The sequence below is a fragment of the Myotis myotis genome, unplaced genomic scaffold, assembly GCF_014108235.1.
Source record: "Myotis myotis isolate mMyoMyo1 unplaced genomic scaffold, mMyoMyo1.p scaffold_m19_p_7, whole genome shotgun sequence".
Taxonomy (NCBI): domain Eukaryota; kingdom Metazoa; phylum Chordata; class Mammalia; order Chiroptera; family Vespertilionidae; genus Myotis; species Myotis myotis.
This window is the reverse complement of record NW_023416379.1, coordinates 59,739,809-59,883,987: the sequence shown is the minus strand read 5'-3', so window position 1 is coordinate 59,883,987 and position 144,179 is coordinate 59,739,809. Positions and strand designations below refer to the sequence as shown.

Genomic DNA, 144,179 nt, shown 5'->3' with positions numbered 1-144,179 from the left:
ATTTTTTAAAAAAGAAATGAACTAATATAAAAGTATAATAAATGTGTAAAAATATTCATCTTTGGATGGCAGAACTAAGGGAATTTTTTTGTGTTAATTTTAAATATATGTTCTGATTTTTCTATCATGAACATATTTAACGTTTATGATTAGAAAAAAAAAATAAAGTACTTTTGAAAACTCCAAAGTAACATATTTACTTTTACAACAATGCTTTCTAATTTTGTGAAAAATATATAAAATAACAATTTTCAATTTATATTTTTTCCCTGACTACATGCATAACTGTAGACTACTAGGTGCCCACGTAGGATGATATTATATACATATCAACAAAGCTTGATAAAAATACATGAACATTTTTAGTTTTAACCTGAAGATATAAGGAGTATCTGCAATTTACATTTTTATAATATTTTATGGACCATTTCCAAACTAACTAATGATAAATCAGGTGATTGGGAAAAGAAGAAATACAGAATTACAACTAGGTCAAATTTTTATTTTTATTAAATTAATACTTATCTATATTTTTTTGCCTTTTTAAGTTATGATCATTTTAGTAGTTCATGGCAAAAATTAAAATTTATGAATATGAAGGAGATACTGAATTTTCCAAATTAGTATTAAAATGCAAAAGATTTACATTCTGTTCAAGCAACAAAAAGCATCAGGCATGTTTTCAGAACATCTGCAACGTGAAAAAAAAGTTGTGAGGAACTATTAATAGAGAAATGAGAGCACTGGAGCATTCCACTGGGAATGTTCCCAGACTGTAGCCTTCCCAGGGTAATTATGTTCAGAATATTTACATTTGGACCAAATGTGCACTGGAGGAAAGTGCTTTGTAATTAGTAGTGGATAAGCTTGCTAGGAAGCAACCTTGCTTCAGCTGGCAAACATTAGACATCCAGAGAATGTATTTTTTCTAGGCAAACCTTAATATTTTATGAGACAATTATTCATTTATATGTCTCCTTTGGCATGCAAAATTTTTTCCAGAGTGCTTCCAGGTTAACTTTGCCCCGATTGCAGGGAGTTTGGAATTAATCAGACTGGAATGGACAGACTATTATGTACATTACAGTTTATTATTTTGAACCTCACTCATTTAGGATTTAGGATTATTCAAATCTGATTGGGCTCTTTTGTTTTCCTCAGAATCATCAAGGAAGAAAATTTTACAGTGCAAGTTAAGATCTTAAATGAGAATCTCCTAAAAGAGAAAACTAAACATGTCAGCACCTTGTTTTGTGATGAGGGTTAAATGAGTTTCACTTGTATGAGCAATACATGCAAAAAGGAGGAGACAGCCAGGGGAATAAGCAACAGAAGAGAGGATGTGTGCAGTCTACTGTTGTAACTCCTCCAGACAGCTCAGCTCTGGAGATGGATGGGCTGTAGAATCAGCAGTTTGGGCACAGGTCATCCATACACAGGAGGGTCAACCACTGTCAAACAAATAGGCAATGGCTTAGGTGTTGCATACATTAGGATAGCACTAGATCCTGGCCTCAAAACCAGCATTCCATGGTTGCATAAATGCATAACATAAATGTAATTTTAAAAATCCTTTTTGAAAGAATTTTCTTTAAGGATATTTAAAGCACAGAATCCATTCATTAAACAGAGTCAGATATTTACTTTAAAAAAATGAAAACACTATTTCGCCCACGTTTTCCAATTTGTTAGCATATAGTTGTTTGTAATAGTTTCTTACAATCCTTTGTATTTCTGTGGTGTCAATTGTTACTTCACCTCCTTTGTTTCTGGTTTTATAGAATGAGGAATCTCAGGAGGTGGGGGCTTGGGAAGAGGTTAACCAAAGACTCCATATGTAATAGTTTAGTAATTCACTTATTTTCAAATGTATGACATTCTTCTTCTGAAATTGTCATGTCAGATAGATCATGAGAGAGCCAAGATACAAAGTTGGATTACAACCGCTCTGAACATCAGTTTTCACCATCTAGATCACAGAGGTAAAATGCTGAAAACAAACATCTTGACAGTGGCATGAAATACATCTGGTAGCAAATTTTTCCACCTCTACCCCTACAGTTAAATGTGAAATGCACCTACACACGTTTCTTTCCATTTTAGAATATTAAAATATGGAGAGTTGTGTGATGTCATTTAAGCATAGACAAGGGTGTGTAACATAACAGGTCAACTACTATCACTGGCTGAACCATTTCCTGCATAAAACTGACCATCACCAACAAACTACTTACTCATTTGCTCTCTTCTACCCAGCTATGCAAAAATCCATCATATCCAACAAAGCCTGTTTTTTCAAGGAATTCCACTGGTGTGTTTACTGTTTTCATGTACTGCCCACCACTCCCACCATTCCCAATCTGAATTGTCTTGGATGAAAATAATACTAATGACTCATTTCATTATATTTTGATGGTGAGTGAATTTTTGAAATTTTATCATTTTTAGAAAGTGATGATAATTTGAAGTCTGAAAGGCAAGTTGGGCCGACTATATGAATTACAGTATTTTTACTGTTCTCTTCATAATTTTTAAGACAACTTCTTTAGGGATAATAAGCAAATTGGTTTGAATTAAAACTTGACATTAAAATATAATCTAAATTCTCCCTTTTGCAGCCATCGCTGAAGTGCCAGTGGCCAAAATGAAGTTTGATCCCTTTGTGACTTCTGACTGAAGCAAGAACCATAAAGGCATTTCAGTGCGCCTTCCCACACTTGCAGGAAGAGTACGTCTTCTCCTCTTTCCAAACAATGCGTTCTAGTTTTGTGAAAAATATATAAAATAACAATGTTCAATTTATATTTTTTGATATTTTAGAATATTAGAATGTGGTTAAATATATTATGATTTATTTGTTAAATAAATCATATTATTTAATCATTTATTAAAATATTCTGGTAGACACAGAAGTACAAGGTTTGATCCATGCCCATCTGGAAAAATGATGAGGTTCAGGTTGTGTGAGGACACTACAGAGGACAGCGAATTGGCAAAGTGGCCCGCCCTACAGGAAGAAATGTGTCATCTATATTAAATGAGTGCAGCAGGAGAAATCTAATGATACAACTTGTTCGTGTAGGCATTCGCCCCAGCAAGGTGGTCATCACTAGACTAAAGCTGGACAAAGACCATAAAAAGATCCTTAAACATAAAGCCAAATCTTGCCCAGTAGGAAAGGAAAAGGGCAAATACAAGGGAGAAATAATTGAGAAGATACAGGAATAAAGTAATCTTCGATACAACTTTTTTTGTTGCTAATCCTCACCTGAAGATATTTTTCGATTGATTTTTAGAGAGAGGGAGAGACACACAGAGAGAAACATAGATGTGAGAGAGACACATCGATGGGTTGTCTCCCACATGCACCCCGACCAGGATTGGGGATCAAGTGTGCAACCTAGGTACTTGGTTGGAATCGAACCAGAGACCCTTCAGTCCTCAAGCTGACATTCTATCCACTGAGACAAACTGGCTAGGGCTCGATACAACTTTCATTAAAAACTATTAAAATGAATAAAGTATTTAATCTGAGTTCTTAATTTATATTTTGAAATATGCAAGGTTGAATGGTGGCAATATGAAGAAAGGGCAAAAACACATGTTTTCAGAATAGATTATCATGTTCATTCTTCCATGGCTCTCAATGTAATGTTCCTTCTGTTTGCAATGAAATTTCCCTCCCACCTGTCTATCTGTAAAATCCTGTGTGTCCTTTAAAACCAAATTCAGGCCCTATCTGGTTTTGCTCAGTGGATAGAGCATTGGCCTGTGGACTGAAGGGTCCTGGGTTCGATTCCAGTCAAGGGCACATGCCTGGGTTGCAGGCTTGGTCCCCAGTAGGGGGCATGCAGGAGGCAGCCAATCAATGATTCTTTCTCATCATTGATGTTTCTATCTCTCCCTCTCTGAAATCAATCCCTTCCTCTCTGAAATCAATAAAAATGTTAAAAAAAACCAAAAAACCCAAGTGCAGGCATCACCACCTGCTACAGATTGTCCTCAAAATTTCTCCTTACACTCATGCCATGGCCATGGATAGTCACCTCCCACACTGACGTTTGGTTTAACCAATGAGAAAGTAGCAAATGTGACACAAGGACTTGAAAAGTGATTACACATTGAAACTTACTTTTTCTTGCTGGTTCTGGAACTCAGCAATAAGAAGCCTAGGCCAGCCTGCTAAGGTTGGAGACATGTGATACAACTGCCCCTGTTGCTCCCGCCACCACCATGTATGTGAGCAAGGCCAGTTGAATGTAGCCACCTGAGTGAGTCCAGGTGGAATCATCCAGAGAGGTCCAGCCAAAATTGCTAATCTACAGATTTGTGAGCTAAGAAATGATTATGCTCTTAAGGGACTATGTTTTGGAGTGGCTTGTTATAAGCAAAAATTGATATAAAAATTTATTTCTATAATTGGGGTGTTGCTATAACAAATATCTGAAGTGTGACAGTGAATTTAGGACTAGGCAGCAAGTAGAAACTGGAAACGCTGTGGTTCAAGACTGTTAGTTAAGTCTAGAATAGTATAGCAAGAAAACTTTTTGAGCAAACTAGTAGTGAAGGCTGGAACAATAAGTAACTACTATAGGAGGTTGAAAAAATGGTGACTCAAGTTGCATAGTAGAGAAACAATTTTTAAAACTGTCACCTGTGGTAACTTTGGAAGATAGAAAGTATACCTAATTTTTAAAAAAGGAAGTATATCTAATACACTTGTGGAAACTGACTGAAGAGATAGCCGGGTCAGTTGGTTTCTGCTAGCTGTGTGTTAGAAAGTACTGTAAGAGAGAAATGAACTAAAGAAACTGTTCAGTTTGTAGACAGAATTTAGAAGACAGTGGCCTTTATGCCAAGCAGAAGAAGCTTTAAGAATATAAGTTGTAGTATATTTAATTCAAATTTTAGCTTTTTCAATTCAACATTAATTCGTACTTTCCCTGAATTTGCATCTTTTACTAATTCTACATGAAATTTTCTTAGAAAATACTAATCTCAGGCTATAGATGAGGCAACCAAAGCTATCTGCCCAAATACACAGTAAATAGTAAAGCCAGGATTTGATCTCGAGCTATCTGAATTCAAAATTACTACTCATTCCTTCTTCCTAGTCTCCCAAATTCTTTTCATAAGGAGAGCCTTCCAATTCATGAGTTACTTTACTTAAAATAAAACGTATACTATGTTATCATGTATAACTGACCCTCAAGAAATACACAAGAGCTTTGCAGACCTGAATCCTTTTAATATTCAAGATGGGCGACAGAATGATACATTATGTATGAAGGGCTAGAATATGCTTTCTCACTTTTGTAATTATAAGAGGGAGGAAATTATTGTGCTCCAGCAGTTTGTGCTACTGAAGGTGAACTCTCTTTGAAATCTGACCCGCAATGCTCTCTTGGTATATCTCCTGCTGCTTCTGATTTACTATCTTCCACTTTTTCTGGGTAAGCTTTCGCTCCCTTTTTATTCAGAAAATCCCCTTTAGATTAATGAAACGGAATTTTCTCTGGCAGGAGAACAAGGAAAAAATGGATTTTCAACAACAGGAGGACATAATATTTAAACCTGCCTAGGAAGGGAGAAATGTATTCAGCTAAGATAATTGCTCTTTGTTTTCCTTCCACAAAGGAAAGAAAACTCTATCATTAGGATGACTTACATGGTATTTTTTCCTGGAATCATGGAACACAGATGATAAATTTCTTTAAGTCCTTTATTCTCTGAATTTCCTCTTAATCTCCATTCTTTGGGGATTTAGAAAAGAGAAAATTCTCGTCTTTTTAAAACATGAGTGCAATAACAATCAGGCTTCCTACAATGACCTTTTTGTGTGGCAGTAGGAATTCTAAGGATATAAAACTGCACTGTATTTTTTCCAATTTTTAGCTTTTTAAAAAATTCAAAATTAGTGTACTTTCCTTGAGTTCAAAAATTATGTATTTCACTACTTCTGCCATGATATTTGATTTGAAAACTAATGCTCATTAACTATAGCTGTTTTGCCATTTATCAAATATCTTACTAATTCTAGAAGAGAGAGAAATGAGCACACCTCATCGTTTATCCTATAATTTAGTGTCATTATAATGCACAGTTTCTCAACAGAGGTATACTGGTTAGCATTTGGGGCAGAAAAATGTTTCCTTGTGTGAGACTGTCCTGAACATTGCATTAGCTTTTCACCCCTGGTCCCAACAAACGCAATGCCTATAGGACCCCAGAGTCATTGTGATAAGTAAAAATGCCTGTGCAAATTACAATCTCCCGTTTGGAGTATGGCCTTGTCTCTAATCGAATGAAATTCATGCGAATAATGCAGATTTGAGAAATCCACATTCATTCTCCCCGATACCGCTCCCCCAACAATTATGGGAGTCGCTAGGGAGCATCTCCCATGTGCTCATGAGATGGTCCTCTCCTCTCCCATGCGGCAGCAGCAAATTTCCTTCTTCCTGCCTCAGCTTCCTGCAGTGATGTCCAGGTCCTCATTGCTGGTGCATTTTCCTATTTACCAGCGCTTTTCGAGTATCCACTGGTACAACCTATTTCTCAGAACTCAAATGTTTCCTCCACGCTCCCGTGGTTGGCTTGAGTGAGATGAGTGGTACATCACGGTTAGGATGTGAGGAAGATGGGACGTAGAGGAACGAAGGAGCCGAGAGCTCTCTCCTTCCTTCTCAGAACCTGGGCAGCACTTCCTCCCTTAGAACGAGTTACTTCCAGGGGCATCTCAGTGCAGACCAGAGTCTAGATTCCATGGGAACAGGGACTTCTGAGGAATAAGACCTGGCTTATTGCTGGTGTCAAATATCTGCGGTTGGAATTGCATTGAATTCATACATTAAACCTCCAGAATTAAGCAGCAGCCTCCATGTCCCATTCAAACACAGCCCTATTTAAATTCTCAGACTGGGAGGACTGACCAAATATAGCACACATTAATTTCATAACTAATTATAATTATAATTCCATTATCATTTTAGCTTTTAAAAACATAGCAGATGTCTCAACTGTGTTCTTATCCCATGCTTCCAATTGCTTATATTTTTCTATTGTCCCAAACTCAGTAGGTCCAGACAAAAGTATTTTCCTTCCCATCAAACCTGTTAGAAAGTCCAAGTTCTTAATTAGTGACGGAGGGAGAGGAATCAGTAGTATAGTCATACTTCATGAATCTTAGGTGAGAACATTTGAGGTAATCTTTCTTATTAGATACTAATTATTATGTTAAAAATTCCTAATTAGTAACCTGATACATCACTAATTTCATCGATCCTTTTATAAATATTTAAATTCACAAACTTGCATTCTTTTCACGTTGCCATGACACTTTTCTCAGACCTCTATTGCCTTAAAACTGGATTCATCAGCTACCTGTGGCTCAGGTTTTCCTTGATTCATTCTGCCCTCTAACCTAGCACACAAATTTCCCACTGGGCCCCCATGTATAGCTTCTGTACCTATTTGATGGAATATTTCTTGATGTCACTAATTTTACAAATATTTATTGGTTGTCTATTATGTACCAGACCTTGTTCTTCCTTCCTTTCTTTGCTTTTCCTCCCTTAGAACTTCCTCCTTCATTATGAAATGTAGTTGGATTATTTCAATGCACACTGTTATCTCCTTTTTCTGAACTCTTATTCCATACTAGTTCGTGGTCAGAACTCCAAAGTTTGGAATTTTATTGATAGTCAATTGTTTTCACAATAGATTACAAATACTTGGAAGACCTAAATCATATTTTACACTATTTATATATTTTCTATATTATCTAGAATAGGGCTTGGCACATTATAATTGCTTATGAATAAATGCTTATTCACTGATTTTATTGAAAGCTTAGATTCTCCCAAGAGATACCTGATTCAAAAATGAGCTAGCTGGCATAGAATATATAAGATCTCCATTCATTTATCATGGCTGGGTTTTTATAGGCTGTGATGTTTCATTTTGTAAACAAATATGAAATCTCACTAATTAAATTTTTAGGATTAATGTTACTAAGTTAACTCATTCCTTAATCATTCTGCACCCCTTTAAAATGATTTAATGCTTATTTGTGCAGACTTAGTTATGTTATAGAAAAATTATAATTAAATAAAGTAAACCAGCATGAGACATTTATTAAATTTTTTTGTGGAATATGATAAGCTAATTGTAAAATTTATACAAAATAGCAAGAGAACAAAAATAGCCAAAGAGGAAAAAAGAATAGCCAATATACTACTGAAGAAAAAAATATATACATGTGGAGATGGAAAGACTTTTCCTACCGTATTTCCAGGATTATTTCAAGTTCCACTAGTATGTTACAGGTGTAGAGATAGACAAATAGACCAATGAAACAAAAATAGAAACCTCAGATACAGACCCTCCACATATATGAAAGAAGTCAGAGCTGCAATTTTTAAGTAGTATGGAAGGAATGGGCAACTTAATAAAAATGCCTGGACAACTTGTTTTCTATATGGATATTATTATTTAATAAAAAAAATAAATTCCTGATGGATTAAATACATGTAAGTTTCTAAACTTTCTGAAGAAAACATAGATTATATTTATAACTTTGTGTTACAAAAAGGATTACTTAAGACACAAAAGGAGTAGTATCCATAAAGTAAAAGAGTTAAATATAAGTCTATTAACATAAAAACTTGTTTATTAAAGGACACCATTTTAAAAGTGTGAAAAGACAAGAAGACATCAGCTAGGGTCGGGTAGGGTGGGAAACTTATGTGTTCCAATTTCTGACACATATTAGTTAGAACAAAGTAATATATTACTTTGTGTATGTATATGTGTACTAGTATGTATATGTGTTTGTGTATCCAGTAAAAAACAATAACATGCAAATTAACAAAAATATGGGCAAAAAGCATGGATACCCATTTCACAGAAGAGGAAAAACCAATGATTACAACTTCACTTGTAATTAGGAAAAGGCTGAAATACCATTTTATATCCAAAATATTGGCAAACATTTTAAGGCCTGACATATCAACTGTGCTTGACAACAGGAACCCTCATATGTTGCTAATGAGAGGGTAAATGTGTCTAATCACCTTTGAGAATAATTTGACATTATCTAAGGAAGTTAAAGATGCATGCATCTAACAGTCAGCAATTCCAATTCTAGATCAATACCCTAGACTAGGGAAAATCTCACATATGTGCAACAGAACAGAGGTACTAAAATATTCAGTGCAGCATTGGTTTTAATAGTCAACTGGAACCAACCCAAAGGACCGTTGCAGGAGATGAGATAAATAAGTGGTGGTAGATACATATAATAGAATCCTTAATATATAGCAGTGAAAACAAATGGACTATAGGTTTATACATCCATAGGAATGAAACATAATGCTGATGAAAAAGAAAGTGAAAGAAAATACATAGTTTGCAGTACCAATTATATAAGATTCAAACATACAAAAGCCAATAAACATTATTTAGGGATACATAAGTTTTTTTTAAAAGAAAAAAAGAAGTGATAACCCAAAGTTCTAGGAAGCAAGGACTGGAGTACGTTGAAAGGGTGGTAATGCTAGGTGAGGTACACAGAAGCAATTTCAAAACATGACAGTTTCATTCTTAAGCTGAGTGGTGGATAGGAATGTTTATTTTTCTTATTTATACTGTACTTATATATACATATGTAAAATAATTAAAACATAAATTTTTGTTAGCATATGAAATAGACGTTTAACTAAATAAGCATCCTTCTGGTTTGTAATCTGATTCTAAAGTGGGTTTGTTTGCCTAAATGATCTGACTACATACCTAGAGTGGTCCCTTTAAGCACAATTTCTGCTTCGGTTTCAATGACTATATGTAAAAACAATTAATTCTTTACAGATCTATCTCCATTCACAGAGAATTTACTCCCCAAACTTTACAGAGCAAGACTGTCCATGGGAACATGCAGAAAGTCAGGGTAGTTTGCTGAAATTAGGAGCTGGGATTATTTATATGGACTCTGCATATAAATAATTTGGGAGATTTCCACTTGCTCTGCGCTGAGTGGTAATGGTCTACATGTCTACAATTTTTAAATAACATTTTCAAAAAGAATCCCTTTTCCTCTCTTTTTTATCACCCCCCCCCCCAACACACACACACTAAGTATCTTTAAGAACATATGGCAGTTCCCAGAAAAAGCCAGGCAAAGATCTGAAACATCGATGCGCCTTGCTGCATCACCACAAGAATAAAGAAAACTGGGAATCCAACAACCTCCTAACACAACCACTGCTGCCTGCCAGTTCTTACATCAAATAAAAATCATCAGTGAGGGGAAGGATGGTTGCACAGTGACTAAGCAGACAGATGGCAGGTGTGAGTCAAAACACTCTGGGGTGCTAGCTCAAATCATTCTGCATCTCTCACTGCTGGAGAGGGAGGGAGAAACAAAAACAAACCACCCAGTGGGCCAGGCATAAAACACTGACAATCCAACCAACAGAAATACAAAAGACAGAGGAGACAACCAAGATCTGAAGGGTTGTATTGCAACTGCTAAACCAAATTCTTCAGGCCTGCCCTTTGATCTTTCCCTGCCTTCATCTGACTTAAGCCTCTCCCACCTTCCCCAGCTAGCCTTCCCTGTCATGCACTAGGAAGTTACTGTTTTTCCACTTCACCTCCCTTCCTGGGCCGGGACCACCTTGTTACAAGGTTAACTGGCTGCATTCCTGGAGAGCAACGTTCCGAGGCCAGTGATAAGACGTTGACCGCATCCTTGCCTGGCCAGCAGCCCACGGGTTCACTATCTTAGCGTTCCTGTGAGGGACCAGATCTAATCTGTATGTGTTAGACACATACTTGGAGCAAAACAAAGACAGCCACTCTTATTTGCATAACTGTTTTCCACATTGCTGTCCTAAAGATTAGCTTTAATGAATATGAATGTAATTACAGAAAAGGGCCCTAGGTGGAGCTTCAGTACTGGTGGCGACAAATGTAGGAACAATTGAAAATAAAGTCCAGGTCCTCCAAAAATTCCACAAAGAATTATAACACCGTGTTGAAAAACTCGTTTTGCTACTGTTGTTCTTCCTGCATAGGAGCCAGCTGAACATAGAAATATGTCTCTTGCTGAAGAATACCTCTCAAAAGAGCATGGCTTTGGAATAAAGAGTGAAAGCACATGAAAGCTGGCTTTCTGTCTCTGATGGCGTTTCTACAAGGCAGTTTATGGGCGAGAAGTGTCCCTAACCTGTTAGCATGCTCTCCTGAACATTTCTCCTTGCTCCTTAGAGGGATACCACTACTAAAATTTATTTTTATAGCAAAAAATAATCTCATAAGAGAAATGCCAGAATTAGTTTAAAAACGACTTGCCTTTAGTAGATTACAGACACAGAAACTGTAATATGTCAAAAATATTTTTTCCATTTGTTTTTCTAATCTTTGTCAACAATGTCAAAGAAATGAGAGAGAATAATTGGATTTTGAAACTTTATTTTACTATGAGGAATTTATGTAGCACAGAAAAACCTATTTGCGTTCCTAGTCATAAATAAAGATTATTAATGCAAAATGAGATTTGGAAGATTTTGATGGTTCTTCCCAAACAATGCCAAATAAATTGTTAAAAAAAAAAAAGTGAGACAACTTGCCTAAATGTAGGAATTCTTAAGCTGGGGATGGGGTTCATGTGTAAAATCCTTTGGGTTGTGATTAGGATTCAGGACATCTATACTGATCCTCTCTTTATTTAAAAATCTTGATATTTTGTTCATTCTGATTTTTTGCCTTAATTTTTAAAGTATTGCATTAAAATGTTTTGATAATTGAGTTTTTAGTAATCCTTAAATTTGCTGAGTATGATTGCTTCACTCACTCCATACTAGTCCTGGTCTGATTTATGGACTATTATTATTTTCACAAATGTCTAACCAGAACTTAGCATTTTCTTTAGGAAGGAACATAGACAAGAAACCACAAAAGTATAAGCATTAATTATGATTTGGAGACCAATAGACATTATGATTGTTGCTAATAGTGCCAAATATCATTTGTATTCATCAGTACTTTCAAATTATGATTGTTATTGTATCTGCAGTATATCTTGGTACTCAATGCTTTAATTTAAAAAGCACACAATATTTAGAAAAATACAAGCTCCCAAAACTCAGTCAGGAAGAATCCCAAAACCTGAATAGACCAATAACCATTGAAGAAATTGAAGCAGTGATCAAAAATCTTCCAGCAAGCAAAAGCCCTGGTCCAGGCGGCTTTACAGTGGAGTTCTACCAAGCATTCAAAGAAGAACTAAAACCTATCCTTCTCAGACTATTCTAAAAAATTCAAGAGGAAAGCACACTTCCAAGCTCTTTCTATGAAGCCAGCATTACCCTAATTCCAAAACCAGATAAAGACACCACAAAAAAAGTGAACTACAGGCCAATAAATATCCTTGATGAACATAGATGCTAAAATCCTCAACAAAATTCTAGCAAATCGGAACCAGCATTACCTTAGAAAGATCATACACCATGACCAAGTAGGATTTATTCCAGGGATGCAAGCATGGTACAATATTTGCAAATCAATAAATGTAATACATCACACAAATAAATTGAGAGACAAAAATCAAATAATTATATCAACTGATACAGAAAAAGCATTTGACAAAATCCAACACCCTTTCTTGATAAAAACTCTCAGCAAAGTGGGAATAGAGGGATCATACCTCAACATAATAAAAGCCTTATATGACAAACCTATAGCCAACATCATACTCAGTGGGCAAAAACTAAACTCATTTCCCCTAAGAACAGGAACAAGACAGCGATGCCCACTTTCAACACCTTTGTTCGATATACTATTGGAAGTGCTAGCTATAGCGATCAGACAAGAAGAAGAAACAGAAGGCATCCAAATTGGAAAAGAAGAAGTAAAACTATCCTTATTTGCAGATGACATGATACTGTACATAGACAACCCCAAAGAATCCATCAAAAAACTACTAGACCTAATTAATGAATATGGCAATGTAGCAGGATACAAAATTAACACTCAGAAATCTATGGCCTTTTTATACACCAATAATGAACTCACAGAAAGAGAAACTAAAAGAACAATCCCATTTATCATTGAACCAAAAAAAAATTAAGATACCTAGGAATAAACTTAACTAAGGAGGTAAAAGATCTGTACTCTGAAAACTACAGGACATTGAAAAAGAGATATGAGAAGACATAAACAAATGGAAGAACATGCCATGTTCATGGACTGGTAGAATCAACATCATTAAAATGTCCATACCACCCAAAACAATCTACAGATTCAATGCAATCCCCATTAAAACACCAATGGCATATTTCAAAGGTCTAGAGAACAAACTCTACAAAAATTAATCTGGAATAAAAAAAAAAAATGACCTGGAATAGCCACAGAAATCCTGAGAAAGAAGACCAAAGTTGGAGGCTTCACAATACCAGATACCAAGCTATATTACCAAGTCACGGTTTTCAAAACTGCCTGGTACTGGCACAAGAACAGACATATAGATCAATGAAACAGAACAGAGAACCCAGAAATTGACCCAAGCCATTATGCTCAATTAATATTTGACAAAGGAGGCAAGAACATACAATGGAGTCAAGACAGTCTCTTCAATAAATGGTGCTGGGAAATTTGGTCAGATACATGCAAAATAATGAAACTAGATCATCAACTTACACCATACACAAAAACAAACTCAAAATGGCTAAAGGACTTGAATGTAAGATGGGAAACCATAAAAATCCTACAAGACTCCATAGGCAGCAAAATTGCAGACATATGTCATAGCAATATCTTTACAGACACAGCTCATAGGGCAATGGAGACTAAGGAAAAAATAAACAAATGGAATTACATCAAAACAAAAAGCTTCTGCACAGCAAAAGAAACCCTCATCAAAACAACAAGAAAGCCCACTACATGGGAGAACATATATGCCAATGCTATTTCAGATAAGGATTTAGTCTCCAAAATTTACAGAGAGCTCATACAACTTAACAAAAGGAAGATAAACAATCCAATCAAAAAATGGGCAAAGGACCTAAATAGACACCTTTCAAAAGAGGACATAAGGAAGGCTGAGAGACATATGAAAACATGCTCCAAGTCACTAATCATCTGAGAAATACAAATCAAAATAACAATGAGGTACCATCTCACACCTGTCAGAATGGCTACATCAACAAATCAACAAACAACAAGTGCTGGAGAGGATGTGGAGAAAAAGGAAGCCTCATGCACTGCTGGTGGGAATGCAGACTGACACAGCCACTGTGGAGAACAGTATGGAGTTTCCTCAAAAAGTTAAAAATGGAACTCCCATTTGACCCAGTAATACCACTTCTAGGACTATATCCAAAGAAACCAGAAACACCAATCAGAAAGAAAATATGCACCCCTATGTTCATAGCAGCACAATTAACAATAGCTAAGATTTGTAAACAACGTAAGTGCCCATCAGCAGATGAGTGGATTAAAAAACTGTGGTACATCTGCACAATGGAATACTACGACTCTATAAAAAAGAAGGAACTTTTATCATTTGCAACAGCATGGATGGAACTGGAGAGCATTATGCTGAGCGAAATAAGCCAGTCGGAGAAAGATGAATATCGCATGATCTCATTCATATGTGGGATATAATGATCAACATAATTTGATGAACAAGAATAAATCCAGAGACAAATGGCAGGGGAGGTGAGGGGGGGTGGGTTAGAGATCAACCAAAGGACTTGTATGCATGCATATTAGCATAACCAATGGACACAGATAGTGGGGCAGCGGGGGCTTGCCTAGGTTGGGAACGGCTGGGCGGGGGTGGGGGGTGGTCAATCAGGGAAAAAAGAGACATATGTAAAACTTTAGACAATAAAATAAATAAATAAATAAATAAATAAACAAATAAATAAATAGCACACAGTAGCCCGACCTGTGTGGCTCAGTAGTTGAGCAACAACCTATGAACCAGGAGGTCACAGTTCGATTCCCGGTCAGGGCACATGCCTGGGTTGTGGGCTCAATCCCCAGTGTGGGGCATGCAGGAAGCAGCCAATCAATGATTCTCTCTAATCATTGATGTTTCTCTCTCTCTCCCTCTCCCTTCCTCTCAGAAATCAATAAAAATATATTTAAAATAAAAATAAAAAGCACACGATATATCAAATTTGTTTACTTTAATAATGTGTAACTGCATAAATGTTTTTAAATGTTAATGTGAAAAAGCATCCTGAAAAAAATGGCAATGAAAACACAACAATCCAAAATCTATGGGACACAATGAAAGCAGTCCAGAGAAGGAAGTTCATAGCTCTACAGGCCTACCTTAAAAAACAAAAAAGACTGGCAATAAATGATCTAACCCTACAACTCAAAGAGTTAGAAAGAGAGCAACAAGAAAAGCCCACAGTATCCAGAAGGAAGGAAATAATAAAGATCAGAGCAGAAATAAACAACATAGAAACAGAAAAAAACAATTTAGAGATCAATGAAACCAAGAGCTGGTTCTTTGAAAGGATTAACAAGATTGATGAACCTCTCACCAGGCTCACCAAGAAACAAAGAGAGAGGACCCAAATAAACAAAATCAGAAATGAAAGAGGTGAAGTAACAACTGGCCCTACTGATATACAAAGGATTATCAAAAAATACTACGAACAACTCTACTCCAACAAACTGGAGAACCTCGACAAAATGGACATATTCCTAGAAAAATACAAGCTTTCAAAACTCAATCAGGAAGAATCAAAAAACCTGAATAGGCCAATAACTACTGATGAAATTGAAACAGTAATCAAAAAGCTTCCAGCAAACAAAAGCCCTGGACCAGATGGCTTCACAGGGGAGTTTTACTGAACATTCAAAGAAGAACTAAAGCCAATCCTTCTCAGACTATTCCAAAAATTCAAGAGGAACGCACACTTCCAAGCTCTTTCTATGAAACCAGCATTACCCTAATCCCAAAACCAGATAAAGACACCACAAAGAAAGAGAATTATAGGCCAATATCCCTGATGAACATAGATGCTAAAATCCTCAACAAAATTCTAGCAAACTGGATCCAGCATTACATTAGAAAGATCATACACCATGATCAAGTGGTATTTATTCCAGGAATGCAAGGCTGGTACAATATCTGCAAATTAATAAACGTGATACATCACATAAACAAGTTGAGAGACAAAAATCACATAATCATATCAATTGATGCAGAAAAGGCATTTGACAAAGTCCAACACCCTTTTCTGATAAAAATGCTCAGCAAAGTGGGAATAGAGGGATCATACCTCAACATAATAAAAGCCTGATATGACAAACCTACAGCCAACATCATACTCAATGGGCAAAAACTACAACCATTTCCCTTAAGAACAGGAACAAGACAGGGATCCCCACTTTCACCACTCCTGTTCGACATAGTACTGGAAGTGCTAGCCAAAGCAATCAGACAAGAAGAAGAAATAAAAGGCATCCAAATTGGAAAAGAAGAAGTAAAACTATCCTTATTTGCAGATGACATGATACTGTACTTAGAAAACCCTAAAGACTCCATCAAAAAATTATTAGACCTAATAAATGAATTTGGCAATGTAGCAGGATACAAAATTAACGCCAAGAAATCTATGGCATTTTTATACGCCAATAGTGAACTTACAGAAAGAGAAATTAAAAAAACAATCCCATTTACCATTGCACCAAAAAAATTAAGATACCTAGGAATAAACTTAACCAAGGAGGTAAAAGACTTCTACCCAGAAAACTACAGGACATTGAAAAAAGAACAGAGGAAGACATAAACAGATGGAAGAACATACCGTGTTCATGGATTAGTATGGACATCAAAATGTCCATACTACCCAAAGCAATCTATAGATTCAACGCACTCCCCATTAAAATACCAACAGCATATTTCACAGATCTAGAAAGAACTCTCCAAAAATACACAAATATCCTATATAATAAAAGTCCAGCAACCGAATGGCAGAATGACTGGAACGACCAGGACAACTGCGGCCCCTCACTCTAGCCGGCCCTGCCCCAGATCGGCCCACATGGGGCATGCCAACTGTACCCCACCAGTGCACGAATTCGTGCACTGGGCCTCTAGTCAATAAATATAAAAGCCTAAGCGACCAAACAACCTAAGGACCAAACGACCAGTCAACCAGTTGCTGTGACACGCACTGCCTGCCAGGGGGCAGATGCTCAATGCAGGAGCTACTCGCTCGTGGTCAGTGCGCTCCCACAGCCAACCTCCTGCGGCCAGCCAATCTCCCGCAGTCCCTCCCCTAGGCCGGCCAAACCTCCTGTGGGCCCTCCCCAGGCCAACCTCCCATGGCCCCAATCGCCCTGATTGCAGGCCAGGCTGAGGGACCCCACCGGTGTACAAATTTGTGCACCAGGCCTCCAGTATACTTATAAAAATAAGGCATGTTTTAAGCCATAAAATTAACCTTAATGAGTTTCAAAAACCTGTAGTCATACAACCACATTCTTTGATACAATTAAATTAGATATCAATAAAAATAAATAAATATACCTCTAAACAAGCACTGCTCAACTAAATATTTAATGGAAAGTACAAAATATTTGGACTTAAAAATAAAGACAATATTATCAAAATTGTGAGGTGCAGCAAAGGCATTTCTTTGAGGGAACATTATAGCTTTAACTGCTCACAAATAGAAAAGGTGAAAAGCTTCAAATTTAATGAGCTAAGAATCCAACTTATGAAGTTTAAAAAACAAATAGCAGAATAAACTAAAGAATTAGAAACAAGGAAATAATTATAACAGATACATTAATGAAATAAAAAAATGTACCATTAATGGGAGGAAAATGTCAAAAGTTCATTCTTCAAAAATGCTAATAAAATTGACAAAGTCCTAGTAAATTTAATCAAGAAAAAGGAGAGAATTCAAAGTAAGCACAAGTAAGAATGAAAAAGGAAATAACATAAAATTCTACATATATTGAATAGAAAATAAAAGGAAATTATGAACTTTATGCCAGTAAACTTGAAAAATAGAACTTACTAATACTGAAAAATATATCACTTAAAAATGGACTCAAGTATAACCATATAAGAAATAATCTGTAATCATTAAACACATTTTGGGAATACTTCTCCTACCCAGTATTGTGAAAGCAAAACCTACTGATAAATTCCTAATGGAGGCTATGGTTAGGAATGCAAGAGATGATGGAATTAAGGTAAACGTTTATAGGGTAACTGTTATATTTTCAATAGACTTTATGTGAGTCTCTTTTACTTGATTGAATTGTGGAAATTGACATTATATCTCACTGGGGAACATTCCCCTGCCTAACGTTGTAAAGCGGAAGGCATATAAATCCACCTTTCAAGCAATATTAATTAAACATGCTAAAGAAGAACATTTAAATAGCTGCACTGAAAGATTGGTTGTAATAGGCTAATAAAAAGTTAAGATATAAGAGGCACCTAAAATAAAAGACTATAAGACTGGCATTATTCCTTACAGGTGATCCTTTGCAAATATCTTTCATTCTTTGTCTTAAGACCAACCTAAGGGCCGTAATTAGAGCATTTCTTAAACCCAGGGAGGATGCTCAGAAGTGTTGTAACTGGATTTTCTCCTGAGCCCAATGAGAGAGTAAAATAAAATTTCATGTTGTCTTTTCCTTCCCAAATCCATGCCAATTGCTACTGATGCTTTTTCTCCCAGAGGTAGCTATTGCCTGTGTCCTAAGGGACTGTCTTGGCTTTCTGTGTGCCTGGAACATGCAGGCTGTCCCTTCTTTCCTTTGGTTATCAAAGAGTATAACTGCACGGTAATAATTTTTCCACCCTCTTCAGTCCAGAATTGTTTAATACTGCCAGAAGTATTTACTGTTTGTCCCAGCTGAAACCTGACAAGACTCATCAAAGAAATTAATAACTATGATCAGAAACTTGGCAACACTGGAAGCTCAGAGGCAGAGATTGATAGGAATTTTTTAAAGGCCTCAACCTCTAAAGTAAACTAAAACTATGTGCCCAGAGGGAAAGATACAAATTAGGTAAGTTACAACCCAATTCTTTGGGGTTTTGAGAGCAATTGTCCTTGTGTTACAAATATTTGCAAAACCAGAAATACAGTTCTAGAAGCAGTTCAAAGTCCACCTTTGGTAAAAAGGAGGGTGGTTTTATAGAGAAAAATTATGTTTCAGAAATACACCTTTGTAAAGTAAGATCCCAGTGCTATTCGCAGTTTTTTTAAAGTTTTGTTTCTACCTGTAAACTGGACTAGATACTGAATTCTAGTTTCCTCCAATATCTAGCTATGACTCCCCAACTAACATTTCCAATTTTTTTTCTAGCCTTTGACTTGGAATCAGAGAACTAAAACTGCTCTTTGCCCAAAGCCATGAGAGCTGAAGTTGGACAACTTGATATAAATGAGAAAAATCAGCAGAATAATTCATATCTGAACAATCTTTGTGTCTGCTGCAGAAGGGTTACCAGAGATATTCAAAATGCAAGATAGGAATATCCAGCAGATTGTCATTAACTGGCTTCTGTCCATTTAAGATGCTTCAAGCCAGGTATCTAGAAATCTCGACTGGCTGACTTCAGAACTCAGAAACTAGAATTGTAATCTGCTTCCATCATTTACCTTTGGCTTACTTTGGTTTCTATAGGAAAACAACAAGTTTCCCTAATATGTGCCCCTTTGGTTTGTGAATTATTTGTGAACTGAAGGGGATCGAGACATGGGCCTAACTTTGGGAACCCACCTGCGTCACTACCTTCTGAAATAAGACACAACTATTTAGCTAACTGACCTATTCTCAAGACTGACACTGGTTTAATGAGATATGAAGCAATCTATCAACCCAGTGTCTGGAATGTGAAACTTCTCAGGAAGTTTCAAGGGTGGGACTAAAAAGATTTAGAACAAGTTTCCCTAAGATGTGCCCCTTTGGTTTGTGAATTATTTTGAACTGCAGGGGATCGAGACACTGTGGGCTCATGAGAAATTTTTATCTCTCCCCTATTAGGGGCCCTGCCCATAATAAGAGTTATCACCAGAAATAACTTTTTAATCACCTATTTGTAGGACACGGCAAACTTCTAACTACTGAAAGTTTTCTTACTCTGTGAATGACTTTACTCTCCTCTCAAGCCCCAAGCCACCTTATCTCATCCTTAGCTCATACATACCTCATTTTAACTTTTGTCTCTGAACTTCTCATGCATGTGGAGTCTCTGACTCCCTCATGTATGTGAAATTCCCATATGTATGTATATAGTTAAATTTGGTTATTCTCTCTTGTCAATCTGTCACATGTTGATTTCATTATTAGACCAGCTGGAGGAAGCTGGAAAGGTAGAAGAAACATTCTGCCTTCCCCAGAGTATCTATGAAAAACTCGCAGCTTCCATCATACTTAATAGTGAAAGACTTGATTCTTTCCCCTTAAGATCAAGGACAATAAAAGGATGTCTGCTCTTACCACTTCTAATCAACATTGTACTGGCTGTTTCGGTCAGGGAAATTAAGCAAGGAAAATAATAAAAGGCATCCATATTGAGGGGGAGGGGAGAAATAAAATTAGCTCTATTGGCAGATGATCTTTCTTGTGTATAGAAAAACTAAAATCTAATAAAAACTATTAGAACAAATGCTACTAAAAACTACTAGAACTAATTAATGAATTAATTCAGGTTGTAGGACATGAAATCTATAAATGAAAATCAATCATATACAGTAGCAATGACCAAACTATAAATAAAATTAAAAATTCCATTTACAACAGTATCAAAAATCAAATACTCAAAAGTAAATTTAACAGAAATACAAAACTTATACTCTGAAAATTATAACAAGATTGTTGAAATAAGTAAAAGAAGACCTAAAGTAAATGAAAGGCATTCTGTGTTCATTAATTGAAATACTTACTATTGTAAACATGGCAGTACTCTCCAAACTGACCTACTGATTCAATGCAATTCCTTTTAAAACCACAGCTGGCTTTTTGCAGAAATTAACAAGATGAACCTAAAACTCATATGGAAATTCAAGGAATCCAGAATAGCCAAAACCATCTTGAAAAAGAACAGAGTTGGAAGACTCACACTTCCCAATTACAAAACTTACTGCAGTGTTGCAGTATTTGAGACAATGTGTTACTGGCATAAGAGAGACATATATCATTGAAATAGAATTGAGAGTCAGAAATAATCCCTCACATTTAGGGTCGGTACATTTTCAAAAAGGGTGCCAAAACAATTCAATGGAAAAATAATAGGTTTTTTAAGAAATGGTGTTGGCACAACTGGATATCCACATGCAAAGCAATAAAGTTGGACTCCAACCTTATGCCATATACAAAATTTAACTCAAAATGGGTCAATGTGAATGTGAGAACTAAAACTATAAAACTTTTAGAAGAAATCATAGACATAAATGTTAAGACCTTGAACTAATCAATGTTCTTGGATATGACCCCCAAAGCACAAGCAACAATAAAAAAAGATACATTAACCATCAAAATAGAAAACTTTTGTGCTTCAAAGGACATGATCAAGAAGGTGAAAGGACAACCCACCAAATGGTAGAAAATTTTTGCTATTCTATATCTAGTAAGAGACTTGTATGTGAATTATACTACTCAATAATACAAAGATAGTTAACCCAATTTTAAAAATAGGCAACGGATCTGAACAGATATTTCTCCAAAAAAGATATACATATACATACACACACACAAATGGCCCATAAGCACATGAAAAGGTGCTCAATATCACTAGCTCTGAGAGAAATGCAAATCAGAACCAAACTGAGATACTACTTCACATCCACTGGGATGGCAATAATCAAAAGACAGATAATAAGTGGGTGAAAATATGAAGAAACTGGTAGGAATGCACTACTGGTAGGAATGTAAAATGGTGTGACCACTATGGAAAATCGTCTGGCACTTTGTCAACAGGTTCAGAGAGAGTACAGAGACACAGAAGACAAAATCAGTTGACTCAAGCAATCCAACAAATGGCAAGGAAAATAAAAGATCAAAAGAAAATATTATTAATGATATCCAGAGAAAGAAGAAGCGCAGTGATAATATTGCCTTCTTTTTACATGGCATACTCCATAAATGATTTCTCTAAGTCCACTAGAAGTTTGCTTAATACATGCAGTATGTACCATCAGTATCCAGAGAATGGCAGACAAGTCAAGACTGATTTGCCTTGGGAAAAAAATGGTGAAATGTGCTTTAGACAGGGAGGGCTAATTGGCATGCAACTTGAAATATTCAAGAAATTAGCCTACAATGCCAAGCAATTAGCTCTTACTAAAAGACCGTTGCAAGTCAGTACATATATACTATGCTTGAAAAGGGCAAGAGTTATTTATGTTCTTTTTTCATGAAAAGCTGTGATAGCCCTGTAAATTATAGTAATTCCGTTTCACTTAGAGTCCCAGAAAAATGCTGGATTTAATCTTCACACGATCAATACAAAAATGTCAACAGTGCCCAGTATGGACGAAGCTTAGCCTGACTGTGAAAGGAAGCTCATGAAACCCAATTACTACTTCGTGACAGCCAGCCAGGCTACCTGGATAAGGTGAAGGCAACTGATGCAATGTCATGGACTTGAACAAGATTTTAATTCTATAATACCTGATTTTTTTCATCAACAAAAAAGATTTAGAGTTTAGTAATCAGGTTTGTGAACTTAGGTAAAGGCTTGTATTCTAAGAGCTCAAAAGATTAAGAACTCAAAATTGCTAGAAGGACATTTCTAGAAGTGCCCCATTTATTTTATTTTTAAATTTTATCTTTATTGTTGAAAATATTACAGATATCTCCCTTTTCCCCCATTTATCCCCTTCTACCTCGCCTCCCTTTCCTCACCCCCCCCACCCCCCCACCCCCACCCCTGGCCAGGCCTTCACTGCACTATTGTTTGTGTCCATGGGTTATGTATATATGCATATAAATTCTTTGGTTAATCTCTTCCGAACCACATCCCCCTTCCCTCCAAGATTTGACAGTCTGTTCCATGCTTCTATGTTTCTAGATCTATTTTGTTCATCAGTTTATTTTGTTCATTAGATCCCACATATGAGTGAGATCATGTGATGCTTGTCTAAAGGCTGATATTTTGGTCACCACCTGCAGTTTCCTGAATCCCTACCTTGATTAGTTAGGAAAATGCACCTTTCTCCCCAGCAGGTGGCTGGATTTCAGCCCCCACTCAGGCCTCCTCTAACATCCTTGTGCAGCACACAACTGTACAAGGAGGTGGCCTGACTGCAATTCCTTCACCATCCCTCTGATTTTTTCCTTTGCTTCGTTTTCCCCACAACATAAAACAGCCTGTAACATACCATATAAATGAACTTGTTTTGTTTATTTTGGTCTCCTCACACTAGAATATATGTGTCATGATGGCAAAGATTTTTGTTTTGTTTACTGTCACCAGAACCTAATATGCCTGATTAAATATGACAGTGCTCAGTAAACATTTGTTAAAGAAAATGTGCTGGAAATGGATCAAGAACAAAAAAATGAAAAATAAAAAGAGTTACTATGTGATCTATCAATCCCACTCCTAGCCAAATCCCCTCTCTGTACATAAATACCAGAAGACAGGTGTAATAATGTTTATTATAACCACGAAAGACTGGTACCACCCAATGTCCATCAACTGGAAACTGCTCACAATGAGGCAGAGGACATTCTGCATATGGAAACTGCGTGCTATGAGGAAAGAGGAATGTCCAAAAACAAACACCAATACCACAAAGCAAATTCCCTCTACACACTAGGGTGGGTTTTGTCCTCATATGTTCCTAACCCAAAGGGAATATGGTTGTGTTACCTAACTCCCTCCCTCAAACTTCTACAAAGCAATGCACTCCATTATTAGCCCAGCATGCGCTCAGATGCATAGAAATAATGTCAGAGTAGAGAGAAGGGGGATTGGTGACTGTTTTTTGAGGTGTAAGATGGGACTTGATAAGGTGAAAGACACTCTGCCCCTTGCTATGCAGGGAAGAAAAGAAACAGTACGCAGATCACTCTCCATCTGTCCTCTGGCTATATCCTCCCTGCCCCAGAGTATCAGGTACAGGGACAGAGGAAGCCTGGACCCCCGTTCTTGAACTGGTTCAGGACCTGCCTTATCCACATTAACCATTTCTCCACTCTCCACCCACTCACCTGGAGGCCTGGGAGAAAACCAACTGACCTGCCTTTTTTCATTCCTGTCCCCTCAGGCACAGAAGCAGATGCTGTCTGTCTTCTCCCTGCTGGGAAAAGGACTTCCCTATTTCATCCCAGCTTCTCTTGCCACTAAACATTTCTTTCCTGTGTAACCTTTCCTCCGTTGTCCTTTCTATTAATACATCCTCCCTTGTCACACCATCTTCCCAGGTGACACTGATGTCATTGATGGGCTGCCTCACCATCGCTTCCTCTTCTGGCCACAGATACCTAAAAGTGTCCCAGGAGTCCCTCTAAAGCTGCCTCTCCTCCGCCTCCAACAAGTGCAAACAGATCTGAGTCAGTAGAAGGACTTTATGTTCTGAAGCTGCAAACTTGGATTGTCTGGCAACACTGTTTATTTAAGGTGGAAAAAACAGAAATCATGATGGTCAGACAGGTTTTTCTTCTCTACAAAAAGGCAGCAAGGTCCCATATTGGGCTTGTTTCTGCCTGAACAAAGGAGTTTTAAGTGGGTTTGCAAGAATATATATATATATATATATATACACATATATACATATATGTATAAAATGCAGTAAAGTAATACGTCTGCAACTTAAGTGGATTTTATCCTTTAAAAATCCAAATATTTTGCTGACCAACATGATCAGTTTTATATGTAATGTTTACTTATTCTCACTCAGTACCCTGTAACATCGCTGAAGAGTTAAAAAAAAAAAAAAAAAAAAAGCCTTTTCAATTTTCTACTCTTTTAAGTTTCTGTGGTTACTGTTAATGTTCAAGTCAATACTTAAGAGTTAACCATTCATAGTATACATCATTCTCTCTGGGAGGTTCTTGAAAAGTTATTTTACTATGAAGGATCTGATATTTATTTATTATTATATGGTAGTTGCTTTCAAGAAGGTTTTGAGGTGACTTAAAATAAAAATAGTACAACTACAATAGTAAAGAAAATAAAAAACATGCTAAAGAAAGGAAACAAACATGTTTAGCTTAGTAGCAAATACAACTACACTGATGAAGCACTAATCTAACTTGAGATTCCTAGCAGCCAAAGTAAAAAGAGAAACAGTACCAATACTTCATATATATAAAAAAAAAAAAAAAAAAAAGATTGGTTTTGTTTTACAGCCAAATCTAAAAGGAATTTATACAAAAAAAAAAATTCATTCATTCATTTGAAAAGTATTTATTTACTACTTACAATGAGCCAAATCCTGCATAAGATACTGGGAATAATATGTTAAACAGTTCAAAAATGATCTCTGCCCTTAAAAAGCTTAGAGCCTATTAGGAGAGACAGGCAATAAGTAATCAAGCAAATAAATATAAATCACAATTGAGGAAGTGTACAGGGAACTAAGAGAATAACGCAGTGGGAAGGCCTCTCTGACAGAGTAACATTTAAAAAACAAGTTAAGAGATAAAATGTATTTCCTGCACAGAGATGGTTTAGGGGAGAACAGGGCCTGAAGTACTCCTACAGAAGATTGACTTTTGGTTCGACATAACCTGAAGCAGCAGCAGAATCTGCTTCCAAGCGCCCTGGAGGGTGCAAGCCTGCCTACCTATTTGGGCTCATGTGATTTTGCTTGAACTAAAATGGTCTCATTTTAGTAACTTTGGGCTTTATAATTACTTTTCCTCCCACATGTCCTACTTCAATAAAAGAGACAAATAAGAAATGCACTTTTATAGTGAAAACATTGTAATTCAGATTTGTATTAAAATTTGTATTATAATTTAGAGATTGAAAAGCCAGGAGGATGTTATATGAAATTTCTTTGTTCTTTTTCAGTCTTCTGAGAGAAAGGGTCAGAGGGAGAGAGAGTGTAAGGGGAAAGGGGGAAAAGCGGAAGGAGTGGAGGGGAAGGTGCAGAGAGAGTGCGGGAGAGGGAGGGAGAGCCTTGCTTTAAAAGGAATATGATGTTGAAAAAAGCTGACAGGCAGAGAACAAGCCCCAGTGTTGTTGCTATGGTTACTATACCATCTGTGTTCTTGCCCACCCTACACCAAGGGGTTATATAACCTGGTAACTAGCTTAGTAGTAAAATGGACTGAACAATGGAACCAGTTATTTTTGTTATCTTTAAAAAGGGCGATGGTGCATCAAAACAAAGCACTACGCAATGTTCTTGACGTCTCCCTCCACGTGGAGCACTCTGGGATGCAAGCACGATTCCCCTGAGAGCACCCAGGGATCTCTGAAGTACCACAGTGGCCCTGGGTTTTAGTCCTCCAGAGGCTATTGTTCCCATTTAATTCACAATTAGGCGATGTCACAGCAGTTATACATTTAAATGTCTTTAATTGCAATTGATTTACAAATAAACCAAAGGTCAGACTAAAACACAAGAACTGTCCTCTACAAGGAAATGAGACTCTCCGTTGATCAAAAATTCAATTTTTCTCGTAAGTGGTAGCATGCAAAGAATATACTCTCTCGGGCATAGAGAAGAGAATATTCTAAACCCATTTCTCTCACCAGAAATACAGCTTTCTTGTGCAAGGTCCCCGGAACTGTGATAAAGAACTGTTGTATCACCACTGGCAGAAGACACAGCCCTGAACCAGCCCACCTACCCATGGCCCACAACATGATACATTAGAAACACCGGGCACAGAGAAGCAGCTTCCAATCACCACAAACTAGAATTGGGCAGGTGTTGGATTTTGCCAGTTTCATCCTTACACTGCTTCTCAATTTCCCTGGGGAAATAAGTGTTAGGGTCCCAGGAAGGCCAATCATTTCTAAGTCTGTATTTGCAACCCTCGGCTCTTCCCCGTGGATTTCCTGCAGGCACCTGAAAAGCCACATGTCCAAAGATAATTCAACTTTTCCACCTCCTCTCAGCTTCCCCAGTCCCAGCGATTATCCAAGCTAGAACCGGAAAGCTACCTTCATCTTTTCCACCCCCAAATATTTAGCCACATAGCTCAGGTGAGTTACCTCACCTATCGTGTCTTACCCTGGGTTTACCTGGGTTGCCCAACAGACACTTTTCTTCTCGAGTTAGCGATGAGATTAAATCTCTTGGAATGCTGCCTTGAGACCACCACACTGTGAGAAAGCCCACAGTGGCTCTGTGGAGAGGCCATATGGGGTAAGATCAACGTGCCTGCTGGCTGACAGCCCAACCCCCAGCCAATCTGCCATGTGGGCACGACCACATGAATGATGCCAGGAGAGATCAGCAGGAGAATCACGTAACCCACAACCCATTGTGAGAAAAAATAAATTGTTGAACTAGTAAGCATATGAATAAATACAGCAGGTCCTACAATAACATCCTCTCTTTTTTTATTATTGAATTTACTGGGGTGGCACTGGTATAATAACTTATGTTAATTCAACACCTTTTCATTGTAATGTTGATGAGATACTACAGGAACTTAACTCTTGTTTATATCAATGAGCCTATGGTAACAATTGGTTTTGCTACAGATCCCTTCGCTTACTGTCACAGAGCCTATCAACCACATTAAGGACTTACTGTACCTTCAGGTTCTTTTTCCAATCTTCCATGATAGCCGAATTTTCTACTGCCTGCCTTAAAGTTGTATGAGGAATTACTTAGACAAATATAGGGTGTCTCTAAAAAGTGTATACACACTTTGAATAATTATTAATTTCAATGTTTCTTTTCAGATTTATCCCGGTATTAAGACCAGAACTTTCTTCACAGAGTATTTCTCTAAACCACGATGAGTCAGCAATGTTGGGATAAGGCTGTAACATTCACAGTAAATTTTAAAACATGGAGAATTATTTTAATCAACACTCAATCAAATGTTAAGTGCCAATACGGGCAGTCAAGCAGCTGAACAGCATTGTTATCATTCATTGACTTTGGTGCACTATTCAACACGTGAGAGTCGGAATGCCAGCTCTGCAAAGAAAACTTCGGACATGTGTGGTTATTACAGTCAGTTTGAATAAACACATTTTACAGAGAAATTTTTTTTCTGCTGAGCAGGTCAGGAAGGGAAACAAGTGTCTGAAAGCATTATGGCAGAGCTGGTCACTGGGAAGCACATTTCACCTGGAAATATCATCTTGGTGGCAAACTTTACTTGAGTTAGTTCTTCTGGAAATAAGATTGCTGACTTCATCATATTAATCCCCACAGGAAAGAGTCCAGAAGCTTCTAATTTAAAATCAACAGTAACGTAATGAAACTTTATAGTCCTACGAGATCGGTCTTCAAAACCTGACTCTGCAAACTGGGAAACTGGTGATGCTGAAAGGGTAGGAAGAAAGGGCCTTTCCCGAGGTGGGGGATGGTCGGGCAGAGCGGCTGGCTGAGGGGCGCTCCCAGGGGTCCAGGCGGGACTGCACAGCATCCTTTGGGCTGACGGACAGAACAAGTGTGCCCTGTTAGATCGCTGGGTGTGCCAGAGCTCAGGACAATCCTTAAACAAAGGGGGGGGGGGACGACGATATATTTTGTGTTTCCTAATTCTTCTTTCTCATATCCATCTATAGTTACCTTCTTTGTATTCTCAGGTCTCTGAAAACTGATTTCCTTCATGCTGGGCATTACACTTGCTTGCTGAAGAATCTGGACCTGGCTGCTGCCACAAGAATGGTTACATTGCATTTCCCCCACCCTGCCAAGCACTGCCAGGTGGTGATAACTGGGACCCAGACGGACACATCACAGAAAACAATTTGACCCTTGGTGCCCGGCTGGCTGGCTGGCTGGTAGACCTTGAGAAGCCACTTGCTTTTAGGTTAAAATGTCACGGCTTACTGTGTCAAGAAAATTTGATCTTTGGCTTTTTAGAAATCAGAAACCCACATTCTCTTTGTTTTTACTAAATACCTTACTTTTTGTCCCTTAAGTTCAGGACAATTTCCTTTTACATTTGAGTTTATATAAATTAACAACTTTTGTCATCTATTTACCCTCTAAAGTCTGGATGGAAAGTTCTGCTAGTAACACACATTGTGTAAGTAATGCTGTTACCTCCTACGACTTTATTTTTTTAAAAGAAAACTATTTCAGTTTTTAGACATTCATTATTTTCAGAACTAAACTTTGGGCTCCAGTTTTGAGATAGACATAAATATTTTTTTTCTAGTTGTTTAAAAGGAAAACACACGTTGCTTCTCTGTGAGAATAGAGAGAAACAAACGCCCCTCTACAGTATGTTTTTAGAATTCTTCAGACCTTTAAAAAGGACGTCGCTGCTGACTTTACTCGCAGAACCCAGCCACCCTTCCCTCCAGCACTCGTTTAGGAGGAAGTGAGGAACCTTGTGTCACAGCACACCCTTCTGTACACAGTCCTTGATTCCTCCCAGACTCATTGCCACCTCAGTGGATAGAGTTTGGTTCAGTGGGTCTTAAAATTGTCTGCAGTGTGGAACTTTCTACCCGCAGCTGATTTCCTTGTAGCTTCAAAACCACAGCAGTGAGCATTAGCCTTGCAATAGAGCATGCATAAATAAAAAAATTAGCATCTGATGGCTAGATCCAGGAAGGGAAAGCAAAGCACTGGAACATTAGGGTCAGAAAGCACAGCTGGGCAAACTTCACATGCTGAGCTCCCGATGTACCTGGCAAAAGGCCGTTCCCAGCTCTTCTCATTTGTTTTTCTTGCCTTCATTATCACCACCTCCCTCCCTCCTTTAAACCTACAGTCCTGTTCAGTCCTTACCTCACAAATCCAGGGCCCTACTGGCTATTCCAGCCTTCCTTCACTTCCTCCCTCAGAGATTGGGAGGTGCTTCCAGGCTGCTCCATTCTAACCCTATGGGACAGCTGCTCCCAGGACTCACGCAGTGCACCCTTGGGTGTTCCCTCAATCCTGAGGAAGAGAAGCAGCAGGAGACTGAAAAGGAGCCCTCCCTGGCCTCCTCGGAGGACAGTTACCAACAGGGCCTGGACCAAGATGCGGCAGGATCATCCCTTCAGTACGTCTGGCTCCTTCGGGCTCTAGATTTTCATGTGATTATTCATGTATGGGAGTCTTGTTCTCCACCGTCTAGAATGATTCAGTGTTAGCTTCCTGTCGACAGGACACATGTTTAACCCACTGCGTTGCCCAAAGGGCCTGGCTCATGGTAGGTGTTCAAGAAGTTCTGATTTCATAGAATCCAGAGCTCCCTCCCCAAAGACCGCCATTCAAACTAAGGGCAGTGACATAAGCAACATGGGCCATTATGACCATGACTTTATAAGGATTCCTGGGGTGTCTCAGCAGTTAGCATTCAGGGGGGACATTCTGTCTTATGATCTACAAAATTGTTCCCCCCCTCCCGCAACCCCAGAATTCAACCTAGGAATCAGACTTCTGATCCTGGTGGTAGGTCGAACTGAACCCCTGAGTGCTAGCTGGAACTATAGCTGACCTGCCCCCAACACCAACCACCTCACAACCAATTCTGATTCATTAGATATGGGATACAGTTTGAAAATATGCACTTATTTTAAGTTGCTTAGGTGACGGTCTCATGCCTGGCAAGGTTTGGGTACACTGCCCCCAGAGAATGCTGCCATGCAGAGAGGAAGTGGGGAGACTAACCTTCCACCCCCCCCAACTGCTGGCAGGACTGGGGGTGCAGTGCTTCATGGCCCTAACAATCTTCTCCCTATCAGGGCTGGAGCAGGATGGGTGGAGATTCAAGTTGAGCACTTACACTAAACACACATTGCCTGTTGGTACTAGAGGCACCTCCTCACTGGTAAGCAACAGAATGTTCCCTTGTGGGATACGCTCCTTTTCCATTCACGACCTCGGACATTGGAGTACGTATTTGAGGTTGATGGGTGCTGAGTCAAAACAATTAGGGAGGATTGGCTGCCAAATGAAAGTTTTATGAGGGAAAATGTATATAAAGAGCGGGAAGCATGCACTATTTTAAAAGTCTGTGTTTGCCTACCACAGACATTCTTTAGACACATCCAGACGAGTTTGACTAGAAGAGGAGGAATGGCCATACCTGATACTGGCTTTGATTCAAGAATGTGCCCTGCCTTTCCAGGCCCAGGGTCCTGACCCGCACTGCCCTGCCCTCTCCCCTGCTGACAGGCAGCTGACTCTCCCAATTAGAGGAGTCTCTTTCCTTCATTCCTCATGTTTCTCCCAGCCTCATTCACCCCAATCCCACAGCATAGTTAAATCAACAGAGCCATCTGAGTTGTCACAATCCTTTTTTCTATAGCAATTATTAATAGTTCACTCATCCACTAGCCATACTGATCCAAGGAGGAACATAGCTATGTTTCCATTAGCTGTCAGGGTTCCAAAACACTGACTCAGTCATGTGTCAGCCTTGGTGCCTTTATGGAAAACATAGTCTTGTTTACCACTAATGCAGCAAATATGCTTGTGGGCACGGAGTTAGAAGAGACTGGCTAGCGCTAGAATCTTCTCATCCATTTATCTAGGCAAAGAAGGCAGACCATTCAAGTCTCGTTTCTCACGTAGTCCAGCAAATAGAATTATTATTGCATTTCTGCACATGGGAAGCATATTTCCAACGTCAAATTAGAGAGTTTCAGAAATGTCATTATTCACCCTGTTATAGTTTTAGAGATCTGCTCCTGAGATAATGCCTGCCTTTCCACACACTGACTTTACATTTGCTTCTTCAAAGATTGCAAGACATTTTGCTGACATTCTTATCCTGGAAACAAGGAAGGCACAATATTATTATCCTTTTTTACAGTGTGGAAAGATTCCAAAGAAGCAAATTGGGAGAATGAAATAAAAATTGGATGGAGGCTTCAAGTCCAAAATTGCTGCTAATTAGTTATATATAACCTTGGATGGTCATTTAACTTGTTGAGCTCACTTTTCTCAGTAACATATTTTTTCATTTGACATACACTTCTTCAATAATGTGCAAATATTTTGAGCCAAAAGCATCTTATAAGTAAAGTGCTTTGGGAGTTCATGCTTTTGGCTTGGGGAGACAGAGGTCTCATGCCCTTGAAGCTATACCTTGTGCCTGTCTTATGGACAGTGGGAATGCTCTTATCTCCATCGATGCCCCTAGCAGTCCACAAGTCATGAACTTGATGAATACGGCCACTGTTATAGAAACAGATGCTTCTCATTATTCTTATTAACTGCATCAAAATAAATCATCCAACAAGGCTTGGACTTCATTTCCTGCAGGACAAGTCACTCCAAAAGTAAGTTAGAATGGTATTTTTGACATTCACATTTAGGATCAAGTTATATACTTCATACTCCAGTCTGACCTCTCCCCTCTGGCTTCAGGGGCAGGTGGAAAGACTTCCTCACTAATTGCAGTCAGTCCCATGACTTAGAACTCATGTCCTGACCACACAGCCTTCTCACACAATGTCAGACGTGCCCTGCCTTCTACACAAGGTCTGACAGAGTTTAGGAGTTGGGTGAACATCTGCCATATTTCACAGTTCAAAAAGAGAATGGTGCCTGGCATACACGTAGGACCCCACTAGAGGTACAGTGTGTGAATGGGAAGTGAATGAATGAATGAACACAATTCCCTCCGCAATCCTGTCATGACCTGTTTTCTTTCGTCTTTAGGCTGCAGGGTTATCCCCTACAGAAGTAGGGGTGAACTTCATGACCCTGGGCCTCACGACCTGTCTGCTACACCAGATCTGACAGAAAAATGTCCTGAGTCTGGGAGATAGGAGACCTGGCCATGTGTTGATGAATTGAATTGAGTCTGTATTCTAGCCTTGGATTTACAACTAACTAGATGATATGTGATTTTAGGGTAAGGTTCTAAACCCGTTTTCCCACGTGTAAAATAGATAATTAAACTAGGTCATCTTGACTATCCTTTTCTGCTCTAAGATTCCATGATTTTTATATACTACTTACCTACAGTTTGGATCCACACCCTAATCCTCCTATATGGGGCTGATGCCCTGAACTGCTCCACGAAAGAGTGCTAGGCAACCTCTCTTAAGTTTCATGTATAAAGGTGGACAACAATCCTAGGGCTGTTTTGTGGCTTACATGAAACAAGGGACATGGGGTACCTTGAAACATTCCTGATACCTGGAAGGAGCCCAACAATTGAGAGCTGTTGCTGTTTGCATTATTAAATAGCAGCGCTTCCTCTACTCTGTTAACTAATGAGTTTTGCTAAGTCAGTTGGCCTTGAATTAACGCTACAGTAACTCAATTCACTAGTTTGAAAATATTCAGTCAAGGACTCCAGTGTTGGGCAAATCTAGATTCTAATAATAGCTCAGCCACTTACTAGCTGAGTAAGTCATGTGTCACTGAATCAGACATAGCTGTGTAACCTTGGACCGGTCACTAAACTACTCAGAACTGCAGTCTCCTCATGTGTAAAGCATAGCACATTATATTTCTTTTGCTGAATTAATTGCATGTAAAGGATGTGGCACAGCAATAGTTCAAAAAATGCTAGCTAGATTCCCAAGTCCATGCTGTTAGGCAAAGCTAGGCTCTGTTTTGTGTGTTTTTGTTTGTTTGTTTTTTTAATAACGTCACCATCCACAGGAAAGAACAGGCATGTGTCGTCTATTAAATCCCATTCTCCCAAATGCAGCCTACAATGATTTCTGCCAGCATTCCCCATGAGGGTTTTATTCCCCTCACCCACTTTATCCAGGAATGTCCCCATTATTATCAAGGATCTGCTAAGTGGGTGAGAAAATTTAACCCAGTCCCATCCATAAAGATAGTTCTGCAACCTGCTCCTTGTTCCAGTGTTGCTAAAATACAAGCTTGGAACATCCAGGTAATCCAAAAACAGTGGGCAATTCAGAAATCATTTTGATTTGACTTTGAAATGAAGCTTAGGATGTTTCAACAACAAACTTCCTCTAAGGTCGGCTGTGGATACAATCAATTCCGATTTCCTGAGCTCACATCAGCTGAAAGCAGGAAGAGGCAGCTCCCATACCTACCCACTTTCAGGGAAGCTCACCTTTCACAATGTTAAATATTTGCCACGGAAATCCTACTCTTCACACGGGAAATGTATGAATTCAGCAAGCGCTGGCCTGTCCCACTCACATGCATCTGTGCCCTTCCTGGCCACCCAGGGGTCCGGGTGCAGCTCTCGGGGACAGGACTGCTGACCCACTGTCTCCAGCTTTGCTGGGGACCTCAGACTCCCCTCCCCCATCCCAGGAAGGCAGATGCACTGGCCTTCATTATCGGAGAAGTACAGGCTGCAGCTTGGAGACACCTGCAGGACTGTTAACCCTAAGGCAAGCAGTACTTGGTTTAGACCGCAGCTAATAAAAGATCAGCCATATGTTCTTTTCAGAGTCAGAAATCAAAAGAATCTGCAACTCAAAGGAGGACAGTTTTGAAGGGCATCTCACCTCATGCTCAGTCTGGCAACAAAACCCACATCAAAACCCAACTGTCAAGTGTCTGAAGTTGGCCTTTGTCCCTATTATGCCTGAAATAGGTGAGTCGTGACCCAGGGAAAGAAAGAGCTGCAGCCACTTAAGTGAGTGAAACAGGCTCATCTTTAAATATGATGTCTTAGTTCATAGTGTATTCTAATCCACTGGAGGCCCGGTGCATGAAATTCGTGCACGGGTAGGGTCCCTAGGCCTGGCTGGCCATCAGGGCCGACTGGGGCCTTCCTTCCCCTGGCTGCTGGCTGCTGGCCAAGGCCTTCCTTCCTTCTGCGCTGCCCCCTGGTGGTCCGCACACATCATAGCGAGCAGTTGAATTCCTGGTTGGTCGAACTCTTGAGGGGACAATTTGCATATAAACCTTTTATTATATAGAATAGAACTAGAGGCCCGGTGCACAAAAATTTGTGCATTGGGGGGCGGGGGGGTGCCTCAACCCGGCCTGTGCCCTCTCGCAGTCTGGGACCCCTCGGGAGATAACGACCTGCTGGCTTAGGCCTGCTCCTGGGTGGCAGAGGGCAGGCCCAATCCCTAGGTGCAGCCCCTGGTTGGGCTCAGAGCAGGGTCGATTGGGGAGCTGGGGCGCCGCCCCGTCATGCACAGAGCAGGGCAGATTGGGAGGTTGTGATGCCACCCTCAGTCACGCTCAGGGTAGGGCCGATTTGGGGGTTGGGGCACCGCCCCCTGTCACACTCAAGGCAGGGTCGATGGGGAGGTTGCGGCGCCACCTCCTGTCACGCACAGAGCAGGGCCCATCAGGGGGTTGGGGAGCTCCCCCCTGTCACGCACAGAGCAGGGCCGATCAGTGGGTTGAGGAGCTCCCCCTGTCACTCACATAGTAGGGCTGATAGGGGAGTTGGGGCACTGCCCCCTGTCACACAGAGCAGGGCGGATCAGGGGGTTGGGATGCCGCACCCTGTCACACTCAGGACAGGGCTGATGGGGAGGTTATGGCTCTACCCTGTCACACACAGAGCAGGGCCCATGGGGGCGGGGGGGGGGCAGGGAGTTGGGGCACCGCACCCTGTCACACACAGAGCAGGGCCAATCAGGGGGTTGGGGCACCGCAGCCTGTCACACACAGAGCTGCAGGGCGATCAGGGGGTTGGGGAGCTCCCCCCTATCAGGCACAGAGCAGGGCTGATCAGGGGATTGGAGCGCCTTCCCCTGTCACGAACAGAGCAGGGCGGATAGGGAGGTTGTAGCCCTGCTCCCTGTCACACACAGAGCCGCAGGGCAATCAGGGGGTTTGGGCACTGCCCCCTGTCACGCTGATCCCGGTGCCGGGAGGCCTCTTGGCTCTGCTGATCCCAGTGCTGGGAAGCATATTACCCTTTTACTATATAGGGTAGAGGCCTGGTGCATGGGTGGGGCTGGCCAGTTTGCCCTGAAGGGTGTCCTGGATCAGGGTGGGGGTCCCCACTGGGGTGCCTGGCTAGCCTGGATGAGGGGATGATGGCTGTTTGCAGCTGGTCACACACCCTTCAGGGTGGGGGTCTCCACTGGGGTGCCTGGCCAGTCTGGGTGAGGGGCTGAGAGCTGTTTTCAGGCTGGCGGGTGACTGAAGCTCCCAATTGCTCCTTTTTTTCTTTTCTTTTTTTATTCTGGGCCAGCTTTAGCTATGAGGCTTGGCTCCAGCTCTTAGGCCTCCACTGCTGAATGCAGATATCTGGTTTGTTTGGGTTCTATAATCGAAACACTGTTTCAACTCCAGCTTTGAGATCCTGGCTGGCTGAAAGCAGGTTTCTGGGGTTTTGTTTAGCTTCTATATTTGTAACAATGTTTCAAACTGCAAGCTCAGAGGCTGGCAAGGCAGGCGGGGAACGTTGGAGTCCTCCATCACTGAAGCAAGCAAGCCTCATGTTTCCTTCAAGCTGCCTGGCTGCCAGCCACCATCTTGGCTGGCAGTTAATTTGCATATCGCTCTGATTAGCCAATGGGAAGGGTAGCAGACCTATGGCTAATTACCATGTTTCTCTTTTATTAGATAGGATAATTTCTGAGGATTTTTTTTTGCAGGGGGGGGTTGGGGGGAGAGGTGGTGGGGAATGATACAGAGAAGGAGTTATAGTCCCTCCCAGCAGCTGACAGGATTTGTACTTTAGAGATAAGCTCTGTGCAAACTTTAGAAATAAGGTTTTTGTTTGCATGAACTTTGGAACCAAAGCTTGTCAGAAAATTCTACTTCAGTTATTCCTGAAAAGCAAATCATTGTGACTAATCCTTTTAGTGACATTGTTGTGCAGTCCCTGAAGGAAGGTGAGTGTGGGCATTAGGTCACATGAAACAGGCAGCTGTGACCAGAGCCCAGCCAGCGGGCAGTGAGAGGGAGAAGCCACACTTGCTGCCCTGAGCACTGAGAAGAGACTACTCATAATGCTGTGGCTGACTGATAGTAGGAACTATTATGTTTTTTTCTCCATGAACATTTTCTGTCCTCCAGCACCCCCCCCCCCACACACACACACACTTCTCCCTTTTCCAGTTTCATTGCCTCAAAAAAGGCTCAGGGCAAGGGTCTGTAGGCCCTTCTGGGTTTTGTTTTCCAAAATTCAAACCCATGGAAGAGGACAGGGTTTGAGAGAGAAGCAGAGAGAGGCCTGGAGACATCAAAGGGAGAGCAGGCCTGGGCCTAGATTAGAAAGGGGATTTTCCCAGGCCTTTGCCCAGGGAAAGAAAGAGCACTGTGGGCCCTGCTGGGAGCTGTGCAAGAATGGGGGGCTCTGTTCTGAAGAGGGCACAGGGCTTCAGGTGGACAGCATGTGTGCCCGACACGTGGCAGAAGCACAATCACATGACTCTGGGCCTGGGGCCACTTGGTGCTGGCACTGAGTTATGGGCTGAATATGGGTGTCCTGCCAATATTCGTGCACTGAAATCCTAAGCCCACTGTGAGGGTATGAGGAGGTGGGGCCTTCAGGAGGTGATTAGGTTTGGGTTATGCCATGATGGGATTAGTGCCCCACAAAAAGAGGAAAAGACATCAGGGTGCTCTCCCAGCATGCACTGAGGAGAGGCTGTGAGCACAGCACACAGGTGGCCTTCCGGAGCTAGAGGAGAGCACTCATCAGGAAGTGAATCGCCGGCACCTTGATCTCGAACTTCCCAACCTCCAGCACTGTGAGGAATAAACGTCTGTTGTGTAAGCCATCCAGTCTCTGGTATTTTTTATAGCAGTCTGAGCTAAGGCACACAGACACTACATCAAAGACCAGTATTTGGAGAACTTTTCATCATTTTTAGCTCTCTGTGAGCCTCCCTCCCAGATTCTGATGCAAGCCTGGAAGGGGGAGGAAAGGCCCCCAAACTGACTAAATGGAAGTGCAGGTCTATTCACGTAGAAGCTTGAAGTAAAGATTAAGTTGATGAATAGATAACAGAAGAAACAATATTTCTGGCATATGTACATTTGAACAGAGAGTCGTATCAGCAGGAATAAGTAGCTTTGGAAAGTTGGAAATATTCTACACATCTTGAATTTTAGAGCTGAAAGGGACTTAAAGAGAAGCACTTTCAATCTTTTTGACTATGATCTACAGTAAGAATTACATTTACATATGACCCAGTGTGGACACACACACACACACACACACACACACGTGCTACCTAAGGTATATATTCTATTTCATATAACTGTTTGTTATTTATTCTATTTCATATTTTAATGTTTGTTTTGACCTGTTAAATTGGTTTCTTGACTCATTAACGGGTCATGACTTGAAGTTTAAAAAATACTGCTATAGAGATAACAGAGCCCAGAATGATGAAGTGACTTGTCTAAAGTCACACAGCAAATAGCTACAAAGAACAGCAAATTCCAAGGCAAGGAGGACAGAAACAGATGCAGTGGAGGTGGGTGGAGAAGAGGGAGTGAAAGGTAGGGAGGTCAGTGAGGCCCAAACATGAAGCTCTCTGTGCCCTAACACACACACGTGCTCACACACGAAAACTCCACGAGCAACGGGAGACAGGGAAGGATTTCGAGTAGGCAGCTAACCAACAAAGTTTATGTTTCCAGCTTTTGGTGGCCAGAGCACTGAAGATGCAGTGGGGGTGGAGAGCAGGGGAGAGGCGATCTCTCCTTTTTGCATACCTTCTTTATAAACAACATCTTCCAATCCTTGCGCCTATTCTCCTCTGAAGTGAGGATCTCATCCCTGGATTCTCTGCCTTCCCAGGACATCCCTGGACTTCCCGACACCAACCTTGATCCCTTAAAAACCCACTTGGATGATCCCTCCAACGTGAGACTTTATAGGTCTACGCTTCCCGGCTCTGATGACCTCCATTCTAACTTTCCCACCTGAAACAAGGCCTTGCCCGAAACCCTCCCTGTGCTGAAATCTTATGCTGTGGAACTGTCCATTTTCATTTCACTTCTCCACCCACCTCCAATTCCAGCAAGTGATTACTAAGTGCCACTATGTGCTAGGTAATCTATGAGGAGTAAAAGTTACCACGTCGTATAATACACAATCCTTGTGCTCAAGAAGATCCAGTCACGGATAGACAGACAAATAAAGAACTACAATCCGTGAAGCTGCTGCTGGGGGGTGGAGGGGCACTAACATTAGTAATAGTAGCAATAATTAACATCTGTTCGGTGCTTTCTGTGACTAGGCACTATGCTAAGTGCCTGATGGGTAGAAACTCAGTCCTCTTAAGGAAAGTTAATTTAGCTGATAGGATTCACAGCCAGACAGACATTCTAGCTCCAGAAGCCATGCTAGTAACCCCCACCCCACAGCATCAATGATGAAGAGGGAGACGTGCTGCTGTGGGCCATCAGGGGACACCGAATGGAGGCCATCCTGGAGAAGAGGACCACGGACGTGAGTTTTGGGAGGTAATTTAGATTTAACCAGTTGGAGACTGTGGGTTGAAAGGAGGTGATCCAGGTAGAAAAAGCAAAGATTTAGAGGTGAGAGTGCTAGTGAACATGGTGGGTAAAGCAAATAAGTTAGCCTGGCTGGAATGTAGAATGCATATGTGGGAAGGGCAAGAGATAAGGTGGGCAAGATATAAACTTTGTTTTTGTCCCCTGGCACATAATGTTTGGGGCTCAAAAAATGTTGTAAAATGCTATGTCTTTGAACTTTTTATTCCTAACAAACAGAGGCTTCCTTTCTCTCTTTCTTTTTCTCTGTCTCTCCCACTCTCCCTCTCTCTCACCCAAATAGCCTTTTTGTTTGGTGCTGTTCTCACAGTATTTGCATTGGGCCTCGCACTGTAATCACTTCCACCTGGGTCTGACTTTCTGCGGGATTTTAAGCAGCACTCTCTGAACCTAGAGCAGAGCTTTTCACAGAGTAGACATTTATTTACTGAACTAGTTCCCGGAAGGATTCAGGGGAGCTTATGAGTACGTATTTGGCACATTGTGTACAAAAGCCTCTGATTCAAACAGAGACAAACCCAGAATCAGGTCTGTGGATGGAAAGGAAGCATGCATTTCCTGGTCATGTGGAGGTCAGTGGCCACGGCCAAGGGAAAGGGTGGTTTTAGGAAGGACTGGGACTGCAACTAGGACAGACAGCAGCCAGGTACATGAAGAAGAGGAGGGCTAAAAGCCACTTTCTGACTTGGTGCGACTCTGGGAGCAGAAACAGAATCATAGTCGTGACTCAAGACAGCCTGGGAGTTCATTCCCTGGGAAGCAGTTCTGCTCCAAGTAAGCCACGTCTAGGTCCCTCTCAGGGCTCGGCCCAAGGGCTGCTGCACAAGGAACTGATATGGACACGGCCAGTCCAGAGGACTCATTATTAGCATCGGCAGTGGCCAGTCCAGAGGACTCATTATTAGCATCGGCAGTGGCCAGTGGCCTCAGCACCAGCATGAAGACACTCTTGGGTTGGTTGGCCGTGAGGCCCTGAGGTTGCTTTAAGTTCAGAAACCCCATTGTGGGGATCACAGCTCCTGGAGTAAGAAGAGTGAGGGGCTCAAATGAGCTGGGGTTTCAGCCAATCAGCCAGTAGGCTGGACGACCTCAAGAGTTTACACATTGACTGTACTCCTTGGTGACCTGGTCAGAAGGACAGCTGCCACCGGTGACCTCTGTGAGGCCACTTCTGCGCAGGATAACTCCACAGCCTGCAGCACCATATTGGTTAATGGAAGTGCGGGGGCCCAGAGACAAATGTGCCTCTGCAGCTGACTAGACAAATCGCCTGGCATGCTCCTCTGTGCAAGGGGAATAGCGGCTCCCTCAAAGAGTTGCTATGACGATGAGTACGGTCACACCTGTAAAGAGCCCCGGGCAGCAACCGACACATACTAAATACTCCACAAGTCGTAGCTATTTATTTTTCCTTCAAGTGCCCCAGGCTCCTCCTGCCTATTGCTCGTAGCACACAATAAACTGTACCTGTTTATCGTCAAATGATTTCCAAGCTTGTATTTTATTAATACCTTGTATTTCTTTTCTAAAAATCCATTTTAAACCACCCCTGATTTCTTCAGAGTTTTATTTTGTAAGAATGTACCCCGAAGCCACCTTCTTTTGTCGTGCTCCTGAGGCATGAGGCCCTGAACAGCTGCTAATGTCTGTTCCTTAACACAATGGCACAGCACGGTTACCTTCAGATGTCAGGGCACGGCAGCCAGGAGGAGCTCCCTGGTGCTATGGTCCTGCACCTGGCCTTTCTCATGGAAGCCCAAGTGAGGTGGATCTGAAAAGCTGGAGGAAGGAGCCAGATAGAGGGCAGTGAGGAGCTGGAGGCCAGAATAACAGGAACCGACATTCACTGGGATTCTTGGCTCTGTGGCAGCTCTGCTCTAGGCTCATTATACACGTTTTACTCACTTGGTCTCAAATTTTGACTATGTGAGAGATGGCTTATCATCCTGTCAGGAAGATATAGGAAGAAGACATGTCTCAGCAATGGTAAGTGACTTCCCTGAGATCACACAAGGGGCTTTGTATCCACGTCCTCCTGAGGCCAGAGCTCCTCCTCTTACTGGGAAGAACAGAGCCTCAGGAGGCCGGTCCTGAATCTGCACCAACGACTGTGTTCAGGGACCAGACGTCACCTTCCTTGTGGTAACATTGAGGGGTTGGACTGACGACCTCCATGGTCCCTTCCACCTTTCACATGTCACTTTGGGAAGTTCTGCTCAGGGATTTAGGGCAAAAGAAAAATGCCTGGAGTATCCATTTATTAAGTTCCAGATGTTGTTTATTTAATTCATTTATAAATTTTCAGCTAACTTTAGATTATGAAAAATATCCAACTTTGATTCAATAATTATTAAAATTTGGTCATATTTGATTCCTTCATATCTATCTATCTATCTATCTATCTATCTATCTATCTATCTATCTTTCTATCTATCTACCATCTATCTGAATTTTTGAAATTATTTAGTAGACATCCTGAGGTTTCACTCCTAAATATTCATCCTGAATCTCCTAAGAATTAGGACATCTTGCATAACCATATACCATTATCACACCAGAGAAAATTAACAATAGTTCCCTATTTATAACCAAGTTTAATTGCCAGTCCAAATTAAAATTTCCTAATCTCCAAAAGCTTTTAGAGCTTTATTTTTTTCAATCAAGATCCAATCAAGTTTCACTCATTGTATTTGGTTAAGCAAATTAAATAAGAATAGTTCTTCAAACTTTAGTATATTTGTTTGTTTCATGACATTGACTTTTAGTAGACTGAGGCCAAAGTTTGGTAGAAAAACCTATATTCTGCATTTGTCTGGTAGTTTCCTTGCGATATTACTTAAACACGTCCCTTCCATCCTCTGCAATTTTTCCTGTAAAATGCAAGTTAATTCAAAGGGCCAGAATGGGAAATTTGAGAGGGACATTTCATAAGGGGTTTGTATCTATAATAATAAAAGCATAATATGCTAATTAGACCAGACAGCCAACCTTCCAGACAAAGCCAGGGCTGCGAGGGCCAAGCCCTTTGCACAAATTTCGTGCATCGAGCCTCTAGTTTAATATAACCTCAATCAGGAGACACGGAACGCCATGTTGTTCAATAACAGCGACGTTACATACAGTCACCTGGCTAATGTCATGATCCACAGGCCCTTCCAGCATAAAGCTGGGGGATTCCCTGGAAAATCTGCCCGGCAGGTGCAGATACTCTGTCCCACAGCAACCTCGTGCTGAATGATGCACGCACCTGTTGACATGTATGTGATTGCATATATAATTTGACAGTTGCAAAATGAGGATTTTTCTAAATTGTTTATTTGCAGGCAGACCTCAGGAAACAAGAGCGTTTCCTTACCTACTGGGGGCGAATTACAGTTCCTTTTAAAGGGGCAGGGTAAGAGCCTCTTTCTGTTTGCTAACTTTCAGAGTAAGAAGTTGCTACAGTCATTTTCAATGGTGGCAAATCAGTATTTTTCTGTCTCTCCTGCTTGGAAGAGTCCTATGGACTTTTATTGATTCAACTTTTGTTTATTTACTCAGTTTTTATTTTTTTTATTCGTTTGATTTTTATAATCAGTTGCAGTCATTTTTGGTGCCCAAATTGCCCCAAATTTGGCCAGCAGTTGCTCCTTCACGCTGTTTGGCTCCTGTGTCTTTTGAGATGTCCCATCATTCTCTGTGTTCTTTCCTGTTTGGGGCACATGGAAATATCCTGGGTTTACCTTGTAACTCCCACCCCCTGACCTGGAACCATCCATTTCTCCAAGGAGCCCTGGGACCTTTTATTGGAGAACAGTATCTAAAAACCAAGATTTCTGAACTCAGTGAGCTCGTTGCCATTGGAGTATCATTGCCTCTAAGCTCTTCAGTGGCTAAAGCGAAATCACAAATTGATATAATACTTCCAATTCAAATTTAATATTACATGGTTTTCCTTAACTTTTTTATTTTATATTTGTACTTATTTTTTCTGACATGGAAAATCTCAGTTTCTAGTATCAATAACATATTTACTTGCCATAATCATATAACTATGATAGATTTAAAATTGAAATATCATATGATTTCTTGGTGAATTTTAGATGTTGGGGGATGATTTCTTTTTTGTTCTTAGAATATATTTGATTAAAGATGAACAGTAAGAGTACTGTGTTCCAAAGTCACTTGAAAGAATTCTTTTCTATGTATGTCACCCATATGATATATAGTTGGGATAATTTGTCAGTTTGATTTCAAATTTGATTTGCTTTTATTTTCCTTTGTGATTAAATTTTACTTTTTAACTAGAGGCCTGAATTTGTGCACTGGTGGGGCCCCTCGGCCTGGCCAGCAATCGGGGCTGATTGGGGGGATGGGGGGAGCTGGCCTAAGCTGGCAGTCAGATATCCCACTCGCAGTCCATGACCCCTCACTCCTTACCACCGCTGCTGCACTCGCCAGCCGTGAGCCTGGCTTCTGGCTGAGCGGTGCTCCCCCTGTGGGAGCATACTGACCGTCAGGGTGCAGCTCCTGCATTGAGTATCTGCCCCCTGGTGGTCAGTGCGCATCATTCCACTGTTTGGTCGATTTGCATATTAGACTTTTATTACATAGGATATCCCTGAGAATCATAAAAGTAAGTATGTATCATTCTCATTCTTTTTTGTTACTTCATATTTTATTTAGCAGTGCTATATTGTTGTGATTCAGTTCAAAACAAGCAGTTTCCTTTGTAGGCTCTTACTGGTGGCCCTTTTTGCCTTTGTTTATACCCTTCTGGTCCTCTCAGGCATTTGAGGTTTTGACCTCTGCTAAGGGCTGTCCCACAGGGTGGAGGCAGGAATGCGAGGCACAGTTGATTTCCACAGGACTCATCACATCCACCCACTTGCCTGTGATGGAGATAAAGGTAAACAGGAACCGAACTGTTGCTATTTTCCCTCAGATCCAGCCCCAGGTACCCTGGGCTTCTTCCTGTTTAGATGGAGAGCTGGGAGTGATAGATGAGGGCAGGGTGTGGCTTTCACACGGTTTGGTTTCAACTTCTGCATCTACACCCTTTCCCTTGTCCAGTAGGCACAAATGGGAGTGATTTCCTTCTTGTGCTAATTTAAAGGCATTTTTTAAAAAAGGAACATGGGATTTTACTAACATTCAGAAGTCATTCCATTTTGTTGAAGAAAGATTTTATTGCATACTGAAGCTGAGCTTCCATTCTCAAAAATAAGTGTTTCAGATTTCTCAGAACAGCTTTAAATTTAGTGCACATGAGTTCTCTTTATGCTGACCGCCCCCCCACCCCCAGCTCATTTTCAAAGCTCATAACACACACATTGTCTGGTTTTCTTTTTCTGCTACATACCATTCATCAATTTCACATGAGCCAGGTGCTGTCTTTTATGAGATGATAAACAAATGGTCTTTCCTGCTGGTAATTCTTTAGCAAGACTTTGTTCAAAGTTCATTTCTTAAGTTATTTGTCCTATTTCTACCCTACTCTTTTTCAAAAAGGTGAATAAACCAATTTGGTTAAATTAATTTTTTTTTGCCTTTCCCTTAAATGATTTTCTTCTGACCTTTATGAGAGTGGTATGGCAAAAAAATAAACTAATGCAATGAGGTGTGCTTATCATCTAATCCACACATGCTAGGTGCGTGACTGTCAGCTGGCTTGTGAATTACGTATGCTTTAGCACATGCAGAATAAATTAAACCAGCTCTGAATATATCACCCATTAGTCCTTGGAGGATAACTGTCTCCAGGAATCTGGAGAGTCCTGTGTGAGGGTTTGCATCCTTGTTAGCCTTCAAGTCAGGAGCAGGGTGAGACAGTGAGAATTTCCTGGCCTGAAAGATAGGGGAGGGGGTCACCAGACAGAAAGGAAACATGGATGGAAAAAGGAGATGGAAGAGAAAAAGTGGGGAGGAGGGTAAGAAGAGAATGAGAACAAGGGAGAGAAATAGGGGTGTTGCAGAGAAAGAATCAAAAGGGTCATCTACAATGTACCACAGACAGCCCAGCCGGCGTGGCTCAGTGGTTGAGCGTCGACCTATGAACCAGGAGGTCACAGTTCAGTTCCCAGTCACGGCACATGCCTGGGTTGTGGGCTCAATCCTTAGTGGGGGGCATGCAGGAGACAGCCAATCAATGATTCTCTCTCATCATTGATGTTTCTCTCTCTCCCTTTCCCTTCCTCTCTGAAATCAATAAAAATACACTTCAAAAATATACCTCACAGACAGAAGTCTGGTATAAAGAAGCCTTCTCTGAGGATTGGAAGCATGTTTTCCAGCTCTATAATTTCTGCACAGGGTGCTATTCAGGGAATCTGAGGAATCCGGTTATACATCATGCACTCTGGGAAAAACAGTGCCTCTTTTTATTAGCAACTAATATTTATGAGTGCTTAACATGTACCACTAGTTTATTTAAGCATTTGGCATAATTATGTGATTTAATTCTCACCCAAGTCTAAGAATTAGGTTTCGTTATTATCTCCATTTTACTGATGTGGAAACTGAGGCACAGATGCTAAACAATTTACCCAAGGTCACACTAAGCCAACAACTAGCATCACTGTTGTCACTTACTGCCCCCACTGCCTTCCTTGCTAACAGAATCCCAGTAGTTTGAGTTGCCAATATGCCCACACTCCACTCTATTCCTGGGGGATGAATGATAACAGACCTAAACCCATCTTGGCTCTTGCACTGTCCTTCCTAATATACATTTTCCAGCCTCCTTTGCTTGGCATGTGACCCAGTTCTGAGCAATGAGGTTTAGGGAGACGTCTGCTAGGGGGCTTCTGGAAAAGGTTTTCTTCTACGATAATAGGAAAGCATATTTTCTGCTTGCCCTCCTCTTTCTTCCTATTTGGATGGTAGTGTGAAGAGGCCACCCTTGTGCTGCGGTGGTCACCTTGCCACCACGAGGCAAACGGCCCCTCACTCTAATGGCAAAATGGAAAGTGCCTGGGCTTTGAGGACTGCTATGCTTGTCTGGATTCGCCTCCCTGCACTCTTCTTGTGAAATAATCCAATGTCACCATTACTGCTAGAAATGTGTCAGGTTTAGCCAAACTTGTAACTGCGTTTATATCAACTGGTATGGGAGCAGGAGTGGATGTTGGACCGGCTGTCCTGGTTTTAAGCTGACAGGTTGCTATTCAGAGCTGCAGAACTGTCTCCTCCAGCACCTGCACCCTCAACCGTGACTCCGGTATATAGTTGTTCCTCTTGACTGAGGAACAAAGACAAGATGGAGCAAATTACAGGAAAACAGACACTGATGAGATGTTAACTACGTACAATATTCTACTTTATACCTAAAACAGAAAGTAGAATACATATTGATACATATTGCAAGTAAATCATACTTTAGATCAGGGGTCCTCAAACTTTTTAAACAGGGGGCCAGTTCACTGACCCTCAGACCGTTGGAGGGCAGGACTATAGTTTAAAAAAAAACTATGAACAAATTCCTATGCACACTGCACATATCTTATTTTGAAGTAAAAAAACAAAACGGGAACAAATACAATATTTGTATTTGCATGTGGCCCGCGGGCCGTAGTTTGAGGACCCCCGCTTTAGATCATACTACAAAGACTCCTTTCAAGGGACCCATATGCCATGCCTCTGCGTTGCTCTCACACAACCACTCACTCACGGAGCTTTGTACTTCCACCCAGGACTTCAGTTTGTGTCTGAAATAGTCTCGCCCCACCTCTACCACACACTCTCTGTTTAGTTAATCTTCATATTCCCCACATCTAATAGAATGCCTACTGCCTCACACATTCGATAAATGCTTTTAGTATGGAATTAAAATAGCATCAGACCCTCCTATTGAATAACTATCAAAGTCACAGGCTTCTTAGGAATTACAAGGACATAGTAATAATTTTCTGGTCTTGAGATATTATTTCTTAATCATTATTAACGTTTTAAATAAATGCAAATTGCTGAAGAGAGGAAGTTTGCTAAGTTACTGATAGAGAGCAGGTGTTCAACAAATAAAATGAACCAAATGGATTGGGCTTTTATTTTATTTTAAATATATTTTTATTGATTTTTTACAGAGAGGAAGGGAGAGGTGTAGAGAGTTAGAAACACCAATCAGCTGCCTCCTGCACACCCCCTACTAGGGATGTGCCCGCAACCAAGGTACATGCCCTTGACTGGAATTGAACCTGGGACCCTTCAGTCCGCAGGCCGACGCTCTATCCACTGAGCCAAACCAGTTAGAGCTAGATTGGGCTTTTAAAAACTACATGTGCTGGACAGATGTAAACTGTGCTTAAGGTAAAAATAAGGCATTTTACTATACTGTTCCTGGGGCAAGAAGAATTTAATGAATTTTTAAAATATGTCTGGTTTACAACCAGGGAGCAATTAATGCTGGATGGATTAGAATTCCACTAGTAAGTACTTTATTTGTCATAAACTTAGTGATATCTTGGCCAGTTCATGGCTTCTGAGTATAGTAAGTTGCATTTATAAAGAAGTCTTGCTCCCTGGCATCAGTGTTAAGTGGAATTTCACTTAATGAAAAAAAGAAGAAGGGAATTTCTCTTCTCAAAAGATTCTGTTTAAACCCAAAGGCTCTCATTGCAGTGGAGACCCAGGTGCTGTAGCGTGATATCCGCAACTGACGCTGCTCTGAGTGAACTAGCAGAGCACTGAGGAAAAGAACCGGGAATCTAACGTTAAAGTGCTTTATAGTTTTTCTCATCCTTTAATTTCACTTTTAGGAAAGATTTGAGGAATTTAAAGGTAAAAACCTTTACAAAATCGTTATTTTAAAAAAGTTATCATTCAAGGTATTAAAAAGTACTTAAACACAAATGTTCATAATTTCCATTCAGTAGGCCTTTCAAAATTATAGGAAAAAACAATAATAGAATTAATTGCTACAACAATAACATTTATGTTTGTTTAAACTGACTTCCATTTTCTCTAATTGTAGTTATATATAAACATTTTCTTATATTTCCTTTGTTGTAATTACTCTACATGGCCTTTATGCCTAGCATAATGAGAAATTATAATGAGAAGACTCTTTGCAATGTATTCATGAGAAATCAAAATGTTTCAGAATTCAACCATAACCTAATGTAAATGTTTGTTTATTATAATATGGTAATCATTTATAAAGTAGTAACCTAATAACCAAAATATTGTAGCATATTAGAAGTGCCTCTAACTTATGTTGCCTAGAGCTATTTAAGCAATATCAACTTGGAACCCTTATTTTGTTATGGCGATGCCATCTCCTGACTTATGATGGAGTCTTATTGGGTATATATATATATATATATATTTGAATAGGAAAGTCCTACAAGATTAACAAAAAAGCAAAACAATAAAATCTAGACTTTTCCTTCAAGCACTCAGCATACGCTTGTTCAATTTTCATCTTCCCAATTAGCCATAATCTCCATGAGGGTAGGGACTGTGTTTGCTTTACTGCTGGATCCCCAGCATCTCGCATAGCATCTGGCACACCGTGAATGAATATAACTGCAAGAAATGAACAGCCCACAGGTTTTCAGTTCTTCCTGTGGTTACCAGCAAATCTCAAAGCCTCCTTGTTACGAGTTCTAAGATGGTGGCTTGTGCCATTCTCTCGTCTCATACCTTTTATCTAGTGGGAATAAGGCATTGGGGAAATAAGAGTGTTTTCTCCTATCTGAGAGGATGGGCAACCCTACTGGTTGGGTTGAATGTGAACTGATTCAAGACTTAAGTCCTGAATGTTGGTTTCATGCCTAATTCCTTGCTTTACAATTTGCCTCCAGGTCTTTAACATGAATGTTGAAAGTTCCATCCAATGCAGGGATTACTTAGTATGGCTCCTGTTAATTAATATTTTATTTGATTAAGAATAAACAGAAGGGGGCTGAAGCAGCAATATAAAAGCAGTGGATGAATTCTCTTAGGAAATTCAAGCTACATTATTTGACTTTATTGCTGCTTCATTTCACGACTGCTCCTTTTATCTTAAAAATGGCCTCTAAACTTCATAACATCAAAGAGTTTTTGGTAAGTACTTTAACTGCCCATGACACTGTACAAAGAGGCTTATACAACCAGATCCTTGCTATTTAGAATGTTAAAATCACAGACATGAAACAAATGTTTATAGGATTTGTTTATGCAAATGAAGGCCACCCCTGTTTTACTTTGCATGATTAATAATAGTTCATGCTTACTGAGTCCTAACTATGTCCCAGGCACTGTGGGAGAAGGCATTTTATATGCATCTTCTCCATTAAGCCCCCCAACAATGAGGAAGGTGAATTATCGGCAAGTGAAGTAAACTGCCTAAGGAAGGTCATAGAGCTGTGACATTAATCCAGGTCCAGCTAGGAATCCTCCTTCCTTAACGACTCTGACCTACCCCTGCCCTTTGGCTTATAACCTTCTCTCCCACAAATCTGTCACCCACGAACAGCCAAATGTGCCGAATCAGCTTTTGAGGGAGCTACTGCCTGGAGCAAGGCGGGGATTGTGACAGGCATGGTGTGGTGGCTGAAGTTCCTTAAATCCTTGGGGAACCAGATAGTATTGGATTAAGTGCTGTTAAAAACAGGGCAGCTCTGACAGAACAGAATTACTAATCAGAGTCAATTCCATTCCATAAATAAAATCTGGACAGTTGATACTCCAGAGTGCTTAAAAGAGCTCTTTATTTAATCTGTAGCTAAACCTTAATGAACAATGTTCATGTGCTCTGATCCCCCTTCAAACTTCTGTCCTTGCTTGTCCCCTCACATTACCCCTCAACATCTGATTAGAAAAGGCTCTATCATTGCATCTACAGACTCATTAGCTACTAGTCCTCCAGCCACTGCAATCTGGCTTCTGTATCCACCCCTCTGCTGGGAGTGCTCTTGCAAAAGCCAGCAATGATAATAAGCAATCCTATATAATGAAAGGCTAATATGCAAATAGACCGAATGGCTGAACAACCGAACGGGTCGCTATGATGTGCACTGACCACCAAGGGGCATGCGTGGAACATGGCGGGCATCAGCTAAGGTGGGATGGTGAAGCAGGTGAGCGGGGGCTCCAGACCAAGGCTGGGCACCGGTTGCTGTCATCGGGGTGAGCCTCTGGTGGTTACTGAAAATACTTTGCTCCCTCGTGCCACGGTTCCGCCCGGTGCTCACACTTGCTGCCAGTGCTGGCCCCGATCGCCCCTGAAGGCTTCTCCACCTCACCCTGCTCCTGAGGGGTGATCAGGCAGCAGCCGCCACTCGCACCTGCTCCTGGCACTGGCCCCAATCACTGGCAGGGGACCGTGGCCCGTGGCGGGAGGGGCCGAGCAGGGGTATGGAGGATAGGCCGAGACCTGCCCCGTGCCCACCGCAGCCTCGCAGTTCCTTTCAAGGTGCACAAATTCGTGCACTGGGCCCCTAGTCTATATAATAAAAGCCTAAGTGACCATTACGGTGGAACAACCACAACGACCAGTCGCTATGATATGCACTGACCACCACGGGGCAGGCACTCAATGCAGGAGCTGCCCCCTGGTGGTCAGTGCACTCCCACAGGGGGAGCGCCATTCAGCCAGAAGCCGGGCTCACGGCTGATGAATGCAGTGGCAGTGGCGGGAGCCTCTCCTGCCTCTGTGGCAGGAGCAGCGAGCAGGCAGGAGGTAAGGAGTGAGGGGTCCCAGACTGCAAGAAGGATGTCTGCCTGCTGGCTTAGGCCCGATCCCGGGGGGACTGCGGATGTCCCCCAAGGGGTCCCAGACTGCGAGCGGGCGCAGGCTGGGCTGAGTGACCAGCCCCCCAGTGCAAGAATTTTGTGCACTGGGCCTCTAGTCATTATAATAACACCTAGTACTTCTTGTAGACTTACTGGGCACCAAACACTAGGCTCAGTACTTTGTTTACAGTAGAGAGAGAACCTGGGGAACCATAGGGCTGTCTAGGACTTGCAGAAGGTTTTGGCTTAATTGGCTGTTTTTAAAAAATTAAGTCTACATTGAAAAATAAAAAGATTTCAGACAAATATCCAAATTTTTGTGATGTGCTGTCCCATTTGCTATCCCCACTGTTGAATATCTCACCTCTCTCATTCATGTCTCCTGCTCGGCCCCTATAGAAATATGACTTACTACCTACGCTTTACGTAGATATTCTGGTCAGGAGTGGATAGTGGCTGGGAAAAGTGACCTGCTTAAACTAGCTCAAGATTAAACACTGGGTTATTACACAGCAACCCAAGGACAGGAATTATGGCAGGCCTGGATTCATGGAAACTGAGGTTGGAAATAAGACAGCCACCAGCCTCCTGGTTAGTGTCTCTGCTTTTCACTCCTAGTGGCTCCATTCTCCTCTTGTCACTGATCAATTTTCTCTTCTTCTTTTTTTTTTTTTTTTAATATATTTTATTGATTTTTTACAGAGAGGAAGGGAGAGAGATAGAGAGTCAGAAACATCGATCAGCTGCCTCCTGCACATCTCCCACTGGGGATGTGCCCGCAACCCAGGTACATGCCCTTGACCGGAATCGAACCTGGGACCCTTGAGTCCGCAGGCCGACGCTCTATCCACTGAGCCAAACCGGTTTCGGCAATTTTCTCTTCTTATTCTTCATTTCAGTTCCCTCGTTGTCTCATACTTGCTCAATGCTTCTCATCCCCACCCACAGGCCCCTCACAATATCTCTCTTTATATTCCCACGGCAAAACTGCCTCCGTCTTTCAATTTTCCAACTCTAAATTCCTGAAAGAGTTAATATGTATTTTCAAGCTTGGTCATCTATGTCATAAACTACTTTGACGCTGTAATAGGTCACACTGGGGGACGTACACAGATGCATGCAAACATCTGCAACCAGGTGATCTGGGAGTCTTCTGCACAAGGGCTGTGGGTTGACAGATACTATAAGGCCTAACTTAGAGAATATCCTCAGCATACTTAGTCCTCCTAACAATCTTAAGTGATAGTCATTATTTTTATTCATTTTATAGAATGAAAACTGAGGCTTAGATAGGTGACAAAATTTGCCCAAGGTATTAAGTGGAAAAGCGGGAATGTGAACTCAGGCTGCCCAAGTAACAAGCTCAAAGCCACCATTTTCATTATCATCTTTCTTAACTTCCAGGCTGAGTAACATTCTTACTATTCTCTACTTCCTGACACTTGATTTTGTACTTTTCCGATTGTTCCCCAACTCTTTTAAATTCCTTGTTCTCCCAAGGGAATGCATAAATAACAGGAACAAATCTTGATGGTTCCTTCTTGTCTCTTTCTGTACTTTCTTGTTAGGCAAATTCATTGGCTGTTACAGGTTTGGATATAGTCAGACACCACCATGTCTTAACCTGGGGTTCTTTAACACACACAAAGTCCCCGTCCCACAAGGGACTTGTGGACAGAATTGAGGGAGTTCATGAACTTAAATAAGACAAAAATAACATCTTTATATTTTCACTAAACTCTAACTGAAATTTACCAATCCTTCAATTATGAATGTAGGCAAAAAACCACTGTAATATCAGCAAATATCTGTGACTTGGTTACCAATAAAAAATCACAGTATTTTAAGATTTTCATGGTGGTTATTTACTCCACTACTAAATCATGATACTTAATAAATAAGTATGTATATTACCATATAAAAATTGTTTAATAGTTAGATAACTATTTTGCAATACAAGTGGTTTCCTTTGTAATCTTTCCTCTTTTATTTTCTGTATTTATTTCGATTGATTGGTTGATTTTTTTTGGAGGGGGGGAGAGAAATATCGATGTGTTGTTCCACTTATTTATGCTTTCATTGGTTGCTTCTTGTATGTGCCCTGACCAGGGATGGAACCCACAACCTTGGCATATCCAGATGATGCTCTATCAAAATGAATTACCCTGCCAGAGCTATTGTCCATATTTAGAAACTATTTATTTTTTTGTGAGAAAGCGACCACAGACTTCACCAGACTGCTAATGGTTGAGAACCCTGCTTTAAAACACTTTGCTCGTTAGCTAACCTTATTGTGGTGATTATCCTATATAATAAAAGGGTAATATGCAAATTGACCCTAACGGTGGAACAATTGGTCACTATGATGTGCACTGACCACCAGGGGGCAGACGCTCAATGCAGGAGCGTCTGCCCCCTGGTGGTCAGTGCGCTTCCACAGGGGGAGTGCCACTCAGCCAGAAGCAAGCTCATGGCAGGCCAGCGCAGTGACGGAGGCAGGAACCTCTCCCACATCCACAGCAGTGCTAAGGATGTCTGAGCGGGCCTAAGCCATTAGTCAGAGATCCCCCAAGGGTTCTCGGGCTGCCAGAGGGCTGGATGACTGCCAGCTTAGGCCCGTTCTCCTGGGGAGTGGGCCTAATCAGCAGGTGGACATTCCCCAGCGGGTCCTAGACTGCGAGAGGGCACAGGCTGGGCTGAGGGGACCCCTCCCCCCCCAGTGCACAAATTTTTGTGCACTGGGCCTCTAGTTTCACTATATATGTATATCAAATCATCATGCTGCACACCTCAAATTTATACAATGTTGTATATCCATTATATCGCAATAAAGCTAAAGGGAAAAGCCACTCTAGCTGGATGGTCTACCATGACTTATAAAGGAGATCAAGTCTTAGCCGATGCAAGAGCAACTTCCCTAACACCTAATGACCTACTCAATTTTCTGCATTCTGTCTTTAAGTTTCAGCTGCCTGCTTTATCTGCAGCCTTAACTTGTCAGATGGGCATCTAATCCTCTCTGTACTATGATACCCTGGTACTAATCTTGGACCTCTAGCTTGTATCCCAGATTGCTTTCTACTCTTGGTCACTCTTCCACTTTACTAACTCTGAGTCTCAACTCCATACTGGCCTTTGAGGTTTCCTGGACTGCTAACACTCTGTCCTGCATAAAAATTCTAGTCAACCCAGGGTAGAAAAAACATAGCTAATTATTACCAGAGCAATTCTAAAGGATAGCTCTGATCATATTCTTCTCTGTCAGAATGCTTACAAATTAAGTACAGACTTCTCAGTTAGGGCAATTTTGGTTACAGAAACCAAAAGTTGAAGTGGCTTAAGTACCAGTAAGTTGAGGAATTCATGATATAGATACAGGGATATTACCCAGGCCTCAATAGCAGGGATAAAGAAATAGGTTGAACGACAGACAGAGAGTGGCAAACTTTTTTGGTAAAGGGCTAGATAGTAAATGTTTTAGGCTTTTCAGGCCATATGGTTTCTATCATTCTGTGATAGACAATATGAAAAGGAATGTGTTCCAATAAAACTTTATTTACAAAACAGACAACCAGCTGGATCTGAAACACAGTTTTTAGGACCCCTGGACTAAAGCATTGTCAAGACACTCTGAAACTCATCTCTGCCATGCACCACATGTCTGCTTTGCTGCTCTCTTCCTACTAACTATCTTCTGTAGCTTTCCTGGTTCTAGGTTGGAACATGGCTTCTGAAAGCTCTGATCTTTCATGCCACACATTCAAGTTCAAATTCTCTCTCTGTGTGTCTGTCTTAATTCCAAATCCTTAGGGTAGGAATGTTGCCTGGCCTTGCTTGGGTCAGGTGCTCACTCCTAGACCAATCTATTGTGGCTAAGGGTCTGGGTCTTGCTGTATGAACAGGGTTTTGGGGCACCATCATCATTATAACCTCTTGGATCAGAATGGAGAAACAGATTTCAGAAAAGGGCAAGGAACTAGGAAGACAACTCAGGAGAGTCCCCTGCTGTATTCATTCAAACCTTTTTTTCATCCCTGTTCTCTCTAAGTCCCCTCACTTCCCTTTCTGAAGCAAAATTGACTCTTTGCAATTCTCACCCTGCATTCTCCCCTATCTGCCAGCAGAAATTCTACTCATCTTTAACCTATATATAAAATATGTAAAATATTTTCTATATATATATTACTGATTTCAGAGACGATGGAAGAGGGAGAAAGAGAAACATCAATGATGAGAGAATCACTGATTGGCTGCCTGCTGCACACTCCCCACTGGGGATGGAGCCCACAACTTGGGCATGTGCCCTGACCAGGAATCAAACCATGAACCTCCTGGTTCATAGGTTGATGCTCAACCACTGAGCCACACCAGCCGGACAATTCTACTCACCTTTCAAGTCTCTTCTAAAGTTTCCCTCTCTTTCTTTTATATCCATACAACACTCCATTGGTATGGCATTTCTTGTTCTGTTGCTATTTCTGTACCTTTTTCTTTTGCAGACAATAGGTGCTCTGCTGACTGAGAAAATGACTTTTTCATCTTTTCATTCATTCTTGTACCTTTCAAAGAGACTCTGAGTTCCTATTGTTGAGTTTAACCATATCTTCAAAGCTATATAACTTCAAACTGAAGAAAATGCTGACTATTATAAAGTTGCATTTATACAGGAAATTAGTATCTACCTTTAAGATACATTCCCAATGTTGAATGTTTTAAATTTTTATAAACATTTATTTCCACATTCATGGTAGCCAAATTAAAGTATATTTGAACAGAGCTAGTAATTACAGCAAAACTTATATTTAAAATTGTTGAATACTAAGAAGAAATAAAGTCCCATTAAGATCGTATCTTGTTATTATACTAAATTAAAAAGGAATCGTACAGAAATGATATAAGGTAAGTAATAGGAAAGGTTATAAACTTAAAATATTCAAAGTCGCTCCAAAAAAAAAAACAAATGGCCCAAACCGATTAGTATTTGTGTAAGAAATTTTCCAAGAGACCTCATTTTCTTTGTTTCTAGAATTATTAACATCCTTCCCAGAACTCTGCTAGGCTCCCCTGCTGAAAGGAAGAAAGTAAATACAGTACTGCAGGGAAAACTGGTCCATTTCCACTAAACTGAGAGAGGCTTGCGCTTTTGTTAACCAGAAGCACTTGCTAACGAACTACTATTCCTAAACTATTAGCAACTACATAAAGGCTTTTTATTTAAGGGCATCCTCCAGGGAGACTGCGCTGGAATTTGCAGGTCTGAAAAAGGCACAGATTTGGCTCAACTGTAAATATTAGGTGAACAGAGGCAAAGCCATTGTGTAGGGTAGGGGGTGGGGCGGGTGGGGCTCAGATTCCCAATGTTGATAGAAGGATTCTAATTCCGCTTGGTATTTATTTTTTTTCTACTACAATTACAGTTTTGCTAAGAAAAATAAAATATCGGTTGTGCTCTCATCTGGGTTTCTAATTTTCCGTGTCTGCATAAAAAGAAAACCTCCCATTGATCTAAAGGAATCATCTTACTGCAATCTCCAGAGTCACTGGGAAAACAGAGGCGCGCCCAGCCCCGCGCCCCTCTCACCGACCCGCCCCCCCCCCCCTCCCCCCGCCACCGCCCTCCACCGCCGCTACCTCCGGAGACCCGGATCCAGCCCACCCCGACCGCCGTAGGTCCCTGGGGCTTGCCCCACGCAGATGAACCTGGGTGGGTTTGCTCCAAACCAGTAAACCACAACACAGAACCTAAGCGTGGACTTTGAACCAATCCCTTTTGCCTAGTGTTATTTTTCCTCGTCTCCCTGACATCCTCGCCACCCCTTGTCAAAGTCTTTTCCCTGCCACGGGCTCTCTTCCAGCCAGCGGCATGCCTCAGGGATTGATGGGCAACAAGGAGGCAACCTGAAGGACCTCCGTCCACCAGCCACCCAGGGAAAGACCGAAACTACAACTCCCATCATGCCCCGCACCGGCCTCCCCCTCTCCCCTCCTCCCCCTCCACTGCCAGGGCAGGAGGCGGAGAGGCGCGGAGCTTTTTATCTGCAGACCAGGAGGGAGGGATCTAGGTCCCTGCGATCTCACCCGAAGGGAGTGTTCTGGCCGGTGGCAGCCGCGGTTCTCCGCTGCAGAGTTTTGCGTCCGCGTCCGCACCAGCCCAGAGTCCGAGGGGTCAGACGGTGCGTCCCGGCGCGGCGAGAGGATGGTCATCCGTGTATTCATCGCCTCCTCCTCCGGCTTCGTGGCGGTGAGCGCGGCGGGGACCCGTAGCGGGGCCGGGGTCCGGTTGGCCGGGGCAGGGGCACCGGGTGCGCGTCCTGCGCGAGGAACGCGGCGCTGACCCTTGCGGGTCTCGGCGCGCAGCACGTCCGGCCGCGCCAGCCGGCCCCCGCCAGGTGATCCACTCGCACTTGGACAATGAAAAGGGCGGGAGCAAAGGTAGGGTGGGGGACCCCGGGGTCCTACTTCCTTTGGTGTTAATTGCTCCCGATTTTGCACTTTCAGCCTGGTTAAGTTTTGTACGGGAGCTTTCTCGGCTGTTTAGTTTGCTAGCCTAGCTCATGAATGAAACAAGTTTAAGAGGGAATAGCTCTCCACCCACCCTTCCCTACCAAGTCCATTTCTTTAGTTTTATACCTGCGCGAAGAGAATGGTAAACCAGGTTTTTTCCTGTTGTGCCAGGAATTTTTGTACTGTAAATATTTTTGCCGCTTTATGTAAATGTGTGTTGGGATTCTTCCCCCCGTAATGCTGTCGTCAGTTTCATCTGGAGGATATATAAGTGGTGGTCTCTTTAGTTACCGTGAGCTATTTTGTTTGGTCGATATTCTTGAATATTTTAATGAAAATTTTTATTTTAGGAAGAGAAGTGAAGTAGCCAGATGTCAGAATTTAAGGGAAATTCAGTAGTATAGTTGATAGCCCTCTGAGTGAGACAGGTGGCGACATGTTTTCTTAGCTAATATTAAGACTTGGTTTTCTTAGCTAATATTAAACTACAGCTTTAAGGGGCTTTTTGGTGAGATATATAATACATATATAAATACATGAAAAAATGTAGTATTGATTGCTTAAACTTTGATCTGGCCAGTTAACTTCCCAGCAACTCAACCCAAAATTTGTTTCTGAAGCAGGTGGGATGGAGGACGGAATAGAATATTGTTTGCAAATCCTTATAAGCAACTGAGGCATTTTATTAAGAGGAAATCAACACTGTAGTATAAAAAGAACTCCCTTTTGCTGTAGGAACAATAGATGGGAAATGCCAGCTTATCTTTAAATGCAGGCATGCTCTGGTCCCCAGACTCCTGATAGTTTTGGGGTTTCTAATTATTTGTGGCTGCTTAGTCATACCTGCCTTTTATAGACTTTTCCACTGAAACTACGCTGCATGTGTTTGGAAACCCATACTGGTGTGTGGATACATTTTTTTTTTTTCAAATGCACTCCTTCGTAAGAATGCTACAAAGCCTTTGGTTTCGCCACTAACTTGCATGCTTCAATAATTGTTCCAATAGTATTTTTTTTTATTTCACCAGGGATGCTTTAATAGTATTAAGAGGTCTAGGCTATATTGAACAAGTCAAAGGCAGGACTTGAGGCAATTACTTGGCTTATCCTGTCAGTAGTTTGTCAAGATAGTTCTGGAACCCCGTATCAATTCCATTAACAAATATTTATTTCCTGCCTGCTATGTGCCTTTTTGATTTTAAAATTTAATGTTCTGTGCTTTGCTCATGAAGCTAGACTTGAGAGAACCATGTGTTTTGTTTGTTTTTTAATTCTCACTCGAAGACATGCTTATTGATTTTAGAGAGAGGGAGTGGGGTGGGGGAGAGAGAAACATGGATGGGTTGCCTCCCATACAATCACAACCTAGGTATGTGCTCTGATCAGTAATCGAACCTGCACCTTTTGGTGTACGGGATGATGCTCCAACCACCTCAGCTAACCTGGCCAGGGCAAGAGACCTAAGATTTAATGCAGTCTCTGACTAGTAGTATAAGCTTGGATAAGGTGTTCCATCTCTGTCTGAGTTAGCCTTCTATAGAATGAAGAATTGTGTGATGAATAGCTCAGAATTACACTCTAACTTTATAATGCTTTGACTTCATCAGTTGGGTAAATGTGGATAAACCCTAGTAACAGCTTCTTTTACTTTAGCAATATATATATTAGCCTCAAAGTGAATTTATTTTTTCTTTACTGTGATGTCTCAGGTCCTCTCATCACCCACCTGGTAGTATGTGTCTTGACATGATTTGATTTGAGCTGGAAGACATGCTCTGTTATCACATGTGTACAGCCCATAAACATTAATTATCCACTTGATGGACCCCATCTTTTCAAGTCTCAGTTAATCCTCAGTCATCAAGTCTCTCCAACTCTAATATCTCCTATATCAATACACAGTTTTTCTGTAATTATGTGATACTAGAGGCCTGGTGCATAACATTTGTGCACTGGAGGGGGGGAGGGGCCCTCAGCCTGGCCTGCGCCCTCTCACAGTCTGGGATCCCTCGGGGGATGTCTGCCTGCCGGCTTAGGCCCGATCCCCCTGGGGATCACGCCTAAGTCAGCAGTCAGATATCCCTCTCACAGTCCAGGATTCTTTCAGCCCAGGACCCCTCGCTCCTTACTGTCCACCTGCAGCAGAGGTGGGAGAGGCTGCTGCCACCACTGCTGCCTGGCTTCTGGCTGAGTGGCGCTCCCCGTGTGGGAGCACACTGACCACCAGGGGGCAGCTCCTGCATTGAGCGTCTGCCCACTGGTGGTCAGTGCATGTCATAGCTACTGGTTGTTCTGCCGTTCAGTTGATTTGCATATTAGGGTTTTATTATATAGGATTGATGGTTTGGGCAATGATAACTTTTTTTTTTTTTTTTTTTAAATATATTTTATTGATTTTTTACAGAGAGGAAAGGAGAGAGAGATAGAGAGTTAGAAACATCGATGGGAGAGAAACATCGATCAGCCGCCTCCTGCACACCTCCTACTGGGGATGTGCCCGCAACCCAGGTACATGCCCTTGACCGGAATCGAACCTGGGACCTTTCAGTCCGCAGGCCGAGGCTCTATCCACTGAGCCAAACCGGTTTCGGCGGGCAATGATAACTTTATGCTTATATACAAGAATGATGATTTCCAAGAGATAATGAAGTTGTTTAAGTCAACTTAAACAACGTTATGCAGGAAATATATTAATATGAATTTCTAATTTAAAAGCATTGAAATCAGTTAGTTCGGTTGAGGAAGCGAATGGGGCTTACAGCATTGAGCTATATTAAACTTTGAAGGCATCGCTGTAATGTTTTCCCCCCAGGAGTGGTGTGTTGACCATTGGTGATGTTTTATTACCAATAGTGAGCAGCAAGTGCATGGAAGAACAGATAATTTGATTCCCAAGACAGTTTGATTTTAGCTGAAGTTTATTAAACCTCAAGGGAAGAATGTGACTAGAATTAGACTTAGCTAAGTAAGTCCCAGGAATTTCTAAAAAGATGCTCTGCCCCAATCAACAGTAGATTCAAACTTTCTATTTAGAGTAAATGCTCATCTTACGTATTCTGATTTCCCTGAACTCTCTGGCTTACAACACATAACAGTGGTAGTTGGAATAATTAATGCAAAAGAGTGATAGCCCTTTTATCCTCCCCAGCTCCAGGTAAGATGTGCTTTTACTAGGAAATAAAAATGATGACACAATATTATGGTATGGATACCTGAAAAACCAGATTTCTTGTGCAGCTGATAAGGTTGCTGTCATTCATATTGTAGGGAAGGACATTTTACTTCAGTCCTAGGAAAATGCTATATTATCTTGGTTGTATACTTAAAAGGGGAGGTCTTAGTAACTTTATGCAGGAAATATGTTAATATGAATTTCTAATTTAAAAGCATTGAAATCGGTTAATTATTTCATTCATTCATTTCATTCATTCAATAAGTATTTTCTAAGTGTTTGCTGCTTGCATAGCTCAGTCTTTGGTCTTGTGGGGAACTAGAGGAGAATAGAGGGTGTGGTCTCTGTCCTCAAGGAATTCACGTGGAGACCAGGTGGGGAGATAAGATAGGAAAGGTAAAACCGTCCATAATAAAGTACAGCCCAAGGACACATGCCTCTTTCAGGAACATTCTTACCAGAGATAGAAATAATATAGGCAGCAGAGGGATGCATTGCAGGATGTCAGATAAGGAGGAAATGTGCCAGAAATCATGAAATATGCATGTGGGAGCCTTAGGCAGATGGCAGGGAGAGGGATTGAGTTAGATTTGGAGCCTGGGAGACAGCGCATAAGCCCACCTTGTTCAGACTGGAAAGGGAGGAGCTTTGGGTAAGTGACAGCAGTCTGCAGAGGTCCCCTTGGATCCCTTTTGAGGAGACAATAGACAATAGACTCTAAGTTCTTGAAAGAAGCCCATGATAACACACAAACTCCAAGATACTGTAAGATACTAACTCCAAAAACTCCATAGTACTATGTCTCAGAGATGTCTTCAGTATCTGCAGCTTGCATGCTCTCTGGAGCCTTTTGTCACCAGGGAATGAGGTACTCTGTGACAGGGAGGGACCCCTGGTATGTGATTTCAGAAAAACACCCCTGCCCCCCTTGCATTGACTAAAATTTCTCAAAAAAGAAATAAAGTCTTGTAATCCTCCATAAAGTTCATGGGCTCGCTGTGGTCAGTGTGGCTCAACTGAGTGAGCATGTGGTCCCCTGTACCAAAAGATTGTGGGTGTGATTCCCTATCAGAGTCATGGCATATGCCTGCGTTTCAGGTTCATTCCTGGTAGGGGCCATACAGAAGGCAGCCTCTTATTTTGGTGTTTCTCTTCCTCTCCCTCTCCCTTTCTTTCTAAGGAAAAAGGTTCATGGGCTCAGTTAGAGTTGGAAGAAAACATAAAGAGATTTTTAGTAAAGTCCACCCACCTAATGTCACAAAGATGGACATTTGGGCATAGAGATTTAGCGGCTTGCCCTGAGGTCATTTATGTCAGTTAAGGCAGAGCTAAACGGTAAACGAAAGCCAGGTCTCCTTACTCCTGAATGTATTCATACGTATGTTCATTCAGCGACGCATTCATGCATGCATGGATTGAGCCTTGCATTCATCAATCACTGAAAACCTACTAAATACCAGGCTCTGTGTTAGGTGGTAGGTATGTATGTTATGGTCAGGAGAACAGGTTTAAATGTGCCTTTAGTGGCACAAATCAATGCTGACTTGGGATGCAAACCATTTAATCAAGGAGAAAGAGGGATTCGCTGGCTTGGGGGATGTTCTCATGGGCAGGGTGAAATGCGCTAGACTACAGTATGTCAGCGGATGTTGGAGAGGAACCTTTACTGAGAGCAAAAGTTACAGAGAAATTGAAAGCAATGTCAGAAAACATGGATCTTTGCCCAGGGCTGCATCTGTGTTTTCAAGGAGAGGTGAGAGTGGTGGGAGAACACATAGAAACTATACTCAGAGTTGTCTTGCTCTTTGCAACTGTGGAAGGCATACCCAACTGCTTTGCATGATTTGTAACTATTTTAAATATCAGTGATCAGTAAGGCATCTCCACAGAATGTATTCAGTGAAGCTTCATTCTTGTGAGGAAGCCATTGAAAGGAGTTCCAAGGCAGTTAAAGTCAGGATGTGACTGTGTAGAACAGATTGGGCATTAATTCCAAGGTGATTCTAAGGCTGGAAGGAGTTTGTAAGGGTAAGCCTGGGCTCATTAGCATCTTTAACTCATTGATCTTCAGAGTCATACGGCAAGGTTGTTATTTATTCCCATTATACAGTTGAAGAAACTGAAAATTAACTGACCTGATAAGATCATATACAGCAGAAGGTGGGACCCCGCGTCAAACTCTGGTGGACAGGTGACTGCAAAGCTTCTAGAGCAGAAGTTCTCCGTGTGGACACTGTGGTGCCCAGGGCGAATGAAAGTACTGGGGATACTCGATATCCTGCAGTATGATGGACAGTCCCCCATAAGATCTGCCCCAGACAAAATGTCAGTGGCACCCGAGGAGAAACAGTGCCGAAGGGCATTGGCAGGGGAAGGTGTGAAGTCAAGTTCAAGACTAGATGGGCACAAACACGAAATGATCAGAAGCAGAAATATGTTGAGACTCAAGGAAAAGGATGGGATTGTAAGAGAAGGTCAGGCTGGGAAAGCATGTGTATTAGTTTCTTAGGGCTACTTTAGTTTCCTTTGGCAAATTAACAAAATACCAAAAACTGGGCAGCTTAAACAACAGAAACTTGTCTCACAGTTCTGGAAGATGGAAGTCAAGGGCACAGTGCCCGCAGGGTTGCCCCTTTCTGAGAGCCGGAAGAGAGACTCTTGTTCCTACCTTTTGATGGTTTGCTGGCAATCTTTGGGTTTCCTCAGCATGTAGATGTATCACCATGGTATCTGCTTTCATGTTCACATGGTGTACTTGTGTGCCTGCCTGTCTCTGTGTCTGAATTTCCCCTTTTTATAAGGACACAGTCATATAATTAGAGCCTACTCTCTAATGACCTCATCTTAACTTGGTATCTGCAAAGACCCCATTTCCAGTAAAGCCACATTCATCATGGCTTGGACTTCAACATCGTTTGGGGACACAATTAGACCCATAACAGCATGTCATATGAGGGTTGAAATAGAAAGACCAATTGGTGGAATTTCCCCCCTTTAATTGGAAAAATTTTTGAGCAGATTTCTTGAATCTTAAAGGCAGCTTTTGGATATATAATTATATGGAATTGTAGTCAATGTATAAGGTCTATTGCTGGGAAGGGAGATTTCTTAATATTCCAAGTGAACACCTCACCTCAGTCATTTTAGTTCATTTTAATATTCCCCCAATTTGATATTTTTCATTCTATAATAAGATTTCAAACTTGTAAATATAAATATAATCAAGGTCATGGACTCCTTTATGAAATTAGGGGCTTTTTCCCCATTTGTTTTAGGATAATTGCAATAAACATTTCTATCTGAGAAAATGAAATTTTGGCAAATATTTATAATATGAAGTATAAGGTGGTTTCCACATTTCAGAAATGTGGAAAGATTACTTGAGTCTTTTTTTTCTGTTTTTCAAAAAACTTTTTTAATCAAAAATAGAAAAGGAAAACAACTATAGTCAGTTAACTGCCACAATATTTTTAATTTAATTAAAAAAGGCCCGCCACTTGCATCTATAGATGCTTATGGTGTACAAATGGATAATGGGGGAAAAAACCTCAACAATGCAGTAGAAAGCAGTGTAAGATACTAACTCCAAAAAATATTTCTTTAGATTTTTTAATGTTTAGTTTATAAAAAAGTTCAGAAATAAATTGTGTGGGTGTTTTGTTTTCTTTTTTCCCCAGCAAAGTTAGAATTGTGCAACGGATTAGAAAAAGTCTAGTCTTAGTGAATATTTCCGTTTTAAAAATAAAAATTAGCATGACGTACTGTTCATTATATATAAAAGTTTAAAATACTTTATTTTGGAATGCAAATTTTAAAAATAGAATAAAAAGTTATTAGTTAAGCTGTTAAATGTCCATTTTTTCAAAGACCTTTTTAGATTTCAGCAATTTTTCATCAGGAATCGCTCTAATCTGTGTGATTGTAGATGTAGAGTTAATAGAAGTTCAGTTTTTCTGAATTAAATTGCATTCCTGTATTCATTATTTTTCTGATTAATTTTTGTTATACTACTTATCCATTATGCAAAAAAGGACCTTAGCTTCCCAAATTAGAAATTTAGTGAATATTTTTCTGTGAAATGGCAAATGTTTATTAATATTTGAGGGAAATTTTTCACTTCTGATTATGTACAATTATCTTTTGGGGTCCCCTTTATAGATGCAGCTTAGAAATATGTCCTTGAACCTTGCTATTGAGTGGGTTTTTAGCCCAGTGGTGATAAGTATGTACTATTGCCTAGTTTTGGGGGGTGGTTGGGGTGGCGGGGAGAAGTGGGGCGGGGAAGAAGAGTGGGAGATTGGTAGCCTGTACCAGCCGCATACAACTGGCCAGTCTAGTTTAAGGCAGTGCAATTTCCCTTCTGTCTTCTTCTTGGGCTTATCTGCATTTATCTGCTAATTACTGGCTAATTACTCCGGAACTGGACTGTGGTAATTTAAAGTTAGTGTTGTTATTTCTTTTATGTTTGATTGTTTCTTCCCTAAACTCTAGAAAAGAAATCAACCTAGGAAAAGCACTTAATTGGATGTTTCCCTTTTGGACTCATGACAGCTTTTCTCTAAGATCGAAAGCTGAACTAGATGCTGGCAGACTGACTCTACCTACAGACCCAGGTACTTTTAGGCTGGTGCAGCCCTTGGGAAACTCCAGAACAATATGGTTGGTCCCCTGGATCTGGTTCCCTCGGTTGCCATTGGCAGCATATTTATTCCTGAGGGTACCTGAATCCTTCAGGCTGGCTCAGTATCTGGCAGAACCCCACAGAGGGTTTCCTGGAACTGACCCCAGCAAGTGGAAAAGCAGGGTGTTTGCACATCAGGGAGTGTCTGCCTTGCTGTGGGACCTCTGTGGGCTCTCTGCCAATATTGCTGCAGAGCTCCAGGAGCCGGAAATGGAACGCTGGCTGGGACTAAGGGCAGAAGGTTCTAAGTATTTCAGGATGCGTTTTCCATTTCATACTGATAATGGCCCAGATCAGGAAATGGCTTTTTGACGTCTTCAATCTAGTGGCTTTGGGAGTGGAGGGTTGAGTGTTAAGAGAGACCCAATTAGGTTACTTGCTTGACAAGTCAGTTGAGATATTTCGTAAATGCAGATAGAATTAAAGTAAGCAGCTATTGATGTACACCAAACCACTATTATAATCAAAACAAAGCAAAGCAAAAACCCCAAAGTAACAACAAACACAGTAACTCAATTACTTTTGAGTAATTGGTTTTCCTTCTGTGGGTTGCATAAGGAGTGGGAGTGTAGTGTTCTTCATTCATGACATTCCCGTATGGATTGAAGTTGACTGGTTTTCTGCTTTGGTAATTGTAGTCATTAGGACAGTTCCTTTGAATGGGAATTGGCCATTTCTCTAAGTCTGGATCCCCCATTGATAGGAGTTTTGGGTTGCACTGTCCTTTTGTAATTTTTTTTTTAATCCTCATCTGAGGATATTTTTTCCATTGCTTTTTAGAGAGAGTGGAAGAAAGGAAGAGAAAGGCAGGGAGAGAGAAACATTGATGTGAGTGACACATCAATTGGTTGCCTCCTGCATGAGCCCTAACCAGGGTGGGGATCTAACCTGCAACCTAAGTACATGCCCTAGACCAGAACTGAACCTGTGACCCTTACTTGTATGGGCCGACATTCCAACTGCTAAGCCACTTTGGCCAGGGTTGCTCTGTCCTTTCATAATAAACTACTTCCTAGCCAAAGTAGGTGTTTGGATGAATATCTGCTGTTATTTAATCTGGAGTCAGTTTATATTCAACCCACGTGCCTACTTCTGCCCCATCTATGGACTTTTTATCATTGGAGGGCAGAGTTCCCTCATGGGTAAGGCAGGGACTGAGCTCAAATCTTAGCTCTGCCATTGATGAGGGATATGGCATTAGGCAAGTAATCTCAGTCTCTTCATTTGTAAAACTGGAATAGGTGTGGTACCTTCTGTGTAGGATTGCCATGAGCTTTGAATGAATGAAGTATTCCACATAAGGTATTTAAGAGAGTGCTCAAGTAGTTAGTGTATGTGATCTATTATTTCTATTATATCATCAGCAATAGTAGTAATAGCAGGAATAAAAATAACAATTATAACCTTGGATCATGTAAGATCTTTAATTATCAAAATATTGTGTACAGTACATAGAACTTACTAAGCTGAGTGTGCATGCTGGTATAGTTTTTGGAGAGTTTTATAAATTTAAATATAAAAAGTTTTCAACTGAAATTTGAATAAATAAACATTACAATTTGAGGTCATTCCCCACACAAACCACTTTGAGTTCTGTAATTTTTGAACATTTTATAGGTAAATAGCATGTTGTGCATGAGTCACTAAACCATATGTATTCACTGCCTACAAAGTACTCACTACTATGCAAATGGACGCCATTCTTTGCTGTACATAGGACATGATTTTAGACTTCTGGCTTGATTTAAAGCTTCCTAAACTTGGCAAGTTGATTTCAATCCAATGACAGCTCTGGCTGATGGATGGTGGCTGCCTGGAGAGCTGGGAGAGGGGTTTTGGAGCCTTGTCTGGGAAACAAGTGGTGTGATTGACTGTTGCTGTCTTCTCCGGCACCAGAGGAGTGAGGACCGGGGCTGTGCCAGCCCTGTCTTAGACTCTGTGTAGTTGAACTCTAGCTTTCATATTTGTGTAACTGAATGTAGACTATGTGGAGTCTGAGAAAAATATGAGACACCAAATTGAATTGATGGGTAATATCCTCTCCAAACACCTCACCCCAAATTTTGGGGTAAGGATGGTGGAGAAGGGCCAGGATTTCTGTGTTTAATGAAGATGAGTGAAACTTCGCAGCAAGGACAGTGATTATCTTGACTGTGAAACTGAACGCTGAGTCTTGATGCTTGTGACATGTAGGTGGGGTGCTTTCAGAGCTGGCAGATGGGCAGGTGGATGGTGGTAAGAGGTAAAGGGGGCTTCGTGGGAAAAGGTGGTGGAGATAGGAAAGGGAGAAAGACACTGCAATAGGTGGACTCTAGAATGTGACTCTACCATGCAGAGCCTTGGGGCACGGAAAGGTGAGGTTCAGGTGAGCAATGAGTGTTTACCTGTGCCCAGCAATGTGATAGGACTTTCCTTGCAGGTTATTAAACTTATAATGACCCTATAAAGTGAAGTTTATTATACCTGTTTTACAGATGACAATATTGAGGTACAGAGTGATTAAGTAGCTAACATGCCTAGGATCATTCAGCTCAGTGAGTCCATATTTGAACGTCTGTCTTCTGATTTTGTGTTCAGTTCTTTTTTCATTACCCCACATTGCCCACCAGAAGAGCCTACAATCAGAGACCTATGAGAACCTGTGTCGTGCTGACCCAGAAAACTGGCTAGGATAACAGTGTGAGCTCAAGCTAAAGAAAGGGGAGGGACAGGACCCCTCTGGAAGAGTTCCAGGGGTTCCCACTCAGCTGTTGAGCAAGTTATTCTAGGCACACTGTCCCCAGGGCATGTGAAGGCAATGGCTTCGCTCTGCAGAGACTGGTAATGGCTATAAAGAATATGGGTTGAAATGGAAAGCAAATGTGTGGTCATCATCATCATCATAACAACTACCATTCACACCATGCACAGGAAGTACTCAGGGCTCTTTTGTTTGTTATTTTTATTTCTCAAAAGTAATTTGGCATGGTAGCCGTTCATATTCATATCCTCTCTCTCTCTCTCTCTCTCTCTCTCTCTCTCTCTCTCTCTCTCTCTCTCTCTCTCTCTCTCTCTCTCTCTCTCATAGGGAACTGCTGAAGTTCAGAAACTTTAAATAACCTGCCTTGTTATAGGTTCCAGAAGGTCCAGACACTCAGACCCATGCCATCCTATTTCCAAATGGCCATGTTCCTGAGGAAGGAATTGGAGATTAAAGAGAAATTAGAATAAGCAGTGCTCTGAAGCGACTGTGGAATATTTTGTTGGGTGTCCTGATCCAGATTTGCTTCAAATATGATTCTCTTGCTTTGTGTGATAAAGTTGAGTAGAACCAACTTGATGTGTTGAACTGGAGGGAATAGAGGAAGGAATGGGAGTGTAATAGGGTGATATGGGAGAAGGAAAGGTTAGCCCTGTGGCTGGAACCCAGGGATGGGGTCAAAGGCAGAGATATTTAATCTCTTGGGACAAACTGTAGTGGTGGGAGTGTGTGCCCTCATTCTATTCATCTTGGATCCTGTGCTCCTGGGTGACATGTTCTCCATGGGCTGATGAGTTCGTTTTCTACCCTGCAGATAAAGTTTATCAGTATATTGCAGCCTTCTGTGGGAGTTCAGTACAAGAACGAGTAGAAAGTGGGAGGCCAGAGTCAGGGCTATCCCTGGTTGAAGGGTAGGGAAGGAGGGCCTGTGGGAGTGCAGGCAGCTGCTGTGTGTAAAAGGAATAATAATGTAATCAACACCCACAGGAAGGCAGGAGTGGGTATGCAAAGCCACTGTTCATACATATCACAAAGATCAGCTTCTTTACATGTAATTTACAGAGAGAGCCTCATAAACTTAGCAAATAGAAGAAATTTTTATGATACAAACAAGGTAATAAGTGGAAAGAATGTGGATTTTAGGAGCACAAAGACCTGGGTACAAATTATAACTGGTACCCTAACCAGCAGGTAGCTTAGTAAGTCTTTTAATTTCTTTGGATCTCAGCATCCTCATTTGTAAAGTTGTTAGAGTTTAATAAAATGCCAGCCATTAATAATACCATGAGTTTCATTTAAATTTAAGCCAGCAGTAATTCTCTTGTCTTTTGTGAATTCTCAATTTTAAATGAGCTAATAAGATTTAATTAGCCCTGCTGGTGTGGCTCACTGGTTCAGTGTGGATTCATGCACCAAGAGGTTGCTGGTTTGATTCCTGGTCATGGCAAATGCCTGGGTTGTGGGCTTAATCCTTGGTGGGGAGTGTGCAGGAGGCAGCCAACTGATGTTTCTACCTCTCCCTCTCCCTTTCTAAGAATCAAAAAAATAAAATAAAATAAATATTTAATTAAAGAGCCCTGGTCGGTGGTGCTTAGTGGTTAGAGCGTTGGCTCTCATAACAACTACCATTTACACCATGCACAGGAAGTACTCAGGGCTTTTTTGTTTGTTATTTTTATTTCTCAAAGTAATTTGGCCTGGTAGCCGTTCATATTCAATATCCTCCCTTGCATGCGCACACGCCTTCTCTCTCTCTCTCTCTCTCTCTCCCTCTCTCTCTCTCTCTCTCTCTCTCTCTCTCGTCATAGGAACTGCTGAATTTCAGAAACTTTAAATAACCTGCCTTGTCATAGATTCCAGAAGGTCCGGACACTCAGACCCATGCCATCCTATTTCCGAATGGCCATGTCCCTGAAGGATTGCAGGTTCGATTCCCGGCCCCGGGGCTTGCGGGAGGCAACCAATCCATGTGTCTCTCTCACATTGATGTTTTTCTCTCTCTCTCTTCCCCTTCCTCCCTCCCTTCCACTCTCTCAAAAAATCAATGGAAAAAATACCCACAAGTGAGGATTAACCAAAAAAAAAAAAAGAGAAAAGATTTAATTAAAGAAAAAAGTCCTTGTAATCAGACAGTGGGACCTGAGTTTTATTGAAATGCATTTAGAAGATATGAAACTGACATTGTTTATTAGGGTTAGTGAAGGTTCCTGGCTGGAACCCCTTTGTTTTTAACTTAGTACTATGTTTTAATTTTTTTTTTTTAGCCAAGATTTTTACTAGGAGATTTTCTCTCTCTCTCTCTCTCTCTCTCTCTCTCTCTCTCTCTCTCTCTCTCTCTCTCTCACTCACACACACACACACACACACACACACACACAAAACACAATATTTCCTATTCTTTTTAATCATCCAAAGATCTCTTAACCCAGTGTCTCCTTCGATCAGGGAAGGGATCTGTTGGAGCTAATTAGTGGTGACCCTTTCATCCAAGCATGTACCCTTGGGGTGTCCACAGTTCTCCGCCATTCCCACCATCTTCCCTATTTTGAGCCATTTGTTACAGGGCTTGTGGATTTTTTTCTTATAATAGAACGTATTTCTTGGTATTTATGTCTTATCAAAAGTGAGAAACCACAAGATTATATTGAGAAGGTTATGTGTATTTCATGAAAAATGGGAGCCAGTGAAAGTTTTTTTTTTGGAAGGAAGGAAATAATAGTCCTAAATGATTATTAGGTGTTTGTTGGCTTCATTCCTTCAATGTTAACTGCCTGACTGCTTTGGGCATTTGAATATGTGTTCCACTCTCTGTGGAAGTTTATTATTATGGGGGGCACAGAGTGTCTCTATTTCCTATGTGTGCTTGGTGCTAGCCTCCCAGCCACTCTGTCACCTCAGAATTGCTGTTTGAGGTCATTATACTCTAGGGCAGAACTTCCTTGAAAAGCTTGGAGGGGAAGCTGATCACACCCTAAACCACAGTTTATCACCACGGTCACTATTGACAATTCTTTGTCGCGGAGGTTGTCCTGTGCGTTGTAGTCATAGAACAGCATGCCGGTCTCTACCTGCTGGGTGCTAGTAGTACCCCTGCTCCCAAAACAACCCAAAACTTCTCCAGATATTCTCAGATGTCCCCTGGGGAGCAAAATCACCCCTGGTTGAGAACCCCTGCTCTGATTGTGGTAGCAGAGAGAAAGTACGCACAATATGATGAGACTCGGATGGCCTCAGAACTGGAGGAGACTGAAGAGATAGATCATTTAATTCATCTTTCTCTTATGATGAGGTGTGAGCCGTTAAATGACTAGTTCAAGTTCACACTGCTTGTCCTGATACTTCTAGAGCAGTTATTCTCAACCTTCCTAATGCCACGACCCTTTAATACAGTTCCTCGTGTTGTGGTGACCCCCAATTTCATTGTTACAAATTGAACATAATTAAAGCATAGTGATTAATCACAAAAACAATATAATTATATATGTAATTATATATGTGTTTTCCGGTGGTCTTAGGCGACCCCTGTGAAAGGGTTGTTCGACCCCCAAAGGGGTCGCGACCCATAGGTTGAGAACCGCTGTTCTAGAGCAGCGCACTGTGAGCCTAAAGTACTGCATTGGGAGTTGAAAGACGGTGTCTGGTTCTGGTGATGCCATTTAATTAGCTTTATGTCTTTGGACAAGAAACTTAGCTTCTCTGGGCTTCAGGTTTTTCTTCATGTTGTTTTTGTTGTCTGGTTGACATATGTCATATACCATGAAATTCACCCCTTTCAATTGTATATTTCAGTGGCTTTTAGATTCACTGTGTTGTGCATCCATCACCACAATCTAATTCCAGAATCTTTCATCACCCTGAAAAGAAACCCCAAGCCCAAGCCCATTAGCTGTCATTCTCCATTCCTTCCTGTCTACAGCCCCTGGCAACTACTTTCTGTCTCTATAGATTTGCATATTCTGGACATTACATTTAAATGGAATCATACAATATGTGCCCTTTGGGTCTGGCTTTTTTCACTTAGCATAATGTGTCTAAGTTCATGCATGTAGAATGTATCAGCACTTCATTTCCTTATATGACTGAATAGTATTCCGTTGTATGAATATACCATATTCATTCATAAGTCGATGGATATTTGGGTCGTTTCCACTTTTGGGCCATTATAAATAATGCTTCTGTGAATAGTTATGTACAAGTTTTTCTGTGACCATATGTTTTCATTTCGCTTGGGTATATACCAAGGAGTAGAATTGGTGGTTCATATGGTAACTCTATATTTAACTATGTGAGGAACTGCCAAATTGTTTTCCAAAGCAATTTTAATTTATATTTTCACTAGTAATTATGAAGGTTCCAGATTATCTACATCCTTACCAATACTTGTTATTGTCTGTCTTTTAGATTATAGCCATTTTAGTGGTTTAGTTTTTGTTGTTTTTTTTAAGAGCTCTTCTAGCTCTGAGGTTTTTATTTTCTTTTATTCCATACATAAGCCAATATAAGTAACACAGAATCCAGTCTTTAAGGATATATATTTTGGAAATTGAGTTAATCAGTTCTCATATTTTTATGAGCCCCGTCTCTTGCCCATTGTTTAGTCATGTTCAGGATGCAGAATGAGTAAATAGCTTTACTCTACCTCTGCCCCTCTCCCCCCAGCTACCTCATAATCTGACTGTGGGGAGGGGGGGATGAACACGAACACAGAAAGCAGAGGACAACACAGAGTCAGGTGGAATACAGTAGTCAGGTGGAATACAGTAGTCAGGTGGAATACCGTAGTCAGGTGGAATACCGTAGTCAGGTGGAATACCGTAGTCAGGTGGAATACCGTAGTCAGGTGGAATACCGTAGTCAGGTGGAATACCGTAGTCAGGTGGAATACCGTAGACAGGTGGAATACAGTAGTCAGGTGGAATACCGTAGCCAGGTGGAATACAGTAGCCAGGTGGAATACCGTAGCCAGGTGGAATACAGTAGCCAGGTGGAATACAGTAGCCAGGTGGAATACAGTAGTCAGGTGGAATACAGTAGCCAGGTGGAATACCGTAGTCAGGTGGAATACAGTAGTCAGGTGGAATACCGTAGCCAGGTGGAATACAGTAGTCAGGTGGAATACAGTGCTAAAATTATCTCAAGGCCAGTTGTGTTTATTTGGATAAGGGCAAAGAAAGTCATATTCAGAGCTAGACAGAAAAAAGCATCTCTTGATTTGGGAAGGTGGCTGATTTTAAGATTTTTGTGCCAAAATATTTTGTATTAGCTTGTGAACTGGAGCAGATGTCATTCTCCCCGTTCTTTTCCGGCAGACATGAGTTTGATTTGCATATCCATGCTGCCCTTTGTTTTAGAGGAGATGACTCCCTTTCCATAGCTGTTTCCTGTAGTGTGAGAGGAAGACAAATGGATGCTCTATAGTTCCTTCCACAGTGATATTTTAGTGAGCTCGGCTCGGGAGATAGTTAACAGGAACAAGATGATTAGTAGTTCACCTTTTGAATTCCTTTTCCATTAAAGTGGGGAGGGAAGCCTTATCCTTTTAAAAGATTAAATCTGTGTGTTAGGTTCAGAAAGCTCAGAAAAACCTCCTTGGTTCCTGAGAGCTGATAACTTCATGGCGAAATATTTAGTCTAAAATTTGGGGCCCTCTATGATCTGATTCTGACCTCCCTTTGCAGCATTTTCTCTCACTGTTCTTTGGACTGCTATGCAAATACACCAGGTTTTTTTCTCCCTGCTTTCCGTGCCTGTTCTCATGTCATTTTCTTTGCCTTGACGTTGCTCACCCTCCAGTGGGACTAGTCAGAGTCCCCTCTTTTATTAGAAGCTGATGCCAATAACATTTCCCAGTGAAGTGCACCCACACCGCCCCCTTCCTCCCTCGCCCTCCAGTCTGGGGGGACCCTGCTTCCCGACCCCTTCATGGCTCAGCCTGTGAACTTCTCTCTTGTGGCCTCAATACAGTCTGCCCTTGGTTTTAAGTATTTTGTACCCAGATTGTTTGAACTGTAAGCTCTAAGTTCTGTGAGGTCAGGGACTATTCCATCTTTTTATTCCTCCAAGTTTCCTATTAGAAAATGTGGCACATAATAGTATTTATTGAACAAGTGAAAAAAAATATTGTTTCTGTAGTTTCTATATCAAAAATATAAAGCTATATCAAGAATATAAAGCTATGTCTCCCTAACCGGTTTGGCTCAGTGGATAGAGTGTCAGCCTGCAGACTGAAGGGTCCCAGGTTCGATTCCGGTCAAGGGCATGTCCCTTGGCTGCGGGCACATCCCTGGTGGGGGGTGTGCAGGAGGCAGCTGATCGATGTTTCTCGCTCATCGATGTTTCTAACTCTCTGTTCCTCTCCCTTCCTCTCTGTAAAAAATCAATAAAATATATTAAAAAAAAAAAAGAATATAAAGCTATGTCAAGAGTACATGACCACGTCACAGTAGGGCTGGAGTAGGGCATGCAGATAGACATGTGCTTCGGCAAATGTAAAGGCTATGAGGGACACGATTCCTTTTACTGCTTTTTAAATAAGTGGCATGAAGAATCTGTGTTATCAGAGATCATTTTGTTTGAGTATTACTTCTCTTATCCAGATATCAGAATTCTAGAACCCCCGTGTGAAATGAGGCTGGAGACCTAGAAGGAAGCAGACAGGCCACTAAGAGGCGATGGGCTGTTCTCCATTCTGCAGGGTCAAGCGCTGCCCTTCACAGCCTCACCCAGAAAACTGTATATAAAAGAGGCCACAGTGGTCGTGGGCCCCACTGAGAGGAAGCTCAGACCCATGACAACTGCCTTCGGAAGGCAGGACTGGAGAATTCCAAAAGCACGGTTTGGTATAAAGTAACAGCAGGCTTTTACACAGAAGTGGACTCGGAGGATATCAGTGCACCACATCAAAGTACAAAAATGGATCATAATGGTGATTCTTCATCCAGAACAGATGAAATCAGGTTTGGCTTATTTTGGTTTGATGTACTCTGCTGAACAATGCAGGAACATGGGGTGCATTTTAGAAAGATTCCTAAAGTATAAATAGTTTAAAATAAAATAATACGTTTCTGTCTAAAGGGGTGAGCTTCAATTATGCAGAAAACCTCAATCTCCACTTCCAGGAGAAAATAACATTACTTGCTCCTAACTGTCTCCATGTTCAACTCCTCTTTTGCCTGCCATTTTCCTTTCTCTCTACCTTCCCATATAGACTCTTTTTCCTCCTCACCATATGAGCTGTGTATTTATATTCCTTCTTTTTATATTTCTGATGCTGTACTTTTGTTCTTTTTTTACACATTGCTGTAGCTTTGCAGCCCTCTCTGTGCACCTTCCCCACAGAGTGCTGCCTTTTAACAGCCTGGGTCCATGTTACTTGTAGTTTCATATGGAAGTTACTTGTTGGCAAGCCCTGTCTCCACCCGCTCCCCCACCCCCCAAACACACACACGCACATTCATACACCCCCCTCCATTAGACTATGCATTGCATCAATGTAAAGGCCTTGTCTGTCACCTGTGTTACCCTAGCTCTTAGGGCAGTGTCTAGCACATGGAAAGATCCTCACAAGGTCTTGTGAAAACCTGTTGAGTGGACAAAAGGCTCCTTGACCTTCAAAAGTCTGATTTTGCTTTTTTATAAATTCTCTCTGGAGGATATTTTTCCATTGATTTTTAGAGAGAGTGGAAGAGAGAGGGAGAGACAGAGAGAAATATCAATGTAAGAGAAACACATCGATTGGTTGCCTCCTTCACACACCCCAACCAGGGCCTGGGCTGGGGAGAAGCCTGCAACCGAGGTATGTGCCCTTGACCGGAATCGAACCTGGGTCCCTTTGGTCCACAGGCTGATGCTCTATCCACTGAGCCAAACCGGCTAGGGCTGATTTTTCTTTGTGTTGACCCTCTGTGCATGCCTCCCCCCCCCCCCCTCTCTCTCTCTCTCTCTCTCTCTCCTTTCTTAATTTCTCTGCTTACTCTTTGGAGTCAATATGGAATGCAGACTCATATGACTGAAGATATAGAGAAATTTGAGATGCAGGCACCAGAATTTGGAGGCACTCTTCAACACACAGCATCTTGTGAGGAATGCAGGAATTAGGCTCATCTGTGGAAAGGGTGAGTTCCTGTGGAGATTTGAAGAAGCTATAAAAGCTCCTAGTGGTGTTTGTGCAGGGTTGAAACAGAATTGTGTCCAGCTGAAGTTAGATGGTTGAATTTCAGCAGACAAGGCCTACTAAGTAGCCCAAGGAGGGCAGAGAAAGCTGATGATATGGCCAACCCAAGAGGGAGCGGGTCCATAGAATGCAGGTAAGAGCATCCAGACTTTCTCTTAAAGGTCATTTGTGCCCACTATGGAAATATGAACTAATTATACGATCCCCTGTAAAATGTAATTGTGAAAATAACCTGTCGTCACCCCAATTATTTTTCAAATGTAAATAGAAGTAGTTTCTAGATCATCTTATAAGATCATTTTCACACATTTGAGGATGGACTGATGTAGAAACGGGAATAACATAGTCCAGAACCCGCTATGTTACAGAGCAGCATCTCTGGCTATGGATGAAGGCACAGCTTTCGGCTGAAGTCCTGTGTGCTTGCCTGTGGAAAATACTATGCCCATCAGGATTTCCTCTTTACTGTAGAGGATTTGACTATTACAGCAAGTTTTGCCAGAGCAGCTTTTCTGCAAAGTACCCTCTAATTAACAGGAAGCATGTGTATGAACAGTCGTATATAATTTTTATGGTAGCATTCTAAACATATTTTGCACTTGGCTGACTTTTTTTCGTTAAGGAAGTAAACATGTAATCTTAACAGGGAATGTAAAAACTATAAAATCAAACCACCCACATCTTGCTAATGTTTTATTACGGCTTCACATTGCTAAGTAATACAAGTTTGTGTGTGTGTGTGTGTGTGTGTGTGTGCGTGTTTAATGGTGATCAAGAGTAGTTTCCTACATGTGTTAATAGAGAAATTAGTTCTAGGCATTTATATTCCACCAAGCATGTGGGAAAGGAGATAGATCAGCCGGCAGGTATGTATGTGATGAGCAGCTCCTCTGAAGCTATCCTACTGGCCCCCTGTGGGATGCAGGTGTGATGCACTCTTGGTCTTCATCCTCCAAAGGAATTTACAGTTAAGTTGGGGAAAGAGGCACAGATGAGTTTGGTGAAGGAGATGATCTGGGAGGGAAGTGGTTGGTGTAAGTTGGGTTTTTCCCACATTGCCACTCTTAACTTTTGGGGCTAGGTAATTCTTTTTTGTGGGTCATTTTCCTGAATATCATGGGATAGTTAGCAGCATCCTTGGCCCCTGCCTACTAGATGCTAGTAGTATCCCCTAGCTGTGACAGCCAGAAATGTCTCCAGACATTGAGGAATGTCCCCTGGTTGTGGTAGTGATGGGACAAAATCACTCCCAATTGAGAACCACTGTATAGACATAATTGAGCACAGTGTGGGCTTGGCTCTGAGCTGTGAAGAATAAATAGAACTTATATAGGAAGTGTGAGCAATATTGGGGTGGTTTAGTGGAAATAAACCATTCTGTAAAGACCCAGTCAGTTTCTACATCAGTCAGTCCTGGAGCAGAGCTATTCAAAGTGTGATCCGTGCACCAAACTTTGTTACTGATATAAGTGCTGTAATTGAGGCTAAACATTTTTAAAATTATTTATTGTTTAAAGTATTACATATGTCTCTTACAAACACATTGATTGGTTGCCTCCTGCACGAGCCCCGACCAGGGCCTGGCCCGGGGAGGAGCCTGCCCTTGACTAGAATTGAACCCAGGACCCTTTCGTCCACAGATTGAACCTCTATCCACTAAGCCAAACCGGCTAGGGCCATATCTGGGTGTGGCTTTATTTTCCACCCTTCTGTTTTTAGAGCTCCTGGTCATAATGCATTATGTGTTTCCTGAAACGTTTAATTTTTGAACCTTAACTGCTTCCTTGCTAATACCTTGAAACAAACTGCCTGAAATAATATATGGAACAGAAGGCATTGCATTTTTCATTTGGAATGATATTATGGCACAAGAGTTCCTCATCTCCTAAATGTAAAGTGTGTGGCTGTTGGGCTGCTTGATAGGAGATGTGAATTCCATTCCCAACTCCTGCTACTTACATAGTGAATAATTGGGGTAAGTTACTTAACTAACTAATGTCCATACCTTGGTTTTATCATTTTGTCAAACAAATATGTTGACTCATTTATGACAGGAAAGCACACCAAACCGCAGAAAGGACACACCTGGAGTACCTGGCTCAGGTGACCAGGAAGCCTGCACTACTGGGTCCCACAGGACACCTACTACATAATGGCGCTCTACCAAGACTGGGAGACATAGAAACTACTCAATGCAAAGAAACAAACATAGGGAGGCAGTCAACACAAGGAGACAAAGAAATAAGTCCCAAAAATGAAAGAAAAGAAAACAAAGATTCCATTTAAATAAAATGGAGACAAGCAGTCTACCAGATAGAGTTCAAAACACTGGTTTTAAGGATGCTTAGTAAGAACTTCAACAAAGAGATAGGAAACATAAAAAAGAACCAGTTAGAAATGAAAAATACAGTAACTGAAAAGAAGACTACATTAGTGGGAATCAGCAGTAGATTAGATGAAGTAGAGGATTGAATCAGTGATTTGGAAGATAAGATAGTAGAAAACACCTATTCAGAACAGCAAAAGCAAAAAAGAATCTCAAAAAATGAGGATAGTTTATGGGCTTCTGGAACAGTATCAGCTATACTAATGTGTATATCATAGAAGTACCAGAAGGAGAAGAGAGAGAGCAAGGAATTGAAAACCCATTAGAACAGTGGTTCTCAACCTGTGGGTCATGACCCCTTTGGGGGTCGAACGGTCCTTTCACAGGGGTCGCCTAAGACCATCAGAAAACACATATATAATTACATATTGTTTTTGTGATTAATCACTATGCTTTAATTATGTTCAATTTGTAACAATGAAAATACATCCTGCATATCAGATATTTACATTATGATTCATAACAGTAGCAAACTTACAGTTATGAAATAGCAACGAAAATGATTTTATGGTTGGGGGTCACCACAACATGAGGAACTGTATTAAAGGGTCGCGGCATTAGGACGGTTGAGAACCACTGCAATAGAAGAAGTAATATCAGAAAACTTCTCTAACCTGGTAAAGAAAACAGACATACAAGCCCAGGAAACACAGAATTCCAAACAAGATAAGCCCAAAAAGTCCTACAATAAGACTCATCATAATTCAAATGCCAAAAGTTAAGACAAAAAGAAAATCTTAAAAGCAACAAGAGAAAAGCAGTTAGTGGCCTACAAGGGAACCTCCATAAGACTGTCAGCTGACACCATACAGAGTTATTATATTATTGACTACTAGAGGCCTGGTGTACGAAATTCTTGCACTGGGGGAGTTAGGGGATCCTTTAGCCCTGTCTGTGCCCTCTCACAGTCTGGGACCCCTTGGGGGATGTCCACCTGCCGGTTTTCTTCTGACTACTTTTAAGATGTTCTCTGCCTTTTTATTTTTTTTATTTTTTTTTGTAGTTTCCTCTAATGCACCCAGGTATTAACTTTCTTTCTCCTCGAAGTCCGGGACCCCTCAGGGGATGTAACAGTGTGCCAAGCAGCTGGTGGCCAGGAAGGAGCCCAAACCGGGGCTGGGCACCACACTGCTCATGGTCATCCTGGCTTGTTGTGCCTGCTGCCGCTGCTCGGTAGTGATATTGCCGAGTCAGAAGAGGCTCCCACCACCACAGCTATGCTCGCCAGCCGTGAACTCGGCTTCTGGCTGAGCAGCACTCCCCCTATGGGAACGCACTGACCACCAGGGGACAGCTCCTGCTTTCAGCGTCTGCCCCTGGTCGTCAGTGTGCATCATAGGGACCGCTCGTTCTGGTTGTTCCGCCGTAAGGGTTGCTTAGGCTTTTATATATAGAGAGAGATTCCCTATTCTATACTGTACATCCCCATGACTTGTAACTACCAATTTGTACTTCTAAAATCCTTCCTTTTTCACCCATCCCCCCAACCCCCTCCATCAAAATGTTCTCTGTATATATGAGTTTGCTTCTGATTTGTTTGTTCACTTATTTTGTTTTTCAGATTCTAAGTGGAATCATATGATATTTGACTTTCTCTGTATGACTTATTTCACTTAGCATAATACCCACTAGGTTAATTCATATTGTTGCACATGGCAAGATTTTATTTTTTTATGGCTGAGTAATATTCCATTGTGTATATGTACCACTTGTTCTTTATCTAATCATCTATTGAAGGACACTTAGGTTGCATCCTTATCTTGGCTACTGTAGGTAATGCTGCAATGAACATAGGGATGCATATGCCTTTTTCAAATTAGTGTTTTGAGTTTCTTTGGTTAAATTCCCAGAAGTGGAAAATGCTGGGTCCTTCTTTGTTTCTTGTTACAGCCTTCATTTTAAAGTCTATTTTTTCTGATATAAGTATTGCTACCCCGTTTTTTTGTTTGTTTTCATTTTCATGAAATATATTTTTCCAACCTTTTACTTTCAGTCTGTGTCTTTCGATTTGAAGTAAGTCTCTTGTAGGCCACATATGTAAGGGTTTGTTTTCTTATCCAGTCAGCCATCTTATGTCTTTTGATTGGAGCATTTAATTCATTTATATTTAAAGTAATTATTGATAAAGATGTAGTTACTGCTATTTTATTATTCATATTTTTTATCTTTTTTCCCTTCTCCTTCTTAAAGAAGCCCCTATAACATTTCTTATAATGGTTTGGTGGTGATGCACTCCTTTAGTTTTTTTTTTTTTCTTGGTCTGAAAACCTCTTTATCTGTCCTTCAATTCTAAATGATTGCTTTGCTGGGTAGAATAATCTTCACTGTAGGTCCTTCCTTGCTTTTCATCACTTTGAATATTTTGTACCAATCCCTTCTGGCCTGACAACTGTGTGCACTTACCCAGAAGTTCTCCAAATCCTTATGATTTTCTTAATATTATTTTATTTTCTCTAGCTCACTTTATTGTAAGAATACAGTATATAATACATACAACAGAAAACATGTGAATTGACTTTTTGTTATTTGTAAAGCTTCCAATCAACAATAAGTTATTAGTAGTTAAGTTTTGGGGGAGTCAAAATTATAAGTGGATTTATTTTACTTAGTGGGGGTTGGCATTGTTCAAGGATCAACTGTATAAGGACTTAAACATTTAAGTGTAGCTTTGAAAAATAATGTTAAATTTGAGGTAGCAGATTTTACAAACTTCTTCATCTTTTTTGATTCGGTTCTAATATTGTCTTACTTAGCTATCTATTAACATTCTATCACGAATTATAAGTAGATATTGTTTCAGTAACCTGTGATCTGTAATGTGAAGGGAGTAGCCTAAACTATTCCGAAAGTATTGGTTCCCAATCAGAAAATACATACAGGTAACATTTTCATTGATGGTGGGCTAGATTAGAGTCATGACAAGGGTCCTTCTGCCAGTGGCAGGGCAGTAGTAAGCTCTCTTTGATCTGCTCTGAAATATTTTTTGAACTCAAGAACAGTAGACCATAAACTCTGAAACTGCCCCAGTTTCAGTTTGGAAACTAAGTGAAGTGATTGGTTTTAATTACATGTTAACTTCTTGATCTTAATCTATAATTCTAAAAGCGAGACAAGTGAGTATACTCAAAATAAGCAGATATTAAATTGATGTTGTGTATCAGTTTAAGGATACACCACGACGGACTCTTAAATCCTTGGTTATTGCCATGGGGAAATTGTTAATTACTCTTTATGTGGCTGAAATTTCTGGTTCTCCTTGTTCCGCTTTCTGGTTTTATCTTTAGCATTCCTTCCTAGCCCTGTTTGCAGCAGAGCTGGGAAAGTCAAAAGGTTACTCTTGTGCACACTCAACAGTAAACAGTGCCTGTTTGTTCCTGGGTTTCGCTAGTCTACATGGAGCAGTTGGACTTCATTCTCATGATGACAAGACTGCAGGGTGTGTGTACGGAGACCCTTTTCTTTCCTCATCACTCTTAGTCTGCTTTAGTCTGGCTGGGATGGGGGTATGGCTGGGCCAGCAGGAACCTCGGTGGGAAATAAATCCTTATAGAACACGTTCTACTGGTGTGACAGCATTATGCTCATATCTGTAGGGAAACTCATTCTTACCGAAGGATATGTTCCCAGAGAGTGAATTATCTCTCTGTTTAAGTTAAGTTTTTTACTTTGGGCACTGTCAGCGCTTTAACTATTGATACCTGTAATTCACAGATTTCTTGGGGGTGAGCTGAAGTAAGGCAGAGGCAGGTGTGTACCCCCTATGCCTAGCACAGAGCCTGGTATTTGCTAGATCAGTGATGGCGAACCTTTTGAGCTCGGTGTGTCAGCATTTTGAAAAACCCTAACTTAACTCTGGTGCCATGTCACATATAGAAATTTTTTGATATTTGCAACCATAGTAAAACAAAGACTTATATTTTTGATATTTATTTTATATATTTAAATGCCATTTAACAAAGAAAAATCAACCAAAAAAATGAGTTCGTGTGTCACCTCTGACACGCGTGTCATAGCTTTGCCATCACTGTGCTAGATCCTCAAAGTGTGCTTGTGGAATGAATAAGAGTGAACCCGTGAAGGAATGGGGAAAGAGAAGCCAAATTCCTGTGGAGTAGTGGGACCAGGTCTCCGAGTGACTAGCAGTATGTCTACTAAAGAACAATAGCCGACGCGGTTTATGGCCTTAGAAGAAAAGTTACTGTAGTAATAATAGTAACTCGTGTGTGTGGAGCTCTTTCGGTGTGCCAGGCACTCAGAGCTCTGTATTACGTCATTTAGTTTCCATCACCACGCTCTGAGCTGAATTAATGATGTGCATTTCACCGATGAGGAAATTGAAACTTTGATAGGATAAGTAACTTGCACTAGATAATCCCTTTCTGACTGTCCAGGACTAGAACATAAATCAAAACTAAGTGGCCCAGATGAGGCTCAGTCCACTGCCCGTGGCATCATCACCAACATGCTAACCAATCATGAACTAGTTGCAGAGATCAGGCCCCTCACAGACCTGTGTCAAGCTTGCAAAGCTTGCAGTGGCCAGGCATGCCTCCTAACCTACTTTCACGTCATCCCTGTGTTAGTACTACCAAACCAAGTACAATAACATGAGTGTGTGCATTGTGTGTGTACATGTGTGTGCGTGTGTGCACACTGCTGTGCGTGGTGGGGGAAGGTTTTCATTTAGGTAGGTTATTTTTGTAACAATTAAGTTTTGGATTTATAGGCAGTTCTGTTGTCAAGCTGAGTCACCAACAAAGTGGTGTATTGTTAATAGAAGCATGAAAGTTAGGAGAAGGAGGTGAATTGTGAATTGATGGATTGACCTTTTGAAAACAAGGTTTTTGTTATTTCTGTTGTTTTGTTTTACCAATCAAGTTAGAGGTGATGGTGACACATTTAAGCATAAATTTTTAGAAAGGCTTTGGAACTATGGGATTGGCTCTTGTGAAAGAGATCAATTTTCAAATGCAAATTTTGGTTCTATTTTATAAAGGTTAATAGTTGAAGTTCTGGAATTATATGATATCGTCTAGGGCAAAAGTATTAATATGAAGAGAAAACAGATTAGAAAGTATATTGCAAGATGTTATGATGTCTTCAGTTTGCCTGATTCAAGCACAACATTAGTATGTGCTAATATTCCTATCTTTTCTGCCTCTAGATTTATTACCCTGTCTCATTTATGTTAATGAATAGAAAATAGAAAATATATTAGCTGTATAGTATACTTCTATATTTACAGCGAAACCCAGGTTAGTTTTCTAGGATTTCTTTATGAGCCAAGTAATTTTCCCAGTCAGAGGTATGCTAGAATGCTTTCAGGTAAAGAATATCAAAATATCAGCCATACAAAGCCAAAGCCTAACATTGTTATGAAAACCACCACTACACGTATTATTTAAAAAAATATGGTGGGGTTTATTTTTTGCCCTTATTTTTGCAAAGTAAGAATTTATAAATTGACTTTTAAAACCTAATTTAAAAAAAACAACACTGAAAAATGAAAATAATAGACTTCAAGGTTTCTCAAATGTTTGGAACAGAGATTTGCCTTCTGGCTTGAAAGTTATTTAGACAAACATTATAAAGGAAAAAAATATATAATCTTGTGTGTTTGTGCACCCCCATTTCTCCTGGCTCCTACACTTCTCTCATGCAATGGTCTGCAATGTTTTTTGATCACATACCCCAATAATAAAAAAATTATTTGTGAATATATTTCCAATATCTGTATATTATAAATAAATTATCTAATATAATAAAAGCAAAACATGCAAATTGACCATACCTCCATTACACCCACAAGCCACCCCCACAAGCCAATCAGGAGCGAATATGCAAACTAACCCAACTAAAATGGTGGCGGCCATGGAGCTGGAGCAAGCAGGAGGCTTGGGTTGCCCCGGCAATGGAGGAAGCCAAGCTTCCTGCCTGCCCTGCCAGCCCTGAGCTCCACTCAAGGCTACAAAGTTTCAATTATAGAAGATAAATAAATCCCAGATACCTGCTTCCAGCCTAGGGCTGTGGCCAGCCTGAAAACAGCCCTCAACCCCTCACCCAGGCTGACCACACCCCCATGGGGTGAGGGTCCCCACTGGGGGCTTGACCAGCCTGCAAACAGCCATCAGCCCCTCACCCAGGCTGGCCAGGCACCCCAGTGGGGACCCCCACCCTGATCCGGGACACCCTTCAGGGTAAACCAGCCAGCCCCCACCCATGCACCAGGCCTCTATCCTATATAATAAAAGGGTAATATGCAAACTGACCCTAACAGCAGAAAGACTGGGAATGACTGGTCACAATGACACACACTGACCACCAGGGGGCAGACGCTCAATTCAGGAGCTGCCCCCTGGTGGTCAGTGCGCTCCCACTGAGTTCTGCTCAGCCACAAGCCAGGCTGACAGCTGCCAGTACAGCAATGGTGGGGGGAGCCTTTCCCGCCTCCTCAGCAGCACTAAGGATGTCCGACTGCAGCTTAGGCCTGCTCCCCACTGGCAAGTGGACATCCCCCAAGAACTGCCGGGCTGACAGAGGGCTGTCTGACTGCCAGCTTGGGCCCAATCCCCCCAGGGTGCGGGCCTAAGCCAGCAGGTGGACATCCCCCGAGGGGTCCCAGACTTCGAGAGGGCACAGGCCGGGCTGAGGGACCCCCCTGAGTTCACAAATTTTTGTGCACCAGCCTCTAGTATAAATATATTATTGTACTAATAAAATATGTGCATAATAAAGTGTCCACAAAATAGCAATTAAAATGATGGGATACTGTTGAAACAATATTCTTAATTTTGTTTTTCAATGATAAAAAATTCTTTTTTCTGCCTTCCAAAAATTTCTTTAGTGAGAACAATGTAAGCTAATGATCAAAACTACAGTTTGAAAATCTGCTTTTAACAGTTTTTAAATTGTTGAAAAGGTACCTTTCTAAAATACATAGATGCATATGGAGAATGAGCATCATTATAGTTGAAGAACAGTGGTACTCATTTTTCAATCCCATTTATCAATCATGTAACAGTGGTAAACACTTTCATAGTTAAAAATCATACTGTCTTCCCTGATGGCAATTAGTTGTTCCTGATAACCAATTGAAAGATGTTATATTTTTACATTTAAAAATCTCACTGATGAAGGCCTAGGGAAGGGGACGGAGCAGGAGGGGGGCCGTTATGACAGGCGGGGGAGAGTAGCAAGGTAGAAGGGATCAATGGGGGAGGAAAGGAGGACATATGTAATACTTTCAACAATAAAGCTTTAAAAGTTTTAAAAATAACTCACTAAAGATTTTTATGTGAAAGACTTTTAGGAGATTAGAAAATTATCTTACTAGGTTTTCACAGTGACAGTTTTTATAGACAAGTATTGTTTTCATTAACAAAATAATAATACCAAACATTCCCTAAAATTCATTTTGTAAAAGTTGAACAAGAAAGTTACTTGATTCTTATAAAAAAAGAAAAAGAAGGAAGAAAGAAAGAATATTACTTGATAAAGTATCATCTTTACCTTGAAGGGACAAATCAAGAAGTAAGAAGGTGTGTATCTTGTGTGAAAGTCTGTTTTAGTATCTGTTGGGAGGCATACTGATATCATTTGTCATCATGAAAGCACACTCAGAGCAGTTATCCTTTTTATAAAAGAAAAAAGTGTAGAAGGCACTCAGATTTCCAATGGTAGGATAATGTTAGAATAAATACTCAATAGAATTGACGCATTCAATAAGATAACTCTAAAGACTATAAAATATCCTATCTAATAAAAGAGTAATATGCAAATTGACCATCACTCCAACTCAAAGATGGCTGCCCCCATGTGGACACAAGATGGCTGCCAAAGATGGCCAGCAGGGGAGGAGAAGTTGGGGGCGACTAGGCCGGCAATGGAGGGCAGTTGGTGGAGACCAGGCCTGCAGGGGAGGGCAGTTGGGGGCAATCGAGCCGGCAGGGGAGCAGTTAGGTGTCGATCAAGCTGGCAGGGGAGTGGTTAAGGGGTGATCAGGCTGGCAGGCAGAAGTGGTTAGGGGCAATCTGGCAGGCAGGCAGGCGAGCGGTTGGGAGCCAGCAGTCCTGGATTGTGAGACAGATGTCTGACTGTCCGTTCAGGCCTGATCCCGGTGTGGGCTCGGGCCTAAACAGGCAGTTGGACATCCCTCGCGGGGTCCCAGATTGGAGAAGGTGCAGGCTGGGTTGAGGGACATACGGGCCTCTAGTTTATTATAACACCACAACATTCTACTCTAAAACATGTATGTTTTATAGCAATTATATAAAGGTTTGTTTCTAAACGATGAATTCTTGGAATATGAAAATTAATTACTTCAGCATGATGAGATTATGTGTTTTTAATAAAAATTTTAAATTAAAAAGATGACTTAACATTATAAACATGGAAAAAAGAAATCAGTTTAAGTTGATTAAGAAAACAGGACCAAAAATGTTGCCTGGTTAAAATGAAAATATGTTTAAAATATTTGTTAAAGCTCAATAATGTTTATTTAATAAAAACATAGAGTGTCTAATAAGTACCAGGGATAAACTTTTCCATAATTAAAACTGTAATGCCTATTGATTTTTTGATCATAGCCATTCTGACAGGTGTGAGGTAATATCTCATTGTGGTTTTAATTTGCATTTCTCTGATGATTAGTGACATTGAGCATTTTTTCATTTGACATTGTCCTCTTCAAACAAATGGCTATTCAGGTCTTCTGCCCATTGTTTAATACTAGAAAGACGGAAATTTAGTATATACCTATATTGCCCAAAAGCAGTCAAAATGACTGCATTGTGAAAGAATAATATCGGAGCACTCTTCACTTATGTTCCTTAGCTTTTCCAATAACTCACTTCTATTCGACATTTCTTTCATGAATTTAGGGCGCAAAAGAAATAAAATAAACAACTTATTAGAACAAGTATCACTGCATAAAGATTCGAATAACAAGTACTAGTTTAGCTTATTGAGCAACTGCAACTTATCAAGTGTCGACAATTTATCATGTACTTGTATGTTATCATGTGATGGTAATCGAAAAAAAATGAAAACTGTTATTTCAATACAGAGCCGAACTGGTCATATAAGAAATTTACTCAATTCAATAATAAGAGTCATTTGATTATTTAAAATTTCCCAAGCAGTCAAAATGACTGCTTTTGGGCAATATAGGTATAACACACATATATATATATATATATTGGAAATGAAGGAGGAGGGAGGTAACTACAATTATTAATAAACGCATTTATATGTTGTACAAAAAGTCACAAAATTCTAAGACATTGTGTCCTTATATACAGAATTGTTTTTCTAATTGAAATTAAAAAGCAGTCAAAATGACTTCCTTGGGCAATCTAGTGTTAATTGGATTGTTTTTCTTTTGTTGAGTTGTATGAGTACTTTATATATTTTGGATACATTTGCTTATCAGATGTATCATTGGCAAATATGTTCTTCATACAGTGGGTTCCCTTTTCATTTTGATGGTGGTTTCTTTTGCTGTGCAGAAGCTTTTTATTTTGATGTAGTCCATTTTTTAGTTTCCTTTGCCCTAAGAGATGTATCTGTAAACATACTGCTACCTGAGATGTCTGATATTTTACTGCCTATGTTCTCCTCTAAGATTTTTATGGTTTCTGGAAAATATGTTAAGTAAAATAAGCCAGTCTGAGAAAGACAAATATAACATGATCTCACTTACTTGTGGGATCTAATGAATAGAATGAATTGACCATCAAAATAAGACCCAAAGCCTGGAGACATGGAACAGATTGACATACCTCAATGTGGGGTTGAGGGAACGAGAAGAGATAAACCAAAGAACTTACATACTTATAGGCATAGCCCATGGACATGGGCAATAGGGTAGTGAAGACCTGGGGGGTGGGAGGGTAGGGCCTGGGAGTAGAGGGGTAAGGGAGGGGAAATTGGGAGATATCTCTAATACTATCAACAATAAAAAGTATATTTAAAACTGTACTGCTTAATTTAGAAAATATCGTAATGGTTCTTTCAAAATTGCTCTGTATTTCATAATGCATCTTTCTGACATTCTGATTCCCTAAAACTCGTTTCAATCTCTTGCATGACAGCATCTCTCGTCGTTATCTTTGGCTTGGTAACCTGGTATTTGCTTTCAAGTAAGATAAACTGAAATGGACACTAGATACACAGTACTTTATGTGTAATCTCATGTTTAGTTAAGCAGCGTTAGAATGTTGACAGTTAGCAGATGGCTTGTTGGTTCTTATTCTACACCACTGCCTTACTCCCCAACAGTGAGCCACATCAGAAAGTGTTTTAGTTAAGAATGTGTTCATTGGAAAGTAAGAGAGAACCTGACTGATATGTTTGGTCTCTCCTGGTAAGTCCGGAGGCCGATTTGTTCAGAGCTTATGTTTCTAGAATTCTCTTGGGTGGCCTTTTCCTGATGCTCATTGCCTTAAGATGGCTGCCTCTGCACCTTATACTTGGGTTTCTCTAGCAGGAAGGAGGAGGAAAGGCAGAGATAATGGCTCTCCCATCTTAATCCATCTGCTGCATCAGGAGAGCTTGTCCAGAAGCTCTACCCAGCAGACTTGGGGTCACAACTCAAAGGCCAGACCTGGGTCACATGGCTGCCCTAGCTGCAAGGGTGGATGGGAACCTGGGGCTTGAGTTTCCCAGCCTTCACAGGAGAGGCAGTAAATAGCCACAATACTTTTTCCATCTGCGTCTTCTTTATTACAATAGAATGCCTAATGAGCCTGACAGTGAAGACTTGAAGAATTTGCCAGGAAATTATATATTTTTGAGGTACCCTACTCAATCGCTGGAAAGTTTCTGGGGTCTTTGACCAGGGAAAGATTATCAGTCCTTTCCTCTCTTTTTAGTTGAAAGAAGGAATTATTTTAGGGCCCTCTACCTCTCTTAGTCTAGTTCAACCCTTCTGTAAGTTTTGTCAAGTTATAAGAAAATCTTTTTTTTCCTCTTTCTTCTGCCTGTCTTTGACTTTCATGAAATACATGAAAGACCTTAGTCAGCCTTACCTCAAGTTAGAAAAAAGAAAACTGTATCTTTAAAATGTGCAAGTAGGTGAAATAAAGAGCTGTCGCATCGAATACCTAAAGCCTTTGAAAGTACCCAGAAGCCACTATATTTTTTCAGGAGGCTACATCTAAGGCAAGAAAGTAAAGCTAATATGTTTGGATGAAACAATTGAGCAAGTGCCTCTTATTGCTTAGTTCTTTTCTTATTTAATCCTCCCAATGAACCAATGAAAAAAGATACTGGGTCCATTTAACAGATTTGGAAACTGAAAATGAGAGAGAAGATAAGTAATTTCTCCAAAGCTACTCAAGCGACAAGGCCAGAATTAAAAGTAGGACACTCTAACTCTAAAATATGTTTTGTTATTAATTTTTCTCATTGCCCTCCATTTGTGCCTTGTTTTGCCTTTGAACTTGCTTTCCCACAATTGCTTATACATGAAATGTCAATTTTTAAAAATCTGTATTAATTCAAATTGATTATGTCTCTTCATTTACTAGTGACTCCCGAGGTCCCAGGGTGCTGCAGCATCTGTGTACACCCCAGAATTCAAACATGACTAGACATATTGGGAAGCCTATGGAAGGAATCTGTCAGGGGCTGCTTAATTAATGTTAACTGGCAGCCTTCTGGAAAGAACTAATCCTACAAGAAGAGAATGGAGGAGTGCAAATTGACTTAGAAGTCAGTGTCACAGAGTAGGGGTAAGTCTAAGTCAAGTGCTATGTAATTTATTTAGCCCGCCTGCTGATCTAATCCCTAGGGACTCGTGGAGCCAGGAGATTGCCAGATTCAAGTATCTTCACAGATTTCCATGGGTCATTGCTGGGGTCCAACCCCAGCGGGTCCAGGGGTCCCCAAAGGTGTGGACGGAGTCAGCGAAGAAGGAATGACACGGAGACAGCGTTCAGTTGATCAGCAGCCTAGCCAGGATCTCTAGCCAAGTTCTGGTCAGGATCTCCAGTGAAGTTCTGGTTAGGATCTCCAGCCAGGTTCTGTGTCCATGTTGTCTTGCTAGGTTCTCCAGCCAGGTTCTCCAGGTTCTCCAGCCAGGTTCTGTAGCCAAGTTCCCTCGCTAGGTTCTCCAGCCAGGTTCTGTCCAGGTTCTCCAGCCAGGTTCAGTAACTAGGTTCTAGTCAGGTTCTCTTGCCAATTTCTGTAGTCAGGTTCAGTTCAGGATCTTTTGCCATGTTCTCTCGCTAGGTTCTGTCTCTAGGTTCTGAGGCCAGTTTCTGTCCAGGATCTTTTGCCATGTTCTCTCCAGCGAAGTTCTTCTGTCTCTAGAGAACGTTCTGTGTAGGTTCTGTGCCTAGGTTCTGTCTCTCCTGGTTCTGTCTTCTTACATCTGTATTTATACCAGTTGATTCCAGTCCTATCAATCTCTATTACAAAGGTTAGGGCGTTTCTTATCTCCATTCCAGGGAGTAAAGATTATGTAGCTTAAGCATGATTGTTCGTAGTTAAAGTGATTAATTACCCACCTGGCACTTAGTTAAGAGGTTTTATTCCCTCCCTAACTTCAGGGGAAAATCCCTACCTGGGGAAACAACCTTTCTCAGAGACCTTGGTTAAAACACATAGTGCCAAGAAGGTGAGCAAACATATTAAAAACAGTATGCCATATATGCCAGGTCCTTTGAAACAGCAAGGATGTACTGGCTCCCGGCAGGTCATTGAGTGTTCCTGCCACATCAGCAGATTCTGCAACAGCAGCCCAGATAGCTCATCACCCAGGCGCCTGGGTGGGTGGGTCACCAGGGCTTGGTGCAGGCATTGGGGTCTTCAGCAGACGTGGGTCTTGCAGAGGTCTGGAGTTGAAAGGGTGAAGATTTATTGTCTTGGTCCAGTCAGGCAGCTCTAACAAACTGGGTGGCTTATAAACAACAGAAATTCCCTTCTCACAGTTCTGGAGGCCGGGAGTCAAAATCATGGTACCAGTATGGATTCTGGTGAAGGCCCTCTTCCGGGTTGCAGACAGCTGACTTCTCGCTATGGTGGAAGGGGCAGGGGAGCTCTTGGGACTCTTATAGGAACACCAATCCCATTCATGATGGCTCCACCCTCATAACCAAATCACTGCCTTTTCACCCCACCTTCTAACACCATCACTTTGGGGATTAGGTTTCAACAAATGAATTTGGGGGAGATACATTCAGACCAGTAGCACTTAATTGATGCAGTGGCTAAGAAGGCAGCTTCAAAGCACATCAAAGATGCTACTGTGGTACATCTACACGATGGAATACTATGCTGCTCTAAAAAGGAAGGAACTCTTACCATTTGCAACGTCATGGATGGAACTGGAGAGCATTATGCTAAGTGAAATAAGCCAGTCAATGAAGGAAAAATACCACATGATCTCACTCATTCATGGATAATAGAGACCATTATAAACTTTTGAACAATAATAGATACAGAGGCAGAGCTGCCTCAAACAGATTGTCAAACTGCAGCAGGAAGGCCGGGGAGGGTTGCGGAGCAGGAGGTAGGGGGGTAAGAGATCAACTAAAGGACTTGTATGCATGCATATAAGCATAACCAGTGGACATAAGACATTGGGGGATAGGGGAGGCTAGGGGACTGTCTAGGGCGGGGGGATAAAATGGACACATATGTAATACCCTTTGTAATACCTTAAGCAATAAAAAAAAAACAAAACAAAAAAAAAAAAAAAAAAAGATGCTTGCTTCAGAGCTCCCAGAGATAATTGGGGGAGGTAGTTAAGGGTGATAGAATTCTGTGGTAGCAATCGAAAGCAGAGTCATAGAAATAGTTGTTTAATTCCCAGTGGCCATCAATGTGCAAATACACCAACAATTTAATAAGAATACATTTGGACAAAACAAAATACTATAGTATGCACTTGCAATTCTTTTTTTTTTTTTTTTTTTTTTTTTTTTTTTTTTTTTTTAATATATTTTATTGATTTTTTACAGAGAGGAAGGGAGAGGGATAGAGAGTTAGAAACATCGATGAGAGAGAAACATCGATCAGCTGCCTCCTGCACATCTCCTACTGGGGATGTGCCCGCAACCCAGGTACATGCCCTTGACCGGAATCGAACCTGGGACCTTTCAGTCTGCAGGCCGACGCTCTATCCACTGAGCCAAACCGGTTTCGGCGGCACTTGCAATTCTTAAAATTAACTTACAATCGCATTTTTATTTAAACATACAATCACATACAATCTTCTTCAATATCCGTGTCAATGTTAGAAGTAAAGTCTTTTTTTGCATTCAGGGCCTAGAGATTCTTCTGATTATTTAAGCTATTCCCAGTTAGATGTAACATTCTAGACACACTGATTTTAAACTCATATAGTTTTAGCATTAATTGAGAAATGTTAGCATTTGATCTATATTTCTGTTTGATGAAACTTCAGTTACATTTATTCCTAACTCAAATTAGCAATGAGTGTGATCTCTTGAACATCACCTGGAAATCTTCGATGTTCAGCACTGGAGTGCTAATTCTTTAATCATCCATTCAGTTAATATTTACTGAGGGCCTCCTTGTCAGTCCCTTGCTTACAGAACTGACATTGTGTGGAGAGAGAGATGATCATAAAAATGAGTAACCGATAAATAAAATTTTAATAAATTTAGACAAAACTTCAGCTGATGTGGCTAGAGAGGGCTCTCCAAGGAGGTGATACTGAAGGTATCTCATTTAAAATCATAAGAAAGTCAGCACCGCTGTTACATTCGTTCTTCTCCTTGTGAGAATCCTGTCTGTTCATTAACAAATGTTTATTGAGTGTCTGCTATGTGTCAGTCACCATTCTAGGCTCAGGATCCAGCAGTGAACAAACCAGCAGACAAAATCCCTAGCCCTTTGGAATTTATGCTCTAATAGGGAGAGGTGGACAAGCAAATACTGAACATAAAACACACAATATGTCAGATGCTACGTGCTAAGGTGAAGAAGGAAGCATTGAAGACAAGTGGGAAGTTCTAAGGTGGCTGGTAAAAAATGCAAAATCAGGTGATTAGGGAAGTACTTACTCACTAAGAAAGTGAACTTTGAGCTGGAAATGAAGATCTGGGATCTAGCCCAAGGTTGGCAAACTTTTTCTGTAAAGGGCAGCTGGTAAATACTTTAGGCTTTGGAAATGATACTGCCCCTGTTGCACCTACTCAGCTCTGCCATTGTGCAGCAAAAGCAGCCTTAGACATTATGTAAATGAATGGGTGTGGCTGTCTACAAACACAACTTTATTTATGGACACTGAAATTTGTATTTCATATAATACATGAAATATTGTTTTGTCATGAAATACTTGTTTTGATTTTTTTCAATAATTTAAAAATATAAAGACTAGGTTTGGCCTATGGCCATAGCTTGCCTCCCTGTGAACTAGCCTGAGGATGTAGCAGTGTCTGCTCTTTTAATAGCCTTGGATGATGTGTAAGGGCATATGTTTGAATGGTAAGATGGAATGCACCTTCCGTGCTTTTGTAGATATCTCCCTGTTGGAGGTTCAACAACTTTGTTGTTGTTTTTCGAAGAAAATGAAAATTCATCTGTTTATCCAGCGACAGGTATTCAGTTCACTTATGTTGAATTCATATTTTACAGCTTTTATTTCTAGGCTCTGCTGTGCAGTAAGAGCTTTTACTTTCAGTCCACACTACAATATTTCTGAAGACATTGTAAGTAGCAATTAAGAATTTAAATAGCATTGCATTTAGATTCAAACTATAGAAAACTTGATACGGAGTGGCTGAACTGATTAGGGGTTTGTCTGTCTAGTACACAAGGGTTTAGAGTAGGCTGCAGAAGACTGTGTGACACCTGCAAAATGTCATCAAGGACCCAGGCTCCTGTCATTATCTTTGACCATCCTTGGCATGTGGTGTTTGTTTTCACATTTTCAAAATGGTTTCTATACCTCCCAGCACCATTTCTGCAAGGGAGACAGGAAAAGGATAAGGGCAGAATGGACTCTGTCTTTCCATTCATACGTGGAGCCATCCCAAGGAACATCTGCCTTACATCACATTGGCCAGAACTGTGTCATGTGATCACCCCAGGCTGCAGAGGAGTAGCTGAGCACATTACTTTTGCAAACAAAACCAGACTTCTGTATGAAGACAGAAAGAGAGATGGCTACTGGGTAAATTGCACTGTGTGCCATGGCTTCTAAGTGTATTTAAAAGAAACACACCAACCAGGAGTTACAAGTACCTTCCTTCTACTCATGGCTAAATTGACATGGGTGAAGGCAGTGACTATTGTCCAACAATTCTTCTCTTCCATTTGCTTCTCAAATTTATTTTGATACTGACTGTAAGGTACACTTAGCTTTAGAACAGTCACATATGAGGAGAAGAGAGCTCTTTGTGTTAAGGAAATGACTATAAAGTTGCTGCTATTTGAATTCTGGATTTGTGCCCAGCACATGAAGTGCCCTTGATGGCTTCCTGTTGCCACACGGGTAGCCTTTCCATTACCCAGAGCCTGGCCGTCTCCCAAGTGCCTGCCTCCTGAGGTGGGCGGTCCCCTGCCTCTCAAGCCTGGGCTCCCCCAGTTCCAGGCCACAGTCACCTTAAGGCAGATCTTAACAGTGCCTGGCGGCATGACTCATCTTCCTTCCTGATGTTAATGTCACAAACATCCACTTGAAAACCTCCTTCTCTGGGTTGAATTTCTCCTTTTTGTTTACTTGAGTGATTTGCTGTAATATTAGTTAATTTTCTGGCCTTACCCCTTTTCTAAAATTTTGTTTTAATCATCTGGCCTGTCTTTTAAGTGTAAAGAAACATGGAAGCCAACGAGTAACAAAATGCTCTGACTCTTGCTTCATGCCCTGGTGGGGACCCTGATTTATGTAAAACACTGCATCTCTCTGGCCTGCACCACTGCTCCCCTTTGTGAAGGCACACATGAAGTTCTCTGTCAAAATAGGTTTCTTCTATTTAATCTTCTGACTCTTGACACGTTCACACTGTTCAAAAGAGTTTAAAGTTTATACAGGTAGAGAATGAAAAGTCTTGGTCCCACTTTGTTCCCATTACCCTGACTCCCTAAGCAACCATTTTTGTTAATTTCTTTGATAACCTTCAAGAGTTTTTAAAAATGCAAATACAAGCAAATACAAATATGTTCCTATTTTTCTCCCTTTTTCTTTTCAGAAGAATGTGCTTAGTCTACTTACAATTCTGCTCTTTGTTGTTTTTTTCACTTACATATAATATATATCTTGGAAATCTTTTCATAACAGTGTTGATGGGAAAACAATTTCTCCTTTTTTCTTTTTAAGTTGCATAGTATTAAAGTGATCTCTTTGAAAAACAAGCCTGGCCATGCCTCCCCTTGCTTCCCCCTTTAAAAATACATTTTACTCCTTACATGACTGTCAGTTATTATCATTGTCAGTGAGGAACTATCTTTTGCTTCTTGAGCATTGTCAGTGTCATGATGCATTTGAAATATTTTTAGAACAAAAACCATTTCTTTTTTCTTTAGTTGTATGGAGATACTAGAGGCACGATGCACGAAAATCATGCAAGAGTAGGCCTTCCTTCCCCCGGCTGCCGGCACTGGCTTCCCTCTGGCACCCGGGACCCGGGCTTCCCTTGTAGCCCTGGCTTCATCTGGAAGGATGTTCGGTCTAATTAACATATTACACTTTTATTACTATAGACTAGAGGCCCGGTGCACAAAAATTTGTGCACTCGGTGGGGAGGGGAGTCCCTCAGCCTGGCCTGTGCCCTCTCGCAGTCTGGGACCCCTTGGGAGATAACGACCTGCTGGCTTAGGCCTGCTCCCGGGTGGCAGAGGGCAGGCCCAATCCCTAGGTGCAGCCCCTGGTCGGGCTCAGAGCAGGGCTGATTGGGGAGTTGGGGCGCCACCCCCTGTCATACACAGAGCAGGGCGATCGGGAGGTTGTGATTCCACCCTCAGTCACTCTCAGGGTAGGGCCGATTGGGGGGTTGGGGCACCATCCCCTGTCACACTCAAGGCAGGGTCGATGGGGAGGTTGTGGCGCCACCCCCTGTCATGCACAGAGCAGGGCCAATCAGGGGGTTGGGGCATTTCCCCCTGTCACTCACAGAGCGGGGCCCATCAGGGGGGTTGGGGCTCTGTACCCTGTCACGCACAGAGCAGGGCCAATCAGGAGGTTGGGGCGCAGCCCCCTGTCACTCACAGAGCGGAGCCCATCAGGGGGTTGGGGCTCCGCCCTCTATCACCCACAGAGCAGGGCCGATCAGGGGGTTGGGGTGCCGCCACTCTCACACTCAGGGCAGGGCCGATGGGGAGGTTATGGCTCTACCCCCTCACACACAGAGCAGGGCCCATGGGGGGAGGGAGGGGCGCCGCACCCTGTCACACACAGAGCAGGGCCGATCAGGGGGTTGGGGCGTCGCACCCTGTCACACACAGAGCTGCAAGGCGATCAGGGGGTTTGGGCACTGCCCCCGTCACACTGATCCCGGTGCCGGGAGGCATATTACCCTTTTACTATATAGGGTAGAGGCCTGGTGCATGGGTGGGTGCCAGCTGGTTTGCCCTGAAGGGTGTCCTGGATCAGGGTGGGGGTCCCCACTGGGGTGCCTGGCCAGCCTGGGTGAGGGGATGATGGCTGTTTGCAGCTGGTCACACACCCTTCAGGGTGGGGGTCCCCACTGGGGTGCCTGGCCAGTCTGGGTGAAGGGCTGAGGGCTGTTTTCAGGCTGCAGGTGACTGAAGCTCCCAACCGCTCCTTTTTTTCTTTTTGTTTTTTTTTTTTTTATTCTGGGCCAGCTTTAGCTTTGAGGCTTGGCTCCAGCTCTTAGGCCTCCGCTGCTGAAAGTAGGTTTCTGGCCTTTGCTTACAATGTTGCGATCCTGCTGGCTGAAGCCCGGCAGGTTTCTGGGGTTTTGTTTAGCTTCTATGTTTGTTACGTAGTTGCTTGCAGCTCAGAGGCCTGCAGCGGCAGGCGGGGAACGTTGGAGTCCTCCGTCACTGAAGCAAGCAAGCCTCATGTTAGTTTCAAGCTGCCTGGCTGCCAGCCGCTATCTTGGCTGGCAGTTAATTTGCATATCTCGCTGATTAGCCAATGGGAAGGGTAGTGGTCGTACGCCAATTACCATGTTTCTCTTTTATTAGATAGGATAATCGACATAGTGTTGTGTAAGTTTAAGGTGTACAATGTAATGATTTGATGTATGTATATATTGTGATATGATGAGTATAATAAGTTAACATCCAGTTACTCACATTGTTTGAACTTTAATCTTCTACAGTACAACTTTCAAATATTGCCTATAAGGAGAGAGAGGTGCTGAGACATGGATACTTTCAAATATTGCTAGTGGGAATGTAAATAGAATGTGGCCTTGTATTTTTATTGAGGTATAATTGACATACAACATTATATTAGTTTCAGATGTACAACATAATTATTCTATATATATGTATATTGCAAACTATTACCACAATGAATCTAGTTAACATCCATCACTACCTCTGTTACAATTTCTTTTTCTTATGATGAAAACTTAAGACCTCTCTTAGCAAATTCCAACTATGATACAGTATTTTTAACTACAGTTACTATGCTGTTTATGTCCCTGGTACTTATTTATTTTATAACTGGAAGGTTGTACTTTTTGACTGATGTAGCCTTATTGTAAAGCAATATACCCTGTCTCTGCCCTTTCATTCATAGGACTTTGTCCTAAAGTAAAGTGGTATTATGAGAAACAGTAAGAGATTTGTAAATAAAGATGTTCACTATGATATTTTCCTAGTGGTGAAAATTACAAGTATGCTACATATCCAACAACAGATATGTACAGGAGATAACTGTACATCTACATGATGGAATTGCGAGGGAGACATTAAAATTCATATCCTTGAAAAATCTTTTTTAAAATTGATTTTAGAGAGGAAAGGAGAAGGAGGGATAGAAACATCAATGATGAGAGAGAATCATTGATTGGCCGCCTCCTGCATGCCCCACACTGGGGATTGAGCCTGCAACCCGGGCATGTACCCTGACTGGGAATCAAACTATGACCTCCTGGTTCATAGGTAGATGTTCAACCACTGAGCCATGCCAGCCAGGCCTTACTCTTGAAAACTTTTAATGATGGGACCATATTCATGATACATTGTTGAGTTAAAGGAACAAGGTGCAGCTATTTTTGTTTGTTTTTACTGATATCAGAGAAAGGAAGGGAGAGGGAGAGAAAGATAGAAACATCAATGATGAGAGAGAATCATCAGTTGACTACCTCCTGCACACTCCCTACTGGGTATCGTGCCCAAAACCCAGGCATGTGCCCTGACTGGGAATCGAATCCTGACTTCTTGGTTTATGGGTCGATGCTCAACCACTGAGCCACATTGGCCAGGCAACATCCAGCTATTTTACCTAGTGCGACCCTGTGAAAGAAAAGACCAATTAAGCTGTAGATGATTATAAGCCAGCAATAAATGCTCTGTGTATGTGTGTGTGTGCGCTATCTATTAGTATATGTTCAGGGCAGGGAGGTATGGATGGAAAGAAGCTGTATGAGTGTCTTTGATGTATCCTAGTATTGAGAATGTATGAGTGTTTAGGTGCTCACATATTAACCTAAAATAGTTAATATAGGTTCTTAAATTAAGAAATTGGTAACATTTCGAGGACTACAAATGTGTTTGCAGCTCTTCAAGAACACACCTGACCCCTAGTGACTGAGGAAGGAAACATGAAAGATCAGAAGAATGAAAAGGGTTAAGAAATAGAGTTCGTAATAAAATGGTGCTTACTGTTTACTCTTACTTCAGAAGTGGAAAACACTTTTCTCTCGTGAACTGATGAAAGGATGCTTTCATGCCCATGGCTGCAGCTGAGGAATATCTGAAGGAAGCTTCTGAGGGGAATGAAAATGTTGCTGCTCCCGGGAATCAATGGAGTGTCGACATTTCAGATGGGCTATATATGATTTTCAAATGGTTTTGAGCAGAGAGAGCGCTCATGACTATAAATGTCAACTCCTGTGGGTGGGAAGGGAGAGTGGTGTTGGCCCCCTAAGAACTGTGTGAATCTCACCTCATACCTAGCCTTTTCCAGGCAATCTGAGTTGTGCCCCAGAGTTCTGGGGAGTCTAGGTGAAGAAATTCCTGTGTCAGGACTTGCTTAGACCTCTGCTGGTATCCACAGAGTGGACAGTACATGGCACCTATGTAAATTGCCTTTTTTTTTTTTTGTATCAATGACCTCTGACAATGGGAAGTGAAATCTAGTTCAATTTGGAAATATATACATATTGTTTCAGATGAGCATTTCTCCTTATTTGTCTTCTCTTTTTAGATAAAGAAGAAGCAGCAAGATGTGGTTAGATTTCTGGAAGCCAACAAGATAGAGTTTGAGGAGGTGGATATCACAATGTCAGAAGAACAGAGGCAGTGGATGTACAAAAACGTGCCCCCAGAAAAGAAGCCCGCTCAGGGCAACCCTCTGCCGCCTCAGATATTTAATGGTGACCGATACTGTGGAGTAAGTAGCTAGATTGTTATTACTCTATTTCTTTGCAATACTCAGATCACAAAGTCACCTAGAGTACAGTGGGGTTTTTTCAGTTAGGACTGTAACCTCTTCATACGGTGCCTGTTCAGGTCCACTAGTCTAATGGAGGGTGAAGTTGAGGAGGGGCAATGAGTCCAAGATCACAGACAGTGTGTGTGAGTCCGAGTGCATGTGTGTCTGGGAATTTTCTTGTCTCTGTTTGCTTTAGAAAAGGGGATGGAAGGGAAGCTGTGTGCATGATTTTGTTGTGTACTAAATTTTAAAGCATATTTTTTATTAATACATTTTGGGGGGCAGACTAGGAGGAGTAATTATTCTTGAGTGTTTTTCCTTTTACAGTATTAAAAAAAGCCAGATGGATCATTATGAACATATAAAATACATTAGGTGCCTTCCTGCTATATGTAGCATATGAAGTCCCCTTTGTCTAATTATCTGTTTCCCTTCTTACTCTTAGGTTAAGAAAAACAATCAAGAAGTTTCTTTTTTTTAATTGATTTTAAAGAGAGAGGGAGAAGGAGATAGAAACATCAAACCCAGGCATGTGCCCTGACCAGGGAATCCAGCCATTGGTGCATGGGTTGATGCTCAACCACTGAGCCACACAGGCTGGGCTCAAGAAGTTTCTTTCTCATGAATAATTAGAATTTGCCTTTTGCCAGAGCTCTAAGTATATAAGTCAGTGTTTATTTGGAACCTATATTCCAGTGCTTTAGGATTGCCTGGAGAAGAGCAAGGGGCTAAGCTACAGTGCCCAGGTGCTTGAGGTGAAATGAATAGCTAGGTTGTCATTAGGGTGGAGAAAAAGGATAACAGAGTGTGTTTGATGGTTTGCAAGGAAACAGTTTCCTGTGTGCATACGGAAGAATGAGATATGAAAACATTAAGCCATAAATATTGTGCACAGAATTCTTACATACATGTTAAGAGGAGACTCCTGAACATAGCACTAGAGATAGATTTGAGTTCTACTACTACTTTATGTTGGTTGTGACACCTTTGGAGAGTCACTTACCTCTTTAAGCCTAAATTTCCTCATCTGTAAGCAAGGGATGATATTATATGCCTTCATAGGATATTTATGACTGTTTCTAAAATATTTAATAAGAATAACGGTTATTGTTTTTTGGGTTATTGGGATTTTTTTAAATATCATGATCTCATCTTTTATTAGGGAAGAATGTGGTAACCAAGGGTACATCCCATTCACAATTACTGAGTCTAGAAAATGTACTCTTATGCCTGCAGACCAAAATAAGGTAACAGCTGAAAATGTGTGGGAACTATAGTTTCAAAATAAAGTAAAGCTATTAGTCAAATAGTGCTAGAAGGCTTAAAACAAAGATCTAGTGATTTTCTGTTTCTCAGACTTTGAAGGTATGAAAATGCCATTATTCTGGGCTTGTAGTTGAGTGCTAGTTTGGCTGGGTATAGATTTCTAGGTTGGGAAGAATTTTGATGGTTTTGCTTCAATATCATTGTTTCCAGTTCTGCAATTGAGCAGTCTAATGCCAATTTCCTTGAACTATTGTATGTTTTTGTCAATTTCTTCTATGCAAGTTTTTTAAGATCTCTTTCTTATATATATGAGATTCCTAAAATTTTTTGGTGAATTATTATAATACTAGAGGCCTGGTGCACGAAATTCGTGCACAGGTAGGATCCCTAGGCCTGGCCGGTGATCAGGGCCGATCGGGGCCTTCCTCCCCCTGGCTGCCAGCTGGGGCCTTCCTTCATTCCGCGCCACCCCCTGGTGGTCAGTGACATCATAGTGAGCGGTCGAACTCCTGGTCGGTCAAACTCCCGAGGGGACAATTTGCATATTAGCTTTTTATTATATAGGATAAGCTAGCATTAATCACTGGGATAAGTGCTCAGTAGATTCTTATATCTAAGAATTATATAATTGAGTCATTAAATATGTCATTGCTCTTTCTCTAATTAACTAGGACTCTGCTTATTACACCCCTCCCCATTCCAGCAAACCTGTGCCTCATTATTGCTATTACTAGAGGCCTGGTGCACAACATTTGTGCAATGGTGGGGGCCCTCAGCCTGGCCTGCACCCGCTCCAATCTGGGACCCTTCGGACATCCCTCTCACAGTCTGGGACCACTGGCTCATAACCGCTAGCCTTCCTGCCTGCCTGATCACCCCCTAACCCCTCTGCCTGCCTGCCTGCCTGATTGCCCCTAACTGCCTTTGCCTGCCGGCCTGATTGCCCCTAACTTGCCCTCCTGCCAGCCTGATCGACCCTAACTTGCTCCCCTACTCGGCCCCTGGCCTAAGCCGCAGTCTGGCCTCCCTCTGCAGGAGGCAACCTGGTGGATCAGGGGAAGGCGCCGCCCCCATTACCCCGCTGCTGCTGCCACTGCCAGGCTGAGCCTGGGCCCTTCACAGCCACTGCAGCTTTGTCCGGAAGTACGTCCAGAAGGTCGTCTGGAAGATATCCGCTCTAATTAGCATATTACCCCTTTATTAGTATAGATGACATTTATCTCATAGAATTTTTTTTCTTCACATCTTTGCCTTTAATTGGTTTCTGAGTTCCTTGTGCTTACTCTCTGTAGGCTCCATGGCATGTTTATCTTAGTATCTGGTACCCATCAGAATGCTAGGAACACAGACCGCATTTAAAAAAAAAATTGGTTCTGTGAATGGGTGAATAGTTCCACAGATGTTTTCAGCTTAGCAGGGAACTACCCCATTCTGTTGGGTCTTACCTTGTCAAGGTTCTGAGCATTTGTATTCTCATTTTATTAATAAAAGTCAAAGCCAAATGTCTCAAAAACAAGCTTATTAAAACTTCTAAATTTTGCCATGACATCTATTTCAGAAATCTATTTCAGAGCTCTATTAGAAGCTCACATATCCCACAGGTAGAATTTCCTTAGGAAACTTTTTACCTGAATTAGAAAATCTGTATTCCAAGGCCTCCTGTCTATAAAATCACTTATCAAGGAGAATCTTCTCCTTTAGATATTTTACTGTAAATAATCATATCCGGCATCCTCCCAGCTACTAGGAAAAGAAAAGTTGGGTGTTGGGGAAGGGGTGATATAAAGTCTTCTTTATCACTGATTGCTGATCAGGTGTATGCCCCAAAGCATAACATTTTAGATAATTCTCTGCAGTTTTATCTCTTCTATATAACCCCCGTTTTTATTCTTCTGTCTATAAATGTTTAATCTCCCATTTCACTTTACTGAGATATTTGCTTCAATATTCTACAGTGATGAGTCAGTCCCTGGGACATATTTTTCATAAAAACGACTTGTGCTATGAATATTGAAAACCTTCAACCAGACAGTTTCAGGACGCCCCAATTGCATGTTTAGCACTCTATTTTAACTACTATCCAAACTGCAGTTTCCTTCCTTCCTTCCTTCCTTCCTTCCTTCCTTCCTTCCTTCTTTCTTTCTCTCTATCTCTTTCTATTTTTATTGATTTCAGAGAGAGGAAGGGAGAGGGAGAGAGAGATAGAAGCATCATTGATCGTCTGCCTCCTGCATGTCCCCTAATGGGGATCAGGCCCCAAACCCCAGCATGTGCCCTGACCAAGAATTGAACCGTGATCTCCTGGTTCATGGGTCGAAGCTCAACACTGACAACACTGGCCGGACAAACTGGCAGTTTCATTTTTGTTAAAATTTTTTTCTCTTTCTGAGCCTATGTAGATAAAATTAATGAAAAGAAAACAAAACCGTTAAGGCCATGTTAATATCAACGTTAAGACAATAAAGCCTGTTGACAGCAAGGGTCAAAGCAAGGAGTCAGTTTTCCTCTGTCCTTTATATGTGCCCTCCCCCAGATTCCCTTTTACAAGGTTCTTAAGTTATTACCACTCTGTTTCATATACTAATGTATATATTCCTTGACTTTAACTGTAGACAGTGTTTACTTTTTTTTTTTTTTGAAAGATGGAGATTTCCATTCTTATAACTTCTCTTATTTCTCCCCCTTTTTGATTTAAACACACACTTTAGCATTGCTAAAATTTATAACAGTCCAATTCTCTTCTGCAACTATAGTAACTATTATAATATGTAAACATAGATTATATTTATATTGTTTTAAACATAGAAATACTATTCTCTACAGAACTGTTTAGTTCTGTGAGCAGTCACAGAGGGCAGTATATAATCCTGTTTTACTAACCCCTGTGGTATAAAAGGGAGTGACAAAAATGTCAATATCCAAGAGAGTCTCTTAGCGTTTTCACTTATTCCGCGGGGGTAGTTATTAAAATTTTATTGCTGGTTCCTTTTCCTATGTTTAACACAAAAATATTTTCCATCCAATTTCAATTGGTGCTTGGGTGCATGTTTTTGCTTGCCTTGCCATCTTGTACTAGTATGGTTGGAAACGTTTAACATGAATTAGGAATTTAAAATCCTCAGTTTTGGGCTTACTCATATTTTTAGCATTTGGCATAAAAATTGCTGAATGAAGCTGTTTTAGACAACTGCATCTTACATATCCATCAAGGATTGGAACTGCCAACTGTTTTTTTCCTTCTCTACCAAGATTTCATAAAATAGAATATAGTACTGTCTTCAACCACTAAGTCAAGAATTCTGCTCAGAGGATACCCTCAGGCTTAACTGAAAGGAGGAGGCGCTTGGCCCAATTTAAACAGCAGCAGTAACTCTTATCATCTTAAAATGAATATTTTAAAAAGATTTTCATCTTTTGGAGAAACTCAGTTTGCTTTGGCTCATTTAGAATTGATTGCTGCCACCATTTCCTTGTAGGCCACGTGTTGTTTTGTTCCCTGCAGCCTCCTGTTTGGATATGCCCTCGGCATGTGGAAATAATGTGGGTCTGTCCACTAATTGTCATTGGCTTAGCGTGGGAAGCTGCACCACTTCTCAGAGTGGCTGTTTGGGTTCTCCCCACTGCTCTCTTAGGGAACGCCAAAAGGGCAAAGAACTTTAAGGTCTTTGTCTCAAATGCTTGTCTAGTCCATAATAGTCTAACCGTAGTGGCTTATGTCCTTAAGGAAGCTCTCAGGAAGAATGAGACCATTGTGAACTCTACCTGTTTAGATTTTATCATGCACTTATAAATGTCTCTAACATTGGTTTTCACTTGAGCACAAACAGAAGTATAAGTAATGGAAGTTATTTTTTTTTCTTCTTAACAGCCATTTAGCTTGTTTCATTCTTAAAATTGCAGCATTCAGATAACTATTCCATTAATAATTGTACTCAGTTAGGCTGATATCTATATAGTCCAGAAATATTTCTTTTCATAAGCAGTCGACACTGCAGACAAAGGGTATTTCTCATCCTTTTTCTTTAATGTAATAAAAATGTACCGGCTTCTGAAACTAGGCAGTTTTATCCTGAATATGCTCTGTATGTTTGTACCCTTCTACAAAGGTTCTGTTAACTGATCATTAACAGAAGGTTGATTGTCCTAAAATGTGTCATTTGCAGACGTTTATTTACAAACACTTCTGAGTGTCTGACTATAAGGAATTCAGCAAGCCTATTTAGCAACTTGAGAGTGAGTTTTTACAAATGGTGATTTTTAACGTTTGCAGTATAAACCGTAATATATTTTTTAAAATATAAACCTGATAGGTGAAATGAATTTGATAATAAGCAGATCTTTCTCTTTTATTGGGGAATTCCTAAGGCCATAATAACTTATACTAATAATCAGTAAGATGTGATTTTAAATTTTCTAATGCTATTTAACTCTGAAATTATTTCACATCATGCTGTTAATTATATCTGGAAGGAGGTATTAACTATTCAAAAATCCTAGATTTTAAATTATCAATCACATACTCTTTGCCTAAACATGACAAGGAAAGTAATTTAACTTTTTTCACTTTGAGATTCATCAGACCACTCAAAAGCTTTTGAATGTCAGAAAGTAAATTGTGTACATAATTCTTTAAAACCTGTAATTAATAGAGTAGAAATAGTATTTATTCAAATTATGTTACTAGCATGAGATTATCTAAAACATGGCACATCAGCCATTAATTAGCAGATAGCTAATTCATCCACTTGACAAGTATTATTGGTAACCTAGTGTGTTAGGTACTTTTCTAACATTGACTTTTAAAAATTATTTCATTAAATTATCCTGCTTTTAAAGTTAATTACCAAATTTTACATTTGTCACTTGGAAGGAGTTAATTACCTTAAGTGACAATTTCTAAACTCTTGGGAGGATCCAATTCAGTATTCAGGTAAGAAGCCCGCCCCCTAGCTATAGTTATGTAGTAGTGCGTTAAAAGTTCTTAAAATAAAAATAATGCTTATAATATTAATGACAGAGATACAGTTAAAGAGGATTATTTAAAAATCTAAATAAGAAATGTTGCCCTTCTGAGATTTCTAAACTGAAATTTCTAAATACTTTTTTTGGTAACTAAAATTTATAGTTTTGTAGAGAATAGGTTTTTTTTAATATATTTTATTAATTTTTTACAGAGAGGAAGGGAGAGGGATAGAGAGTTAGAAACATCGATCGACTGCCTCCTGCACACTCCCTACTGGGGATGTGCCCGCAACCAAGGTTCATGCCCTTGACTGGAATCGAACCTGGGACCCTTGAGTCCTCAGGCCAATGCTCTATCCACTGAGCCAAACTGGCCAGGGCGAGAATAGTTTTGATTGAATGTTAAATGGATTCTTTATAAAGTTACATATTTTCTCTACATGTATAGATTTTACATGTCCTGTTTTATGTAGGAAGAGTGTTTGTGAGAGTTGACCTTATTTCCAGTTTTATGATTTGAAGAACTGTAACTATTTTTAAATTAAGATTTTTAACATAAACAATGAAACCTGAATTATACACATTTTCATGGTAACTTGCCTTTTGATCTGTTGCACGCAAGATATTTTCATGTTAGCATTTCAGTCTTTTAAAGTAAAATTCACACTACATTTATAGAGATTGAGTCAGGCATTGTTTCTCATTTTTTATTTCTTACATTATTCATTTTTTCGTTCCTGCATTTCACACTGACCATCAGAGATTATTAATCAAGTAGAAGGGTAAAAAGGCCTTTCAAAATTCAAAACAGGGATAGCATTTTGACGACTGAGTCACTAGTCCTAATGTTTTCTCTCCCACTATTGTCTCTTCCTTTTCCTGTTCAGTTAAATCAGAGAGAGGCAAAATTTTCAAATAGGTATCTTTAGTAACCAGAATATTTGGGTGACTTTACCCCTAGACACAACTGACAGCCCATTTAAGAGCAACTCCGCTGAATGCTCCATCATTTCATAGAATCATGAGGCTTTAAGGGACTTCGCTAGTATCTGATGCAGAAAGGAGGTAATAGTGTGAGGAGGTTAAAAGAGTTGATCAAGATCATATAACTCCGGAGACTGCAGGACACCACAGATATAGTTCCCTGAGCATATATACCATACAGAATCTGTGAACTAGATAGTTGTTGGTACATGGTAATACAAGACCCCTCTTCTCCTCAGTCTTGACTAAGTCAGGGCCACATATTGCCTTTTAAGCCATGTTAAGAATTTTAATCTGTATTGTAAGGACAATGAGAAGCTTTGAGGGAAAGAATTTAAGAAGAGGGCAATATGATCATCATCTCATTTTTAAAAGAGCAGTCCATCTTCACCTGAGAATGATGGGGTAGAAATAGGTTATATTGGAGAAGGGTTGATAAATTGAGGTGCTACTGCAGAAATCTAGCTTCAATTAGGGCGATGAAATGGATGTGGAGATGGAGAGGTTAAAGGAACGTGAAGATAGTTGTTAGCTGAGGAAAGGGAGGAGTCCTGTGGTACCTTGATTTCCGATGTGGTAGAGCCCATTAGCTGGCGGTGCCATTTTCTTAGAGGCCCATCTTGTGGTGTGGCAGGAAGATCATGAATTGTGATGTAAATCCCTTATGTTTAAGAGTCTGTGAAGAATTAGTTATTATACAGAACCAGAATTGAGAGGAGAAATCAGAGCTAAAGATGTGACTTTAATTAGGGCCATGGCTCTAAATGATATTCTCTAGGGAAAGAATTTAGACTGAATAGTGGCCGAATATGGTAGGGGGAGGAACAAATACTAGTACACCAGTTTTTGTATGGTGGATATCTAAAAGGATGAGATAAATCTGGCTGTAGTTTAGCCGTCTCCCTCTTGTTCCCACATTAAATATGTATTAAATGATCAGCTAGAGAATATACAGGGTGTCCCCAAAACATGATACACACTTTAACAACTGATAGCTCAATTGATGTTCTTTCTTTTCAGCCAGACTAGGCTTTGAACAAAGGAAATTCATCCTACTGGAAGTTTGAAAACACAGTTCAAATACAAACACTGCCTTTATAATTATTCAAAGGGTGTCTCCCCAAAAAAGTATACTCACTTCAACAGCTGATAACTCACTTTATTTTCACTCCTTTTCAGGTTTATCTAATTTGAAATAATGGATGAAGCTAGGCTAAGCTTTGAACAAAGAAAATTTATCCACTAGACTTTTTTATGGGGATACATAATAAACGAAGCTTATGGTACAAAACCAGCAACAGTTGACAGATTGAGGGCACACAAATACTGAATGAAATGATTCTTGATGTTTGTGATTCCATTGCTTCGAATTATCAGCAGTGCCTGGACCAGAAGGTCATGAGTTTGAAAACAGGTGTTGACAAAAAAGTTACTAATTTCGGTAGAAGTGTGTATATATTTTGGGGGGACACCCTATATATATCGAACAGTATTATTTCCTGAACCCAGTGAAGTGTCACTCAACTGTTTGGAAATATCTTTGTTATAAAGAATATTTGTAACATTTTCAGTTAATGGTACGTTGCCTAAATTCCACATCAAATGTTGACTTGCATTATTTGTGACATAGTTTTCTTATAAAAATTGTAAAATTTTTCATAAAATTCTACAAAATCTGTAATTCTGTAGTCACTGCTCTGCTAATAATCTTCACTTGGGTATCTTGGATAATTTCTCAAACTTCACATTTTGAAACTCAACTCCAACCTCACCCTGCTGAAACATTTGTACAAGAGAGTCTCTACATGGAGTCAAATAATTCAGACTTTCCATCAACTGAGGCATGCTTTGCAAGAAGCAGATCTCCACAAGTCAACTCTCATTTAGATTCCTAGATAGGTTTCAACAGTATCTGTGATGCCACTTGTTCAGCATAGCAGTGGATCATTCATTAGAGTTCAGTGACTCATTTACAGAGTGCCCCACACTTGGTTCCCTCTTGGGTAAGAAGCTTCATAGAGTACAAAAAACATCAGTTACAACATCAATGGAATTGGGCCCAAATCTCAGCTCATGTATTAGCTGTCAAACTTGGGCAACATTTTTTTTTTTTCTTTCTCTGAGCCAGTCTCCAACCTGGTGGGCCGATGATGGATTGATCGTAAGGCGCCTCCCACAAAGGGAATGCCTAAAAATGATTCTGATCCTTGTCTGCTTACAGTATTTACTCTCAGGATAGTTATCAAAAGGGACTTCTACCAAATATTAAAACTGCTTTATATCAACTTAGAAACTGTGTAGTATTACATATGAAAACTTTTGAAAAGAATCAATTGAAGAGCTTATTGACCAGAATTCCTTAATGGTTTCTTTTGTGAAAGTAGGAAGAGAAAAATGATTCTGCTTCTGAGGCAAAGGTAAATGTCATAGAGAATATAGTTTTCTCTAGTTTTTATTTGATCTTTTTATTCTCTCTGAAGACACATTCTTTAAGAATGTGGACTTCAAAGGCAGAATAGAAGCACTCACATTGACACATGGAGACCTTTACTAGTACAGGTTTCTGCTCACCCGGTGATATATTTTTTAAAAGCCCTAGATAACAGCCTATCAATAGTAGAATTGGGAGGCAGCCTTCCATATTGAAGTGCTAGAATAAAATCTGAGGTCACAGTGGTTTCACACAAATAAATGTTAGTTTGGCCCACAAAGGAAAGGAAGTGTGTTCCAATTTCATTTCTGTTGTCATTGTTTTATGTTTTAATCCTGTCACAGGCTTTGGATTAAAAACTTGTTACATTTATCATCATACTCAAAGAAATTTTTAGGCTTAAGCAGGACAAATTAGTAGATTTATATAGCTCTTCCCTGACCTGGATGGAGCAATGGTACGTTTTTTATTTTCATGAAGAATTTGTGGGCCTGGCTGGGCTGGTGTGGCTCAGCAGTTGAGCATCGATCCAGGAATCAAGAGGTCACTGGTTAGATTCCCAATTCCCAATCAGGGCACATGCCTGGGTTGTAGACTTGATCCCCAGCAGAGGGAGTGCAGGAGACAGCCGATCAATGATGTTTTTCTCTCATCTGTGTTTCTATCCCTCTATCCCTTTCCATTCCTCTTTCTCTAAAAATCAATAAAGGAAAAAAATTATTTTTAATTACAAAGAATTTGTCAAGCCCTGGCCAGTGTGGCTTAGTTGGTCAATTGAGCATTTTCCTGTGCACTGAAAGGTCACCAGTTCAATGCCAGTCAGGGCACATGTCCAGGTTGTGGGCTCAATCCCAGTCAGCAGCTAATTGATGTTTTTCTATCTCTCCCTTCCTTTCTCTCTAAAATAAATAAAAACATTAAAACAAAAAAAACAAAAAAGGAAGAGAGCAGTCTCTCTAAAAAAAAATTTGCCCAAAGCACCAAATACAAAGATAATTGTTTGCTTTTGTTTATTTTCTCCCCCCCTCCCTTTTTTTTTTCTAGGATTATGACAGTTTCTTTGAATCAAAGGAAAGCAACACAGTCTTTTCATTCTTAGGCCTGAAATCACGGTTGGCATCAAAGGTAGGTAAATCTTTGCATTTTAAAATTTGTTTTTCTTCAGTTGTTCTTAATTGTTCTCAATTGAAGTTAAACGTGTTAGAGGAATGCATATATACCCTAAATATGCATAATTAGAGACTGCCCAGTGTAAAAACACAAAAAGAAGCCTAGTATTTTTTTTTCATTTCAGTGTTCAATTGCTTCTGTATATTAGTTTGTTTTTTATTTATAACTTAATTTATTTATAATTTATTTCCCCTTCTTCCAAGAAGAATTTGATAGCAAAAAGTAGTAGGTACTTTCTATTTTAAAGTGCAAGCTTACAATACTTTGTTTTTTTAAATTGTAGCATCAAAGCCATATTTTTAAGGTCTTTTGCATGTTTAATTCATTTAATTTAAAAGAGAGATGGTCTGCATTAACAAGTAGTCAACCTTGAAAAAACCCTACAATTCTTAAACTAATCAAAATGTTTTCAAAGCTGATTTATTGTGTCATAAGTCTTTTAGAGAACAAACGGCTCAAGGTTTTTAATATTTAGGTGTAGAAATGATGTATATTATCACAACTTTGTGAAGCACATGGGTTCACTTTCAAAATAAAAAAATAGCATTTCCTCATTAAGTAAGGTGATATTTTTATTATTTCCCCTTTTAAAGACAATGTTTTTTAATTTTATTTTATTGATATTTAGAGAGAGGGAGAGAGAGAAGAAAGGGAAACACTGACATCAGAGAGAAACATCAATCCGTTGCCTCCCATACAAGGCCTGACCAGGGATTGAACCTGCAACCTGGATATGTGCCCTGACAGAGAATTGAACCCACAGCCTTTTTGTATGGGATGATGTTCCAATGAACTGAGCCACACTAGCCAGGGTGACACTGGTTTTATTCTGATTATGAAAGTAGCTTAGGCTCGTTTAGAAAAATTGGGAACATACAAAAATGTGTTGGATAGAAAATAAAAATCAACTGTTAGCCCACCACCTAGAGATAACCACATTAACATTTTGGTGTATTTCCTTGAAATCTTTATATACCTAGCACTTGAAGTTTTTACTGTATTTCAGTGAGACTGAGTTCTAAAGTGTCATTTTTAACACTGAATTGAAATAGAAGTGCATTATTGGCAACTTTGATGTCTGTAAGTAATAGGTCTTTTGAAGCTGCCTAGGATTGCACCATTTCTGGAACACCTGTGGGAGGAAGGCAGCGACTATCAATAATATAAATTATACACCAGCACTTGTAGTTTATAGCTGATGGGAAATCTTCTTTTGTTTTTGCATCAGTAAGTCCACAGATGGTAGTGGGTGGTTTCCATGCGCATATTCTAAATAGGCAAAACCCACACGTATAATATTAAAAGGTTCTTAAGACTATTTTTATAAAGGTGGAACACTGGAATACTTGTTAGAAAAACTAATATTTTATAACCTGTTTTATCCAAAGGTTATTAAACAATCCAGATGTATCTTCAAAGAACTGGGAAAAACTAGGGTGGGAGTGATCTAATGGATGCATAAATCCAATGCACATCACTGTCCATGCAAAAGCCTTTTTTAAAAAATACCGTGTGCTTGCCTTCTTTGCTCTTATTTCCCCCGAGGATTTGGATTCCGTAGGCACTCTTTAGGCTGACTGTTCTACTCTTTAAAAATATTTATTCTCTCAGAAATTTCTCAAGAAACCTGTGATAAAAGAAGCATTCTCACATGACTTGCGGTCATAGTATTAAAGTTGGTCTTGAGGACATTGACCTTTACTTGTTTTCAGCAGACCATTCCAAAGGCAGTGAGGGCTCGGGGCATCCCCACCCATTCAGCCCACCATGTTCAGGTGCCTGAGCAGGAGCACATGGAACCAGAGTGGAAAACCCATGGTGCAGAGTTTGGTATTTAGAGAGAGGGAGAAAGAAAAGAGAGGAAAACACTGATATAAGAGAGAAACATCTATCTGTTGCCTCCCATACAAGCCCTGACCAGGCATTGAACCTGCAACCTGGATATGTGCCCTGACAGAGAATTGAACCCACAACCTTTTTGGTGATGTTCCAATGAACTGAGCCACACTGGCCAGGGTGACATGAACCATTTGGGGCCAGAAGGGTTTAAACGATTCGTACTCCATTCATCTTCATGGGAGAGAAATAGGAGTATCTTTAAGAGCAGGTCAGCATTTCCCTCCTTTCTAGTTACTTATATTTTACCTTGGTGGTAATTCATTATACAGTCTATAAGGCCTGAGAGCATTCACAGGTGTCATGCAGTAAAAGATGGTAGCCCCCTTTTCTCATCTCCTTCCCTACCCTCTCTACAGTATACACACATAAAACACAGGCCTAGAAAGCCTGCCAGGGGATACAGAAAGGCACCATTAGCATCTGTAATTGCTCTTCCACATTGAGGAGACAGAAGAGAGATATGGCAGGAAAAGAACATTGATGGCTCAACAGGCACAGGTGCAGCGGGCAGTTCTCAAAAGTAGACGAGGTGGGAGGCAGAGGAAGGTGGAGGTCCCGCAGTGGTGGCCTTTAGGATGTGTTTGTCTGCATACGACTTTTAAAAGAATTTAAATGAGTTGTTAATATTTAAAATAACAGATTCCCACTCTTCTGGAGAAGTTGAAAGGCATGGAAACCCCGGGGAAACCCACTTTCTTCTCTGACCAGCAGAGCCAGCAGTGTTTGGCCCATCAAGTTTGTTATTTTAATAGACTCACAGCAGGGACTGGAGAAGTTTCTGCTTTCAGAGCTCGATGCCTTTCAGGGGGTGATAACAACTGGTAGACCCTGGGCACTGACCAACCAGAGCGGGAGCAGGGCAGAGGCCCTCCATGCCAGGTATCTGTTTGGTGGTTGAAGCACGGAGCCCTCCTGGGGATTGGGGCAGCAAGAGGCATGGCCATACAGGGCTGTTCTTCACCATGGGCCACTCTCCACAGGCCCCCGAGTGGGGGGGTGGGGGCCACGCACACCCTGCTCACCCAGGTGTGAATGGAACCTCTGAGAGGGGCCTCTATAGTTGTTGAAACATGGCTTTCTCTTCACTTTTATATTTGGCAGGTCAGGTGTGTGAGATTTAAATCTGGCCTCTTATCCTAAACCAGTGGTTCTCAACCTTGGCTGCACATTAGAATCACCCGGGAATCTTTTTTTAAAATCCTGATTTCTGGGCCTCATCCTCTGGAAATTCTGTTTCTTTGTTACTAATGTTGTGGCCCCACCCCATAATAAAGAAACAGAATTTCCAGAGGATGAGGCCCAGAAATCAGGATTTTAAAAAGATTCCCAGGTGATTCTAATGTGCAGCCAAGGTTGAGAACCACTGTTCAGGATTTGTTCTTATCAATCACGCGGGGGTGATTTATTGTGATTCCCAACTTCTTTGTTCCTGATACTTAAAATATTACTGTCAGGATGCATTTTGTTGTCAACACAGTGCAATGACTGACTGTTTTTAATTATTATTAATAAATAGGCAGAACCTTAGAGAAGACAAGTGGAAGATGATGGAGATGCATTTTGGAGCGCCCCCGGTACTCAGCGCACACCTGCTTACCTAATGCATCACTGTGACAAAAGCCACATGCATCATCAGTAACTTTGCTTGCATTTGGAAAAGGTGTTCTTGGAAGACATGGGTATAATGGGATTGCATGATCACTTTAAACCAAATCAGAACTGTGGTGGGTTTTTTCTTATTTTCAGAATTGCCTGCAGTTGCCTCACTCACCTGGAGGTACTATAACCTGTTACAGGTGTGCTTCCTTAATGACTGAAAGATAAGTGAGTGGCACCATCAGAGAGAAAATGTTGGATCTGTCCTAGGTTGTAGTTGATGCCACTATTGCTCAAGACCTTCTTCTCTTTAAGCTGCCTGGGTTGTATCCTTAAATTAGTCTGCCAGGATATAAGAGTCTTCTGATCAGAAAGAAAAAAAAAGAAATGTTGGTTGACAAGGAATTAAGATTTTCGCTGCAAAATCACAAATGTCACTTTTCAGTGCTTTGTAATAACACCTACAGAAAAAGTTGGATGTTCTAGGCTCCTTTTGGTAATGTAAACTCTTACCCCCATAAATCCTCAAAGCACCCACAGATGTTTCCAAAAATCACTGTTGCAACTATTGTGTGATCAGAATCAAATTACATGAATGAAAATAATCGCTATTTTGGAAAATAGATGCTTCTTTATCTCTTGCAAGAGGAAATTTTCACCTAAATGCACGAAACTGTTTAAAAGTATATTTTAAGAGGTGCACTAATTAGATAGTAAATTTATAGGAAAAGTACTTGACTCATATCTGAAGGCATTTTCAGCTCTAGCAACTTACACATAAGTGCACATATATTTTTAAATGGAGCTACCCTGACTAACAGCTGCTTATTCTATTTTGTGAAGGGATTATATTTTTTTGAGTAAGGAAGATCTTGGTTAGATATATTTTGTGAACCCTTGATAAGGCATATTAAAAGATGCTAATATTGCTGCACAATTCTTTTTTTTCTGCCTTACTTTCCCTTGGTTCTTTAACTTTACTAGTTCATATTTCTGGCCAATGCACAGTCTCGGATTTTTCAGAGTAATGTACATACATGTTCTTATTCCATATATGAGCTCAGTGAGTTTCCAGAGCAGCATATATGAGAAAGGGGCTGCTGGGGATAAATCGGAATTGTACTTGGCATGCAAAATCTTTGGAGTGCATGCTGATAAACACTACACATGTCTATTTTATTAGGACAGAGGCTACTTTTTCACATCCTTGTTCCTGCTTACATTTTTTAGAGTTTTTAGTTGCCAAACATGAGAAGAGGCTTGAATAGGACGTTATTACCAGCAGGCTACCTAAAATATTCCGCTATTCTCAGCATCCTGATGCTGGACCTTCCGTTTAGATTCTGAGCAGGGCATTTATAAGAAATTGAAAGAACAGCAGAATTAAAGCCCTATCACATATGTTCTCTCACCCTCCAACTTGCTAAATGTGGACTTGTTGAATGCAAAAGCTAAAATCCTAGACAGATTTGTAGCCCAGCACTGCAATCAGAAGAAAAGCACGCCACAGATTTCTGCTAGACTGGAACACATACACGACCCACAGTTTTCTCTCCAAGAAAAGCTGTTGTGAAATCATGGGTATTACTGCTTAGTTGGCATTAAAGAAGATCTAGGTCAAATCCATTTGATAAATCCCAGGGACTATCCAGGATTTTTTTTTTTTTAACTGGATATTGTGTTTGAGTATGTGAGTCTTCTGATAAGACTTAGAATTTCTTTTTAAGCTACAGCAATTAAAAAAATTTTAATGTTGCAATGATCTAATTTATATTGTCTACTCTTGCCAGTGCGCACCAAAAACCAACTTGTTAAGATTGAGACTTTGTAAGTTAAATTCTGGGGTTATAGGTTCAATACAATCATTGCTAGACAGGGAAAGCTACTTAGATTTGTCTTAAAATTTTTGAATTATTACGGCTATTGTAGGCCCAGTGCAGTTCTTCTAAACAGATGAATAGTAGTGCTAAATTACTGTCACAGTTACACATCATCTACTCCTCACCCTACCTTATTTTTTTCTTTTTTGGTCAGTGCAAAGAAATAAGAGAGACCAGCCTCGGCTGCACTTGTTTTGTGTGAGCTAGAAGCACATTGTGTGGCGTTAACGCAGCACCACAGCACCCAGGCTCTGCAGAGTACTGAGGGATTGCCCTGTGGAACCACACTGTCTTCAGAGAATATTGGGTCCTTACTTGTACTATTTTACCAGCTGAATTTCAAACATGTAATGGTTTACATGTTCCCTTTTGAACTAGCTGCCTTTAGATTTAGATAATCACAGTCTTAAAAGCCTAGGAAAGAAATGGGTGGGGAATTGCAGGCTTAGAGGTAATGTCAAGGGCATTTCAAGACAGGATTTTTATATCCTGTAGTAGGCTTGTTGGGACAAAGGAAATGTGCTGCCAGAAATCAAAGTATGCCATTTTAAAATTAGATAAAATACACAGTGCCATCCTGCTAGGTATATGCGGTATATGCAGACCAGAAGGAAATTTTGTTGGGGAAAAATTTGTGTGTTGTTTTTTTTTTCCTCCAAATTCTGGTGTTCTCTTAAAAATCAAAGAGCAGAAAAGGAAGATTTTTTTCTCAGACTTTAATATATTTTAGATTTGTTTCTGTTTTATAGATTTATTCAACATTCCCACATAGATGTTTTTGTATTACATGGATTTATATGAACTAAACCTATTTTTTCCTGTTATTGAAAGGTACCAAAGTCTCTTTTTTGTTTGTTTGTTTTGGTTTTTTAAAATTTGATTTTGCTACAGAGGGTTTTGCTTTTCCTAGAAATGCTTTTCATTTAGCAGCTTTTCTTAAGTGTCAGGGCCACTTTGATCTGCATAATTGTTATTTTTAGATTTCAATTTGTATGCATTTGTCCCTGAAGGCATTGGTGAAATCTCAGATTTTATATTCATCATTAAAAAGGAATAAATTCCAGAAAACACATATTCTGAAAATTGAGTGTTTGTTCCCTTTCTTACACCTTTTCTAATGTTAGTTTCGTGTTTGGTTGAAACCTTCCTGTTTATTTAGGATGCTGGGTTTCCACTCTCATCCATGAGCCCCATATCTGCAGATTAGTTATAAAAATGTAGACATATCATTTGACCATTTGAGGAGATGCACATGCTGGTGTGTGTGTGTGTGTGTGTGTGTGTGTGTGTGTGTGTATGTGTGTGTGTGTGTGATGGGAGGTGACCATCTAAGTCATCAGAATCATCTCAGACAGCAACTGGGACCAAGGATGGCGTTAAATCGCTTGGTCCCTTGGTTGGCTTAATAGAGGATTGGTTTCCTGAGCACACTGAAGCCCGGGCTGGTGGATTTGTTCCTCTGATTGGAGGTAGAAAACAAGTACAGTGTAGCTGCCACCTTGAATAGAGGGGCCCCCTTTGATGCAGCCACCTCTGAAAGCAGAAGAAAGCATTTCTGAAGGCAGTGTCTGAAGCTGATCTCATCACCAAACTATTTCAAACCTTAAACACCGAGACAGAGGGAGGGGGAAGGAGGAGATAATAGAGAACAGGCTGTAAGTTTGCAGAATGTGCTAAATCATGAAGCCAAATAAGCCACCCTCTTTGTAACCCTGACTTTCAAAGTTTTCCTAGTTCTCCTAGAAATGCAGGTCAGGTTAGTTTAGTCATCCTCTCGATCAGCAGGCATGGAAGCCTCAGAATGTTACGGGTACTGTCTAAACAGGGCAAGTCTCCACCCCCAAGGATGAGAGAAACAGAGGAACAAAAGCTGCAGCGACAGCCCAGTGGTGAATGACAGAGTTGAGCTGAGGGAGTTGCACTCCAGGCAATGGGCATCATCTGAAACATGATGTATAATCCTTGCCTATGTTTGTTACGGCCACTCCAATGTAAAATTATTTCATACATGCAGTGGAACATAGATGCCTCCACACACATAGGAAATACATATGTACTCACTAAAATGTAAAGTGTAACAAAGAAACCCCTATATGCCTATGACCAGCTATTGCCTTTCCTTTCAAGCACCGTGACTCTTCTCTGACCCTATCCTGTCCCAGTTTGATGGTGGAGCCCTTCTCCTGAACTCTGTGTTATCATAGTCTTTCTGTCCTTTATCATTTTACCTCCATGTATGTATCCTTAAGTAATAAATGAAATGAAATCCTTCTTTTCTCACTTCTTTTTTGATCATTGCAATTGAGCATTATCATTTTGAAACAAGTACCCTAGTTTGCTTCTTTCACTGTTACGTTTCATTTCATTGTAAGATTGTATCACAGTTTTTCTCTTCTGTTACTGGATTTGAACTTTTAATCAGAAAAAGGAAATGTTGTTATGAACATTTTTATGTGATTTCTGGTACACATACATAAGAGTAGATGTATACCTTGAATAGGATTGCTTTGTCATATAATACAGCACATCATCAACTTTAATAGATAAGGCCAAATTGTTTTTCAAAGCAATGGTATGAACTTACATTCCCACTGGTATACTAGAATTTCCAGTTATCTAGATCCTCACCAACTTTTGGGATCATCAAACTCAAATTTTTGCCAAGTTGAGTGCAAAATGGTATCTCATTGTGATTTTATTTTGCATATATTTGATTACTAGTAAGTTGAACATTTTTATTATGGGAATTCTTATTTCATCTTGGAAATCCCTCTTCCAAGTATTTCACCTTTTTCCTATTGTCTTACGTTGTTAAGTATTAATTTTTAAAGCTCTTTACACTTAAATCTCTTATCAGTTATTTAACTGTTAAAGAGAACCTATATTCAGAGTAGAAAAATTTATGAAGCCATTTCCAGAAGTATGAAAAGCATATGAAACTTTATTCTATTTGGAGAAAATAAAGTTAAATGCATATATTGTGTGTTTAATTGTTTGCTAATTTTCAGCTTGTCAGCATTATCAGCCAGGAGATGTACTTTGGAAACCTCTCTACACTCCAGAAGTTTTTCTTCTTTGAAGCTATTTTAAGGCTCATCAATTCCAGTTATTCAGAAGGAAATGAATGTCATGATTTGGTTTTCTGCTCCAGAATTTCACCAGAAGGAAATCTTTATATAGACTGCCTGTTTACATACGCACATTTTCTTAGTATTTCAACACATATAGGCTTACATCAGTAGGCCAAAATGATATTATAGGTAAAAGAACATTTTAAAAACCACTTGTTTAAGTCATAGGAAATTGTACTGGACCTAGACTCATCATTAAATAATCGTTAAGCAGAATAAGAAAGACCCACATCATGTGAATATAAGCCAGTGAGTTGTGGCAGTAGCAGGTTTTCAGATTGGTAAACAGATTGGTTAGTATAAGAACAAGAAAATACAATGCAGTCTTATCTTCTGAGACTCCTGCTAAACAGAGGACAGCATTTTTAATAGACCAAAGACCCTGGCATTTGAAAGTATATCAACTAAAGATCTGGCACTGCTTATAATGAATTACACAAAGATGTAGACATTTTTATATAAAACAGCACTCCACACTCAAAATATACATCATTTTTGGTTGTATAATAAGATTCACTGTAATCAAACTTCCCACTGAAAAAAAAACTCCAGTGCAAATATTTATGATTAATGTTATGAAAATGAAAGCTATAGTATAGCACAGTGCTCCCCAGCATGGTCCCAAAAAGCCACATAGAACTATTAAGCACTTGACATTACCTAGTTGAATTTGGGATGTGCTGTGAGTATAAAAATATATTCCAGATTTTGAAGAGTTAGTATGAAAAAAAAAGTAAAATAGCTCATTAATAATTTTTATATTGATTACATTTTTAATGATAGTTTTAGGGATATGTTGGGTTATGTTAAATACTAAACTTTGAATGTGGCCACTAGAAAAATGTTTTAATTACATCTATGGCTTGCATTATAGTACTACTAGACAGTACTGGTCTGGACCAGCCTCATTACCTAAATTTACAACAGAAGAATTAATACCTTCAAAAGGTTTGTAGGGTTTGGCAAAATATCCTTCCTTCATTTGTAATTACCAAAGGAAATGTGAACATCTTTCAGAATATAATTTTCTAGTACTGTTTGCCAGGGTAAGGGCTTTTCTCATTTTGCTTTTTCATCCCTCTAGATTGAAGCATTTTTATCGCCGGGGAGGGTTCTTTTTTCCCCTGGACTTAAGAGTAACGTTTGTGTATTGTATGTAATATGGGACATCTCTCTATGCGTCCAGCCTCATTCCTTTATTGTCTTATGAAGTTGATGTCCCCTATTGAATTGACCCACATCTGTGAACTAAGTCATGGTGGCATTTTTGTGTTTTTCCTTTCATTCAAGAGGAAATTTAATGAACCACACAGATACCATCTATTCTGCAGAACAGTGATGAATATTAATGGGATTTTGTCCTAGATTTCCTAAGATGCTAATTCTCTGCCTGTAAAACCCATTTGAGCTCATAAGAATATATGGATAAACTGCTTTTTAAAAGTTTCTTTCTGATCTCACCGCCACAGATGGAAACAGAATGTGAGTATTAAGGAAAAATGTCTTCCTTTCCAAACTGCCAGGGTGTTTAACCATTTTCTTTTTGCGACTCCTCTTAGCAAAACAGTTTTTGGGGAAAACCTGTGTTTGTCTTGTCATTAAAATAATTGATGGTAGCTACTGGGTTAAGTGGAAGACTATTTGGGGGGACTGTTTTGTTCAAGACTCTTCCCTGATATAAGAGACTGATTGTGCTTCAGCCTTGCAAGCCCAGGGAAGCCAGCCATCTGTTCCTGTAGCTACTTTGCATGTTGCTTTGGGGCTCATTATTTGTCATTCTAATGAGCTACCACACCTATGTAGGATTCTGCCTTTGGGGATGGGTGGAACTACTTGTCTGAGATAAATTATAGACAGACATTTCCCACATTAATTTGATTTCGTTTAGTGATGTTATTATCCCATCTGTTAAGTTCAGATAATATTTGTATCTTATTTTTCTCCCTGTCAACCCACTTCTTGTCATGTACTAATAACATCAGTAGATTGAAATTCAGATTCTGGGTTCTCAGACAGCCCATGGTTAGGCTCAAAGATGACTTTGAAATCGATAGCTGGGGCAAAAAACCCCAGCAATTTGGCACTGATTGTGTTATCCTAGACCAGACCTAAGCCTTTTCTTTCTCTCTTCCTGACTTTGGTGGTAAACCACTCTTAAGTAATCCGCTGCTAGCCACATCCTAACCAACTAGTACAGCGGGTAGCAAAAGTGTTGACAATAGCAACATTTTTCCTCCCCAGACTGGCAACCAGAAGGAGTCGCTCTGACTGCAGCTCCCCTGCTGTACTGTTTTCCATGCCTAAAAGGTGCTTGTGATTATACTGTCCCTGTCATAGATGAGAAACGGGGTGCTGGCAGGTTTTCCGTCCTAGTCACGAGGTGATCGGGCAAGCAGACTTTTAGCAGTCACTTCCGCAGGTAAAATGACCACAGCATTCTGGGTTGTGGACAGTTTCTGAGCAACAGCAGGAAACCACTTCCTTGCCAGGGACCAGGGGGCCTCGAAGTGAGGCCGTTCCGGGGTGACCCAGTTCTCTAGGGACAGCTTTACAGGAACCCCAAAACTAAACAGTTACATCCACAGTGAGGATGGGCAGTGGTACTACTGGAATCACACAGATGAGCAGGCAAAATGATAGGGGAATTGGGGAGGTGGTGGTTTCTACCAAAAGAGAGCATTTCCTGAAAATGGGCCATTTCAGTAGAGAATGGATTTGCAATGTTGGAGAAGATCTGTTTTCGCCAATGTTTTCATCATTACCGAAACTGTTTATTAGTCGTTCTTGTTGAAGATGGCCTTTTATTGGGTATTTTCAATATACATGTTGTGTTAATTTACATTCTGATTTTTTGCTGATCAGAACAGCATCCTTTCTTTGTGTGGCTTGTGGTAGACACAGAAGTCTACCAGCTAAACTGTCCAATCAAAGCCCAAGAATTCTGTGCTATTAAGTCATTTTTCGTGTACCCCGGCTTGTATCTTTTACCTGGTGAACAGCAAGCCCTTTCTTACTTGAGCTGGTATTAGGACAATTCTATTTGTTGATACCAGGTGTTGATATTTACATTTGCATGATGTTGATGAAAGGGTAGTGCTCTTTGTGAACCTAAATGTTTACTATTCAGTATCTCGGAAGCTGCTTGTGTGTGTGTGTGTGTGTGTGTGTGTGTGTGTGTGTGCTTTTTATTTTATACTATTTGGTCTGGGTCAGCTTTGTATTAAGAAAGAGAAATTACTTATATGTTCTCTTTTCAACAACAGATTTGTTATATAAAAGCAGACCCTAACTAAGCTGGTGACGTGTCTTATCACCAATATAAATGTCACAGACAAATGATATACATGGTCTATTAGTATGTGCTCAGTGGTCTATTTGATAATTAACTACATGGCCATGTACTGAAAAGTGTTTTGTTGTTTTTTTTTATCGTATCACTAGTAACTTGGAATCTTTATGTCTTTTCTGCTGGCAGTTACCAGTTGCTAAGTGTGAAATGTGTTGTATTAGTCTGTGACCAACTGGGAGAGGAACACACAAACAGGAAGTTAAATATAAAGACTCATTAAGCTCTGATAAGAGATGGTGAGATAGATGAAAACTGTATTTTACCCTGGAATGGAGGAAGAATTCCCAAGGAAGGGAGGCGAGGCTCTGTGGAGAAGTGGTAGTTGCAGTCCACTGTATGGCAGAGACATTCGCTGGCATCCTGGGCGGGGCTGGTTTAGTCACTGGTGACAGGAAGCAACCCTCTGGATGCCAGCAGTGGCAGGCCAGCGTGGGCTCAGTGTGTGTGCTTACGGGGGGGAGTCGGGGTGCCAGTGCAGACAGGACACCTAGAACCAAGAGGCTATCCCCAGCGCAGGCCACAGCTGCGGGGGCCCTGAGGAGCCACGTGATCTGGGACCCTGAGTTGAGGCAGCACCATCAGACCCACCAGGAAGACCCACTGGGCAGCAGCCCCACAGCAGAGCCCCCTTCCTCCTACACTGTTCCTCCAGCGCCCTCTACTGTCAAGGAGAGATGCCTAAAGGAATTCTGCGCGTTATTACAGAACCCGTGCTAGAGGGTGAATTTGGAGCTACCACATGATGAATTGATAACTAGCATGGAGCATGTCTTAGTGACTTCTCTTCTGGAATTAGCCATGCGCATTAAGAGCAAAAGGATTATCAGTGTTTTGTGGAGTATAGGTAATTTAAATGAAAATTTGCTTTGCAAACAATGCTGATTGCCTTGCTTTCAAGTATTCAAAACTTCATGATGGGAGCTGGCAACTCAGTTGTTAACTAAGCTGATGCAGTGTCTTATCACAAATGTAAACGTCACAGGAAGATGCAAAGCTCGTTCTAGTCATCTGTGTGGTTCTCAGTTTTATGAAGCTGTTGAAATGTTATTTAAAGGAAAAAGCATGATGTTAAAAATACATATTTAAAGCTTCCAGAACTGACTCCATGTAATCAGTTATTCAGAGGCAATGCGCCAAACTATTTTTAGAGCATCGGTCTTACCCTACCAGTAGAATTTCTGTTTAATTCCAAAATAATAAATACCAAGAAACCAATACTTTTATAAAGGACTTAACTATTGGTTCTTTATCTTTTTTTTTAACAAATAGAAACTTGAAAAACCAATCTCTGTAAAGTCTGATCTATTCACTCACCTTGAAAGATCTTACCTGTAATGGAAGACAAGGCAGAAGGTTGTTAGGAGATGGTAGGTGCCAGATCCAATTAGATCCAATGATTCTCTGCATCCCAGACTCTCGGTCCGTGGCGGCTAGTGATTAAGCGGCAGGTAGTTGGAGAGACAGATGGTCCTGCTGGATATCCTTCCTTTACTAACATTTCAGTGAGCCTGAAGTGAAAGGAAAATTAATTTTACTGAGAAAGTAATTAGCTTCGAAAGATGGCTAGTCCAGGACACTGCAGTGCCCTCTTGGCTTGTTGCTGCTGGGCTTGCCCGTTTTCTTTTTCCATGTTCTCACCAGCATTTGAGGGTTTTGTGTGCCATTGAGACATGTTTACAAAATCAAGAGTAACAAATGGAGACTCAGAGCACCTGCATCATTCTGAACTTTCTTGGGAATATAAGAGGAACTTCCAGCGTGGCTCTGACATGGGAGTTTGCAGTGTTGGTGGCACCACAGCGACGTGCAGAAAAGATTTCTGTGGCGGTGAGGACCTACGCTAGGCAGCCTCTGCACCCTTCTCACTCTTAGGTTCCATGGTACGGTTTTCACAGGCATCTATAAATCAGTAGTGACATTGGTGTTAGTGCCTGGAATTAATTACCCTTACCCCACAAGCCCAGGCTTCTTCACCTGTGAGTAGGTATGCCAGGGTGGTTTGGGTCTATTTATTATTTTACAAAAGTATTCGTTCACTAAACATTCCAATTTCTTCAAGAGCCCACTGGAAGCGTCACTGTTGGCTTATAATGAAAGCAGACCAAAATGTGATACTGACTTTGATTATGTAACCACTCAGTTTTTCAATTTGATTCTTATTCTTTTACGTACATAATTTAAAAAACAAACAAAAGATGCCTTAACTAACACATCCAATTTAGTCCCTGATAATAACTGTGGGATTGCTTCTCTGTTCAAGAGAAAATCCTGGCCTTCCTGGTTCCCTAATTAATTTTAGCTCCAAAGTCAGAAATCAATACAAATTGCTTTTAGAAGCTTGACAGAATTCTGCCAGTTTAGCAGTAACTAGATAGAGCCTTTAATATGCGCTAACTGCTGTTCAGTATTTTTCTTGGGTAGAGCAAGTGGGTGGATATAAACACAGCATGTTCTCATGTCTCACAATAACCTTGATTGTAGTCAAAGTTCTTTGCCTAACAATAGCTTTGGTTCTATTCAGAGCTGTCAGAAAATTGCTGTATACATATTAAATGTAAGATTCAGAAAGCTTTCGTTTTTGCATGTGTGTGTACACACTTATACATATATCTTAATGGAGACTTGCCTCAATTTTTAATTCTACTAAATCTTGGTTTTTAAAAAAAAGAGGCAAAGGGTGTCCTTAAAGAGAATGTTATTTCCAATTATGCCATTTAAGTTTTGCTCTAGCCTATGAAATGTGACCTAATGCAGCCATCAGAAGTAAAATGTAATCATTACAAAGTTGGCAACAAGAAGAATCTCAGGAAAGGGTGACACGTAGACCGCAGAAGTGGTTGCCACAGTATAAATAAGGACATGTGAACAAAGGAGGCGATTCTAGCATAAAGAAGAACTGAACTGGTGATTTTTAAAAAATATGTTTTTATTGATTTGAGAGAGGATGGGAGAGGGAAAGAAAGAGAGAAACATGGATTGGCTGCCTCCTGCACACCCCATAAGGGCTTCCCTGACTGGGAATCTAACCAACCACCTCTCAGTACATGGGGTGATGCCCAACCAACTGAGCCACACTGGCCAGGGCTGAACTGATGCTTTTTGTAAAAGTTTGTCATATGTTTTGAAATCAAGGCAATTTAACAGTATAGAGAACTGTATAGAATCAGAAAAGAGCAGTACTGGAGAGCAGGGTTTCAACCTTTCTGGACCCTTCTAAATATTCCCATTTGGCATTCTTATTTCAGAGTCAATATACCTTATGTTTACATTTGTAAGTTGTCAAGTTTCCGAATGGGGAAGAATCTAATGTTACTGACTGGTAAACTTGAGAATGTTTCCAGAACTCTAAAGGCACTCTTCGATGTTTGCTGCTTTGAAATCCAAATAAACTCACAGTAGCCTCCAAAAAATATACAAATCTAGAGGAAGGGAAAACACTGGAACAGTGTTGTACAAGGAAAATTATTTGCTTGTGTGTCAATGGAACTGGGTGCATCTTAATGAATATTCTGATAGTCAAACAAAATCCAGGATGGTCCAGTGCTTTTATGAAAATGCAACAAAAATAAAATTTTAAAGTATTTAGGTACATCATTTAGTTTGAATTTTGCACAGAAAACGAGTTAGAATGGAGCAAAGGAAAATGTCAATGTTCTGTGATTATTATACACACACAAATGAATATATGTTGTATATATAACGAGAGAAATATATATATAATATATATATAATATACATATATATATATATATATATATATATAGAGAGAGAGAGAGAGAGAGAGAGAGAGAGAGAGAGAGAGAGAGAGAGAGAATTTCCTAGATAATCTTAAAAAAAAAAATACTTAACACTTAGCAGGTATTTATAGAGCCAGGAACCCTTTGATATCAGGACTTGGGTGGTGGCGACACCTAGAGGACTAACAGTTCAGTACAAATTACAGAGCGGATTTCGTGTTGCATTTTAACTGTAAAGCATCGCAGTTATAGCGACCTGTAAAATTATCTGTGTAAAGGAAATCTACCTCTTAAAAAAAAAGCCTTTTCCAGTATGTATTTACATAGGTTAAATTGGAAGTGAAGGCCTATGGGAGGGGAATCTTTGAAGCATTTTTTTGCAAGTTACCTAAGTGGGTCAGAAAACCTGGGTTCTCAATGGAGATAGGTGGTCCTGTCTTCTAGGGGGAGGCAGGAACAGTGGGGAGACGTGGAGAGCAGGAGTTGATTGCAAGAGGTGTTAGGTTTGAATTTACCTTATTGTGGTACTCATTCTCAAGGAGTTCTGGAGAATTTTATAGTAAACTATAGACCAAATAAAATTTCCCACAGTATCAACCAATAGTTGACAGAAAATATTTAATTAAGCATGACTTTGCATTTTTCTGGAGTGATATAGTAGGTAGCCCTTCCCAGCCCTGACCCAGCTGGAACAGCAGAACACAGGGAGCAAAACACCTGTGGGTATAAAAGGTACCTCGACCAGGTCTTAGAGCATCACCTGCAGCTTCCCCTGCAGGTCAAGGAGAAAGAGGAGAATGAAAAAATACATGGACAGAGAAAATGATTCTGTAAAAGGACATTAATTGAGCGCTGTATCAGTTTCCTTTTGCTGCTGTAATGAATTATCTGAACTCAGTGGCTTAAAATAACATGAATATATCTTGGAATTCAGGAGACCAGAAGTCCAAAATGGGGCCCTGGCTGGGTAGCTCAGCTGGTTAGAGCATCATCCTGATATGCCAAGGCTGCAAGTTCGATCTCCTGTCAGAGCACCTACCAGAATCAAACAACAAATGCATACATAAGCCGAACAACAAATCAATGTTTCTCTCTCTCTCTCTCTCTCTCTCTAAAAAGAAGTCCAGAGTGGTCTTAGGCTAAAATCAAGTTGTTGGCAGGGATGCATTCCTTTCTGTTGGTTTTAGGAGAAAATCCATTTCCTTGCCTTTCCATCTGAGGCTGTCTGCATGCCTTAGCTCAAGGCTGCATCACTCAGCCTCTGGTTTCAACTCACATCTCCTCTGACTCTGACACCTCTACCTTCCTCTTAAAAGGATTCTTGTGGTTACATTGGGCCCAGCCTGAGAATGATCTAGGACAGTGGTCGGCAAACTGCGGCTCGCGAGCCACATGCAGCTCTTTGGCCCCTTGAGTGTGGCTCTTCCACAAAACACCGACTTCTGCGCATGGGCCACGAAGTTTCAATCGCTCTGTACGTGCGTGCCCGCATGTGGTATTTTGTGGAAGAGCCACACTCAAGGGGCCAAAGAGCCACATGTGGCTTGCGAGCCGCAGTTTGCCGACCACTGATCTAGGATAAACTCTCCATGTAAACATTAATTCTATCTGCAAAGTCCCTTTTGCCAATGTAAAACTACACAGTCACAGGTTCAGGGGCTTAGGTCATGGTCATCTTTGGGAGGAGGAGGGCATTCTGCCTGCCAGAAGCACCTTATAAGTCAACTGTGTGTCAGCCAGGCAAGGAGGTATAAGGTTCCTGCCTCTGAGTGGGGAAGGGGTCAGGCACATAAATAAGATTTTCAAGCAATACAAATGGTGGCAACTGCAGGGAACAGTAAGAAGCCAGCTCAGCTGAAGCAATCAATTTAGGCTTCCTCATTCAGGTAACATCTGAACGATGAGGTGGAGTTAGCTACAGGAGTGAGAAAAGGAGTTTTAAGCAGAGCACATAGAATATGCAAAAGTACAGAAATATGTAAAATAGCTCAGCAGTTTCCATGATTAATAAGATGTTGGATTGTCTTGCTGGAAGTGGTAGGAGATGAGCCTAAATCTAATGGCTCAACTACATTATGAGATTGTTCTTCCTATGATATCTATTCTGGGCTCTAAAAAAAAGAGGGGGGTTGATCTCTCACATAAACACTGCTTCCCAGTGGTGTAGGAAATTATGTTCAACCCTGGTCAAACAGCCAAATGCATTTTAATCTACCTCTTTATTAGTCACTCCTAATGATAAAAGAAAAACGAGCTATAAAGCTAGAATGAAGATATTAAAAGACAATATCTAAAGAAAGATACATATATTTTTCATAAGGCTCTTAATATGGTTCTGCTCTCTCACCACTGGCCTCATAAAAATTTTAGTGAGATTTTCATTAAGCAAAAAAGATTACCATGGTAAAGACTCAAAGGTGAATTGTTAAGAAATGTGAAACAAATGTGATATTATTGAACCATTTCACACAAAGAGCTTGTAACACATGTATTTCCCTGCTATTATGGAAATTTTATTTGATTTTTATCTTTTGAATATGGACTAATCCCCAGCTGGTGCTCATTTTACTGGCTGACAAAAGCTATGAGACATGTGGCTAGAAAACTGTGAGGGTCTCTAAATGAAGGTGAGTGAAGGTTTGGAGTGACAGGTATCACAGGAGTTCTTCGGGCAATGTCAGGAACGGAAGCTGTAATGTTAAGCAGGAAGCAGGCTGTAAGGGGGTCTCTGTTTAATATTTGGACATGAAATTGGAACTCCTGATACTCAGAGTGTGATGCAAGGAATAGCAGCAAAATCATGTTTAATAACCTCCCAGGTGACTCAGTGTCAGGTTGAGGTTTGAGAAGCACTGCTGTAGAAATTAGAAGGCATCAAAGGATTTAAAGCAAGAGTGTCAAAGAATAATATTTGCCTGTTTAGAAAATCACAGAGTTGGCAGTGAGAGAAGATGGGGTGTAGGGAAGGATGATGTGGGAAAGAACTGAGGCTGAGAGACCAATTAGAAAGTTAATTCAGAGATGAGAGAACTTGAACTAGGGTCATGGCCATGGAGATGTCTTTTTAGCTGGTGGGGAAAGGGAAGAGTAAAGGGTGACACCCACATTTTCTGGCTTGATTGATGGATGTAGGTGACAAAAATGGGGGAGACAATGAGGCTGCCAGTGTACACTACTAGTTTGAGGTGCAGATGAAATACCCAGGTAGTTAAATTTACCACTGAGCAGCACAGTAGCTGTGATAAGATAGTTCAGGAAGTCCCAGAGAACAGGAAATGAAGGATTACCCTGAGAGTAGGAAAAGCATTGTATGGAAAGATGAGAGGGAGAAGCGTCTCAAAGAAAGGTCTGATCCAACAAACACTAGAATGCTTTCTTTAGACTTGACGTCCTGGAGGTTTGGGGTGAGCTCCTTAATTATTTACATGCCAAAAAAATATATGAGAAAGAATTGCTGAAATTGGGAGATCGTGAATAGAAATGAAATAGGACCAGAAGATGCATATAGAAAGTTACTAAAGAAAAAAGGACTAAGTTGGGGCAAGTGGGCTTGTAGTAGCAGGTGTGGTTTTAAGGACTCTCATGGGAGCAGGCAAGCCACTTGAAAAGGAGAATGCTTGAGCAGAAATCTTATAACAGCCAACTGCAGTAAGGGGAGCTCAGAAATGAGAAGAAAAAATGAGAAATGGAGATTAGAGGTGTTAGAGGCTCTGTGAAGGTTTTTACAGCAGGAAAACAGAGAAGAAAGTTGGACATAAGTGGTGGAGACAAGACTGACTCTCTCAACTGTGGCCATTAAAAGAGCCTTCACGTTTGTGCTATCTCATTAAGAGCAGGTCTTTGGAGTTCATCCTGCCTATTGTCTTACATGACTAATCGTTTCTCAGTTGGCTGTTCATGCTGCACAGTGGGTTGGAAGCTCTCCAAGCACTAGGCCTCCTGCCACCTCTCCACGTTTCACTCCTAGGTACACTAGAAACTGGGTGGGTTTCATCAAGTTCTTGTACGTTCTTAATCCCTCACAGTCTGTGAGCTACAGAGAGATGTTTTATAGTGACTTCAAAAAAATGTATGCTTCCAGGGATCTGTTCTACTCAGGAAGCTAAGGCCACAGGAAGGCTTGGTGCAGGTGAATGGCAAAACCTCACAGATGCTTGGTGACTGGCTTTGTCTAATTTTGTCTCCTAATTATAAAATAACTCACTGGAACTTGATTTGAAGCTATCCTTTTGTTCCCATAATTTTGTGTCTTTTGTAAGAAGTAATTGAAACTAAAAATGTGAGACTACTGTATTTGTAGTAGTCTTATTCTTACTCAATCATTATATATAATAATTTACTCTTTAAACAAAACATCATAAACCTGAGAGATTTTTAAATTGCCTGCTAATTGGTTTAATTCAGTTTTTGGCCCTACAGGGAGACCTCCCATACATGGTTTTCCTTCATGTAACACTATTTATTTACTGTCGTTTTCCCCAGTTTATATGTCTTTTTTTCCGGTACTGAATCCAACTTCCATTGTCTTTTCTTAAACCTACTTCATTTACCTTATCAGTGCTCCTCACTGAGGAACCTAGTGTCCATTATCAGCTCATATAACCCGCACTTCTGGCCTACTATATAGCCCACGGTTAACTCTGGATGGAAGGCAAGTGGCACCAACCTGATTTGTTAAATTCAAGCAAAGATAACAGAATACTGATCTGAGAACTGAAGTTAACACCTTAGCCATGGCTGCATCTTGGGTCTCCAGCCACATTTCCAGGGGTCTTTCTCTCCAACTTTCTGCTTGAGGCTTGTCTATCCCACACAGAGGGTCTTTCATGCTGAAGGAAAAATAGCCCCAGGTACTCACGGACCCTGTGTCAGATACCAGGAAGACTTTGGCCAGTCTAGATCACATGCCCATCCTAAAATAAAGTCCACAAGAACCTCCTGGAGTAGGAAGAAGTAGTCTCCTCCCCAAAGTCGGGGGGCTATTGTCAAATGACAGGAGTGATAGCAAATGTCTACTACATCCGAAATAATGAGTGAAATTATCCATCTGTAGATGTTCTGAAAATGATCAGAAGCCACACAAATCAAGAAGCAGTAAGACTTTATGAAAAGCAGAAGTTGATTTAAGGCAGGGCCTGGGGCATGACAGTGTAAAAGAAAATCATAGCCTAACTGATCACAATATGATATCTGAAATTATGTGAAAAGAAGTCCTCATAGAGCCCCGACGGATGATGCAAGTATCGCTTAGCAAACACACTGAGCACCTACTATGTTCTAAATCACTGGCTTTCCAACTTTTGGCATTGAGCCACATTGAGAAATACATTACATATCAAGAACCAATACACATATAAACACACATATGCATTATATAATAATAGAACTATATTATTTACTCTTTGAATGTACAGAGCTCCCTGACATTTTTAATTCAGTGTATTTCATTTCTAAAGTTCCTGTGTATTAGTTTGTCAGAGCTTTCATAACAAAATATCACAGATTGCATGGCTAAAACAGCACAAATCTTCTCACAGGCTAAAACTCAATGATATTATTAGTAGATATTTGAGAACACTTTGTCTACCAACTCCTCTGAGAAGTATTGATCACCATCTTTTCTGTCTCCAGTAAATAGTCAGAATCAACTTCTTAATCATACTTATTTATCAGTAGGAATTATATTTTACACTTGTGTGATGATTACATATTAAAAAGTATATATATAAAGCATATATAGGTTTAAATGCTACATATAGCATATATAGCATTTAAACCTTAAAATAACCCTATGAGTTATAAAAAACAAGTGATGTTGAACTGATCTTCAGAAAGGTTAGATGATGTATTGCCTTGAGTCATACAGTTTTCAGTTTATCTGCCCAGTTTCCTGCTGTCATCATCAATAAAAAGTTTAGCAGTGTACATTTGATGTAGGGGGTTTTTTTCCTGTTAAGAAATTCTCTACTCCTCCCATCATCTCTAATCTTCTAAAACCTGTTTTGTTCTGGTTCCCCATGAAGCAGCTGTGCTTTAGTGCAACCCATTCCTGGCCTCTGTTTTGTGATATCCGGTATGCAGATCCCTTTTCTCACTCTTGATGATATAGCACCGGGGTTGGCAAACTTTTCCTATCAAGGGCCAGACTGTAAATATTTAAAGCGTTGCAGGCCTGGTGGTCTCTGTCACAACCACTCAGCTCTGCCACCGTAGCATGAAATCAGCAATAGACAATATGTAAACAAGTGAGGTGGCCATTCCACCAAGCTTCTTATGAACACTGAGATTTGAACAGCCTATTATTTTCATGTGTCATGAAATATTCTTTTGATTTCTTTTTAAAAGTCTTTTTTAAAAGCCTAAAACCCATTTTTAACATACAAACTGTATAAGTACAGGTGGTATGCCAGAAGTGGCCTGGAGACCCCTGATACAGGACAGTAAAGTGCAGCTTAGAGAACAGTCAAGGTACTTTAATTCGAACTAAAACTGGCTTGAACCTGGTTCCCTAGCGTGTGGAATTTCAAAGCTGTCCCTAAGGTTCCTATTTGTTCTTGGTGGATATATGTTATCATGAGCTTCTCAGTTCTTGATTCCTCAGTCCTTATGTCTGGCCTCTCTTCTATGCCCTCCTATGAAATACAGTCATGCACTGCTTAATATGGGCATAGCTTCTGAGAAATGCATCATTAGGTGATTTTTTTGTCATTGTGTGAACAAGGTTATGACATCACTAGGTGGTAGGAATTTTTCAGCTCCATTATAATCTTATGGGATCACTGTTGTATGTGGGGCTTGTCACTGACAGAAATGTTACATGGCACAACCATTTCACTGAGCTCCACTCACAAAAGTTCTTTTGAAGAAAATAGACTTTACTAAAGATTTCAGAGGAGGAGTTTATCACAGAAATCTAAACCCTGCCCAATGGAATCATGACATTACACTTCCTTAAAGATCATTCTATTACATCACCACGGGGGGTGTTTTTTCCAAATATTGTCTTCTTTTAGAGGACTAGTTCAACTTTTTACAAAAGCAGTACATTCCCCCGCCCTCCTTTAAATGTTGGGCAGTCATGCATTCATTTAACATCTGTTTAATGACTATCTAATACAGTATTGTTCAAAGAAACTTTCTGAAATGATGCAATTATTCTATATCTGTGCTGTCCCAGACAGTGGCCACTAGCCATATGTGACTACTAAGCACTTAAAATGTGCCACGGAAACCAAGGAACTGAATTTCAAACCATTTAACTTAAATTTAAGCAGCCACAAATGGCTCGTGCTACCACCGTGGACAGCACAGATCTAATACTAGTATGTGCAGGCCACGTAGATATTCTAAGTGGCTCTATCAATACTCAATTTCTAAAACTTGTACAAAGTTGGGACTGGGCCCACTGCCAATGTGTAGGATTTAATTAAAACTCCATGGTTTATCATGGCTCCTTGTAATCACAATGTTCAAAACTTTCACTGTTCACTTCTCCCATGGAACTGAAGTGTTCCCTGACTTTCAAGGATCTCCCCTATTTTCCACTTCAGTGGTACACAAATGAGAAGGTTCTTTTTCTCCCACAGGCAAATTCCTCACAAAAAGCACATCTTCAACCATGCTCCAAATAGTATATAGATTCCAGCTGTTTCTTTACCAAGTCTATGGACATCACAGCTGGTCTTTGTTTTTAACACCTCTCCACTTAGGCTAAGTATTTCGTCTTAAATACTGTTTTAATATGTTAATATGAGGATGGTCCATATGGAAACTATCCTGTAAAAATATTAATGATTTGTATACAAGGAGATTGATCTTGCCAGATTAGGAAGGTTTTAAAATAGTGCTAGGGCGTTTCTCAGAAATGTCTCTGGAAATGTCTGCAGATCAACATAGTCCCTTGGGCAATGAAGGCAAACTTTTGGCATTTTCAAAGAATATAATTAACCCGTGTATCAGTGTGTCATAGCAAAGCTGAAATCACGGCCACAGGCCACTTGAAACATTCTGCCAGATAATGTAATATTCAAATACAAGTGGATCTTTGAGAAGCTGGGATCTACAACCTCAGAGGCTAAATTAGTGTTGAAATTCACTCCAAAATTATGGTTTAAAACAAGTTGGTATCTAAAAGGGTCAGCATATTGAGGAGGCCAGTTGTCTCTAGCGTTTCCTAGTTGTTTGAGTCATTTACCAAATGTTGGGAGTGTAGGGTTCAAGATATGAGATCTTGATAACTAGCTTGCAGATTAGAAGAGAGATCAGGTATAAAACACCCAGGTTGGACCTTGTCATATAATAATCACCTGACCAAAGTCAGTTCCCCTTTTTCCGACTTTGCTCCCTGGCCCTGGACTGCGGTCCCTAGGGAGGTGCCACATCTAAAGGAGCCCTCCTTCAGGGATGCTGCAACCAGATGATCTACCTCTATGGACGGTGCCTGGAGGGATTGTGAGACAGGACAGAGGTGGGGACCGTTTCAGGCCAAGCTGCTCCAAACAAGGTCACAAGCAGTAGGAAATGGAATTCTTTGCTACTATAACACACACACACACACACACACACACACACACACACACAAACATACAAAAAATGTTCCAGAGAATGCTTGAGGAAACATGTTCCAGGAAATGTTCCAGAAAACATGAACTCAGATTAAAAACCACTAAATGCAAGGGGAAGTAAACCACCATCCTAGTAACTAAGAGTTAGCAAAAATGACAAACTGCAGAAGTAGAGGTTAGATATTGGAAACACTTTATTTTATTAGTAGTACTGTTGTTAATCTCTTACTGTACCTAATTTATAAATTAAACTTTATCATAGGTATGTACATACAGGAAAAAAAATAGTTTAATAGGGGTTGGTACTACCCGCAGTTTCAGGAATTCACTGGAGGTCTTGGAAGGTATCCCCTGCGAACAGGGACTACTGCATTATAAACCTGGTGTCAGTTCACGATGGAAGATAGTTGCTGGTAATGCAGTGGTGAAGGGAGAGATTTCTAATCCCACCCCACAAGTAATAGCTCATGTCCAAGTCCCCAAGGGCCTGTAAGTAACTGAGGAAAAATAGGATAAGGTGTGCTGCTTTGCTGGGAAAATAAAAGAGATGATTTTTAACAAAATTTTGGCATGAGCTAAAATCAGGCTTGAAAGAATAATGGATAGAATGGTGAAAAAAATACAGCCTGAGAAATCAGGAGAACTGGCTTCTAGCTGGGGCTCTCTATGAATTCACTCAGGCACTGAGCACTTGGATACTGAGCCTTAATTTTTCACATATGAACCACGGGTCTTGAACTAGGTGGTCTCAAGGGGGGCTGACACCTTTGTCGTCGTCCTATACTATATTACTTTAACAATGATTTTGTAATAGCTTTATTGTTCCTGTTAACAAAACAGCTGTAGCAATATCTTTAGTTGTGTTCTCAGAAAAGCTCTCACGGGAGTTCCTTGACTCTCACTGTGGCCTGAGTCTACTCTAGGGTTGACTTAGCCTTTATATACAGTAGGGTCCATGATACTTTTAGGAGGCCAGGAAAATGTTTTAATTTTAATTCCTTTTAAAATCAGAAGAAAAAATGAACACACTAGTGATGAAAATATAGCAAATGCAACCTTGACCACATTTGGCTTTTTTCCCCAACTCATTCATAAATTACAATTTTAACATTATTTTCATGGAGGAAAGGACCCACAAGTCATAATGCGGCCCTATCCACTCTGCGGCCCTATCCACTCTGTCATGAGTTACAGGAATTTATAAAACTTCCAATCAGATGACACCTAAGAGAGACTCCAGGATCTCTGCATTCTAGGTCCAGTAGTTGGTACTTGATGATGACACTTAAAAAATAAAGTTACATTTGAGTGTTAAACTCAACATAATAACTGAGACCAATAATTTACAAAAACTACTTAAAATGCAGGAGGAGCAAAGTTGGGAGACCTGTGATAGTGATTATAAACATCAAACATTTATGATGTACCAGATGCTGTGCTGAGTAATGTGCACTATCTCATTTATCTATATATTTAAAAGCCTAAGCGACCATTATGACAGAATGGCCGGTCGCTATGATGAGCACTGACCACCAGGGGGGTGGACACTCAACCCAGGAGCTGCCCCCAGCCCGCAGGCTCAATCGCTGATGGGACCTGCTGGCCTACCTCTTGGTCCCTCCCCCCCCCTTCTCCCCGTCTGGCAGACCCTGATCACCCAATCAGGGCTGGGCCCCTGGGCTAGGAGGGGAACCAGGGTGGGTGGCAGTGGACGTGGACAGCAAGGGAAGGAGGTGGGGAGGCAAGGAACCTGATCAGCCCTGATCGCCAGCCAGGCCTAGGGACCACACTCGTGCATGAATTTCATGCACCAAGCCTCTAGTTCCTTATAACAACCTTATGTAGCGAGTATTTTTTTTAAATATATGTTTTTATTTATTTTTAGAGAGATGGGAAAGGAGAGGAAGAAAGAGAGAAAAACACACACTGATGTGAAAAAGAAACATCAATCAGTTGCCTCTCACACCTGCCCTGACAGGGAATTGAATCTGTAACCTTTCAGTGCACAGGACAATGATCAACCAACTGAGTCACATTAATCAGGGCTGTAGTGAGTATTATTATGAACCACATTTTATAGAGGAAGAAAAGGAAATTTTTAGATATTAGTAAGTTTAATATAAACATGTTTAAATTGACCTTTGTGCAAAATTTAGACTGCAGAAATTGCCCCCATACTTTAGCTAGTTAGACTTTCCAGCATACAGGCATTGGGATACATGCTTCTCAGTTGAAAAGAGTATAAGTAGAAGCTTTAAAATGTTTCTTGAACCCAGCTGGCATGGCTCAATGGATGAGCATCGACCTATGGACCAGGAGGTCATGGTTCGAATCCTGGTCAGGGCACAGGGTCCATCCCCAGCGTGGGGCGTTCAGGAGGCAGCCAATCAATGATTCTCTCTCATCATTGATGTTTCTATCTCTCTCTCCTTCTTCCTTTCTCTCTGAAATCAATAAAAAATATATTATAAAAAAGTGTTTGTTAAATAAAATTAAACAATTATAATGTAATATTAAAGTGAAGTATAAATTGTAAGAAAATATAGTCAAGATAGATAAAGGCCACTTGTCATTAAGAAGCTAGAGAAAATTTTAGACACTTATTTGAAATATCATAAGGCCTCCAAAATGCATTGTACTTATACTTTTAAAATTTAAGTATTGTTGGTATACAATATTATATTAGTTATACTAGTTTTAGGTGCACAATATAGTGATTCGACATTTTTATACCTTACAATGTGATCACCCTACTAATTATAGTAATCATCTGTCACCGAGCAAAATTATCACACTATTATTGACTATATCCCCCTTCACCTTTTTCACCCATCCCCTCACCCCCTCCATTCTGGTAACCATCCCTTTGATCTCTGTTTCTATTACTCTGTTTTTGTTTTATTTGTTTGTTTATTTTAGATTTCATATGTTATATGGTATTTGTCTTTCTCTGACTTATTTAGTTGCTTCCATATATTGGCTATTATAAATAATGCTGCAGTGTACACAGGGGTGCATATATCTTTTCAAGTTAGTGTTTTCATTTTTTTTTTTGATAAATACCCAGAAGTGGAATTTCTGGATCATATAATAGGGTAAGAGACCCTTCTTTTTTACAGCTGCATAGTATTCCATTGTGTAAGTGTACCACAGTTTTTAAATCCATTCATCTACTGATGGGCACTTGGGTTGTTTCCAGATCTATTTGTGACTTTTTTATAACAGCCACTCTGACTGGTGTGAGGTGGTAACTCACTGTGGTTTTGATTTACAATTCCCTGATGATTAGTGATGTTGAGTGTCTTTTCATATGTCTTTTGGCCATCTGTATGTCCTCTTTGCAGAACAGTCTTTCAGGTTCTCTGCCCATTTTTTTTTAATTGGACCATTTATTTTTTTTATTGGTGGGGGTTTTATGAATTCCTTATATATTTTGAATATCAACCCCTTATTTGTGAATATATTCTTCCATTTAGTGGGTTGTCTTTTTTGTTTCATCGATGGTTTCCTTCACTGTGCAGAAGCTTTTTAGTTTGATGAATTCTCATTTGTTTATTTTTGCTTTTGTTTCCCATACTACCCAAAGCAATCTACAGATTCAATGCAATCCCTATCAAAATACCAATGACATTTTTCTCAGAACTAGAACAAATAATCCTAAAATTTATATAGAACCACAAAAGACTCCAAATCCCCAAATAGTCAAAGCAATCTTAAGAAAGAAGAACAACATTGGAGGTATCATGTTCCTTGATTTCAAATTATACTGCAAAACTTTTATTTTTAAAATATATGTTTTTGTTGATTGCAGAGAGAGAGAGAAACATCAATGTGAAGGAGAAACATCAATCCATTGCCTCCCGTACACACCCCAACTGGGGATGGTACCCGCAACCTGGGTATGTGTCCTGGCCAGAAATCCAACCAGTGACCTTTCAGAGCTCAGACTGAGGCTCAACCAACTGAGCCACACTGGCCAGAGCTATACTGCAAAGCTTTAATAATCAGACACTATGGTACAGGCACAAAGACAGGCAAATAGATCAATGCGTCAGAAGAGAGAGCTGAGAAATATATTCAAATCTAAATGGCCAATTAACCTATTACAAAGGAGGCAAGAATAAACCATGGAATAATGACAGTCTTCTCAACAAGTGGTATTGGGGAAACTGGACAGATACCTGGAAAAAAAGAAAAGAAAAAAGAAAACAGACCATTCTTTTACACCATATACAAAAATAAACTCAAAATAGATTAAAGACCTAAATGTAAGACCTGAAACCATAAAACTCCTAGAGGAAAACATAGGTAGCAAACTATTTGAGATCAGCCTGAATAATAACTTTTTAGATATGTTTCCTCAAGCATTGTACTTATAGTTGCTAATGTTTCCTCCACCCTCTCTGGTTCTCACGTTTGACATTCAAAGTGAATATATTAACCCATTTGCATGCAGTTGCTCTGAAAGCTCACAAATGCAGAATCCCACAAAAAGTAAATTGCCTCCCTCCCCCATTTCCATTTAGCCTAGGAGCTTATGGATTCACGTCTATTTTCATGGTTATGTTAGAATAAAAGCTGAAAAGACTTTATAAGGAACTGATACCTAATGTTGATATCTTGTCTTCCTGATGATGAAGTAGAATTCAGTTTTTATTTATTTTATTTTATTTTTTAGAATTCAGTTTTAATGGACATGTCTCAAAGAGATTTCTAAAATGGCCTGGGAGAATACCAGATTAATAAAAAGCCTTAGGAAATAAGTAAATAGCTGAATTTGAATAAATAAATAAACAAAACACCCTAACTCTTACTCTCTACTGAAACAGATACTAATGCTCAGCCACTTGAACAAATCATTTCCTAAGCAACATTTCTATAGCCCAAAAGATGCTAAATGCCTCCCAAAGTAAACATCTCCATAATAACATAGTAATAATGGAATCCAGTGCGATACAGAATTCTCTGGATTCTGTGGGAAAATGTGTTCCTGCAAGAACCAGATGCTCTTCATTATAACCTACAAGCACAATCAAATTGATAATGGCAAAGTGAAAAAAAAATTACCTTTATTGTTGAAAGTATTACAGATGTCCCCCCGCCTCTTGACCCCCTCCACCCTACTTCTACTCCCTCCCCAGGCCTTCCCCACTATGGCAAAGTGAATTTTTAACCAAATGACACCGGAACTCAGGTGTGACCTGTTCCCTTTGTATTCTCTACATAGCCTAGCAAGATCCTTATTAATATCTGTTGAATGGAGAAGGGAGGAAAACTACCACAAACAAGCACATGACTGAATTTTCTGTCTCTGTAATAGTGCCTTCCCCTGCAGTTCTTAAATTCCTCTTCTAATCTGGCATGGTGTACTTGAGCCAGATGTAAAAACAGTGCTTTTATGTTTTTCTCTCCTTGAATATTTGCTTGTATTTTTCCTTCCTTGCCTGCTTGGGAAGCCAGCGGAGACGTGATTTTCTCTAGTCTGGCTCTGACAACGTAATGGAATGCCCGGCTCCCACTGCTCCTTTCTTAACGCTCAGCAAGCTGCCCTGTTCCTTGCTTCCCTCTGGAGCAGCCATCCTGTTATTTATGGTTTGGCTATCTTTCGGTGCTGCCTTATTCTGAGTATTTTCTCTTGCACTTGACTGAAATTGTATAGATGCAGTAAAATCACTGAACTGAGGAAGATCTGCCTGCCTGCTGCTCCCGCAGGGCCAACGGCATCCCGAGGAGCAACTCATCATGGATGCCGTGATATTCCAGTCACACTGTGGCTGCGCGTGCAGCTTTCATCCACTTCGCCGCAGATGTGGTTCACGGTGGATCCCTTTTGTTTCACTTATCATCAGAATGAATGCACACAGGAAGCTTATTGAGCCCCACCATTTGTCATCACAGCCATATTAAACATTGATTTTATTTCCCTAGGTCAGAAATGATGAAATCAATATCTAACAGGGCAAGTTATATTTGCTCATACCTTTTCATTCAGATTCCCTGACACCTTTTAAACATTTCACATTGCATTTACTTTAAGGATTAAGTTTGTGAGCTTATAGATTTAAATGTCAGTGAAGGTTAAGAGTTAATTGCAACCTCACTGAATTTTAAAGTGAGAGTAGTTATTAAACACACATGGAAGTATTGCATATTTTTATTTTTATGATCCACTAACTCATTCATGAGTTAACTTGTTCATTATTTATTTGACATAAGTTAATGCAGCATTTAGTATTTTTGAGAGTTTGATCTTGACATATAAAAATGTTTTCAAACTGTAATACTTCATAAAAATGTTATTTCTAAAAATACTTTTTGTGTTTCAATTTATTCATTCATGACACTCATTATGTATGGCCCATATCCCGTGCTAAGAACTGTGGATTCACACACAAGAAAGAACTTCACCCAGTTTCTAGGCGCTACTAGTTTAGCAGGAAAGAAGCAGGCACAGAAAGGAAAGAATTGGTAAGGAAGTCATAGATGAGGTCATGTCACCTATAGTAACCTCATAGGTGTTCCTGCTGCATGGGCTCCACAGAGGGGCAGAAGAGGCGAAAACCAGAGAGAGGAGAAATATCAGCTCTACAGTGGCTTGAGGGGTTTAAAAATGTTTAAAATGTTAGTGTCTGGAACAGGGATACTAAAGAAAGTGGCTAGAGATATGTAAAAAGAGCCAAGATGTGAAAGGTTACGGTACCTAGACTTTATCCTTCAGTCATGGGAAACTACCAGTTATATTTATGTTAAATAACTGCATGCCAAATCAAAACTTTTCACCCTGTACCAACGTTGATTGTGTTACTTAATGCAGCTTGTTTAATGGTAAAGTTAATCATCGCAATGACAAATCAGAGGTGGTTTAACAGACCTTACTGATGCCCAAAGGTCTTCCTTTGGTTTTGCACCTTACTGTGCACATTACTAGTTCTTTGAGAGTGTCATGAGCACTTTTAGATTCAGAAGACATTGGTCCAATTGTCACGCAATTGCTTTGTAACCTTGAGTAAGCCGCTGTTTTTTCTGAGATCTGGTCTGCTTATTTATCAAGTGGAGAGTAACAATACCATCCTCCCAAACTGCCTCCAGGATTGTGGTGAGAATCGGTTAAATGATGTACATGAACCGTGTTTAACACAGTAGAGCACGACCCATGAGAAAGGGTATCATTATTTAGGAAGCTGAGATTAACCTGAATTACTTGGCATTTGGTCCTGAAACAGTCCTCTTTCCTGGAGCACCAGATATGGAATAGCTAATTTACAAATATATAGTAGAAATGTCTTTATTTAAACTTTAATTCTTTGATTGAGATTTGACCAAAAAATGTCTCTCGGTGAACTGGTTGAAAATAAGGGTGTGAATGGCCCCCCAGAGTTGTGAAGTGCATCACCTACACAACCACACACATGCACTGCCTTTGCCAAAATAGGAGTTTGATGATGGGAAAGGAGGGAATAGAGGAAAACCAGTGTTTGAAGAATTTTGCAGAGTTGAAGGACATGATTTATGGACCCAAATGAACACAATAAAGGTAAATACAACTTCCAGCTCCACCACTAATTGCCTATGGATAAAGATGAAGATACTTCAACTCTAAGCTCTCTTTATCTATACCAAGAAATTGTGTAGCATAAGTGAGTTAATATTTGTGCATAGCACATTGGTACAGAGCAGGCACTCAAAAAATGTTAGCTATTATTACAAAGAAATGAAAATTACACCAACAGCATATTTGTCACTGGCAACAATAAATGACAGAGGACAATACACTAATAAAGGGACAATAACTATCAACATGGAATTATATTAAGCCTAGATAATACAGTATTTAAGATTGAGATTAAAAAGATAATTTCAAACCAAACTAAGAAAGTATACAACTTTTAAACCCTCACTAAAGAATTATTAAAGCATGAACCATGCAGAAAGAAATGAATTCATAAAACCTGAATTACAAAAAACAAAATTTATCATAAAAGGGATTAAAATAAGTTTCAACTTATTTAGCATAACTATTGTATATGCTACTACTGTTTTTTTATATTGAAAACAAAATCTAATTGAAATTAAGTAGGAAGGAGGTGTGCAACAAATAGCTAACATGTTAAGAACTGTGCCCTATACAGGAATAAGACTAAAATGCTGAAAAATTTTAAGTATTATTAGAAAATACATAAATATTTACTTTAAAAATAAAGGTAATTTGCCATGCATAAAATACAAAATATAGCTCAAATTGGCAGCGGGAAAATTAAAGAAAATAAAAATATGGGTAAACAAAAAAATGAAATAAGTGAGTAGGAACAAGACATCATTACTTGTAATAGCACAAGTCAGGAAAACAAGATTACCAAGAGAATGTGTAAATAAATGTTTTCATCATTGTTCAATGGTTGACAATAAAGTAGGTCATAATGAATGAACTGGAACTGCAGGTATCAACAAGCTAAACTGAAGGAAAAGGCGAGTTGCAAAGTCTATGCCAAGTATGATAACATTTATCTAAACTTCTAAGTATAAAAACATGGGCAGGAAAGGGGAGAGTAGGACTAAAATTCAACAAATTAATATGATGTTAATATTTTCGTGTATTAATAATTTTGTCACAATTTCTCAGTATTTTATGATTCTTTTAGGAAAGCTTAGATAATGTAATATCTCATGTGCCTATATGATATTCTTTTGTTTTTCATATATTTATTTATTTAATCTTTAGTGTTGAAACTATTACAGATGTCCCTTCTATATATATTTTTAAAATTTCAAATCCTTTTTAGCTAAATATGTCAGCTCCGCTTTGTACATTGAAAAGTTTTTAATTTCTCTTTTCCCGGAGCTCT

General features: G+C 40.4%; 1 protein-coding gene across 3 annotated transcripts; it reads left to right on the top strand.

Moving 5' to 3' along the window:
* The first annotated feature begins 57,195 nt into the window (after positions 1-57,195).
* Positions 57,196-117,638, top strand: SH3BGRL2 (SH3 domain binding glutamate rich protein like 2). 3 transcript variants are annotated; one of them, XM_036316996.1, is made up of 5 exons: positions 75,175-75,223; positions 94,433-94,506; positions 100,140-100,325; positions 111,055-111,135; positions 114,596-117,638. In XM_036316996.1, the coding sequence occupies exons 1-5, from the start codon at positions 75,190-75,192 to the stop codon at positions 114,605-114,607; spliced, it is 387 nt and encodes a 128-aa protein (XP_036172889.1). In that variant the 5' UTR covers positions 75,175-75,189; the 3' UTR covers positions 114,608-117,638. The 3 variants fall into 3 exon arrangements, with proteins under 3 accessions (XP_036172890.1, XP_036172891.1, XP_036172889.1); XM_036316997.1 differs by lacking the exons at positions 75,175-75,223; positions 94,433-94,506 and adding an exon at positions 57,196-57,411; XM_036316998.1 differs by lacking the exons at positions 75,175-75,223; positions 94,433-94,506 and adding an exon at positions 57,567-57,602.
* Positions 117,639-144,179: the final 26,541 nt, after the last annotated feature.

Bases quoted from the DNA above. Each gene is read 5' to 3' on its own strand.
- SH3BGRL2 (XM_036316996.1), top strand. From the start codon at position 75,190: ATGGTGATTCTTCATCCAGAACAGATGAAATCAG. The intron at 75,224-94,432 runs GTTTGGCTTATT...CATATTTTACAG, and splicing joins TCCAGAACAGATGAAATCAG to CTTTTATTTCTAGGCTCTGC. The intron at 100,326-111,054 runs GTAAGTAGCTAG...TTTTTTTTCTAG, and splicing joins ATGGTGACCGATACTGTGGA to GATTATGACAGTTTCTTTGA.